Genomic DNA, 107,442 nt, shown 5'->3' on the forward strand with positions numbered 1-107,442 from the left:
CGCACTTGGCCGGTTTTTTTTAATAACTATGTTATTGGTAAACCTAAGCTTCCCATTAGAAAAGGGTCGCGACCTCAGGTGACCGAAATGATAAGATAAAGATAAAGGGGACTCTCTTGATCCTTAAAGACATTATCCTTGAATATTTCACGGGACCCTCTTAATTAGGGTTCCGTACCCAAAGGGTAAAAACGGGACCCTATTACTAAGAGTCCGTCAGTCCGTCTGTCTGTGACCAGGCTGTATCTCATTAACCGTTATAGCTAGACAGTTGAAATGTTCACAGATGATGTATTTCTGTTGCCGCTATATCAACAAATACTAAAAACAGTATAAAATAAATATTTAAGTGGGTCTCCCATACAACAAACGTGATTTTGTGCCGTTTTTTGCGTAATGGTACGGAACCCTTCGTACGCGAGTCCGACTCGCACTCGGCCGGTTTTTTCTAAACACATTTTGTTACACACTGAATAAGCTTAACCTCAAAAATGCCTCGAGTCAAAACACTAGGCGATGTAGGTTAGGCGATGATTAGTTGCTAAAGATTCTATTAAAATTAGTTTATTAGATTTTAGATTGTAATTATTGTTTGTAAGAAAACGTATTTTTACATGAATAAGTTATATTTATGGAATGCAATACCGGGATACCAGGATCCCGAAGTACCGGGATCCCGCATGCAATTTGCGGGATTAATCCCGCGCGTAAATTAAGCGGGATCCCGCGGGATTTGCGGGATTGAGGAGCGACGTGGTTCTTGCGTGTTACTAAGTACAAGTAACATGTCTCCTACTGGCGAAAGTTCTTCACGGAGCCTAGATACATCTGTGGAGGAAGGGGGAAGGGACACGGAAGAGAATTTCGCCCGAATTTGTCTATTTTTTGCTATCTTGTGAATTGAGTAATGTTTGTTTTGATTAAATATTCGAAAATATATAGACATTTATTTATATGTGGTATTTTCTATAAAAAGGGACCTTATTGTCGATGGCGCTTACGCCATTATAAACGATGCTCCGATATAAATACAATGCCGCGCGACGCTGTGCGGCGTAAGCGCCATCGACAATAAGGTCCCTTTTCATAGAAAATGCCCCATATGAACAAATTATTTTGCTTGTATGTACATACTGTTAAGTATGTTGGAGACGGTGTATAAAGAGTTTCCAAGTACTGGCAGTACAGCAACAGTACCTACTAGGAAATTTACGCTGCGTGTGAAAGTATTTTTTGAAGGCGGAAGATTCGCAGTGCTAAATGCAAGTTGTGTCAAATAATAATAAAACTGAGGGGCGTATTTTATACCAGTAATGTCTAAAAATTATTCTTTAAGAAGTTAAATAGATAATTTTTCATCTCACTTGCTCATAAAAGGTGTTACCTATACACGTAGGCGATGCGGTCCGTAAAATCGTAAATTTCAACCTGGGGTTTTAGTGTTTTTGTACGTCACACTTGCTAGGTGATGCCGTGATGCGGTCCGTAAATCCTAAATTTGGACCTAGGGCTGATGTAATGTACGTACCGAAATTAAGCAGAAGTTTTATTTTTCCCTCTTTTTTTCTCACAAGTGTGATGAGACTTGTGTTGTGAGGAATGTTTGGCGTGCCACAGTACAGGAATGACGAAATCGTGTTTTTAGTCTTCAGTTCACAGTCGTTCGTACATTTTTGTTTACCGCCCATAATACACAATGTACTATTTCTAAATATTGTTTACTTTTTGTATTAAACCTTCAAATTAAGTACCAATTCGTAAAATTGTATAGTAACTTGCGGGATCCCGCAAATACCAGGATCCCGCGGGACTGAGACTGACAATCCCGCTAAATACCGGGATTTAATTCGTGATGCGGGATTGCATTCCCTAGTTACATTGATAGATATGTACAATTTATATTAAAACATATTTATGTTGCGAATATAAAAAATAAGTGAATTAAACTAACTCGACCTTTGTTTTTATGCTTTTATACAGTTACATATAAAACTTTTAACTCCTTTATCTAACAAACATATTTATCTGGGTATCATATATTTATCAATTGCTCTTAAACTATTGCATATTTTGGTACATAGTGTAGAAATGAAATATAGAATATTTAATTGGCTTTTGTTTAATACCCCACACGTGTATGTGCAATGCATAGTTTGGGTGCAATATGCAATATTCGCAACGAGGCCGGAGTCATTTTGATGACGTCATTCCGCTGAAGTAGATGGCCGGCGTTGCTGTCTCCCGGCAGTTTTGGAGATCCAATTTTATTTTATTTTATTTGAAAATATGTTACATGACTTTACAGAAATCCAATGCGCCATGAAACTTAAAATTAACATTAAACAAACAGGTTATTAAAAATAGCAATCGGGTACAAACAAATATTTACAAATAACACAATTACAAATAACTATTACTAATTAAACTTTCACGGATGTAGGCCTCGCGTCCATCACCTCACAGAATCTCAGGCATTCATTTCTCACAGACGCCCATCGCCACGCAAACAGGTCGCACTCGGGTGCTGATGCCAAGAGAGCATTCAACTGTGTGAGGGCACGGAGCAGCGGAGAGTTCAGGCGCGACACGGTGCGCCAATACCATGCCCAACAACATACTAAAAGTTGGTGGCGGTTTCCGGATCTGAACTATCTCTTCGCCCGTTTCCCATAAGGCATAGTGCTAATCTTGGGTGACGAGTAGGTAACATTGTAAAAAAAAATTTTCTGTAACATGCCAACGGGAAAACCGTCAGTTTTTTTGTGATTAAGACATTTCTGAGCTTCTTTTAAATGTATATTCCGCCTTCATATTTTTTAGGGTTCCGTACCCAAAGGGTAAAAACGGGACCCTATTACAAAGACTCCGCTGTCCGTCCGTCTGTCTGTCCGACTGTCACCAGGCTGTAGCTCATGAACCGTGATAGCTAGACAGTTGAAATTTTCAAAGATGATGTATTTCTGTTGCCGCTATAACAACAAACGGAATAAAAATAATATTTAAGTGGGGCTCCCATACAACAAACGTGATTTTTTGCCGTTTTATGCGTAATGGTACGGAACCCTTCCTGCGCGAGTCCGACTCGCACTTCGCCGGTATTTATGATTTATTTAATTATCGTTTTTTTATCTAATATCGTTTACTTAAAAAGGAAGAGCCTTTTCCTTATTGAAATCTGTGTTATTAATTAAAGAGAAAGACCGTGGACTTCGAGATAATTTTATTTACGGAAATGGTGGAACAAGTACCGTAAATTGGGATGGATTTAAAATGCAGAAGCGAATTCAAAAACTCAGTTGTAACTCTTGTCATTATATTTTTTCATTTCATTTCTTTACTTTACCAGATCATCTCTTGATCTAGCAAGTATGCTAGCTCTTGCTTCTATGGCCCTTTTAACCAAATTAGTTCCTACTTTTTCTATTATATTGTTTTTCTTTTTTTTCATTTACGGCAAGTAGGGGAGACCTAGGTGACTTGTGACAGAGGAGAACTGTGACATCGTCAATTTTTGGAATCTATTAACTAATAACGAGCTAGCAATAGCGCCCTTTTGTTAGTTCAAGGTACTAGCTAACAAAAGCGCACTGATACCAGCTCGCTAACAGTTAAGAGGTTCCAAAAAATCGACAATGTCACAACTCACCTCGGTCTCCCCTATGTTTAACATTGAAACAGATTATATCGCGTATTATTAATTTAAAATACATCTTGTTGCCCTTAGTGTTAAGGGCTCTCCACACTCATGCGCGAATCACGGCGCGAAGCCGCGAACGTAAGTATGGCGTCGATTTCGCAGATCGTTAACGCCTTCGCGCCTAGTTCCCGTTTTTTGTCGGTTTATAGGCCCGCGGCGAAGCGCGAACTGGCAAGACTCCACACAACAGCCTATTTTGCTCATCTGTGGCAGGATAAATATAAATTATATTATATAAAGCGGCTATATTTTACGGTTTTACAACAAAACAGTCACAACAGTATACTCAAGGTCATAGCAGACAGGGTGGCTTGTATATGTACCTTCCTGATATTTTGGATTGAGCTAATTGTAAATAAATAAATAGTGTAGTAGTAGTTAGGTACCTAACGTAGTCATAATTAAGCCAAACTAACAATTCTATGGATAAAATATATCTGAAATAAAGAATTAACAATAATTACTTTTTCAAAAGTTTGATTATACTATACCTAGCTAACAAGTATAAATAATATAAATTGTATGGGAGTGGCTATTTGGCGGCGGGTTCGTAAGACTTAAGTAATCTAATACTGACGAGGGGTCGAATAAACCTACTCCTAAAAACCGAAAATCTAATCTTAAATCCAATAAGTGCCTACGACAACAAAGGATTCCGCACTAAAACTACAACTGAATTAGTATCTCGAGTACTATTCAGTATTTTCCTCAATTGGCAGGTCCAATGTACTGTCGGAGGTCCTCACTTAGTTATGTATGTGTCAGTGTTAAAAAGACGCACGAGGCAGTGGATTCGTAGAAAAATATTGCCTGGTAATTGTTATAGCTTCCTCCTAATTCTAATCGAATAGAACGCCTGTTCCCATTTCGGTAAGTTTCTTGCACTTGCTAATCAGTAGATAACCGCGACCGCGCTGCTGGTGAATAATAATAATAATTATTATTATTATCTTCTATTTAAAGTATTCATATTTTACCTTTAAAAATGTTAATCCATGCTATTTTGCTGCACTTACGTAAATGACTAGTAAGTCCGATGCGAGAGTGGCAGCCGCGACCGCATAGCGGGCAGGAGAATGTCATGCCCGGTGACGAAGGTGGGAAATCAGCGCGCTGGTGTCTCAGTTATCGCCTAGTGTAAAGGAGGTTAATCCATACTTCATCGTGTGCAACTACGTTTTACGCAGGTTTTGCTCGTAATTTAAGCTTCCGTCGGTATTCGGAAAGCCTGTCCTCATTGTACGAACATTCCATGTTCCCAGGCGCATGGATTGGCGAATTTGACATGGTTTGTTAGTTTTCTTGATAGCAGGTGAAGTTAATAACGGCACCGACTGTCTAGCACCTACCACCCATTAGAAGCAAGTCAGTACCGTGATGGACAAGTACTTAACTGGTCGGGGGCTGCCCGGCTTAAAGCGGGCGATAACTTTTCAATAGGCCTACGATGGACCCTCCCACTGTCGAGAGTGACCCTTGGCGTCCGCACTAACCTAACTCCTATCTATTTGAACTTAGAACGGTAACTGGTAACTGCCACTATCTATCTTGTTTTCCACACAACAGGCTGAAGTGGGCGAAGTGACCTCTCCACGGACGCTGCATCGCCTGGGACTCGAGTAAGTAATGCCCAAAACCCACATCACTCTCTCTACGTCTCGTCAATACGTGTGAAGCCGGTTCGGTTGCAGGTGCATAACAGCTGGCACCGAGCCGGGTTTGTTTCAAGTTTTCCTTCTTTATAGCTATCTCTTCCGTTAAACAGCAGGAGGATCACGAGCAGGCGAGATTAGCTGGGACAGTGAGATGTTGTGTGTCCCTCCTGCCAAAGTTATTCCAAAAGTTGCCTAAATAGTGCCAAAATCTAAATATTTACCTTTTGGCATGCATGTATTATGCCAGAATAGGTATTGTTAGGTGATATTAGTAGGTACTGAGGTAAAATAAATACTTTTATATCGATAGGTATAGGTGCGAAAATGATAATATTTAATATGAGCCAGAGCGTTATGGAGTGCGAGTACTACTAAATCGAGATGAGTTTTTAAAGTTCGAATGTGACTCCAAGTCCAGGGTATACACAGCTTTTATAACGTAAATGCTCCTTCTCTGTGATATATTACCTCATTAAGGAGAAAAGCCAACAAGGTCTGCATTTTGCTAGCAAGATAAGGTTACTCATAATGTATCAAGTGCCAAGTTGCATTTCATAGTATGTACTATAAGTGGAAAACGCAAATGTGCGTTGGCTGTCACCTGCCTTTTCCTATTTGGAATTACATGTCATCTGTCGTAATTTTCCCGCCAAATGGCCATAAGGCCATTCTAAATTTAAAGTGGCGCTGGCAATTTGATTTGAGGTTTGATATTGTTATGATACGACCTTAATACGACTCGCAGTACATTTCGCTCCCACCAGTCACGGTGTGCGATCTTCAAAATTGTATCGCAACAAGATCAATTTTAACCTCCATGTTGAAACGAAAGTGTTCTTCTAGCCTCTCTACGATTTAATATCTATATTTAAATATGAGAAAATCAGGTACCTACGGATGACAGTTTCTACTGACAGGTCTGACAGTTTCCACCCTTGTTAGATATAAAACTTTCCTGACTAAGACTTACAGACGCGGTCTACGTAATCCTGTAAATTCCGGAACAGGTTCGGAAACTATGTTCGTCAATGTCTGATTTAGGTAGGTTAGTTGCGCCTGACAGCTATTATCTAAGGAATATTAATAGTATTATTTATCGCGTGGTCTACGGCTTGGAGGACAACACTACAATCGTTAATATAAAACGCCAATTAAAACTTAAATAATGTATGGAAATAGTCACGAGACTTAAGGGAGCACCTGTCATCTTATATACATTTTTAGGGTTCCGTACCCAAAGGGTAAAAACGGGACCCTATTACTAAGACTCGGCTATCTGTCTGTCCGTCTGTCACCAGGCTGTATCTTGAATTGTGACAGCTAGACAGTTGAAATTTTTAACAGAAGATGTATTTCTGTTGCCGCTATACAACAAATACTAAAAACAGAATAAAATTAATATTAAGTAGGGCTCCCATACAACAAACGTGATTTTTTGCTGTGTTTTGCGTAATGGTACGGAACCCTTCGTGCGCGAGTCCGACTTGCACTTGGCCGGTTTTTTCTTTTCGTTCGGCGTTTGTTGATGTACTTTTGTCATCTAGGGGCAGGCCCCCTGATTAGAAATATTGGAATAGATGTGCTTAGTTGCTTTTTATTTGCGTTTATTTATTTTTAGTTTTATATGTAAATGCTAGGGCAGTTTTTATTGTGTAAATAAAACATCTTAAAAACTTATTTTTAAATTATCAAAAAACATTTGCTAATTTAATTTGCAATTTAAGCCCATTTACGAGTTTGTTATACTTGAAACACTTTTCATTTAATGTGGAGATTTGCTTCTTCAATAGACATCAAAGGTTTTAAGGAGAACTCAGAAGTCACGAGGCCTATCTTGTTTTATGCGAGGGAATTTATGTAAGCTCGGTTTGTGTCTGCAATACGTTTTACCTTGTTCATTCAACGGATTTTTGCAAATTTATTGTCACAACTTTTTTTTCACATTTTTTTTAAAGCCATCGGTTTGCCGCTATCACTGTCACATTTCGCAAGAAAGAAAGGGAAAGACTATGCGCGACAAGTGTCAATTTGGATAAAATTTGTCGATTTTATTTATTTAAAAAACGTTGCCTTACAATATCGAGATTCGAAAGCTGTCAAATTACTTTTTTAGTTAAGATTGTTTTTTATTCTTTTTTTTTGTTTATAGTGTCACATAATAAATAACCGAGTAAAGTTTGATTAAAAGTCCGTGTTACAGGTTACTTTGGGAATTAATTGTATCGAGCGAAGTATATGTGTAATTCGTGTATCGGAAGCTGCGTTATTAAAGATAATATAATCAACAACTACATATATTTTTTCCACGTCTACGAATATAACGTCTCTTAGGAAAATTTTATCATATAAGGCAAAGAGGATATAATATTATAGAGCGGTACTGTCATAGTAAATTTTGTAGCCACAGTAAATTCACTGCCATCTATCGACACACTTTAAAACTAAAAATGAAGATTTTTAAAAATACGATAAAATGTATTTAAATATGGATAAATGATTTTTTTTATTTGCATTAATTATTTTTATTATTTTGACCCATGTTCTTTCACTAATATGCGTTAAAATTTAAAATTGTTAAATAACAAACGAAACCGTCAACGCCCTCTATACGAGAGTAGGCCAAAGGTAGTAGCGACATCTGATCGAGAATCAAATTTTCGTGATTTTCGAGGCACGTTTTTTCCTTAGACTGTATCCATCTATTACGGAGTTATATCTATCTTTGATATAAGGAGATTTTTCGGCTTCTGGCCCAGGGAACGGCCTTAATTATAAACTTTAATTTACTTTGTTTAATCTTTTTAATAGGCATCTAATTGACATAATATTTATTAATTATACTTAATGATACTAATAATAATAGAAATCTATATTTTATATTTTGACATCTACAACTCTTATAAACTATGTACCTGATATACATTATTGAATTGTCAGAGCTGTAAGTTGGATAACATTATTACTCGTACTTGGTGAGCATGATAATTTTGTTTCTAGTATTAAGTTCAATGTTTTTGTACGCCGTTTGGTAAAATATAGTGACACTTTGATTCTACCTATATTTACAAATTAAACACTTACTTACTTTCAATTTTTTTACTATACATATTATTCGATAATATACGTAAATTACAATATGACTCTCAGGCTACAAGGTACATTTACCGACGTTGTAAAATATCGAGAGCCGAAGGCTACATCCAATTGACTTTTCCTGCTTTCGGAGAATTTGTAATTAGATTTATTTATTATAGGGAATTTTATTTTTTGCTGAATAAAATTCTGCTGAAATCCGCAATAGGAAGAACCATTCCACGAATTTGTCTACCGTTGTTCCGTTCACGTACCTACAGACACGAATTTTCTAAAGATTGGCAGCTTTAGGATTTCTGTTTTCCAAAACATCAAAAAATCGCCTTAAAACATTGAAAAATAAATTGTGATACACGAAAGAAAATGTGTTTGTCCCGTACAAACACATATGGAATACACACAGCTAGCCCATATGGAATCCTCCAATGTAGTTTTATGTTGTCAGTTATTTTAAATTAATAAATTTAATGTTAAAATTAATTAATTAATTTAATGTTAAAAAATAATATGGAAACAACGATCATGTTTTTAGAGAGACATGGGTGAATTGCAAAAAACAATGTACTCTATCGAATGCCACAAAGTTGTTCTAATTTGTCTTCCAACATTTTGACTCAAATTGACATAGTAACAGGGCAAGTTAAATAAAACCTTGTAAAAAGGCCAACAGACGGACAATCAACCCGTATTATGAAAGTTCCAGTTAAATAATCAAGAATTTTCTTTTCCATATATTTCGTGTCAGTCAGAAGATTCGCATAGAATTTTAACTGAAACTACACAAAATAGACTAAGATTTCTTTGTTTTTCAAAGATCCAATTAACCGCGGTGAAATGTTAAGAAGAAAAACGGCCAAGTGCAAGTCGGACTTGCGCACGAAGGGTTCCGTATCTATTGTTTTTAGTAGGTATTTGTTGTTATAGCGGCAACAGAAATACATAATCTGTAAAAATTTCAACTGTCTAGCTATCGCGGTTCATGAGATACAGCCTGGTGACAGACAGACGGAAAGTGAAGTCTAAGTAGTGGGTCCCGTTTTTACCCTTTGGGTACGGAACCCTAAAACCACTTGAACTTTTCAATGTCATTTTTGTAACGATCGCGTCTTAGAAATAAAATGAAGGAGAACGGTTACTTACCTACGGAAGAGATCAGGATGAATTTAATTAAAGGTAAATTGTTTTAAATCAATTTTTAGGACAACGGCCTCTCTGTCGGGTCATTTTCGCCGAACAGATTTAATTATAGGGATGTTTCATTTTTAAGACATTTACTGCCTGCGGACAATGCACTGACTTTGGCAACCAACGCCAAATCGCCAACAACAACATTGTTGGTGGAATTCACAGTTCTAACCTAACCTAACCCACTTTTCTGGAAATATAATGTTTATGTGGGGTCGCGGTTCTAACCTAACAAACCCCACTTTACTGGCAACAGTTCTTTTTGAGGGGGTCGCAGTTCTAACGTAACTTAACCCACTTTTCTGGAAATAATATGTTTTTGTGGTGTCGCAGTTCTAACATAATCTAACCCACTTTTCTTGAATTAATTTCTAGTTCGCGAAGGTACGGTTTTTTTGTTGAACTGTGTTGTACTGAAATAAATACTTTGTGAAAGCTAATTTAGTAAAATATAAATATTACAATTACTTATTCTGTAAACTGATAGTTCAGCTTAAAAACATCGAAATGCCGGGACGTATCGTTAGCCAGCCGTGTGTTCCAAGTTGAATATAAGAACTTCACTTCGCTTCGCTCGCTCGTTCGAATAGTAATTTGACAGCTTTCGAATCTCGATATTGTAAGGCAACGTTTTTAAAATAAATAAATATCGACATAATTCAATCAAAATGGACACTTGGCGCGCATTACCTTTCCCGTTCTTTCTTGCGAAATGTGACAGTGATAGCGGCAAACTGATGGAACGGCCTTAACCAAACTACGAGTATATACATATAGAAGAACAGGCTTTTGAAGGAATCTATAGTTTGTCAAAGGACTGTCTCATTTCAAACAAACTGAGAGGATCATACTATCTTTGTCTTACAGTAGTACTAGCACCCAAAAGAAAAGGATAAGTATAGTTTTATCTGTTCTTATTTACTGACAATTTGGTTTGACCAACTATATTAAATAAGCGATGCGTGGGTTTTTCTAAGTTGATAATATTGCTAGCCAGCTGGAAGTAGATATCTTGTCTAGATAGAACTTTTGGCAGTTTGATTGATCGCTAGCACTAATGGTGGGCTATTTTATTTACAAGAAAACGTAGACTTATATTGACCGGAATATAGACCTTGATTACCTTTTGTATTGTTTTCGAGCTCCCGATATTTTGACGCAGTTACATTACATGCATCTTGTTCACGGGTAACTGAAGATAGCTGGTGGATGTCAAAGTTGTGTATACCACTTACACTTACTTACTTGGGCGACTTAGATTTGAATATTACCCAATACACAATTTCCATCTATTAAAAAGAGTTGGACATAGGCAGCAGTGGACGTCTATCGGCTGACATGATGATGATGATGATGAAAAAGAGTTGTGATTTGTCACTAAAAGTTTTGATTGTCTAAAATATAATACTATATGTCAAACGTTTTGCGCGGCATTACAATATTTGTGGCTTTCCCTCAGAGAAAGGTCAATGCTTCATGTGCAATAAGGCATGCATGTGTATTTCTGTTGGAATTTCAGACAAAAAACTCTTTATTGCACTTGAAGCATAAGGACCCTTCTGTATGGAAATCCACATTTGATGTTGTCAAGCTGCGCACCGTACAATCGAGTACAGTCACCATCAGATATATCGGAGCGGCCAAGGTGCTCACAAACATCTGAACACGCCTCTATTGTCAGGGCGTTAGAGTGCGTGTTCAGATATTGTGAACACCTCGGTCGCTCCGATATATCTGATGGCGGCTGTACAATACACGTGGGGTTATTTTTTGAGCTCTATTCAAACTTTTAGGTATATGTACCTAGTTATTTATTTCGTTGTTGAATACATACAGACCTTCCACTCTACACAAAACGTTTCGTGAATTAGGTGGCAGAAACTTGAACCTATCGGAAAAAAATTACAATGATTTATATTAATTTTTAATTTGAAAAAGACACTTTCCCTTTGCTTATGCTTATTTTTGACTTTGATCTAAACCAAAACTCCAAAGGCATATTTTACTATAATAAATAAAATTTCACCATTAGCCCCAATGCTGGGATACCGCCGTTTAGCCAAAATATTTTTCGCCAAATTTCACTTCCCAACAAATTTATGGCATCAGTTTCATTTCCCAAATGAAATTTTAGCAAGTTTTTTACTTCGCAACCATTTCATTTCCCGACTCCATACTTGCGAAATGAAAATGACGTACTAGGTTGGGTTAGGTTAGGTTGGATTATGAAAATTTGCGAAATGAAATTTTCCCAAATGATAATTTGCGTAAAATAGTTTGGGAAGTAATACTTTGGGAAACGATTTTTGGCAATACATTAGTAAACCTCCAATGCCGGGCACAGGCCTCCATGGCCTCAGGCTATCATGCGCGAGAGGGCTTGGGCTATAGTCCTCACTCTGGCCCAATGGCGGTTGGGGACTTCACATACACCTTTGAATTTACGTGTCAGCCTTCATATAAAAATTAACCGTCAAAGGGACAATCATTCGACGCGAGATGTATAAATATCAAATGGTATTTAGTACATCAGTTCTAAGAAACTCATCAACTCGACGAACTAAAACATATATATTTATAATTACGAACAGCCCTCACTTTTATCCTAAAATACATTTGATCTTGTTACGTTACGTGTCACTGAGCTAAAATGTAATACAGAATATAACACTTCAAAGGCAAATTTAATCGCGTTAGACCCGTTAATGACATTAATTATGTAATAGACAAGTTGAGACCATTACCTACCATAACACCGTGTTGCGTATAATTTGCTAACCTAAAAATAATGATCATTACTTACTGCTATAGAGCATGCCTAACAATCAGGTCACAAAAGAAATTAAGAGGAAAGTGGACTATCACTTCCCCGTACAAACGTTGTCCCCAATTTGGGGTTAGGATATTGACGTTATGGGAAATTTTATACTAATTATAATTATATACCTAACTATAAACGAAGAGGTCGTATGTTTTTTTTTTAATTATATACCTATAATTATTAAGATTAAGAATAAACCATAAGAAAACGTAAAAACTATAAAGGTAAGATTTTTGAATAAACGTTTTTTTATTCTTATTATAAGAGTTACGAGCGAAACTAGATGCCACCGTGCATAAAAATAGAGAGGCCAATTCAAACTTAGTCAGCCGCTGTAAAATCTTCGCTGGTCTCAGATAGACTAGTGGAATAATAGTGGTTTGCTTTCCAAAAATTCAAGAAATACAAAAAGATGGCAAAGTGAATTGTCATTGGGGATCGAGATGACAATTCACTTGACCACCTTTTTGTATTTCTGGAAAGTAAACAGTTTAATTATACAGTTCACTATTATTTTTAACACCTGAACAACACCTGAGACCATCGAAGATTTTACAGCCGCACGTGTCCATCGGTCGTACTTGTAAATATGAGTCGCGCAAGCGAGACGCACGGCCGACTGACATCATTTTATTATTATTAAGTTAGAATTGGCCTTAGAGAGTGTCGTCATTACACGCTTCAAGATACGGAATCTAAAAGGAGATGATCCGTGTTGTAACCTAATAAATGTTTTTTGGAACGTTATTATATTTATTTCATATTGTATTGTCATGTACATAATAGGTGTTACATTATATGTATAAAGTCAGATCATAACATCCTGTATATAAGGGCACACAATAGTATTATTATTCTATTCTATTCTATTCTAGGCTAGTCTATAAATAAGTTAACATAATAACATTGACTTATTAGTAATCAATTAAAATTAAAATTAAATAAATGACGGCAAGACTTAAAACTTAATCCAAGAATATAACGTCAACAATATATTAGTAAATGGCTCATATAATAATAAAGCTTGAACACGCCAAAACGTGGACACACATTTATGCTTATAATTTTTGTCACGGGTGGTTTTTTTTTGTTTACTTAATTTAAAATCGCTATAGCATGAGGAACATACGATACCCCAATAGTTGTCAATTTTATAATTCGTTTTCATGATAACGAGCTTTAAACAATGACGGAGCAAAATCACTTTGCACCCTTTTAAAGTAGAAATCTTAAAATTCATCATTATCATCATATCAGCCCTTTATCGCCCACTGCTGAGCATAGGCCTCTCTTCCAGTAGCCTTGGAAAATTTGATTTAGGCTAAAGAAACTTGTAAAAATATTAATAAATGTTGCGGAGACGTTAATGAATGGAAAGACAACCAGAAAGCAGAAAAACACGAGATTAAAATGAGAAAAAAAAGAAACTAGGAACATACAGCGTTCCTATATAAATCCGAAACCTATCTTTTCTTATGTGGCAAAAAAGGTAGAAATATCTCAAATTTATGCACAACAACTGAAGTCAAGTTAGATTAAGAGCTAGCAAGAGCTTATCTGCCTCCAAAATAGTGGTGCTAATTGAAATTTGTACGCAAAATGTAGGGTATAAAAACGTTTGATAATTTTTAACGTATTTGAGCGTGTTAAGTGTTAGACGATGCATTCTATAGAAATACAAACTTCAAACAATAACACAAAATAAAACCATTGACTTGTATGAGTCGCTAATACATTTCAGAAGATTGCAAGATAAAAATAATGCTAAGTATCCCCATTATTTATTGGTTCAGCAAGCTATTTGTGATTATATCAAACGTCGCCGTTAATTAATTCGCATAAGGGATATTGACCATAGAAATGTATGCAAGTAACATTTGTGAAAATACCTATAAACCTATTTTAAAGAAGTCACAGCCCACAGTTACTATTTTGGTAGCATTCATCGTGTTGTCACTACACTCATCATCATCATCATCATCTAGCCGATTTCGGCCACAGCGACTGCGTTTTACCACTGAGAGCGTCGCTGGTGCGCTCTCAGGTGACTGACATAGGCAATTTTTGCAGCGAATGTGCGACCACACTCGCTGCAGGTCAGCTCCCCTCCGACATAATTGTAACGTATGGCCACAGGTGGTCTGGCCTTTAGCTCGTCGCGCTTAGCGTCGAGTTCTGTGCGCCGCCTAGCTTCAAACTGACACTACGCTACACTACGCTACACTATAACAGTGACGAAGGGGTATTATCACGTTAGACATGCTGACAATGCCAAAAGGGTACTTTTGGCGGATGGTTCTAAATTAAGGCGGATGGCAATGGACTGGGTCCATATCAAGGAATATATTATGATAAAGAGACCTGTTAAAGTTATATTATCAACTAATCCACAAATAACTCCGGTTTGGGCGACTCAAACATACGGTAATCATGTCTTACAAAGTGCCCGTGTCCTGGTCATCACAAAGTCTGTGACATGTCAAATCCTGAGCCTGAAATGAAAGTCTAGTATATAAGCATGATAAACTATAATATTTTCAACTATATTCAATATATTTGTAATTCTATATATTTGTAATTTTATGTGCCCACGTTTTGGCGTGTTCAAGCTTTATCACCCCTATTAGGGATAATGACACTTGTTGAATTATATAACAAAATCTAGTAAAATAGATAGCAAATGAGCAATTTATCACAATAATGTGGATATTAAAATAATATATGGAAATAATAAAAAAATACAGGACCTGAAACTTTCAAAATTTAAGTTTTTTTAAACTTCCAAAAAGTTAAAAAGTAAGGGTACCGTTCGATTTCTTACATTTTATCCAAAAAAGATTGTACAGCAACTAAACGCAATATTTCACCGACAAAAACGCAAATTTCTTCTTTTGTCCATACTACGTGACGTCACGTTCACATATCGTTTTGTTAGAAGCGTTTCGCGAGTGAAGTACGACTGTCAGACTTTGACTATCATTTCTGACTTTTGTATTGCTTTAATACAATGGGTTCCATATAGACATTTGATCCTAAAAGCACACCTGATCGATTAGTACCATTAATGAAAATTTGTCATCTAGCCTATTGCATTGATTTGTCAATTTAGCTAATGGTAAAAAGTTGTCAAATTGCAATTTAAAATCCTAATTTCATCAGTGTGTCTTAACATTACTAGCTACATAGCTAAAATAATATTTTTTCTCAAACATGCAAAGAAATATTGATATCATGTTCCTTAAAATAGGCTGCGAAGTGTTAGGTTTCAGGCGCGGCTAGACTAGAATAGTCTTTAATGAAATTTCATACAAAAATGCAGGCCTAGGGCGGCAAAATGCTCTTTTTGTTCCGTACCCAAAGGGTAAAAACGGGACCCTATTACTAAGACTTCGCTGTCCGTCTGTCCGTCTGTCACCAGGCTGTATCTCGTGATCTGTGATAGCTAGACAGCTGAAATTTTCACAGATGATGTATTTCGGTTGCCGCTATAACAACAAATACTAAAAACAGAATAAAATAAAGATTTAAGTGGGGCTCCCATACAACAAACGTGATTTTTGACCGAAGTTAAGCAACGTCGGGCGGGGTCAGTACTTGGATGGGTGACCGTTTTTATAGATAATGGTACGGAACCCTTCGTGTGCGAGTCCGACTCGCACTTGGCCGGTTTTTTAATTTCCATTTCACATATATTTGTGACACAGCATCATGGCATTCAGCTATAAAAAAAACTATAGGCATTATTTGCTTTATGGTTCGTAATGACATTCTGCCACTGTAGCCCTATAAAATAAAAAACAATGAACTATGTTTGCTATATTTTGCAGTTTTATTTATATAAAATCGACATAAACATAATATTTCAAATTTCAAATTTAGGTAACTACACAAATAAACATTTAAAATATTTCATCCAAATGCTAGCAGCAAAAATGTGTACTCAAACACGCGAAGGTATTTTTTTAAATTGTTATGGAGGCAAAGTTGAAAATGTTTCATTCTGTAATTCTATTTTACTGGATTTAGCTTGCGTATTTAATGTGAGTTTCGACGAAAATGCTGATGAAAAAAAAATTTATTGTAATCGTAGGAGATGGAATTGGCAGCGTAAGCAGAATTGACTTTAAATAAATTGATGCCGCCAAGTCAAAGGTGAAGTATATGCAATAGTATGGTTTATCGCAGTTATATTATTTGAAAAACTAAGAAAAATTCGTACAGTTTATCAGAAACAATTTTTATGGCATATTTTAAAGAACTGAAAGTAACTACATATAAAATCGTCAATACTGTGGGAATTATACTCCATGCTTAAAAGGCAACGATGTATGTGAAACATAATACATGAAAGACTGTAAACTTAGTTATGTGGCGAAAACGACAGTCAGACGGATACAAGGCGAAAAAATCAAAGATACATAAAAATATACGGGTAATAAAAATACACGACACGTCTATCTATATACGTGTGATAAAGATACATGTATTAGTGTGTTTTTGTGTGTAGTTTACTTTTAGTTTTTCTATAAACAACACTTTAATTTCGTGGCTTTTTTATTTATTTATTTCATTGCATGTTTGAGAAAAGCACTATACATACCTCGGCGTGAAAAGGGGTTTCCGGCCTCATAACGTCTATACTATTCGGTCTGAAACCCCCTTAGGTACATCACGGCTTCTCTAGTAATGTACTATTACAATCCTTGGTTAAGTAGCTCGTTTCCCGTGTATGTCCAGAAACATTATCAAATAAAAATAAACGAAAGACAAAAAATACGTGGTTGTATGAATCCAACAACTTCTTTTTGTAACTCGTTGACATGCTGAAATATTCTCAAACAAACAGCGACTAACTGCCCTAAGCAACGGGCCCACCAATTACCAGTCCGCCGGACGATATCGGCCTGTCAGTTAGAACAAAAATTTGACAGTTTCGAATAGATGACAGGCCGATATCGTCCGGCGGACTCAGTCAGGGATCAGTGGGCCCCTTATACACACATTGATGTACGGCCTCAGTAGCTTAGTTAGTCGGTTCAGTAGTGGCCTATGAAGCAGGAGTCCCGGGTTCGAATCCTGGAAAAGGCATTGATTTGTGTGTTTATCATTACATTTGTCCCTGAGTTATGGATGTTTTCTATGTAGGTATATAAGTGTATACAAGGTGTTTTTTGTCTGTTAATTTAAAAAAAATACTTAAAAAAATTACAATGCCATTCAGTTTCCTTAAATGTACTTACTTAGCCATACCCCGAAGTTAACGGAGTTTTAAAAAAACTACCTATATTATATGCATATATCGTCGCCGAGTAACCATAACACAAGCCTTAATGAGCTTGCTGTGGATAATGTCGATCTGTGTAAACTTGTCCTGTAATACCTATTTAGTTATTTATTATTTATTTTATTTTATTTAAAATAACGGTTTGAACTCAAAACGGTTGTTAATGTTAGTTGTTGATATTTTCTTGACGAATTTGGTTCTCCTTCTAGTCTTATTCATCTCTAATAAGAAAATAACAGGTCATAAAGAGTAAACTCTATAAAAGTAAACAACAATGTAATTACTAACAAAACCAAAAAAAAACTAATTAAGACATCAAGTGACATTGTTTTTTCGCCGTTCATTTGTTCGGGAAAATTGGTAATTAAGTTTTTGTTCCATTTTTATGGTTATTACTCGGGGCCTTTGTCATTAATAAACATGAATAATTCATTTTATAAGGCTTCTAAACACCAAAGTTTTGTTATGCAACCCTTATCTTGGCATTGTAACATCCGTGATACATAGAACATTGAAAAATCTAGCAGGTTCACTTTATTTACCTAACATAATAATTCTGCTATAAACTGCTATAAAGATGTCGAGTTACCCTCCTTTAATATAGTAAAGACTAATGCACGTAAGTTTCATTCAATTCAATCAACATGGCGCCGCAGAAACAACAGATGTCGTTTCGTACTGTAAGTTTTGCACTTATTTCTTGGATTAGTATATATTTTCGCATAATCCGCATTTTGATGCATTTACTATCTCTTAGTGCATAAAGATTGACATAGTGGTCGTATTTAAAAACATTTAATACACAGAATCATTACATGAGACTGTTGTGTATCATATTTGATACATTGCCAAGAACTTCAAAAAAGTACATGTCAAAGGGGTTGTATTACATTTAATATTTTGTCAAGTTGTCGTCAAAATAGGTTAACATGATATTTTTTTATTTTTTTATTTGTGGGGCGTAGGGTGGATTTTATGTTACAAATATGTCATATTAGTCATCGTATTATTTAGTAATTGTTTTTTTTTTAAGTAATAAATGATATTTAATTGCTACGCCGTAGACAGTAGCGCGAAAAATTATACTTATGGCAAAAAATGCCCCCTTAAGTAAAAAAAATAAAAAATATTGTTTTCTTTTCATATTTCACACAACTTTGTGTTGACGTGTTTTTTTTAATTCTCTTCGGATAAAAACATTTCTTCCATGTGATCAGGTATTCGTAAATATAATTAATTTTTACGGGTGTAATAGACACCTGATGCTTTAGATTGCATTTTATTACCAATAAATGATGATTTTTGTTGCATTTCATGTTTTATTTTTATTAAAATCCACATTTTTCTTCTAAAATTTCTCGAGGGATTGGCATTGTATCAAATATAATACATATGATTTTCCGAAACTAGAAAACCCTGGTTTTTTTCTTATTCTTAATAGTATGTCAATAGATGACGAAAAACTATTTTTTATATAAGGTATTTTCAGCCTTGCCAAGATAAGCGCTAAAGGTGTATTATTACGTACGCCGCGTGGGAATAGGTAGAAAAAAAGAAAAGTAGTTAATTTCATAAAGCAATACAGATTTATAGGATTAACAAAAGGAAAAATCTGTTTTTCTTGTACAAACCCGTTTTTAAGTTAGTAAGTGAAAACGCGGTTTCCTTAACTAGTTTTCCGAAATTTTTCTTGGTTTTTGTTTGGCAGGAAAATTTCAGTCAAAAAATACTTTTCACTAAGTGCAAAGTGAAACAACGCTGTTGTTTTTCCATGCCTATAAAACTTCGGGTTAAATGTATACTGAGCGAGCGACCTGATATCCGCGACATGGACACGATGCCGCATTGCTGGTCGTAACATACGGTTCTGGAACGCATCATAGAGAGCTCATAGTAATAATATGTGTGTAGATAAAGCAGTGTATGTAACTGTACATAATTAAGCATTAAAACACTCATGTGTTCCTATTATGAAACTCACTTCGTTCGTTTCATAAACCCACACTCGTATCTCGTGTTATGTAGCAGTCACATCATAAACTATTATTACGTCTATTAAAATGTTCTTGACAATGAACTGATGGGATGTAAATCTCTTTCTGTAGAATTTATTCTATCTACAATTCTACAGAAATAATTATTTTTAACTAGAAAATAAAAGAAATTATTCTGTTACTCTTTATATTACTTATCTGATCCCTCACTCTGTCAGTCTAATTATTTGAACAATAACTTATGTTTTGTTATTGTTCAAACAAGTCGACAATTTTGCCACTATCGTAATTGTAACGAGTTTTACTGACGCTTAATGTACCTATATAATTCAATTCAATCAATGTGTATATTACGCTCACCTCCAAGCGTGTCGATTTGTTTATTAAAAGCCTATATAGTGGCCTCCCCTCTCGATGGAACCACTAACAGTGCTATTTTTATACACGACATCGACATATTGACGAGACATTATTCGTACATTTAAAAAAAGTTTCTCAAGTTTACACGACAGCGCTCTATCAGAATGGAGTTGTTTGTATGAAGACCTGAAACCTGCAATCTCTTTCTAGTAACCAGATTTGCTAGAAAGATTTGGAAGAAATACATACAATTATATGTTACAGGCTTTTTACAAAACACAATTAATTCCTCTCCATTGCGTCATCGGTTTATGAAATAAAATAAAATAAGAAATGTGTTGAATTTTGAATATAAGATTCGATCAATTTATAAGTAGATCCTAGTCTGTAGTGTTCTTACCCGTCATTTGCGGAGACGCTTTTCTTTTTTTCACCTCACTTTGTATCAGATTCTATGTTATAGAATCTTTTACTTGCCCGGGACTCAAAATAAGCACTCGAAGAAATATCAAACTTTGCTCTCTTGTTGTACAAATATAATTATTTTCTTTAGTAAGGGTAAATTGGACAGATTTCATAATTATGTTTAAGGAGTATAAAGCCAGGAATTTAAAGGAATCAAAAGATATTGGTGCGCCGCGAGAAACTTGTGACGGAAGGTATAGCCGCCGCGCGGGTTTGTAACTTATCGCAATTATACTTAGGTACCTACTTTGAATATATACTTCTATTTTAAAATGTTGCTCGTCAGATCTCTCGGCTTTAGAACAAGTCGAATTAAGGAAATGAAATACCTAACTGCGGTAAAGCTTCGCACAAGCAATTTCAATATACCCCACACACATTGTAATCTATCAAACGGTACACGGTGTAGGTTGTGTAGGCCGTGTCATAGGGGAATCAACATTAAATGAAATAAACCGGCCAAGAATTAATAACCTCCTCCTTTTAGGTCGGTTTTTAGAGATCCTTTAAATGGCAACATTTACATTAACATAAATATTTCATTCAACTTGTTTTCCCATTGACCCCATTGTACCTCATTTAATATTGTTACATCCGCTTCCCACGAAAAGTTATCGTAACCTAAATTATTCCCCGTCTTGATAAGACGAGTTCCAAACGCTGTAGAAATTTCCAAGGAATTTGTTGACGTCCTCGTTAATGCGAATAAAATTCTCGTTTTGAATAATGTAACGTTTCAAATGTCTAATTTTCAGCGCGAAGTCTCTTGAGTACATTTTGAATTTCACGGGCCTATAAATTCCGGTCTTTTGATAGGCTTGCGTGGGGATATAGATCCAAAACAGAGAGCTTTAATGTCATGTAGAACGCCTGCTGGAACCCGTTCACAGGCGCAACAATAGACACCTAAGAACCGGTCGCAGCAGGCATTGGGACTATTGTAGAAAAAGTGAACAGTATACCGGTCTATGGATTTAAGTTTGGGTGGACAATGAGACTGGGTTATTGTAAAGAAGTTCGGACACCTGTCATAACAACGTTAACACAAGTTATCGAGGCAGGTGGTGACTTGTCGCTGACTGAACCCCTGACGGGCCCCTGAAACTGCCGTCGCGAAGACGGTCTCTTCTGGGTACATTATTATAATATTTATGACTTAAGTAAAAAGTTCAGTAAGTAAAAAGATTTAAAAACTATGACCGGACTAATATTCCCACACATTTTTTAAATTATTCAATTACAGACAAAATTGGTTTGCCAGACTGTATTTATTATAAAACTTATTAACCGTCCCGTTTTTAGGGTTGCGTAGTCAACTAGGAACCCTTGTAGTTTCGCCATAGCCGTCTGTCCGTCTGTCCGAGGCTTTGCTCCGTGACCGTTAGTGCTAGAAAGCTGCAATTTGTCATGTAAATCAACCAATCCGAAAAAATCGTTAAAAAAACCATACAAAATGGATTTATTTGAATTTTTTTTTTTCGCTTTAACTCAATGTCGTTGGATAGGTAGGTTGGTAGGTGGTTGGTGGTTGGTTGGTAGGTTGGTAGGTGGAAAATGAATAAGGGTCTCCAGCAACCATGTTTTGATAAAGTCATTATTTTCGGTCAAATATTATCGGATGGACGGACAGACATACAGACGGACGAACATAGCGAAACAATAAGGGTTCCTAGTTGAGTACGGAACCCTGAAAATCAATCAATTTCTATTTTTATTTGTGCTGTCAACGTTACGTATCACATTTTTTCTTCAACTTATAACTGCCTATAATATTGAAGAAATTCAATACCAAACATTTTCTTGGCGATGCGAAATAATTTGATTAAATTTGATAGGTATACGGTATCGCGACACTTATTAAGAAGCCTTATTGACTTTAAGGAAAGTTGGCAAAGAAAAATGTGTAGGTATCAGAGAAAACCCAATGGTGAAAATTATGAGTAAAAGACATTATTTCTTTGCTCATATATTTTTTTTTATTTTTTTATTCACTTTTAACACAAAATTTTACAAGCATGCCACATGTAGTTGACGAGATCGCGCGGTCCGATCCGCGTTTGCTACTATTACTATTTGCTTAGTTGTGTTTTCGTTAAACTTAAATTAATCTATAAACATCAAATCTCTGTACCTATTTTATACATTACCAGGGATGCGAAACTCCTCGCTTCGGGCTAACTCGGCTCCGTTCGGCTCAACATTGCCCCGAGCAATTATTAGGGTTGTCACAACTTGACGTCCCTTTGCGTGCACGACCACACGCTCTGTGTCTCTGTGTGTCTGTATTTGTGTGGTCTGTGACTTGAATTTTGACAACCCTAAATAGCCGGAAGGGATAGTGCCATATATTAGAAAGGGACAGCATGGTTCGACCCAGAACCGCTGCCAAACTTCGGTTTTATAGGAAGTTTCCTTTCTGTGCGGTAGTACCTAATATTTATTCTGTGACATAATGACATTACAGTATATTTATTATTGGTAGTATTTTTTTAGTATTGGCATACATTTGCCGTGGTTTTCAACAATGTTAATGAGATCATACAGTAAATTCTCAGGTAAGGTGTTTAATATATATTAGAGTAGAAACTCAGTTACTCTTTTACGGTATACGTTGTTACTTTTTGGTGTTGTGTATGAAGGTAAATAATCTAAGGTACCTACGTAAATTACTGGAGCGAGTTTTTAGGGTTCCCAAAGGGTGAAAACGGGACCCTATTACCAAAGAGGTTTGTAGCCACAGTGAATTCACAGCCATCTATCGACACACGATTTAAACTAAAAATGAAGATGTATAAAATTACCATAAAATGTATTTATGTATGGATAAATGATTTTTTTGCATTAATTATTTTTATATGATTTTTTTGATTGAATTTTCTTGATTTTCGTGGCACGTTTTTTCCTTAGACTGTATTCATCTATTACGGAGTTATATCTATCTTTAGGGTTCCGTACCCAAAGGGTAAAAACGGGACCCTATTACTAAGGCTCCGCTGTCCGTCTGTCCGTCTGTCTGGTCACCAGGCTGTATCTCATGAACCGTGATAGCTAGACAGTTGAAATTTTCACAGATGATGTATTTCTGTTGCCGCTATAACAACAAATACTAAAAAGTACGGAACCCTCGGTGCGCGAGTCCGACTGGCATGGGACCTCACGGCTTCACGGCTTCGGCGGCTTTGCCGTGAGGCCCATTTAAAAGGCCCTAATTCACTAGCTTTCCTGGGTGTCATGCTTCAAAACTTGTATCACCGAATTACGCGTGTCACGAAATAATACGAGTTTACCCTACTTAAAGTTTTTTTTTTCGCATTTCAAAGTTGGGATCTCCTATAAGTGGACGTAATCTGACACACCTACCCTGCCGTATTCATAAAAAGGATACATGTGTAACAAAGATTTTATACAAGTATATCTAAGTAGTTTTTTTTGGAGAGGAAAAAGTAACTTAGACTTATTTCTTCACGTGCACAACCTCTTGGGAAATTAAGCATTTGCCAAATAAATTAAGGTAATCGATGACAAATCCGTGCCTAAAGGTGACATTACGGCCTTGACGCGGGCGCTGTATCTGTCAATTTCCTTGATAAAATGAGTGAATGAATGAGCGTCATAATCGCGGCAGTAATGCGGCGGCTAACGTCACTCTTTATTAAGGAAATTGATAGATAAGTACATATTATAGTGCGACATAAATAGTAGAAATTAAATAAAATTGAACTAAAAAAAATCCATACTAAATTGTTGCCATTTTTAAGCATTTTACGTCAAAAATGTGACAGTTACGTAGGAAGTGGCGCCCTCAATAATTTTATACAATTTCTTGTCGGACTATATATAGCGGCTGCAACAACGATGCCACAACTTTTAGGGTAGAGAGAAATAGGGCCGTAGTAATTTCGTCCGGCCGACTCACAACAATGTTAAAAAAAAATGCCACAAACCCGAAGTTTGATAGCGATTCAGGGACGAATTATGCTGTCCCTTTCTAATGTATGGCACAATTCCTTTCGGCTATTTAGGGTTGTCAAAATTCAAGATAATTCTTATCTGTGGTCGTCTTGTGGTCGTGCACGCAAAGGGACGTCAAGTTGTGCCAACCCTAATAATTGCTCGGAGCAATGCTAAGCCGAAAGGAGCCGAATTTGCCCGAAAGTAGGAGTGCCTGCCTTTACACCGCCCAAATCAGGAGCATTCCGCGGGCTGTCCCATACAAACGCATTTCATTTCCTGTGTTGCGACTTTTTTTCGGCGTTTAACGCAGATGGTTATTTTTCTGCAGTGCATATTTTTGACCATTTGTCACAGAAAAGGAAACTCTTATACCTGCAAATACTGAGAAAATTCGCGTTCGTACGGGACAAAACGTAACGTGCAAAACTTGTACACTTACAACAATGCTGCTAAAGTCGCCATTTGATTCATATGCGAGTTTCGATACGTACATCTAGATATTGGATTGACTGGTCAAATTGGTTTTACCTCAGTAGTCAACAATGTAACGAAACTGGCTTATTTAGAACTGAATGTACCTGTTTTCTCATTTTTGAGAGTCACTCTCCGGATTCTGAGGAACGCGTCGATTTCTTTCAAAATAGTCGAGTCACGGACAATAATGGGGTTGAAAAATGAGGTTCCAACACAATGACGAAGTGCTGCCATTTTAAGATACTGTTACTATTGGAAATTGGAAAGAGGCAGAGTGCGGCGGAGTGGTTGATTGAGAGAAAGACAGATGAGACAGACATGGAGCACACATTTTTATTATATTATAATTAAGCTACATACACGTGTTAACCGGTGGGCGGCAAGAGACGGAGAGCGAGTCAAAAAAGAACGGTATAGTTTGACAGTGACAGATAATGTATCATAGAGTTCATAGATTAACAGACTAAACAATTGTATTTTTGAAAAAGGGTGTACATACATTCCAACACTTCCCCTCACACTTTACAAACAAATACAGGAGTAAATGTGATACAAGAATCTCAAATGCCTTGGTTACCTAATTACAGTGTGTAACAAACATGTTTATCATAAAAATTTCGCTAATGAAATTCAAGATAAAACAAGACTTGACAACATTCATAACCAAAAGCTATTGCTATCATTCGAATCATTGGCCAAGCACATACTTGCAATGACTGAATGTTAAAAATACATTTTTAACATTTAAAGACAATAATCAATTGTCGCAACCAGATAATGCAAACTTTTCAGTTGGCCAACGATACCTACATTAACACAAAACAAAAAGTTAAATGTAAATATAACTAAAGCAAAACAAAGAAAAAATATGTATATGTTTTAAAACCTGCTGGTGTAGGCCAAATTACATTAGCACATGCATGACAAGGAATGGTAGGTACACCAGACAGACATCCAAACAGTGAACATTAATTAGTACCTAAATAAAAATTGTAAGTAAATAAGTAATTTATAATGTTGTTCAATATTTAACAAACGACTGTTATACCACTAGGAACTATTGTTTATTATAGGGATAAACAGAAAATATCACTGACTACATAACTGAGTTGAGTGGTTAGAACAGTTAGAACCACATTAAAATTTTGAAAAAACAGATTCTACTTTGAAAATCAAGTTATTAGTCTCCGTCTCAAAATTTTTATAAACTACTTTAATACAATTATTAGGCATTCAAACACATTAAAAGAAAAAGTACATTAAAACTTGAATGCAATGTAAAAGCTAAAATATTTGAAACACATAAAGTATGTAAGTAGTAGCTTCCCCTTCAGATATAGGTACTAACATCAATAAGTATTAACTTCATAGAAAGTCAAAACATTAAAAGAAAACAAAAAATATGACATGATCTAAAAGACTTTTATCACTTAATTAGAAATGAGAAATTAAATAGATATTTTGCTTTCCCTCAAGATACCTATAAACATACATAAAAACCCTCATAAAATGTCATGAAAACATAAGATCTCCTTAAAAAGTAACAAAACTTTACACATCATAATGACTTTTACCATTTGTTAAAAATGAGGAATTAAATATTAAATTATTCAGGTACCTACTTTGTTATTATTTAAAATTCACACAAATATACATTAACTTTCAGAAAAGATCATGTACTTAACAAGTTAACATGTCTGATAGATTAATATCATAATACCTGATACTGTGGAATTTCATAATTTCCTTGAGCTCTGCTTACCTGTACCATGGTGCTGTACAGTGCGTGCTACGCATGTAACGTTCGCAACGCAAGCTGCCAGACACAAGCTTTGGGTCGAGCACTCCATCCTTCCCCTCGAACTTTACATGCTATCGAGTATGATGATGACGTCAAAGAGTCACAGCTAACACTGTTAGACTCATGCTCCGACTTACAGCATATAAATTTAATTAGGTAAGAACCAAATCACAGCATTTGCCGTTAGACTTAGGTTATTACTAGAGCATCGGTACCTTACCTTATGAGATGATGACAATTACTTGAGCAAAATAACAGTACCTACATAGTTTACTAATATTCAACAGTGGCACTGGCCTTAGAGTTATAGCAATCACTGTGCAACTCAGGCTTTAGCTCAAAAACAGCATCACATTTAATAATTTACTTTCATTAATTAAAATTATAATGGTTTATTAACATTGATAATGTATATTATTAATTCCTTAATTATTACAGACTCCTTTCAAGTCATAATAAATATAAAAAAAAATTTAAAATATTAATTTAATATATCAATGTCACAACTCATTAAAATTTAAAATAACCTTCTGACTGTTCAATAAAACAAGTCATCAGATGGACAACACAAGTATGGATAAGTAAGTATATCAGTTTGGTCAAATTATCATTGAATAAAAAACATATATCATTTTTGCAAGGGACTAGATTATTAAAACCGTGTAGAATGCCATAGATAGCCAACAAACTTAGAAATATAAATTTGACTTGGCGTTATTATTGTTTAGCTTACTGTCATCAAAAGGACAAAGCATAAAGCAACCAACATGAAAGTGACAGGCTCTATATTTTAGACAAAGCTTTCTCAATACTATGATGGGCCATATGTTCTTAGGCAGAAATACTTCCAAAAATAAATGCACGAAGTATCTTAAGCCTTAATATGTCATACTTACCCAAAAAAATATTAATTAGCAATCTAAAAAAAATTAAAGCAATAAAAAAAAACTCATGGTCGTCAACTTTTAGTCTAAATATCCAAAAGTACATTATAACTGATATAGGAACAATTTATTTTTCCAAACGGTAAAATAGTAATTTAGGTCCAATCTTTGTAAATAGTACATAGGAGCCAAGACAATCAAAAGTGACAAAGCCTAAAAGTTTATATTAAAAATCACATTATGTTTCAAGCTTTAAAATAAAAACAAGTTTAATATGGCATTTCTTTAACGATTAGCCGTCTCTTTTAGACATTAATATAAAAAAAAACAACCCTTAAATATATGAAATGACCAAAACAAAAACATCCATACATATATAAAAGCTCTCTAATCTCTTAAAAATAAACCGCCTATTTATTGTAAGTAGCTCAACAAAAAAAACTTTGACATACCTCAAAATGCTAGTAGCACTTCATGAGAGATCTTCGCCAACAAGTTATTTGGGTGGTAAAGTTCTTGTTCCATAAAATAACTTACAAATATTGGACTGCGCACATCCAATTGTACAAAACTCCAGGCAAATAGTCCAGCACCAGCGGCTTGCCCTTAGGGACACACCATCAGTGAGTATGCTTTCCCTCTTCCGAGAGTGAAACATAACACTGGACACCATACCTTATAGGGTGTACACATCTGTAGTTGTGAGGTGACAGACCTTTTGCACCACATCCTCATGGGCACAACCTGGTCATTCATCACCTGTGGAACATAAGAAACACCTAACCCTATCCAAAAATAAAATGCAAATTGCATAGAATTTATTGGCACAAGTACAAGTTTCTTAAGTAAAAGGCATTTAAAAGTACACAAGTAAAGTCTAATGCATTACACAGGTAGTCTTCTCACAAAATTTACGTTTAACAATGCAAACTAAATTTAAATTTGTCGAGAGACTAGGTAACTATGCCATACTCTAAACATAGTACTACCACATGAAATTTGGATAAACGAGCTATATTACTAAATTAGTTGTTATAAATAACTGTTAACACAAATGTAAAAAAAAACTAGCACCGCTAAAAAGAAAAAGATAGTCATATATGAGCGCACCACGACACTTCACTATCAGCCGCTATTGATGCATCCAACTATATACCTTAGTCATGTGGTCGCCCACTGCCACGTTGGCATCCTTCTTTTCATATGACCAAAAACAAATCAATTGTAAGCTATGCCCTCAATGCGAGGCAAACCAGGCAAGGCAATGGTCCATAGCGAGTGCAGTCTTCGTAGCTTTGCAACGTGACTCGTAATCGTAAGCGAGTAAAATGCACGTTGACGTTGAGAGAAATCGCCCCTTTGGTACAGTACAACCGAGACAATTTTTAGGTTAAGTACCTTCTAATATACCTAGTCGGCTCATAAGTTCTGTCACTGGCCTTTAAAATTTAAATTTGGAACTCCTAAAACAAAAACCGTTCTGCATTTGAATTTCGAATCTTTATTAAATATTTGAGTAGTATAATTTTGCAATTTTCTGTTTTCTTCAACATGGAGTGGACACTTAAAGATAGCCGTACCGCAATAATTGCACTATATCGTTGTGGTCACTCGCCGACTAAAATTTTTAAGCTACTTGAAAATTTAAAATTCTCTCTAAGATTTGTGTATCGTACCATAGAAAGATACAGTGAGGTCTCTAGTTTAAATGACAAGAAAAGAAGCGGTCGTCCGCGTACAGCTAGGACTCCAGCGGTTGTACAAGCAATTAGGGCACGCATTGCCAGAAATCCCGCTAGGAAACAAAAAGTTATGGCCCTCCAGATGGGTTTGAGCAAAAACACGGTGAAAAGAGTGCTTAATCAAGACCTGAGACTTCGTGCTTATAAACGAAAAACTGGCCATCTTCTCAATGGTCGGCTTAAAGCTTTAAGGCTTAAAAGATCTAAAGCTTTATTGAAGAAGTACGCTAAAAATAAGCACCGTTGTATACTGTTTTCGGACGAGAAAATTTTTGACATAGAAGAAAACTGTAATAAACAAAATGATAGAGTGTACGCTCGCAATAGTAAAGAAGCGTCTAATAGCATTCCCCGTATTCAAAGAGGTCATCACCCTTCATCTGTGATGGTTTGGCTGGGAGTTTCTTATGCGGGCGTCACTAGTATGCATTTTTGTGAGAAAGGAGTAAAAACTAGTGCCAAAGTGTACCAAGACACGGTGTTGACTAATATTGTGAAACCACTATCCCATACGATGTTTCTAAACCAGCATTGGGTTTTCCAGTAGGAATCTGCTCCAGCCCATAAGGCAAAGTCTACACAAGCCTGGCTCGCCTCCAATAAAATCGACTTTATACGGCATGAAGATTGGCCCTCCTCTAGCCCAGATCTTAATCCTTTAGACTATAAAATATGGCAGTATTTAGAGGAAAAGGTGTGCTCAAAACCTCATGCAAATCTAGACTCGCTGAAAAAATCTCTTGCTACGGCAGTGGCCAATATCGACATGAAAGTGGTGCGTGAATCCATTGACGACTGGCCACGAAGACTTCAAGCCTGTGTAGATAATTATGGCGGTCATTTTGAATAAATGTTATACATTTAGATTCTCTAGTTTATAAGCTTTCAAACGCTGTACAAATTATACGGAATAAACTTAAACTTTTGATTTTATTTGATACTATGTATATGACAGAACTTATGAGCCGACTAGGTAGCTGCTTCTCATATCACGAGTATCACGGCACGCGGCCGCCAGCCGAGTTCGAGCCGTCCGGAAAGGCGATCCGCCATGCTTCTCTTCACCAACTCAACCACTTTTCTTCACCGCTATTTTCTTACGCAGCGCGTACGCGACTCGGGGCCAATAACCTATTGGAAATTGGAAAGAGGCAGAGTGCGGCGGAGTGGTTGATTGAGAGAAAGACAGATGAGACAGACATGGAGCACACATTTTTATTATATTATAATTAAGCTACATACACGTGTTAACCGGTGGGCGGCAAGAGACGGAGAGCGAGTCAAAAAAGAACGGTATAGTTTGACAGTGACAGATAATGTATCATAGAGTTCATAGATTAACAGACTAAACAATTGTATTTTTGAAAAAGGGTGTACATACATTCCAACAGTTACTCAATTGTTTTTCACTAATGTTAGGGTATACCAAGGCGAATCGGATCACAGGGTGAATTGGATCAGACTGAAAATCTGTTGATATTTAAAATATTTCTTATGACAGGCATCGCAGGCTAAGGGGAGAGACGTATCACTTTAATGTGGTCATATCAATGCAATATGTATTTCGAATATCATCGGATTTATCCCTTGTTGATCCGATTCGCCCTGTGATCCGATTCGCCTCGGTCTACCCTATCTGAAAATAAAAATTGGCTAAGAGCATGTTCACAGGCCATGCTCAGTGTAGGGTTCCGTAGTTACCATTCTATCAGATTAGGCTAAACGGGGGCTATTAGTAAGTACATTACAAGCAAAAGGGAGTATACTTTCGCAGCGCTTTGTGCGTCTTTTTACTAAGAAGAAAATAACTCAAAAACGCAATTTGGCATAGACATATAAATCAATAAATCCAACAGTCGAACAATAAAATAAAATAAAAAATTTTTTGGGTACCTTCCCTACACGTGAAGTGGGGGTGGATTTTTTTTCGCTTTAACCCTATAGTGTGGGGTATCGTTGAATAGGTCTTTCAAAATGAATAGGGGTCTTTAACAAACATTTTTTTTAAATAAGTGAATATTTTAGTAAAAAATCGCTCCGAAATAAAAAAAATGTGTGCCTGTAAAAACAAAAGTATAATTGGCATCGAATTGCCAACGGTTGTGACGGGTGCAGACCCCGTAATACATACTATTAGCTACAGAACGCATTTTGACAAATTACAGAGCAAAACAAACTGGGTACAGTCAGCTAATTACAAACATAAGTGGCAAGCATCGAAACAATATTTTTATCAAGCAGATTTAGAGTTATTGTTTCGATATACAAATTTTTAAATTGAAGGAAAAATGAAAAAACTTACCGCTGCGAGCAAGACTAGAACTTGCGACCTGTTGGAACACCAGCCCAATCACTCTTAACCAGCTGAGCTACCAAAGCAAATTGGACAAGTGTCCCAAAATGTAGCAAGTTCGAGTCCTGTCCGAAGCGATAATTTTTTCCTTTAATTTAATAAATAAATAATAACTGTTGTACGGTCAACGAATGTAATTTATATGCCATAGCGTGCATTGTCACCGTGACGAGAATGAGATTTCATATTGATTTTCATATTGCTTGCCACTGTGACACAGAATAAATAATAGTACTAGGTACATAAGTTTCACTCTCTAATAAAACGCGTCTATTACGTCAGATATGACCGCAAGGTGGCGCCAGTACGAGCAGGCGTCCATCCGTTCCTTAGCGGTGCGCGGCAATTACTATGGCTAGACACCGAAATTGGTGTGGGCAGCGTGGGGCCGCATGTACTTGTAGCGACGCGACGAAATCGCGGAGTGAGCCAGGCCCGACTGTGACAAGGTACGAAGTGGCACAGATATCAAATTCCTTGGTTTACCGGTAGTAATATACAGAGTTAGAAGGAACAGATTGGCCCACTATGACGTTAACAGTTTTGAATGATTCACGGTTAGTTTCACGAGAAACTAACCGTGAATCACACTGAAACTGGTGTTGCTGCGTCGAAATATCAAGAGCTCGAAAACAATACAAAAGGTAATCACGGTCCATATCCCGGTCAATATAAGTCTAGTCACTATGACGTTGTTTGGATAAATACACACTATTGTATACTACGATAAGAGTTTCCTTCTCAACGGCCAGAATGGCGTTCTCGTGTTAAGATGAGTGTAAAGAGTTCGCTCGTCTCATTGACCTTGATGCGAAACGTCAGATACGTAAATCTTGGCCGAAACCTTCCTATAATTATACTTACAATAATTTGGGTCAACCTTACTGCCCCACCTGCGATAGTTTCTAAAACTCGCTGACCTCGAAACTCGCACCCGCATATCGAGTCGAAAGCACAGTTAGCAGCAAAAAAGCTAGGCATCCTCAACAAGGTGAGGCAGTATTTTACACCTAGGCAGCTGCTCGACCTTTACCAAGCACAAGTCCGATCGTGTGTAGAATACTGTTCTAATCTGTGGGATGGCTCTGCAAAGTACCAGCTTGAGGCGCTCGAGTCAGTTGAGAGGAGGGCCAAGATAATCATCAATGACAGCAATCTGACGAATGCTCGACTCCAAAGTCTGGAGCATCGTCGCAAGGTTGCCAGCCTGTCGATCTTTTATAGGATACATTTCGGGGAGTGTGCCGAGGAACTGCACAACCTTATTTCTCCGTCCCATTTTTACCATCGGACTACAAGACAAACGGCACTCCGGCATCGCTTCATGGTAGGAACTCCAAAAATACGCACGAAGCGTTTTGCTTCCACATTTCTTATGCGAACTGCCAAGGAGTGGAACGCCCTGCCCGAGTCTGTGTTTCTGCATGAGTACAATCTGGGGCTCTTCAAGGCAAGAGTTAATAGGTATCTCATAGATAAGCATGCTCCACCGTAGACCACATCATCACTTACCATCAGGTGGGATCGTGGTCAAACGCCTGCTATTCATCACAAAAAAAATCGCATACTTATAACAAAGCGAACGAGAAATACACAAATATCTACACAATAGTCTTGTCAAGGCGTTAGAGTAAGCATTCTCAGACTTTTTAAGTAGGTACCCACCGTAAAAATGTCTGTAGGTACAGTCAGCAACCTAGCACCTTTGCATATAAACTTATATACAGGGGGAGACCCTGTTTTCTGCACCTGACTGTACCTAAAGATACTCGTAAATTTGTTGTTCTAAAATTGCTTTTCTTTAGGTCTCGATAGAAATAGCATAAGATATATATATATAGGTACTTTAACCCTAAAACAGTTGTATGTTTGAACAGATGCAAGATGTTTATACATAGTTGATTATGTATATTGTATATTCTCGTGTATACGTGTCACACGAATATTATTATACCCAGCTCATCTTTTCTTTTCACACAAATCCATGGATTATATTTTCAAATGAAATTCGTTTTCAAAGGGATAAGGGAAGGGAAGGGAACGGGAGGGGAGGAAGGGAGTAAATGAAAACCAATTTCCACTTTGTGGATATAGGTTTTTTTTTGCTTTGTCCTATATTCTTAAATCATTTGCAGGCAATGGGATACTTTGTTTTTGTTGTGGGACACAGTGTTTTTGAAAATTGGACTGTGTGTTCGAATTCGAAATCGTGAACGATAAAAGGAAACCACATGTTAAAAATTTTAGCCTATTTTTTTTGCAGATTGACTCAAATTTGTTCATCGAAAGAAAAAATAGAAACCATCCAGTCTGGGGCCTTCCTATATTTGAAAGCATGATGCGTATCCCCTGGTCACGTGGTGGACTATTATATGCTTATTATTACATCGCAGTTTGTTCTTTGCTAATGCTACTTTGCCAGGCTCTCTAGATATCAACTGGATATCTACTAGATATGAAACGGAAACGATAACGAGATATTTAAGAAAGTATGTCAAATTTGACATTTCCGCGATTCCGAATGTCCTCTTGAACGATCTCTTTAAGATTTGCTTAAGATATTAGTGATATTAATTAGACATCCAATGGATATCTAATGGATATCCCAAATGTCACAATAATTGTAGCGTGAAATGACAATTGGTTTTTCGAATCGAACTACAAAAGGTAACTAGTTGAGAACTAAACTATATCGTATCTCTTAGATCTCGTATTGTTCTCGTATCTAGTAATTATCACGTTGTTCGAATTGACCGGTTTATCATTTACGACGCGTAGTTGTGCCACGAGTGCTACGCCGTAACTTGTTCCACTGTTCCTGCTGCGTAGATAACGAAAACTGAATTAATTTTTAACAAGCAGAAACGTCTGTTAACGATGTTATTAAGCTTAGAATAATAATAACATCGTTCGCAGATGTTTCTGCTTGTTAAAAATTAATTTAGAATGGGAAGCACATCGTAACTGGTGAATTTCCAATATGACTTGGAACTCCGGTGGCCGTTTAAGAAGTGTAACGCTCTAACGGTAGATGTCGCTAGGGTCCCCTAGACCCATATAGTGGGAAGATTTGCTGACTATGGATAAGGTCTCGGTGGCTCAGAGTTGGTAGAGCGCTGGAGTATCGATCCAGAGGCCGTGAGTTCAAGTCTTACCCAAGGCAGTAATTTTTCCACTTTTAAATTTATTCTAAGCTTAACGAAAACTGAAACTTAATTAAACTGAAATAGATGTCATACAATAAATATTATAGGGGAATTCTTACACAAATTGACTAAGTCCCACGGTAAGCTCAAGAAAAAGAAAAGAAGCCCTCCAGTGGTGAAGGCCGGATTCGAACCGGTGTCTTTAGCAATCCGGGCTAACGCCTTAAAAACCCCTAGGCCACCCCGCTACGGCGGAACCCGTCCTAATTTCTCGACTATATTACCTATGCCATCTTACTCTTACTAAGACTAAATCGAAAATATTTAATAAAATAATTTGATTTGTTCCCAAAGTCGTGTGTGGCTTAAATAGTTAGTATTGGTAAGGAAGGAAAGGTTTCAGGACCGTTTGGAACTTTGAATCCTCCCGATTCTGTTCTATTGAAGTATAGATTTTGAAAATTTAATAGTGCGGAATTAGTTTACATAGTAGAATACGTCTAATACGATTGCCCACATAATACGCCATTTTACGTAGCTTTCTGTAGCTTTCTCTGTAGCATACACTTTCAGGACTTTCAAGCGCGTTTTTGGTGGTCCCTTCAGAATCTTCTTCAGCTGGTTTCACTGTACTTGTACAGGATCGAACTGACCCAATGCCGCAATGACCGTGTTAAACTTACCCAGCATCCGGATGATGGCCTTCCGAGATTTGGCCTGCCGCGTCTCTCCGTGCACTTGTCCGTTCAGCAGGCCCATCTTTGTCTTCTCTGACACTTTTGTCGACCTGAAACAAACAATATTCTTTTTCATTTCTCATGCTCTGAAAGTTGGTCGTTGTTGTTCTAAGAAGCGCGCAGAAAATGATAGGTGCTTTACTTTCCAGCACACTAGAGCATTTTACTTTCCAAGTACGTTTTTTTCTTATTTTTTAAGATATTATAACCAATTAAAATTTGGTATTTAATGGATTTGTTGTACAATTTCATACTCATATCATAATTAACTCCCCATTTCATAAATAAAGATACTTTATTAATCCGTTTTCATAGTTTTATTTCATGAGTAACTATCGCGGTAAACGAAGACAATATTAAAGATACTTTATTTAAATTGTTAATTGAAAGTATCCTCAAGAAATACTATTGAACTACACACCTACTTAGTCATGTTTTTTTTAAATGCACAATGTATTTTACTTTCCTAAAAATGCACTCAAACCAAACTCAAACTTGTGACCTTTCGGAACCGAATGTAGAAACGAAAAACCGTAATGGCTCCATCATACTGGGCCACTAAGATGGGCCAGCGTGTAGAGGGTAGCGGTGTCGGATGGCTTATGGCGCTGCGGGATGGCGATGGGATGGCCTAGGTGTCAGTTTTTCATCCGCACATCAAAGGTAGTGGGCCAGCGATGGTGCGTACCGACGCATCTACGCGTAGCTCATTCCATAGTGCGTGCTTTCAACCATCGCATGGCCATCTCGCTGGTCCAGCTCTGGGCCATCGTGTAGAGGAGCCATAATGCAGCTGCAGCTGACACCCCAACATCAGCTTTATACAAATTATAGTTTGAGTGACGTAACAATTCGATAATCACATTTGAATTACCTATTCTCGATTCGACACCACTATTCTTTGTATGTCGAAATATCTCAGGGCACTATTGATATACACTTAACATCATATATAACTTAACTATTAAACTTAAAGCTTAAATCTAAAAATAAATAGTACCTTAGCAGAACCTTATACCTTAGCAAACCTTAGCAGATTTGCCGTGGAGATGAGATGGGGCTAGGGTGTCTACACAGGTGGCGTCCCACGCCAGCACCCGTCCCATCTTCCACGGAATTAGTGTCTCTACACTATTGGCGATGATCGTTGATAGTACCATCGTCTATCATCGGCAAGATCATCGTGCTAGCATCCACATGATCATTTGTACAACGCAACTACCCGGCGATTCCCTTTGATGCGTGCCCAAAAAACCGACAACTCACGGGTCGCAGGCGATGATAGACGATGACTGGCGGGGCCTGCCAAGTATGCTATCTACACTATCGTGCCCGCCAGTCATCGTCTATCATCGCCGATAGTGTAGAGGAGCCATATGTAATTCAAATTAAGCCCGCCGGCATTAGAATGAGGCAAACTGTAGTAATGTATGCTTGTAACAGAACGCAACTACAGACTGCTTATAATGACCCAATGCATACGGGAGTGGGGGGGACAACGAGCGTCGTTTCTTAGTACAGACGCTGTCAGATGATAATGAACTGTGTAACTATAGGATTAGCAATATCAGATCTCCCTCTCTTGCCTGGACGATCAATGGTGGTGCTTGTGTAAACGTAACATTAAAGGATTATTATAATAAACTCGGTGTTAACTGAAGAAACGTTTTATTACTAAACATTACATGGCGCAGTCGTCAATCGAACATATTAAGATTTATCGTGAATAATAAATTAATACAAAACGGAGAACAAGGAAGGCACAGAAGAAACAATGATGTCGGGTATAGAATTTAAAATGCCTGCACCGCTGCAATTGGATTCAGTTGGTGATATGTTGCTAAAGTGGACGAATTTCAAGCAACAGCTTAAGATTTTTATTACGGCCGCTGGATTAACAAACGTGAATGAAGCAAGAAAGTCGGCAATTTTGTTGAATTGTATCGGACAAGAAGGGCTGGAACTGTATTATAACTTAATAAAAGACTGAAGATACCCCAAAATTTGATGATCTGCTCAAATTGTTCGACCAATACTTTGAACCCAAGCAAAATGAACTCATTAACACATTTAAATTCAATAGCAGAAAACAAGAAGATGGCGAGACTTTTGACAACTTCTACATCGCTATCAGAAAATTAGTAAAAAATTGTAATTTCAAGGACCTGGAAGATAGAATGCTGAGGGACCGAATTGTCATGGGCATCAGGGACAGAAAGCTGCAACAGAAATTATTGGAAAAACAGGACCTTACTCGTACTTTAGAACAAGCGGTGGACAAGTGCAGGGTCGCTGAGCTGTCGAAGGAACATGCAGAGGTGATCCGGAAGCAAGAACCTGTGTCGGTTGATCTTGTGTCAAGTCAGCCAAAGCGTGAAGCTAAGTATTTTAATAATTCTAAGAAAAACATGAAGTATAGTAGTAAATTTTATAGGTGTCTGAAATGTAATCTAGAACATGGACCAGCTGAATGTGCAGCGTTTGGCCAAACATGTCATAAGTGTAAAAAATTAAATCACTTTGCTAAGGGTTGCAAAAATAAAAATGTAACTTCAATTGAAGTAGAGCATACTGAGGATAATAACCTAGTACATGATTTGTGACTAGTAAAGTTGGTTCACTCTATAGGAAATACTAGTAACATTAATAATAATGAATGGTTGTCAAATTTGTCCATTGAAAATAAACAATTGACTTTTAAATGTGACACAGGGGCTCAGGTAAATGTCATCTCATTAAAAGATTTAAAAAATATTGTCAATGATGAAAATCCTCAACACAAAGCAGCTTTTTAAATTGAAAGCAAAATGGAATAATTTCTTTCTTGAAGATTTACCTACTTATTTAGTATCTAACCGTTTGTGGCGAGTAAACATTGTTATCTCAAAGTCTAACATAATTTCACTGAAATATTAAAACAGTAGGATATTTAGGTCAAATTCGAAAGGTGAATAAGCAAAAGCTTTTATTATCTGAAGGTGGCCTAAAAGAGATTGCTGTTTTAGAATTATTTATGTTTAATTATTTTTAGGGTTCCGTACCTCAAAAGGAAAAAACGGAACCCTTATAGTATCACTCGTGCGTCTGTCTGTCTGTCCGTCTGTCACAGCCTATTTTCTCCGAAACTACTGGACCAATTAACTTGAAATTTGGTACACATATGTAAGTTTGTGACCCAAAGATGGATACGAAACGTAAACAAATTAATTTTGAACATGGGGACTACTTTTGGGGGGTAAATGAGAAAAATAAACAATAAAGTTTTTCAAACTATATCTTGTTACATATCAAATAAAAGGATCATTGTGAGAATCTCAAATATATATAATATATTTTTGTAATTTTAAAATAAATAGTTTAGTAGTTATTTAAGAAAATAGCCAAAAACTGACCATTCCCCCTCCCAGTTAATCTCCGAAACTACTGAGCCTAAAATTTTGAAAAAAATACACAAAATAGTTCTTTACTTATAGATGACAGGAAAACCTATTAGAAATGTGCAAACGTTAATCGGACTTAATTACTTAGTTTAGATCCGACCCCTACGGTTTTTTAAAGACATTTCACTCACGTTTCACATAAAAAAATATATTGTTAAAAATTGTGTAATGTACGGAACCCTTGGAACGCGAGTTCGATTCGCACTTGGCCGGTTTTTTTGCAATTAGTGAGTTTTGGTTGTCACCTGACGATACAACTTTACGTCTTGTTAGCTTTGCCCGACTTTTTTGGAACAAACTTATCTTAACTAAAAGTAATTGGATCGCAAGTTCTAAAGATCCTGAGCCGCGCTGAGTAAATCCTTACTTATTTAGAAACAAACACGCTATATAATTCATAACTATAGGTAAGTTGTCTAGTTAAAGAAATCAACGGTAAACAATTTAAATCAAAAGTCAAAACAGCATAAATAACAAAATTATGTTAAGCAAACTTGAACCTAAAGTAAAGTTGTATAATTATGGTTAGATTTACGCACAAAAAACCGCCTATAGAAAGCCTAATATTGGCCATTTTGTTCGCGACGGAAATCACCAACCTCTGAGGTAGGTGCGGGGCGGGTGCTCATGGCGTTGTGATTCTTTTCTTGATGGACTTGAGGGCGGTGTTGCCCGTAGCCAATGTCACGTAAAAGGGTAGGAACAAAGTAAATGCTCTTAGAGCACGACGCTGTTCGGTGGTTGTTGTAGTTGTCTCGTAAAACCGATAGCTGGATTTTACGAGAAGCACGTGGACTACCGGCCGTTGACTCCAAAATGGTGGTTAAACACGCTTTGAGTTTAATTCTCCATTCACTGCACACTACCACATTAGATTATTGTATAATAAAGCTATCGATATTACACTTAAAACAATATTAATGAGCAAAAAACAAAGGAATTAATCACGAGGCTACTATCAAGATGGCGTTCGAACCGGAAGTCCGGCGTTGTGATTGGTCGTTCCAAACGACACGTGACACGTGTAAGCGTAGGGATGGGACATGTTCATTACAGGCAGTGGTACGTACCAGTTGTACCATAATTGACTGTGGTAAAATTGTTATCAATAAAGTCTACAGAAACAATACTTAATAATATTAACACAATATAATATTTCATTAAGTAGGTAGTTTAAAAAATGTATCTAAAATAAATACTTAGCATAATTATGATATAAGATTCCAAACGTAAAGTACCTAATGAGGGTCCCAGAAAATATGTATGGAATTGAATACTCGGTGTTGCATACATTTTGTCGTAAATTTACATTCATGAGATTTACACAGTATGTAATTTGTAAAAGCGTTAAATAAATAAGGTGCATCTGAGTAACTCCAACTTCCGTACTTTTTAGTATTTGTTGTTATAGCGGCAACAGAAATACATCATCTGTGAAAACTTCAACTGTCTTACTATCACGGTTCATGACATACCTACCAGCCTGGTGACAGACGGACAGACAGTGGAGTCTTAGTAATAGGGTCCCGTTTTTACCCTTTGGGTACGGAACCCTAAAAACTAAACTACGTAGGTATCTAATCTACCTAACTAAGATAAACTACCAACTAAATAAAACTACAGATTCTACATATTAATTATTGTCAATAAAAAAGAATCCCAGTTTTCTTTTATATTTTTTAAAATGGTACAATACGGTACGGACGAAAGCACGAAGTTTCCGCAACTGACGAAACCATCACCGTCACATCACTAGTCGTTAACGTGAAAGGGATATCACATTGCATTTTCATGTTGACGAAAAGGGAAGAGCATACTTCGTTGCTGCTCAGTACAACCGTAATGACCAGTATAAAATGAACCGTGATGTTTTTTTATACCACGACGGTGGCAAACAATCATACGGCCCGCCTGATGGTAAGCAGTCACCGTAGCCTATGGACGCCTGCAACACCAGAGATATTACATGCGCGTTGCCGACCCTTTAAAAACCTGTACACTCCTTTACTTTGCAATATAAATTATTAGCGAACGAATTCAATTATTTACGATTTATTTTCGTACAGACGTGCACACTGCTAATAGGTTGGGCGCAACTGATCGGCGCGGCGCGCGAGCAATCTTATATAAGACCTATACACCATACGGGCGGTGACCGCGAGTCGTCCTATAAGCTCGGTCTATAGGGGGTGGTCTGTGGATTTACGAGAGACTGTAAGCGAAAGCGTGACCTTGAGTTCCATAATGACTTAGCCCTAATCTCTTTCACCCGACTGATAACTTATCTGTCTACTAGATAGATCAATACATATAGGAAGTTTTTTGACAAAATATCGAGGCTACGGTATCAAAACACTTCTCACATCGCTGCGTCTTACGTAAGCGAACAACTCGCGAACATGGAGCGAAACGGCGCGGCGCGGCGCGGCGCGACGGGCCCACGGCGTTCGCGTTCGCAAGGAGATCGCCCACGTAGGACACTTCTATAGGTATTAAAGGATTGATTCACCCCGCACCGCATGCATCGCATCGCGTGTTGTTCGCCTATGTACTATGCTGCGTTAGCAACATGGAAAAAGATACACTGAATATATTATGCTTAGAGGGGATTGTATGAAGGGTAATCGGCACTGTTAAATTCTTAAATTCGAAAAAAATGTTAATTAGCTATTTAATTCATATTTCTCACAACGCATGTTATATACGCATGCGATAGAAGCATTGCGATCCTTTAAAAATTTTTTTTTCTTTTTGGCACACTTAACGAAACCAAAAAGTGCCCTTATATCTGTGCCGGTCCGGTCAAGTAAAATGAGCTAACTTAAGGTTTTAAGGTACTTTCCCTCCAGGGTCCATATTTTTTTCCACAATGTATTAAATTTATTTTGTATTTTGTATTTATTTATTTGCATAATCATGTACATTACATTACATAGATGGTATTTGCAAAGTAAGAGGCACTGATACCCTGGTAGGGCATAGCAAAAAATATCTTATACACTAACATAAAAAAATTACATATTAAGATACAATAATAATTTATCAAAAACATTCATATAAAATTCAATTCAATTAAATTCAATTGGTATAGTATTTAAATAATGTCACATAAATTCCAAATACAAGTCATATACTTATACACCTTAGTCATATACTATGTTGACATGCACCTATGCATTCTTACATTAAAATACAAACATTACAAAACTATTAACAATTTTTAAATTATTCTCTTATTTATTAAAACATGTCAAAACGTATATCTAATCTAAATAACATATCTCAAGCAACATCATTCATCAATTCTTTTATTAATTATAACTATAATATGTACAATAGTTTAATATCATGCAGTGTCAGTCATATATTCTCCAATTGAGTAATAGGCTTTATGGAAAAGGAATGTCTTAAGCTTTTTACTAAATACACTTAGTGCGTTTTCCGCCTTGATGAATTCTGGTATTTTGTTGTAAATTGTTATTGATCGATAGTATGGCCCTTGCTTGTAGATGTTCAGTTTCGATTCTGGGGCAGCTAACTTATTCTGGCGTCGTGCGCTTTTTTGAAATTCGTACATATATATGTGCTTCCTTACAAACATACTAATTTCATATATGTATATGCATGGTAGGGTCAAGAAGTTCAATTTTATAAAATGGTCTCTACAACTTTCTGGCAGATGAACGTTCATAATAACACGCAGGCATTTTTTTTGTTCAACGAACATTTCTTGTGCGTTTACGCTATGTCCCCAAAGGATCACTCCATACCGAAGCCAGGCGTAGGCATAGGCGTAATATGCGGAGCGGGCGCATTCGATATTTGTGCTTCTTTTTGTTACGCTTAGTGCGTAGACGAAACGCGAAAATTATGTTTTTAGATTTTCAACGTGTCCTTTCCAATTTAAGCTTGTGTCAAGTTGTAGTCCTAAAAGGTTTACTTCGTTTACTTCTTCTATTCCGATTTCATTAGATAAATTTGTTAGGTCTAAAGATAACTTTTGATAAGGCTTGAATTGTATTAGTTTGCTCTTTTTAGGGTTTAGGTCTAGACAGTGGTCCTGCAACCATTGTTTAGCTTCTGTAAGCGTTGATTTAATCTCATAATCAATGTCATAGTTTTTGGGGCATTTGAAAAGTAGGGACACATCATCTGCAAAGAGTACGCTATGGTGTTTTAGGGCTTTGGGCAAATCATTTATGTAAATTATAAACAGAATGCAGCCTATAACGCTTCCCTGTGGTATGGATAAATTTATTGTTCGCGTTTCGGATCGAATATTTTTAAGTTCCCCTGTCTCTTCGTCATAGTATGGGATTTCTACTAGTTGAGATCTGTCGCTCAAGTAAGACCGTAGCAATTTGTGTGCATTTCCGCGAATGCCAACTCCATACAATTTTGCTAACAGGATTTTATGTGACACTCTATCATACGCTTTGGTCATATCGAGGAGCAAGCCTATCGCATAATGTTTCTCGTTAATATAGTTTAATATTTCACTCACATATTTATACACCGCGAGGGTAGTGCTGCGGGCTTTTCGAAAACCGTTTTGGTTTTCGTCTTTAATTTAAAGCACTTATTTTATCAATATTAATCATAAATTAAAACTTGTTCGGAATGGAGCGTAGTATGCTAAACATCAAGAAAATTCAAAAAATCAACCATACAAAAATAAGACAACACACAAAGAGCATAGATGCTCTCAGCTATGCCAAAAAACTTAAATGGAGGTGGGCGGGCCATGTAGCACGTACTCAAGACAGGCGCTGGACAGCAAGGGTGACGTCGTGGAAAGGACCTCTAGGAAAAAGAGGGATAGGAAGACCTACTATGAGATGGCAAGATGATATCACCAAAATTACTGGGCCAAATTGGATACAAGTGGCAAAGGACCGAGATACATGGAAGGCTTTGGAGGAGGCCTTCACCTGTGAAAACGGGGTTCTTGAATAATATTATATATATAGAACGCTTAAACAAATATGAAATAATGTAAAAAAAGTTCAAGAAATAAAAGGCTTTTTATTTTATTTTTATTTTATTTTTTATTTTTATTTATTAAACAGCAATAAAGTTAAACAAAACAATATTGTTTACATAGTTTATATTATGACTCAAGCAATTATTAAAAAGTTGATAAACTACTTCTATTTAATCTTAATAAATTAAAATCTAAATTTACCTTTAATAACGCTTCTAAGCCAGTTCTTCGTTAATTTAAGTAGATGAATGATTTACCTACATTCTCAATTAATCGAGTTCTTCGAAATTTAATTCAGGCACTCAGTTTAGGGGTATTAATTTCTATTGAAAACTAATTTGTTAGTAAATAAAAGAAAACAGTTTAAGTTTTTAGGTCCGTTGACCTAAAAAGGAACTTTGCAAAGCCTTGCTTCCTTTGTGTTTAATACCACAACCGTGTCCTGTTTATGTTCATCATCATCATTGATCTTTGACATCAATTATATGATGGATTAAGTAGATTCTATTATTTATTTATCGTATGGCATATGTACATGTCACTGGATTACAATTTAAAAAAACAAAAACATGGTTAGTTAGAATTTCGCCCTTCCCAGGTACGCGACTGCTTCATCTGACAGGATCTTAAAATCGTCTACATGGCCTGTGTATTTAGTAAGAGGGCATTCCAGAATGATGTGGTTGATGGTCTGATCCGGGTGCCCGCAGCTACAGGCAGAAGAGGAGCTCCAGCCCCATTTGTACCAGTGGTGGCCGCAGTTGCAAACTCCTGTTCTTAGGCGGTTAAGAGCGGACCACACCCGACGGGGTTCAGCGACGGGGGCGAGTAGATTCTATAAGAGTGCGGCACTTACGCAAATGACTAGTAAGGCTAATGCGAAAGCGGCAGCCGCGACCGGATAGCTGGCAGGAGAATATCATGCCCGGTGACGAAGGTAGTATGAATTCAGCGCGCCTCAATGAGTGTCACAATTCTCACATAGTTTGAAGAAGGTTAAACCATTCTACATTGTGTGCGAATACTCCCTCCCTCCTTTTGCCAGTCGGTAGAATCAAACAAATCAACAACATGTACCGTCACGCTTTACACTATCCTTAAAACGAAGCATTGGTCGCCCAACCGGTCAAAAAAGGTAAAATATCAAAAAATATTGGTAATATAAAATAAGTACGGCTAAGGGATAAGTGTAACTGGCCTACATACCAGGGCCTGTTTATGTTCACACATTGATTAGTGTTTAGTGCAAGTTCATACAAGTTAATTTCATACATCTGTTTACACATACAGCACGTATGTGTAAACAGGCCCAAATGTGAAAGTCAGTCACACTCATCCCGCAGACACAGTTACCTATATTGATCTTACGACATACCAGACAAAGTAAAAGTTTTTTATCAAAGCTAAAAACGGTTAATCAATCAACATCTATCACTCTCATGTGTCATATCGTAGCCATGTCATGTTTGTAACATGACATCGTCTTCTAGTTTTTTCCACCTGATACCTACTTAATACCAAGAGCGTGCGAAATACATCCTTGTCGAAAATGTAGGACAGGTATTTTCCAAGAGCTTGATTCAGATTTAACAACTTGATAAAGTACAAACAGCAACACTCTTAAGGCGGTTCCCTGAGCCAGAAGGTGAAAAATCCCCTTATATGATCATGTTTTTCTAAGAGGCGTTGGTGATCGTAGACGTGGAAAAAATGTATGTAGTTCTTGACTATATTATCTTTAATAACATAGCTTCCGATACACGAATTATGACACTTCGCTCGATACAATTAATTCCTATAGTAACCTCTAACTCGGACTTTTAATCAAACTTTACTCGGTTGTTTATTATGTGATACTATAAACAAAAAAAGAACAAAAAACAATCTTAACTTAAATAGTAATTTCATAGCTTTCGAATTTCGATATTGTAAGGTAACGTTTTTAAAATAAATAAAAATCGACAAAATTCGATCAAATTTGACACTTGGCACGCATAATCTTTCCCGTTCTTTCTTACCAAATGTGACAGTGACAGCGACAAACCGATGGAATGGCCTTAACTGTCCAAGGGGGGGCCTTATGCCTTTTGTAATAAGTTTTACGAACTGTCAGTTAACAGTGTGGGCGACGGTACAACTTTGGCAACAAATCACTATTTCTTTTATAAAATATTTTGATTTGTGTTTTTAAAGTACCTAGTTACACTACTATATATAAAATAAAATAAAATCGTTTATTGCAGACTTCATAATGGTCAGATTTCATATAAATTGTAAACTGAAATAGATGTCATATATTAAGTGGCGAGGTGGCCTAGAGGTTCAGGAGGTTAGCCGCGATAGCTAAAGACGCCAGTTCGAATCCGGCCTTCATCACTGAGGAGCTCGTCAGTTTTGAACTAGTCTTGATAGTAGATACCTTTGAAGATCGCTTACGACTGTTGCATGCGAAAAAAGTGTGTCGTGGGTGGGTTTCAGAAAAAATTGCACCATTTACTTTTTTTTCGAAAAACCATCAACTTTTGGGTTATTCAGACTCAGAATCACGAGTACTATTGAATGAGACAAAAAAAAAAGTGTCCCGAGTTTTTCATACAAATTTTTGGGTGTCAGTGTTGTAACATGTCCATACAACATGTATGTGAAAATGCGTTACAAAACTGATTTGTTTTGGGCACATTTTTTATCTTTTTAAATCGATAGTCCTCGTGATTCTGAGTAGGAATAACCCAAAAATTATTTGAATTTTCGAGAAAAGTAAATGGCACACTTTTAACTAAAAATGCCCTAATGACAAAGACGATCGTCAAGTTCGTTTCAAAACCAGTTCAAAACCGTAACAAGTTGTTGAACCCGAATCGGGCTCCTTGTCGAAAATGTAGGACAGGTATTTCCCAAGTTAGAAATATAATTTGCACCAGATACGCAACCCTCCCTTTAAGTTAAGTGTTTTCGTTTGTTATCGGTACTTTACCTACATATATCTTATACCTTTAAACGAGCAATTCAATTAAATATACATAATTCTTTAAATAAGAATTATGTATATATATTGGGGGGATCTCGGAAACGGCTCTAACGATTTTGTCGAAATTTGCTATATGGGAGTTTTCGGGGGCGAAAAATCTAGCTAGGTTTTATGTCTGGGAAAACGCGCATTTTTGAGTTTTTATATGTTTTCCGAGCAAAGCTCGGTCTCCCAGATGTTTTGTACCTAATAGGGGATATTACTGCAATGTTCTGCCACCAGAGTGCAGTACTAGCCTTTTTAGTAAACCATAGAGTAACTTATACATACTGTACCTTTAACAGGTTTTTGACAAGTTTTCAGAGATAGTAAAATATGACATTGATGCATCAAGGCGGTTTGTTTACAGAGGACCTACCGGGAAACGCGAATCCGAAATTTTGCTATCTGCCTCTTTATCGCTCGAATATCCAAGAGTGACAGAGATGTTAGATAACGAAATTTCGTTTTTCTTGTTTCGCGATAGACCCTCAGATTGTAGTAGTGGCGCCCCCTTCGCAGAGTTTCGCGTAATATTCCCTATTGTAATTTTAATGTATGGACTTTGTCTGAAATAAAAGAATTTTATTTTATTTATTTATTTATAGATATTTTTGTCACGTTTCACGCCAAGTTTATTATGGAGGTTATCACATTATATCAGTTTCATTGTATGGTGTAGGTATTTATAACCCGTTAGTGCACTTCTACGCTTCAGATTAAAATCGAACAATACCTGAGCTGCAGAAATAATGCATTGATTTCAATCCCACAGCCGTTCAAGCATGAAGCTTTATTTAAGCTTCACGAACCACGCCACATGCGAGCACGAATTGAATAGCGGCTTACCTAAAAACCTAACTTTATCTCCCTGTCTGTTAACTTTTCAAGGCTAATTTACTGTAGGCACAGGCCCCAATTTGTCTTTTCTGTACCTAAAAGTTACAAACATTGGTTCAACAAATGTCCATAATTCTGATAAAGCTAAATGGGAACTTGTTTTAGGAAGTAGGAAGTCACAACCAAAAATTAGGATCCATTATCTTTAATTTACGGCACAGGGCGGACACGCTATACATCAAAAATCACTCGCGTTTCTATGTGTGAACGGCACGTCCGTACACGCGTCATGCGTCATAGTGTGAGCAAGTTGCTTAAAAATAGTACTGAGAGCACGCCAGAAGTCCGCCAGATTTCTGTCGCGGGGCGAAGTAATTCGAGTCGGGGCGGGGCGGTGCGTGGCCGTTCTGTATGATAATACTATTACTTATTCTGTGCTTACGGAAAGTAACTTTTGTTTTACTGCGTATGTATGACCCAGCGGGCCTAAGATGGTCACGGTTTTATCGTCAGTCATTGTGACCGTCACTTATTCACAGTGATCGGAATAGGTAAAACAAGGTCATAAAGTGGAGACTGCCTTGCGATAACATTTTTTTTTTCGGGATTAAAACTAATTTATGTATGTATATTGTCAAAATTTTCTCTGCTACTTTTTTACTGAACCACTCCTTACATATACGAGTATTAACAAAGTTTAAGCTCATTAGCACCTCCAGTTAATGAATTATTTCGAAGTTCAAACAATGATAAAGTTGATGAACAATTTAACGTTGAGGTAAATAACCTTTTACTTCACAAAGAGGTGAATGACACCCTACAGACCGGTAACCGCAACCAAAGCCTTCAAAGAAAATGTTAATTAAAATTTATTAAAAAACTTCGTCATCCTATTTTTGTCCTCCGGGCAAGTAAGAATAAGAATAATTTCTTATGGCTAATATTACATAATGCGTGCACTTTTACATATTACGTGCTTTGTTGCGTGCGCCCAAAGATAGATATAACTCCGTAATAGATAGATACAGTCTAAGGAAAAAACGTGCCTCGAAAATCAAGAAAATTTGATTCTCGTTCAGAGGGCGCTACTAGTTTTGGCCTACAGTCGTATAGATGGCGTTGACGGTTTCGTTTGTTATTTAACAATTTTAACGCATATCAGTGAAAGAACATGGGTCAAAATCAAAAAAATAATTAATGCAAATAAAAAAAATCATTTATTTATTAGGGGCATTTCACGTCAAGCGGGCTGCAAAGAAATTTTTAGGTTCTGGATTTTGTTCATTGTTGGATTAATTTGACCTATATGTGAACTAAAAAATTTGGCATCATTACTTTTTTAATATATTGCTTCGTTAAAAATTTATACGCATTTGAAAAAACTACAAAATTTGAGGAACGGATTTTTTAAAAATTATTATTGCAATTCTTTCAATGGATTTAATTATAACTAAATAGTGATTATTTGAGAATAGACTGCTTTAAAAGTAGATTTAAGACGAAAGTGGAGTACCCGCGCAAACGCCTTTTCATACAAACGTAGTCCTAATTTTTCGTCATTTAGATTTAGATTCATTTATTTCATAATACAGATTACATTATAAATTACAGGCATGTCAATCTACAAGAATTCATATTATGTTAGTCAAAATAAGGATGTCATAAGAATGTAATCAATAAAATAATAATTTAAGAATTAAATAATCACATAATAATAAGATTTCAAAATAATGTCGATAGTATCTCCTAGTGGTGGATCGTCAAAATACATCATACAAATTGCAAATTCTGTGCAGACTACTTGATCCGACTCACCTGATATGCAAGCCCATCCTGACATAGAGGCAGAGGATGAGGACACCCGGCACGAAGAAGAAGAAGATGCTGCTCAGCTCGAGGAGTGGAGAAGGAGCCATTAGAGCGCAGAATGCGGACTCCGTCGAGATGATGCCAGAATCTGCGGGAGAATTGTTATGATAGTTAATAACCCATTCAGTGTCACTGATGTGCGGTCGGAATTTTTCCAAAATTGCAAAATCTACTGAAAATTTTCGGAATCATCTCATATTTTTGTATGGGGATCGAAATTATCCATTTCCAGAGAAACGCGCGAGTGACTAAACTCAACAAACCGTAAAATTAGTGTAAATTTACACACAGCTTAGTGAGCTACCGGCGCCCATTAATTACCTGACTAATAATAATAATAATAGTAACTATCAGGTTACATAACATTGTGGATATGTTTGCCTAGAACCCATACTAAAACCTGTAGTTTGGGAATAGGTGGATCTCTATAATAGAGTCCTCAAAATACAGATATTTAGACAGGCAAAAACAAATATTTGTCCTCAACTATATATAATCACTTGTTGCGAAAGAAAATCAAAGTAATCAAACCTTAGTACATCTATTACAGACTTGAACCTTTTCCCGTATAGGTACATAAGGTCGTAAATTCAGTGTTGACTTTTTTATAGATACCGAAAAGTTAAACTACTTATACTGTTTCTCTTAACAATAAAATGTTTGTCGGGTTAACATTTTTTGGAAGTTTAACACATAAACTTATTCAGAAATGTAACATTTAAGTAACTAGTGACTCTGAGAGCTGTAGACCTCGCGAAAATGTAAAAAAAATACTCACTTCGTTGAGCGATCAACGATTATCACAGCGAACATGGTCTAAAGGACCTTAAACCCTACTGGTGTACGGTTAAGTCCTCTAGCTATGCCAGTTTCCGCCATTTTGAAAATGTTCTAAAATACAAAACGACAAAAAAGTTTTATCTAACTACCAAACCAGCTTACAAAATTTCACGATAATCGGTTAAGAAATGTAAAAAACCGGCCAAGTGCGAGTCGGACTCGCCCACCGAGGGTTCTGTACTTTTTAGTATTTGTTGTTATAGCGGCAACAGAAATACATCATCTGTGAAAACTTTAACTGTCTTACTATCACGGTTCATGACATACCTACCAGCCTGGTGATAGACGGACAGACAGTGGAGTCTTAGTAATAGGGTCCCGTTTTTACCCTTTGGGTACGGAACCCTAAAAATCATCAGTTAGAAAGCGCAAGTTGCTCAACGCATGCTAGAGCTCGGGACTTACTTGGTGGATAATCCCTGTAGCTAATGTCCGTGTAAACCGCCAGGGGCGTAGCGCAGATCGCAGATATAATCCACAGAATCAGGATAATTCTCGAAGCTCGCGTTAGTCCCGCCATAGCATACAGGTGCAAAGGCTGACATATGGCTAGGTAGCGTTCCAGGGAGAAAGCGGAGATGGTCAGCACCGACACATAGGTGGCTCTGAAAGAGAAAAGAAATGAGAATAACGTGTAAAATTAAATACAGATGAAGTTGTAATTGTAATCATTTAAAAAAACCGGCCAAGTGCGAGTCGGACTCGCGCACCGAGGGTTCCGTACTTTTTTGTATTTGTTGTTATAGCGTCAACAGAAATACATCATCTGTGAAAATTTTAACTGTCTAGCTATCACGGTTCATGAGATACAGCCTGGTGACAGACAGACGAACAGACGGACAGCGGAGTCTTAGTAATAGGGTCCCGTTTTTACCCTTTGGGTACGGAACCCTAAAAATTGAGAAAGTTTTATGGTGGTTTATGGTATTAATAACTCGTGGCTCACGTCGATAGATTAGTAGTAACCTAGTGACATTTTCGAGCATCTCTAAAAACTAGGAATTTGAGATTACATTTTATTGTGTGTAACATGCGGTTTCTGAACACATCATAGAGAGCTTATAAATAATATTTGCGTAGATAAAGCAGTGTTTGTAACATATATAATTTGGCATTAAAACATTCGCATCCAGCTCGTTTCATAAACCCACACCCGTATTTTAATGCAGCAGTCGCATAAAGTCGCAATGGAAAAACAAGATTCGAGCCCTACACCCCAGCAGGGGGTAACAGGAAAAGAAGAAGAGAAGGGAGTCGCATCAAGTAGGTACCTACTAATTAAATTCGAATAGGTCATTCACTACATACGCTACGAGCTGGGACAGATCTGTAAACAAATCCCTCGTTTCTTCAGATTCCCAACAGACAAACTCACTCTCTCAAACAAACAAACCAACTCAACAAACAAACAAACAAACAAACTTACTCTGAAGCTCGGGTCTTTTCAGTTCGTCAGTTCTTTATTCATAAAATCAGCGTTACAGTGCATAAGTCTGCAATTGCTATGAAAAACTACGCCATCCTGGTTTCCAAACGAGTATTTAAATTGCCTGTACCTAGAGTAAACACCGACCGGTTTTGGTAGACGCTTCGGTGATGTATGTACACTCGGCGCTACTATCTACAACATTGTAACAAGGCGGCTTGCGGCACGATTCGGGAAATCAGTTAGAGATTCACTAGATATGAAATAGTAAAGATATGTGACGTCCCACGGGTAAAGGTACTTTATGGCGGTTGGCGCTTACGCTATTATTAACGCAGCTTCAATTAATATTGGATGGCGCTTACCACCAGCGCCAGCCACCATAAGCTACCTTTTGCCGTGGAATATCACATATCTTTACTACTTCATATCTAGTGAATCTTTCATTTCCCAAATCGCGCCGTTAGTTCAATAATTAACAGCTCTGTAATAAATGCAAAAAAACTTATATTTACCTGGCTATCTTCGCTAACATAATACAACGAAACGGAGGTTCTGCTTGTAAAATTAGTTTAGGAAAATTAGTTTAAGAAGTATTTTAGTTACTTTTCGAAGCTTGCACTAACAACTTAAACTGAAAAAGTCCACCGGTGGCCGAGGCGGGAATCGAACCCGCGTCTTCCGTGGTGGCCACTGGCCTAGGGGTTCATGGCGTTAGCCGCGATAGCTAAAGACGCGCCGGTTCGAATCCGGCCTTCGCCAGGGCTTCGTCACTTTTTCTTTAATATATGTTCAGTTTATAATATTCTCGTACTTGACAAGTAAAGCTCGTCGACATGAGAGGGAGTAAAAAAATCCCTTAAGACCCTTTAATAAAAGACTTGTAAAAAGCCGTCAGCTGCGTTAATATAAATCCTTTTTCATAATGTGACAGCTGAACATCGTATAAAAGCACAATTTATTGACTTAAACAAAAATTTAATAATGAAGATTCTTGGGCAATAAATTTCGCGAAATATGTGGATACAGCATGGATATGAACCAGCATTACCAGACAGATTATATTATATTATATTATGCGGAAATTGCATAATATAATATTTAAATTTCCTCCCGCGGACACTCCGGCTGTGGAATGTGCTCGCTGTCCAGGTTTTTGCGAGGGGCTACAGTATGGGGGTTCTTCAAAAAAGGAGTGTACAGGGTTTTAAAGGGTCGGCAACACGCATGTAACACCTCTGGAGTAGCAGGCGTCCATAGGCTACGGTGACTGCTTACCATCAGGCGGGCCGTATGCTTGTTGGCCACCGACGTGGTATTAAAAAAAAACAATAAGTGCTACTCGACTCAAAGGATTCGAGTTCAGATTCATGTCATTGAACGGAATAAGTTGACATTCAACTCGGAGGTCTGTCGATTCTAATTTAACAATTTCTTACGGTTTTGGTCTTGTTTTGATACGACCTTGAAGATCGTTCACGCTTATTGGTGCATGCGAAATAAAGAGAAAATTGTGCGTGAGACGCGCGCCCATCATCACCAAGATGATCGTCAAGTTCGTACCAAAACCAGTTTTAAACCATAACAAATTGTTATTTTTTATGGTTCCGTACCCAAATGGTAAAAACGGGACCCTATTCTAAGACTCCGCTGTCCGTCCGTCTGTCTGTCACCAGGCTGTATCTCATGAACTGTGATAGTTAGACAGTTGAAATTTTCACAGATGATGTAAGTCTGTTGCCGCTATTAAATTAAATAATTATTTATTTCTGGCATTTACAACCCATTTAATGTAATTTATGTTGCCGCTATAACATAATAAAATAAAAATTTAAGTGGGACTCCCATACAACAAACGCGAATTTTTTGCCGTTTTTTTCGTAATGGTACGGAACCCTTCGTGCGCGAGTCCGACTCGCACTTGGCCGGTTTTTTTTATATAATAAATAAATAAATAAATATTGTAGGACATTCTTACACAGATTGACTAAGTCCCACGGTAAGCCCAAGGAGGCTTGTGTTATAGGTACTCAGACAACGATATATATAATATATAAATACTTAAATACAAAACACCCATGACTCAGAAACAAAAATGTGTGCTCATCACACAAATAAATGCCCTTACCGGGATTCGAACCCAGGGCCATCGGCTTCACAGGCAGGGTCACTAGTAGTGACTCACTACCCACTAGGCCAGACCGGTCGTCAAAATATACTTCAAGATATAAAATAAAATTAATTGTCAAACTAGAATAGACCTCCAGATTTGCGAAAGACCCCTTTTATTAAATGAGACCCAAAAATGATTTAATGAAATAAGTTTAATCATACACGTGTCTATGAAGAATTTATTATTTCATTTGTTTTCTGATAACCTGGTATTGAAGGCTTTTTAGGTGTTTAACGCTGGACTATCAATTATCATAACATCGCATAATAATTTTGGCAAATCGTAATAAATCATTTCCATCTGAATATTAACCCCAGGTTTCACCGAATACATTAATCTCCTAACACCCAAAATAACAATATTTTCCTGAATGGTTACCAGACGTCAGGAATTTTTCTGACATGTCAGGAATTTTGGCCGTTTGTCAGGAATGCGGCCGTAATACGAAAATGTCAGGAATTTTAATAAATTAACAAATTTGAAATAACAAACTTTGATAATACGAGTACACCTAAAAATATACATTATAAAAAAAATACACATTAAGGGCCAGTTGCACCAACCACAATTAACAGACTGATCAACGTCACGCAGCAGAGAACTATGAAACTTCCCATACAATAAAATTTAGCGAACGCTAAAACGGTGACAGACGGTTTGGTGCAACCCCACCTAATTTAAAACAAATTTAAACAACGTAAAAGAATAACAGTGTCAACATAACTTGATCAATAACTTGGTTACTTAATATTAATTTACGTATTAAATAGATATCGCTTACGGCTAGACCCTCCCACCGATATGAGCGTCAGGAAAAATATAAATAAGGAATTTTGACAGGAAATTCAAAATGTTACAGATGGCAACCCTATGAATTATCGACTTGTACTTGGAGCGAACACTTACGTTTGTGTTGAGACTTGACATGATTAATTACACTTAATTAATGATAGACCTACCTCTTTAAGAGCAGTTGCTATTGTTTCAAAATCAAGACAAGGAGCGTCAGGATCCTTTCATCTGTCTAACAATAAGTATGACAAGCATTGTTTTAAAATCATTTTTAACCAACGAACAAGTAACCGTCAAAAATATTTTTGGTACACACTTTTATTTGCCGTATTTTGTCTCATTTGCATGTCCATCAAGTTCCTCTCGATATCTTTCTAATGAGCCTAAACTCAATGTGTATGTTTTAATAACAAAACTTTCGTGAGACACAGACATATTAAACATATTAATAACGGGTCACTCACGTGTTTTAAGCCGAAAACGATCGACATGTTTCACTCCGTACCGAGTAGCGTCATCAGGAGCTTGCGTCAGCGTTTTCGACTTAAAATACGTGAGTGACCCGTTATTAATATGTTTAATGTGTATGTTTTTCCATCGAATAGCTCCTTTGGCAACCTTTGGCTATCTTTCGACTGCATTATCAGATCAGCTCCATGTTATGTACACTGAAGTATACCGAATTTCAGCTCAATCAGACACCAGATAGTGGTTCAAATTTAAGTTATAAGATTTGAAGCACAAGTTATGGGTATTAGTTACTTACGCTTCAGATATGAATGCTCGCAGCTTGCAGAACACGATGCCCAGGCTGTAAGGGTACTGGTGCCAATAGACTGACAAGTCGTTTGGTAGACCTGAAACAAAATAGAAACATTTTAGGCGGAAGTTTACATGCATAAATGGGGCATTTTCTATGAAAAGGGACCTTATTGTCTATGGCGCTTACGCCGCACAGCGTCGCGGAGCATCGTTAATAATGGCGTAAGCGCCATCGACAATAAGGTCCCTTTTTATAGAAAATACCACAAATATCATTGAATTATTATTACTATAGAGACGACATACCAAACAATGAAATTGTCGCAATCACAACCTGTACCATTTGACCAAAACGTCGTAGGCGCCGTAAAATTCATGGCGCTTACGCGTTTAGATCGCGAGATTCACGCTCCGCTGCTATGGTTTGATGCCAAAACGGCGGTAACTCATGGCGCAAAATACTGGTTCTCTGTGCCGGTTCTATACGTTAGTAATAATGTACTTACTCCCTTTTATCAGGTTAAATATGTTGAATCAACTAATGTTTTGATTATATGGTGTTGAAAATTTGTTCATCTTTAACTGTACCTAAATGAAGCGTTTTCAAATGGTTTATTAGAATAATACAGTTGAAACGAATAATTCGGCCGAATATTAGGTTCGGTAAGATCTGAACCGAACATTCGGCCGAATATTCGTATTCGGAAAATTCCGTATTCGGCCCATCTCTAATACAGTTAAAACTATTCTTTACCTAGTCGCTTCTTAAGAACCACTTTTGACTAAGAAAAAGCAGTAAAACTAGTTATCGCCGAGGCACTTCACGAAAACTAGTTATGACTGTAAAACGCAGTAAAAACTAATTTTTACAAAGGCATAAAAATTTCGGTTTAACTTAAAATGTGCTTTTACGATAACAGAGTACAAATCGTAACCATAAAAAATATACATTGTTTTCCTTATTTAATAAAATAAATGTTTTTATTGTAGGTATATACTTAGTTGTTTTTATTATATCCGCGCATTGCGTCGTACAACAAATAATGTAGGTACAAAACGATTGAATATTGCTAGAAATTCCGTAATTCCGCGCCAGCTTGTAGAACGATTTTCTCTAAAATTCAGTCAGCATCGGAATTTACTGGATCAGAATCATTAAATTACAATACGTGCGAATTCTTTTCGCAAACCTGCATTTGTCTGGCATCTATAATGTTGGAATATTTTACGACAGTCCGTTAAACTCTGTTCGATCATCAGTTATTTTCTGTATCATCGATCAACTTCGCATCGTCGTCATAGCTATCACACCTAACTTCATAAAATTCAATTGGAATATTGTCGAAGTGTAAATGATGGCTTCCCGGCGCCTCAACTTTCCGGGGTTCAATAAAAAAACAAAAGAAAAAGACAGTCTCACAGTAATCAACTTTTCAGTGACTAAAAAGTTGCAAAGTTGCTGTTGTTCCTTTTCCTACACACACACACGCTTATGAAACTCACACGTTTATGAAAGTGGAGTTGATTAAATGCAGCACGTGTAAGCGTTCGCTGTACTGGGGACATTAAACTTTAAAAACACGCGGGTCAATACAGGGTGATTTGGTCACGTCTGACCATACTCTGAGGTCGGAGGGGTTAATACTGTGATGTATACATAAATAAAGGTGCACGGCATAGATATTTCTATGGTGCACGGCGATCCGCCCGCTTCCCGCATTCCGAGGTTAGACGGCACGGTAAACGGACGTATCGCTCGTAAACTTATATCAATCTTGTGCTTTTTTAAGTAATAAGCCCCCGCACAGAGACTGCGAACGTTACAAATACTTATATAAGTCATACTGAACCATTTTTACAACAGAGTTAATCCCAGAATCGCGAATCCCATATGTGATTCGCCTAAAATATATGAGAGAACAGAGTTTTTTTCCGTGTTCGGGGTTGGCCCCATAGTGAAAATTGTTGACAACCCTCAGACTCTCAGAGTATAGTCAGACATAACAAAATCACTCTGTATAAGTTGTGTCATTCATTTCACATTTCGCTTGCACTTATTGGAGCGTGCGGGTTGCACTGCGAGTTGTGTCAAAGTCGCATTATACTCGTAACAATATCACACAACAATTTTTTAACAAATTGTGAAATTACAAGTGGCTCCATTGATGTTGCTTATATCCATGGACGCTTAACGGGTCAGGCGGCACGTCTGCTTGTTTTTGTGTATTTTAAAGTCTGTTAAAAACAGGGTTGTATCAGTCCAGTATATTTTAATCCTGTAAAATGTGGCCAAAGATAGATATAACTCCGTAATAGATGGTTACAGTCTAAGGAAAAAACGTGCCTCGAAAATCACGAAAATTTGATTCTCGATCAGAGGGCGCCACTAGTTTTGGCCTAGTCTAGGGCGTTGACGGTTTTGTTTGTTATTAATAATTTTAACGCATATCAATGGAAGAACATGGGTCAAAATCATATAAAAATAATTAATGCAAATAAAAAAATCATTTATCCATATTTAAATACATTTTAACGTATTTTTATAAATCTTCATTTTTAGTTTTAAAGTATGTCGATAGATGGCGATGAATTTACAGCGTTTACAAAATTTATTATGACAGTACCGCTCTAGAATAAGTTACTCTGTGATGTGGCTAAGGGTTGGAAAAATATCTCGTATATAAAATTAACGATAGTCGCCTTGGTTACGTCTCCTGTGTGCTCTGTGCTTTAGTTTGACAAAGAATGCTCAAACGTATTTGATTAAAATATTACATTCTAGTAAAATGAAGTTTGGAACATTTATACCTACCCACTTTGCCTTAGCACGCTCACTCGACCCTCAAAGATATTCAGAGTATTTCAGTTCTTTTTTAAAAATGACAAATTCTTTACGTACTCTTACCTCTACTTGAGTTGCCGTATTCTTTGTATTGTAAGTGCAATAAAGAGTAGGTATATTTGTATTTATGAGCTGCATCTAATAACACAAATATTAAACACACATTATTGCATACTCTGCTAACTGCCTCTTGCAAAGATTGAGTTCTTTTTTCACTAAAGTTTACTTTTCGGTTTTGGATTAGTTTATGTAAAAGTTGCATTTGTGTTATTTTATTTTTATTCTAAAGTTTGTTGTTTAAAGTAATTCATAAATAAAGATATATTTTTTTCAAATACTTTTTTTTATTTTCTTCAAAAAGGCTTAGGTGTCCGCCACTCGGGGACTTCCCCCTACTTTACTAACAAATTTATGGACTATGCAGTAATAAATATATTTAAATAGAAATAGAAATTATAGTTTATTAAAATTAGAAAATATAGTTATTAAATTATAGTTGTATCTATTCATTAATTTATTAATATAAAACCCGACGTGCCCCCGATTTTTTACACAAACTTTTAAAAACTGTAGGAAGCATAACCTTTCGATATCAAATAATATTTACGCTATAATTCAATAAATTTCTTGCATACAAAGATGACAGTCTACATAAAATATAGTCTACAGTTTACGTATTTACTCCGATTTTATTATCACTGCAACTATAATACAGGTACAACAACTAATAAGCCAAAAATGCCTAAAACCCAATATAATTTTTTGATATGTATAGCGCTGTTGGTTTTCCATGTACCAAAATAAAATAAAATAAAATAATAGTCCAAGAGTCACCGTCAATAACGGACTAATTTGAGTCCCAATCGAGCCTGAACTAACACAGGTAAACTCGATATGACATAAACACGGACTGTCTATTCCATTACTGACTTCAATGTCCCGTCCCGACCTAAACAAATACTCGTGCTACAATTGTTTTAAGGTATCCAGCGGGATTTTGTAAGGTGATGGCACACCTGGCAGAAACAAAATTGAATCAGATTTTATTACTCTATCATAAAATAGGCTGCGTTTCCACCAAATCCGTGCGAGGATGCGTAGCGAGGGATGTGTTTGTCATGAACCAATAGAAACACTTCATTAACCGATCCTCGCTCAGCGCAGCTCTAGTGGAAACAGCTCAGCGGAGCAAGGTTTTTGTACATACAAAACAACTAAAGGATGTGAACCAGGAATATGTTGCAAGGTACGGAAGCGAGCGAATAAGATAAAAAACCGGCCAAGTGCGAGTCGGACTCCGTTCCGTACTTTTTAGTATTTGTTGTTATAGCGGCAACAGAAATACATCATCTGTGAAAATTTTAACTGTCTAACAACGTTAAGGCCCCGTGGGTTCAGGTTCTTCTCTCACCCACTGAGCGTAACAAGCGTGACTAGCGTGAGCGAGACGGCTGTGCGTGCCCGGGATAGCGGATATAATGTTTTTGAGGAGTGTCTTTTCAAAAGGGTTTGCAGAGAGAAATAAACCCTTTTGAAAAGACACTCCTCAATTGTAGTGAGTTTTAACTTTAAAAAAATTATCGATAAGTTCAAACGAAAATAAAATTGCACATTTCTAGAAACCTCTAGAAGTAGAAACCATTTTCATATTTTCAGTTTGTGCAAAACTTGTTACAAATATTTAGGGTGCGTTTTCAAGTTAAGAAATCAGGTTTCAAATCTATGAGGTTACTAGAGAAACGCCTCAAGATTGCTTATAAAATTTTTGGCAACCGGTTTATTTATTTATTTACGTATTAATCATCTAAAAAGGCGCTATGATTTTTCAAAAACTGTTGGCTGAACCTACTGCACCTTAAACTTATTATAGCAAAACACGGCCTGTCCATTACTAGAGATTGGTCTGACCCAGTCCTAAACAAATACTCACGCCACAATTATATTGATATCTCTAGCACTAGCATAATGTTTAACTAAATTAGACCATGAACGGTACTTAGATAATAATATTATAGGTAGGATGAAAAAGGCCAACGAAACGCAAAGAGGAAAGGTATATATTAATTTAACATAACATTGTAAACATAAGATTGTTTAGAATAAATTTAAAAGTGGAAAAATTACTGCCTTGGGTGAGATTTGAACTCACGGCCTCTGGATGAGTTCAAGTCTCACCCAAGGCAGTAATTTTTCCACTTTTAAATTTATTCTAAGCTTAATAGCATCGATCGCAGACGTTTCTGCTTGTTAAAAATTAATAAGATTGTTTATTTAAGACATTTTTAAAATTGTACCCTCTGTTTTCATTTATATATTAATAATGTAATGTAAATAAAATTGCGATCATAGTTAATATGAATTCATATGGATTAGTTTAGAATATTATCTCAATTCTCATAATATATGAGAATAAAAATCGAAATCGAAATGTAAAAAATCTTGATAACTGTAGTAAGCAGACATATAATACGTTTCAAGTGTATTGGCCACAAAGATTAAGCTCTAAAGTATAATCATTAGTTTTTAATTTCTCATAAGGACATAACCATCATATCCTCACCATGAAGTCGATCACGTCAATGCTTAAATAATCAACATAATATGAAAGTTTAAATTACCATATTAATTTTGTATTTAGCAGAAACGTTTGCAAACGATGGTGTTTAAGAAATGTAACACTCTTACGGTAGATGTCGCTAGGTGCCTCCCTAAGGCCCATGTGGTGGAAATATTTGCTGTCCTCGGGTGAAGTCTAAATAGCTTAGTTGGCAGGGCATGGGCTAGTGATCCAGTGTCGCGAGTTTGAATTATTTTATTTTTTATTTCTTTAAATTGCAATATTCCGCCATTCATTCTTTTCTTACGATATATACCTTTGGTAAGTCGAATCCATCTGTTAAATGTTAATCAAGTGTTAACTGAAATCACCGGATTTTGCGATTAAAATAAAGAGGCCGTCAAAAATATCCACATTAATTTCATGGTTTTTCGGTTGTTTCAGTTACACAACCCGCTTTTTCAAACTGCGACCTAAATGCAAATTTTACTTATTTTATGCCATTCTAGAATCTAGATCGTGTCATTTTTGAATATGTTAAAATGTATATCGGGGTTCGGGAACTGGGTAAATAAATTCAATTTAAAAAACTTTTTGCCGAAAAATTTATGCGGAGCATATCTTTAGGAGGGAAAAATAGCTACTGACGATACCAGTATTCTACTTGGGGTCCCTTTGTTTGACATAATTATTGAAAGTCATAATGTAATGGTTGTCATGTTATCATTAGTCATAATTCTGAAACCGTTAGCTTTTCAGGATTTTCCTCGGGTTATCTTATAGATAGGTTAGGTTAGGTTTGTTTTATGGCAATCGTGAAAAGTTACGCGTTTCTGAGAAAAACTAAATTATGACTAATGATAATATGACAATCATTACATTATGACTTTCAATAATTATGTCAAACAATAGAGACCCATTCTTCTTTTTTCAAACAATTTCCATTTCGGGAGAAAATGGGTTCCACTAACTTAATTTTAACAAGTCACTTTGATTTTGATGTCGATCGCTTCAGCATAATATATTCTAGGTTTCTAGGTTTCGCTTTTCTAAAAACGCAAATTTTGAAAAAAGGAAAACCTATAAACCTAGTTTTAATTGTGTCAATAACATACAAAAAAATCATTGAGAATGGAAAATAATTAGAAGTGGAAAAACATTTCAAACAATGCAATTTATCAAGGAGATTGACTACTACAAACGCAATTAGAATGTAGTTATCCTTAAGATTATGTATGCTATATGTATCGCCGTAGTCTAAAAGCTCCTACTAAGATAGAAAGTCTGTGTAAAATCACAGAATAAGTAATAGGTAAAGGTAGAAAGGAAGGAATAAATTAGTTTTAAATATCTTAGAATCACCGCTGCCACTACTAACATTATGGTACCGCCCAAAATAACACCGGAACCGCTATCCCAGCCACGTCGCAACTAGAATTAGTCTTTGCTATTTCTAGGGTAAGAGGATTAGGGCTGGGTTTTGTCCGGCCGACTAATAACCATGTTAAGAAAAAAAAAGGTATCCATTTAGGAACGGAAAAACAACCTTGTGTCATTTCACGACTACCATAACGAGTTGTACGTACGTCAGCGAAGAACACGCCACAATATTATAGGCGGTTGAAAGGTTTCTTTAATTAGCAGAAATTGATTAAGGAGAATAGAAAGTCGAGTAAAAGGTCGATAGAAAACCTTATATTCATCACATTGACGTCAAGTCAAACGCATTCTTTAGCATAATTATATTTAGAAACATATCAGTTTCTTGCATGCACTCACTGTCGAGGATTGAGAACAATTAATCAATTTTTTTTTATTTTTATGAATAGGCAGGCGTTTGACCACGATCCCACCTGATTTGGCGTAAATTAACATTATTTAGGTAAAGCAGATGTAGATACGTTTCTCTTAGACAATTTCCTATTTGTAGAATGAATACTATTCTTACACAAAGCAGTTAGGTGACACTTAAGGGGCCCACTGACTATCAGTCCACCGGACGATATCGGCCTGTCAGATGTTCGGAACTGTCAAATTTTTGGTTTATCTGACAGCCCGATATCGTCCGGCGGATTGATAGTCAGTGGGCCCCTTTAAGCACTATCGATAATGGGTGTAAAGTCAGTGGTAAAGACCGATATCGTCCGGCGGATTGATAGTCAGTGGGCCCCTTTAAGCACTATCGATAATGGGTGTAAAGTCAGTGGTAAAGACCGTCTATGAAGTAAGACTGTATACAAGCTCTTTCGTCGCTCTAACTCTTTCGTTTGTACACATACAGAAACTTTGAGCTTGAGAAAGTTTGAGCGAAGTACGTATTCAAACACGAGAGTTCTTGCCGTATGACGGTTTACAAACAAAAAATTTGTATGCCGGTCTTCTCCACATTATCCTTAGTTTTTTTTTTGTGCCTAATGTAACAACTTAATCGATAACGAGGGCGTTACCTCTAGTATCGAAATTGAATAAGAAACGCGAGGGTTATTTTTTACGCGTAAATATATAATCTTCATTTTCATTTGATTTATTGATATATATATAAAATTAATATCTACTGTAATTGTGTAAATAACTTGGTACAGTCAAATTTAATTTACTACCCATTTTGTACCTTGTCACAATGACAATATTATGAGGTCTCTAGCGAATTTTATATTGATTGTCACTGACACGGAATGAAATGGGTCGGAAATTAAATAGTTTGACTGTACTATTATACGTACAGATTTACACGGAATCACATCAGATAACACGTTTACGTAAACGTTGAATAGAAAAGGGCCCGCCGCATCCCCTTGAGGTACGCCTGACAAAATTTCCTTAAGTAATGATTACTAAAGTCCCGGTTTCGGGAAGACGAAGATTCCTGGATTTCAGATGGCTTTTATTATAGTTTTCCTTTGACAGCCGATGTTATAAATACGTTTACTAGTTTCGCAATTCAATTAGTTATTAAGACGCAAATTATTTTAGATTTGAAATGCGGAATCAAGAGCATCAGTACTGTATTTATAGGCCTATAATGACCGGTAATTCTCGGTTAGGGGACTGATTTTGTATAGTAAACCCGTACCGGGAGCACACATAAGGGATCGTGCGTAGAATGTAGGTATGCTTCTAGGTCTAGGCGCGAAGTTTCAATGTCAAGTTTAAGTTTCCGATATAGACCATAAGGTGGCAGGCCCTCCAACGCGCACGTTTCCTACTCCAGATGGTTCATTCTGTTTTAACAAGATTCACTAAAAATATAATTAGGCGACTCAATTAATTTAAAAAGTAACATAATATTGTCTTCGGTTACCGCGATAGTTACTCATGAAATAAAACTATGAAAACGGATTATATCGCGTATATTGAATTTATAATACATCCCGACGTTTCGAACTCTTTACAGCGTTCGTGGTCAACGGGTGACTGAGGAAAAATTACAAAATGCAAAAATACCCACATACTAAAATAATGAACAATCATAGACTACAAACTTTAAGGCTGGTTGTACATGCAAAATCGGTTCATAAGGCTAGTTATACACTATAATTATTTTTCAAGTAAAGATATATATATATACGCGATAAAAATAAACTATGCCGGCTCCAACCCTACACCACGGACCCGAGAAGATTTAATTCCCTCCTAAATTGTAGGAGGGTATCCCAATATGGGACCGGCAACAAACTCGGCGGGACACATCTTTTCAAAACATCAGAATGTCCAGCATCATCCAACACTACGGTCTCACAGTCTATGTCTCGCTTGCTCCTTTATCAGGTGGACTACAGGATCCCAAGCTGGTGGTAGAGAAAAGCCATCTTCCCTATTAAAGTTTGGATATTTCTTAATCTCAATGGCCTCGCGCAGCATTCTGGGTATGTAACGCTTCTCCTTGGCAAGAACCAGAGGCTTATCAAACTTGATTGAGTGATTGGCTTTATCCATGACATGCTCACAGACAGCAGACCTAGGTCGACGGTGCTTGACATCAGCTATGTGTTCCTTCACCCGAGTGGAAATGCTCCGTTTCGTCTGCCCGACATATGATAGGCCACACTCACAGTCCAGCCTGTACACTCCTGCAGTCTGTAGAGGGGTATTGCATTTTACAGGCCTCAGGAATTGTGACATCTTCTTCATTGGCTTGAAATATGTTTTTATAGAAGCACGCTTCAAGATGTGGCTGATCCTGTCCGTGACCCCCCTGACAAAAGGCAGAATGGCAGGCCTGCGCTCGACTGTGGGGATCTTAATGTGGGACCTCTGGTTGACCCGCGGTATCCTGAGCTCGTTTGCCTGGAGCGCGCGCCTGGCATGCTGGAGCTCCGCGGCCAGATGCTGGTCATCACATATCCTCTGGGCTCTCTGAAACAAAGATTTGCCTACTGTAACAAGTTGACTGGGATGGTGATGCGATTTGCCATTTAAGTACCTATCAGTATGAGTAGGTTTCCTATACACAGTGCGACCTAGGGTGTTATCAGGATTTCTTTTTACCAATACATCTAAGAAGGGGAGAGAACAGTCTTTTTCCAACTCCATAGTAAATTTTATTTTGCTATGGATGGAATTTAGGTGATCCAAGAAAGTTGAAACACTACTTTTTGGAAGTATAGTAAAAGTGTCATCTACGTATCTTTTAAATATCTTCGGTCGCACAGGAGCCAATGAGAGTGCCCTCTCCTCGAAGTCCTCCATAAAGATGTCAGCGACTACTGGAGACACCGGAGACCCCATGGCCACGCCGTCGACTTGAAGGTAGAATTCACCATTCCATAGCAAGTAGCCAGATGTAAGGCAATGTTCCAACAGCTTAGCATATTCCTCTGACATGTTCTGCTCACATAACCTCTTCTTGACAATTTCAATGCAGTCTTGTACCGGTAGGCTTGTAAATAGCGACTGGACGTCAAAACTGACCATGATCTCATCATCAGTCAATGTTAGGTCTTTAATCTCACCGATGAAATGGTAAGAATCCTTTGTATGCGTGCTAGTGTTACCACGTAATGCTGAGAGGGCTCCCGCGAGGTACTGAGCCAATTTATATGTGGGAGCATCTATCTGGCTCACTATGGGACGTAGTGGGGCACTAGGTTTGTGTATTTTTGGCAACCCATACAACTTTGGAGGCACGGGGCAGTCAGGAACTAAACTTGCAACATTCAGATCAAGGCTCTCCGAGTAATCACTAATTAGTTCTTTAGTGGTTTTCAATACTTTCATAGTCGGGTCCGTCTTTACATGTTTGTAGGTTGTAGTATCCGCTAATAATTCCCTAATTTTCTGGTTATAATCTGAAGTATTAAGTACAACCGTCGCATTTCCCTTATCCGCTCGAAGAATAGTAAGGTCTGGATCATCGCGTAACGTTTTCAACGCGGCCAATTCATCTCTAGGCAAATTCCTTTTCGGAGGCTTGGCTTTCCGTAATAATGACGAAACATCCTGCCGTATAGCCTCCAAATCTTCCTTCTTTACCTGATTTTTCACCAGACAGTCTTCTACACTAACAATAATGTCCTCAAAAGGGATCTTTCGCGGAGCCACAACATAATTAAGACCTTTTTCTAATACTGAAAACTCAGACGTCGACAATTGTTTACTGGATAGATTGACAACCGACCGATTTGACACTGACAGCGACGTTCCGTTAGCGCTATTATTCTGAAGCCCTCCGTTATCGCTGCGTCTCGTTTTCGATTTTAACTTGTCAAACTTGGCACTTTGTCGTTTCTTGCATTGTTCAAATGTAAATGCGTAACGTTTATTACCTTGTTCAACAACATCATTAAAATCGGTGCTTGTCAACACTTCCTGCAATTGACCGGTGCCTACCTTAATCTGTTGCTCAAGTCTATAAGCCGTGTAACGGTTGTTATGGATGGTTTTGCACAGTAATCTCTCACTCGCCCGGCGAAGTATGCGTTCACTGCCGATAATGTCCTTCTTCGGAGCTATCTTCACGCATGTAGGAATAAGATTTTCATCTCGACACCTCTTCAAGAAATGCAGAGCGCAACGAGCGCGCGCGAGCTTATTCCCAAGGTCTTCATGTCGCCGGATTTTGGTTGCAACTTCCAGTCCGTACTGGTGTACATAATATTGTCTTCGGTTACCGCGATAGTTACTCATGAAATAAAACTATGAAAACGGATTATATCGCGTATATTGAATTTATAATACATCCCGACGTTTCGAACTCTTTACAGCGTTCGTGGTCAACGGGTGACTGAGGAAAAATTACAAAATGCAAAAATACCCACATACTAAAATAATGAACAATCATAGACTACAAACTTTAAGGCTGGTTGTACATGCAAAATCGGTTCATAAGGCTAGTTATACACTATAATTATTTTTCAAGTAAAGATATATATATATACGCGATAAAAATAAACTATGCCGGCTCCAACCCTACACCACGGACCCGAGAAGATTTAATTCCCTCCTAAATTGTAGGAGGGTATCCCAATATGGGACCGGCAACAAACTCGGCGGGACACATCTTTTCAAAACATCAGAATGTCCAGCATCATCCAACACTACGGTCTCACAGTCTATGTCTCGCTTGCTCCTTTATCAGGTGGACTACAGGATCCCAAGCTGGTGGTAGAGAAAAGCCATCTTCCCTATTAAAGTTTGGATATTTCTTAATCTCAATGGCCTCGCGCAGCATTCTGGGTATGTAACGCTTCTCCTTGGCAAGAACCAGAGGCTTATCAAACTTGATTGAGTGATTGGCTTTATCCATGACATGCTCACAGACAGCAGACCTAGGTCGACGGTGCTTGACATCAGCTATGTGTTCCTTCACCCGAGTGGAAATGCTCCGTTTCGTCTGCCCGACATATGATAGGCCACACTCACAGTCCAGCCTGTACACTCCTGCAGTCTGTAGAGGGGTATTGCATTTTACAGGCCTCAGGAATTGTGACATCTTCTTCATTGGCTTGAAATATGTTTTTATAGAAGCACGCTTCAAGATGTGGCTGATCCTGTCCGTGACCCCCCTGACAAAAGGCAGAATGGCAGGCCTGCGCTCGACTGTGGGGATCTTAATGTGGGACCTCTGGTTGACCCGCGGTATCCTGAGCTCGTTTGCCTGGAGCGCGCGCCTGGCATGCTGGAGCTCCGCGGCCAGATGCTGGTCATCACATATCCTCTGGGCTCTCTGAAACAAAGATTTGCCTACTGTAACAAGTTGACTGGGATGGTGATGCGATTTGCCATTTAAGTACCTATCAGTATGAGTAGGTTTCCTATACACAGTGCGACCTAGGGTGTTATCAGGATTTCTTTTTACCAATACATCTAAGAAGGGGAGAGAACAGTCTTTTTCCAACTCCATAGTAAATTTTATTTTGCTATGGATGGAATTTAGGTGATCCAAGAAAGTTGAAACACTACTTTTTGGAAGTATAGTAAAAGTGTCATCTACGTATCTTTTAAATATCTTCGGTCGCACAGGAGCCAATGAGAGTGCCCTCTCCTCGAAGTCCTCCATAAAGATGTCAGCGACTACTGGAGACACCGGAGACCCCATGGCCACGCCGTCGACTTGAAGGTAGAATTCACCATTCCATAGCAAGTAGCCAGATGTAAGGCAATGTTCCAACAGCTTAGCATATTCCTCTGACATGTTCTGCTCACATAACCTCTTCTTGACAATTTCAATGCAGTCTTGTACCGGTAGGCTTGTAAATAGCGACTGGACGTCAAAACTGACCATGATCTCATCATCAGTCAATGTTAGGTCTTTAATCTCACCGATGAAATGGTAAGAATCCTTTGTATGCGTGCTAGTGTTACCACGTAATGCTGAGAGGGCTCCCGCGAGGTACTGAGCCAATTTATATGTGGGAGCATCTATCTGGCTCACTATGGGACGTAGTGGGGCACTAGGTTTGTGTATTTTTGGCAACCCATACAACTTTGGAGGCACGGGGCAGTCAGGAACTAAACTTGCAACATTCAGATCAAGGCTCTCCGAGTAATCACTAATTAGTTCTTTAGTGGTTTTCAATACTTTCATAGTCGGGTCCGTCTTTACATGTTTGTAGGTTGTAGTATCCGCTAATAATTCCCTAATTTTCTGGTTATAATCTGAAGTATTAAGTACAACCGTCGCATTTCCCTTATCCGCTCGAAGAATAGTAAGGTCTGGATCATCGCGTAACGTTTTCAACGCGGCCAATTCATCTCTAGGCAAATTCCTTTTCGGAGGCTTGGCTTTCCGTAATAATGACGAAACATCCTGCCGTATAGCCTCCAAATCTTCCTTCTTTACCTGATTTTTCACCAGACAGTCTTCTACACTAACAATAATGTCCTCAAAAGGGATCTTTCGCGGAGCCACAACATAATTAAGACCTTTTTTCTAATACTGAAAACTCAGACGTCGACAATTGTTTACTGGATAGATTGACAACCGACCGATTTGACACTGACAGCGACGTTCCGTTAGCGCTATTATTCTGAAGCCCTCCGTTATCGCTGCGTCTCGTTTTCGATTTTAACTTGTCAAACTTGGCACTTTGTCGTTTCTTGCATTGTTCAAATGTAAATGCGTAACGTTTATTACCTTGTTCAACAACATCATTAAAATCGGTGCTTGTCAACACTTCCTGCAATTGACCGGTGCCTACCTTAATCTGTTGCTCAAGTCTATAAGCCGTGTAACGGTTGTTATGGATGGTTTTGCACAGTAATCTCTCACTCGCCCGGCGAAGTATGCGTTCACTGCCGATAATGTCCTTCTTCGGAGCTATCTTCACGCATGTAGGAATAAGATTTTCATCTCGACACCTCTTCAAGAAATGCAGAGCGCAACGAGCGCGCGCGAGCTTATTCCCAAGGTCTTCATGTCGCCGGATTTTGGTTGCAACTTCCAGTCCGTACTGGTGTACATAATATTGTCTTCGGTTACCGCGATAGTTACTCATGAAATAAAACTATGAAAACGGATTATATCGCGTATATTGAATTTATAATACATCCCGACGTTTCGAACTCTTTACAGCGTTCGTGGTCAACGGGTGACTGAGGAAAAATTACAAAATGCAAAAATACCCACATACTAAAATAATGAACAATCATAGACTACAAACTTTAAGGCTGGTTGTACATGCAAAATCGGTTCATAAGGCTAGTTATACACTATAATTATTTTTCAAGTAAAGATATATATATATACGCGATAAAAATAAACTATGCCGGCTCCAACCCTACACCACGGACCCGAGAAGATTTAATTCCCTCCTAAATTGTAGGAGGGTATCCCAATATGGGACCGGCAACAAACTCGGCGGGACACATCTTTTCAAAACATCAGAATGTCCAGCATCATCCAACACTACGGTCTCACAGTCTATGTCTCGCTTGCTCCTTTATCAGGTGGACTACAGGATCCCAAGCTGGTGGTAGAGAAAAGCCATCTTCCCTATTAAAGTTTGGATATTTCTTAATCTCAATGGCCTCGCGCAGCATTCTGGGTATGTAACGCTTCTCCTTGGCAAGAACCAGAGGCTTATCAAACTTGATTGAGTGATTGGCTTTATCCATGACATGCTCACAGACAGCAGACCTAGGTCGACGGTGCTTGACATCAGCTATGTGTTCCTTCACCCGAGTGGAAATGCTCCGTTTCGTCTGCCCGACATATGATAGGCCACACTCACAGTCCAGCCTGTACACTCCTGCAGTCTGTAGAGGGGTATTGCATTTTACAGGCCTCAGGAATTGTGACATCTTCTTCATTGGCTTGAAATATGTTTTTATAGAAGCACGCTTCAAGATGTGGCTGATCCTGTCCGTGACCCCCCTGACAAAAGGCAGAATGGCAGGCCTGCGCTCGACTGTGGGGATCTTAATGTGGGACCTCTGGTTGACCCGCGGTATCCTGAGCTCGTTTGCCTGGAGCGCGCGCCTGGCATGCTGGAGCTCCGCGGCCAGATGCTGGTCATCACATATCCTCTGGGCTCTCTGAAACAAAGATTTGCCTACTGTAACAAGTTGACTGGGATGGTGATGCGATTTGCCATTTAAGTACCTATCAGTATGAGTAGGTTTCCTATACACAGTGCGACCTAGGGTGTTATCAGGATTTCTTTTTACCAATACATCTAAGAAGGGGAGAGAACAGTCTTTTTCCAACTCCATAGTAAATTTTATTTTGCTATGGATGGAATTTAGGTGATCCAAGAAAGTTGAAACACTACTTTTTGGAAGTATAGTAAAAGTGTCATCTACGTATCTTTTAAATATCTTCGGTCGCACAGGAGCCAATGAGAGTGCCCTCTCCTCGAAGTCCTCCATAAAGATGTCAGCGACTACTGGAGACACCGGAGACCCCATGGCCACGCCGTCGACTTGAAGGTAGAATTCACCATTCCATAGCAAGTAGCCAGATGTAAGGCAATGTTCCAACAGCTTAGCATATTCCTCTGACATGTTCTGCTCACATAACCTCTTCTTGACAATTTCAATGCAGTCTTGTACCGGTAGGCTTGTAAATAGCGACTGGACGTCAAAACTGACCATGATCTCATCATCAGTCAATGTTAGGTCTTTAATCTCACCGATGAAATGGTAAGAATCCTTTGTATGCGTGCTAGTGTTACCACGTAATGCTGAGAGGGCTCCCGCGAGGTACTGAGCCAATTTATATGTGGGAGCATCTATCTGGCTCACTATGGGACGTAGTGGGGCACTAGGTTTGTGTATTTTTGGCAACCCATACAACTTTGGAGGCACGGGGCAGTCAGGAACTACTTGGGGTCCCTTTGTTTGACATAATTATTGAAAGTCATAATGTAATGGTTGTCATATTATCATTAGTCATAATTCTGAAACCGTTAACTTTTCAGGATTTTCCTCGGGTTATCCTATAGATAGGTTAGGTTAGGTTTGTTTTATGGCAATCCTGAAAAGTTACGCGTTTCTGAGAAAAACCAAATTACTTCTAATGATAATATGACAATCATTACATTATGACTTTCAATAATTATGTCAAACAATAGAGACCCATTCTACTTTTTTCAAACAATTTTCATTTCGGGAGAAAACGGTTTCCACTAACTAAATCTTAACAATTCACTTTGATTTTGATGTCGATCGCTTAAGCATAATATATTCTAGGTTTCTAGGTTTCGCTTTTCTAAAAACGCAAATTTTGAAAAAAGGAAAACCTATAAACCTAGTTTTAATTGTGTCAATAACATACAAAAAAATCATGGAGAATGGAAAATAATTAGAAGTGGAAAAACATTTCAAACAATGCAATTTATCAAGGAGATTGACTACTACAAACGCAATTAGAATGTAGTTATCCTTAAGATTATGTATGCTATATGTATCGCCGTAGTCTAAAAGCTCCTACTAAGATAGAAAGTCTGTGTAAAATCACAGAATAAGTAATAGGTAAAGGTAGAAAGGAAGGAATAAATTAGTTTTAAATATATTAGAATCACCGCTGCCACTACTAACATTATGGTACCGCCCAAAATAACATCGGAACCGATATCCCAGCCATGTCGCAACTAGAATTAGTCTTTGCTATTTCTAGGGTAAGAGGATTAGGGCTGGGTTTTGTCCGGCCGACTAATAACCATGTTAAGAAAAAAAAGGTATCCATTTAGGAACGGAAAAACAACCTTGTGTCATTTCACGACTACCATAACGAGTTGTACGTACGTCAGCGAAGAACACGCCACAATATTATAGGCGGTTGAAAGGTTTCTTTAATTAGCAGAAATTGATTAAGGAGAATAGAAAGTCGAGTAAAAGGTCGATAGAAAACCTTATATTCATCACATTGACGTCAAGTCAAACGCATTCTTTAGCATAATTATATTTAGAAACATATCAGTTTCTTGCATGCACTCACTGTCGAGGATTGAGAACAATTAATCAATTTTTTTTTATTTTTATGAATAGGCAGGCGTTTGACCACGATCCCACCTGATTTGGCGTAAATTAACATTATTTAGGTAAAGCAGATGTAGATACGTTTCTCTTAGACAATTTCCTATTTGTAGAATAAATACTATTCTTACACAAAGCAGTTAGGTGACACTTAAGGGGCCCACTGACTATCAGTCCACCGGACGATATCGGCCTGTCAGATGTTCGGAACTGTCAAATTGTTGGTTTATCTGACAGCCCGATATCGTCCGGCGGATTGATAGTCAGTGGGCCCCTTTAAGCACTATCGATAATGGGTGTAAAGTCAGTGGTAAAGACCGATATCGTCCGGCGGATTGATAGTCAGTGGGCCCCTTTAAGCACTATCGATAATGGGTGTAAAGTCAGTGGTAAAGACCGTCTATGAGGTAAGACTGTATACAAGCTCTTTCGTCGCTCTAACTCTTTCGTTTGTACACATACAGAAACTTTGAGCTTGAGAAAGTTTGAGCGAAGTACGTATTCAAACACGAGAGTTCTTGCCGTATGACGGTTTACAAACAAAAAATTTGTATGCCGGTCTTCTCCACATTATCCTTAGTTTTTTTTTGTGCCTAATGTAACAACTTAATCGATAACGAGGGCGTTACCTCTAGTATCGAAATTGAATAAGAAACGCGAGGGTTATTTATTACGCGTAAATATATAATCTTCATTTTCATTTGATTTATTGATATATATATATAAAATTAATATCTACTGTAATTGTGTAAATAATTTGGTACAGTCAAATTTAATTTACTACCCATTTTGTACCTTGTCACAATGACAATATTATGAGGTCTCTAGCGAATTTTATATTGATTGTCACTGACACGGAATGAAATGGGTCGGAAATTAAATAGTTTGACTGTACTATTATACGTACAGATTTACACGGAATCACATCAGATAACACGTTTACGTAAACGTTGAATAGAAAAGGGCCCGCCGCATCCCCTTGAGGTACGCCTGAAAAAATTTCCTTAAGTAATGATTACTAAAGTCCCGGTTTCGGGAAGACGAAGATTCCTGGATTTCAGATGGCTTTTATTATAGTTTTCCTTTGAGAGCCGATGTTATAAATACGTTTACTAGTTTCGCAATTCAATTAGTTATTAAGACGAAAATTATTTTAGATTTGAAATGCGGAATCAAGAGCATCAGTACTGTATTTATAGGCCTATAATGACCGGTAATTCTCGGTTAGGGGACTGATTTTGTATAGTAAACCCGTACCGGGAGCACACATAAGGGATCGTGCGTAGAATGTAGGTATGCTTCTAGGTCTAGGCGCGAAGTTTCAATGTCAAGTTTAAGTTTCCGATATAGACCATAAGGTGGCAGGCCCTCCAACGCGCACGTTTCCTACTCCAGATGGTTCATTCTGTTTTAACAAGATTCACTAAAAATATAATTAGGCGACTCAATTAATTTAAAAAGTAACAACTTAAAATGAATCATCATCATCATCATCATGTCAGCCGATAGACGTCCACTGCTGGACATAGGCCTCCCCCAAGGCTCGCCACTCCGACCGATCCTGTGCCGCTCGGATCGGTATCGATCCTGTCTTAAAATGAATAGGTACTATTAAATATTTATCGTCCTAAATCATCACTTAAGTTATTTCACAAGCCAACATAAGCAAACAACTCAAAATTCACATCTACTTTGCCACTCTTGTGGATAAAATGCAACTTTCTTATCAGTTTTTGATGAATAAAGAGAGCTTTTACGCGGTTAAGACACTGGAGCGGCGTGCCGATCCGAACCCAATGTAAAGATCGCCTTACGGCCTGATTCTAATTTTAATATACGTCAAAAATAAGCTTTGGATACGATATGGATCGGATATAGATAAAATTTTTGACATATTTTAAAATTGTAATCAGGCCGTTACTCTTCGCTATTTATTTTGTGACTGATTTAGTTTCAATCGTAGCAGCGTAGCGGCCTCTACGACCGTAGCAGTCTACGCCGTAAACTGCTACGAACTATTGGTATGTTACACCGTCGTCAAATCACAAAATTACCTTTAAAAGGATATTTGTTTAAGTTCCGTTTATAATCCTGTCCTAAATTTACTGTCTGAACTCCTAGAGAGAATTGTGTTAGGATGTAGGCAAATCACCTAATCAGTAATCATTTTATAATATTATTTGTGTCTCCTTGGATATCACGGGCCTATAAATCCCGGTCTTTTGATAGGCTTGCTTGGGGATATAGATCCAACACGTAGAGGCCCCTTGGAGAGCTTTAATGTCATGTAGAATGCCTGCTGGAACCCATTCACAGGCGCAACAATAGACACCCATGAACCGGTCGCAGCAGGCATTGACACTATTGTAGAAAAAGTGAACAGTATACCGATCTATAGATTGAATTTTGGGTGGACAATGAGACTGGGCTATTCTAAAGAAGTCCGGACACCTGCCATAACACTGCTAACACACGTTATCGAGGCAGGCGGTGACTTGCCGCTGACTAGATGGGACCCTGAAACTGCCGTCGTGAAGACGACCAGGAGCAACACCGGTGTGAGCGGCTCTGGGGTGTCGAGAGGTGTGCGCCGCTTTCTATCCAGTGACTATTATTTACATATTATTTGTGTATTGTTACTGTATCTGTTTTTTCCCAATAAAGAAAATAAAATCTACAATGTCTTAAGTCACTACTAGTACTACTACTAGTAGTACTACTAGTAGTGACTTAACACATTGTAGATAGAGAGAAACGCAAACGCAAGAGTGATAGAGAGAGAAGACTACGATACGCTACGGAGCGTTAACGATTGGCACGTTGGCTACGCGCCCAGTAGTTTTCACGCTACTATGACACACGTATGTAAGTACAGTCACTATCACTAGTATGATGACATTGATGACAATATGGATAAGCGTATAGAACCGCGCATCAAAAGAATCTGCTCATCCCTAATACAGGCTGGCACAAAAATACGTAGTTTTTAGGGTTCCGTACCCAAAGGGTAAAAACGGGACCCTATTACTAAGACTCCGCTGTCCGTCTATCCGTCTGTCTGTCACCAGGCTGTATCACATGAACCGTGATAGCTAGACAATTGAAATGTACACAGATGATGTATTTCTGTTGCCGCTATAACAAAAAATACTAAGAAGTACGGAACCCTCGGTGGGCGAGTCCGACTCGCACATGGCCAGTTTTTTTTACGCAATGGCATTAAAATATTTAATTACAATCACTTGACTACAATAAAAACGAATCACATCAAATTAAGCTCCTTAACTTTAATACACAAATGCACACGTTTGTTAAAAAAAAAAAACAATATGCAGCAGGAAAAATGTTTGAACGTATTTTTAGGTCACCTGACACATTTAGAAAATTTCATCGAATTCTTCCTGTATTCTGGTAAAAAAGGCAGTTGGCATTTTAACGATAAAGGTAACTTTGAAAGCCCGAGGCAAAATTGTAAAACGCTGAATACAGCTTAAGCTTAGCGGCTAGTTATTCCGTGAATTTAAAATGTCGGTTGGAAGTTTCCAACAAGACTATGTAGATATAGACTACTCTGATGCCTTTACAAAGGGCACGAGTAGCCTTAAGGGGCCCACTGATTATCAGTCTGCCGGACGATATCAGCCTGTCAGTTAGAACAAAATTTGACAGTTCCGAACAACTGACAGGCCGATATCGTCCCGCGGACTGGTAATCAGTGGGCCCCTTTACCACGACTGCCTTAGCGATACATATCGATGTTACTGTCAACAACTTAACATCTAGATGTTATTCAACATCACATACTTTTATTACATCAAGTATACATCGGTATACTTTTATTATCTTAAGAGGCTCTATATCGGACATGATGTCGAACCTCTTTTTAGTAATCGAGGATTTTTAAATGTGCACATATCTATAAATTATACAGGGTGACCTAAGCCATTGGACAAACCCTGAAATCCCACGTAGGGTTACTTCTCAAGAATGCTCTAACGTTAATATTTTTTAATTAGAACAAAAGATAAAAAAAAAATTTCAAACAAAAATTAATTCCAATGATCGACAACAAAAAGAAACATACTGTTTAATCATTGGCAGTGTTTTTGACAACTTGTTCGAAAATGTGCGGCAATGATGACATTTGTCAAAAGTCAGAATCTTATTAATGTCATAAATAAATAAAAAACAAAAATGTCGAAGAAGGTTTCATACTATTTATTACCTCAGGAGCTATTAACACATACAGGTTGCTTCAAAGTAAAAAATCGTAATTTGCTAATTTCTTCGTAACCGCTACACCGGCTGTTATGATACTTGGTATACTGATTCTAAATACCCTAATGCATATGTACATTTCGGCTTTGTCCAATGGCTAAGGACACCCTGTATATCGACAATTTGACATCAAATCCCTAGAACGTGCCCCGAGTTAGCACAGGTATAAACATCACACACAGGTATGAATATCACATCTCAAAAAAAATCTCGAATGTGCGATATAATGTACATTTTTCACACAATTTCTACTGTGCACTGTGCAGCCGCGACAACTAGTAGCAACGTAGCACGGTACGCTTATCACCATGCCTGTCACGTTCTAACAAGTATGTGAGTGCGAAAGTGACGGCCTTAGTGATAGGGGAACCATGCTGCGCGGGGTCTATTGAATCACTATCTACTTATAACATTTAAAAACTTCGCGCTTTGAACACATTAAATCACATTTATAATCGGGTCTATCGCGAATTTATTTATTGTACTTAATTTCAAATTCCATAGACGAAACTTCGAACCGTGTTAAATACCTTAAGGGCCCACTGATTATCAGTCCGCTGGACGATATCGGCCTGTCAGTTGTTCGGATCTGTAAAATTTAAGTTCTGACTGACAGGCTGATATCGTCCGGCGGACTGATAATCAGGGACCCCTTTAGTTCCCGATTAGCATGGAGAAATCTTGGGGAGGCCTATGCTGCAAAGCAAGACAATCTGCAAAAACGACATAACCGGTGCCAAAAGAAAAAATAGAATAAAAAGAAGAAATATTTTAAAATAAATAAATAAATATGTAAGTAAACATAAGTTTAGGTACTAGAAATATGTATGTAAGTTAGATTGTTAATAAAGCCTTTTATTAAATAAATAAATATTTTAATTAAAAAAATTAAATTAAATAAATAAATAAATAAATTATTATTTGTATCTCCTCGGATTTCACGGGCCTATAAATCCCGGTCTTTTGATAGGCTTGCGTGGGGATATAGATCCAACACGTAGAGGCCCCTTGGAGAGCTTTAATGACATGTAGAACGCCTGCTGGAACCCGTTCACAAGTGTAACAATAGACACCCATGAACCGGTCGCAGCAGGCATTATTATTATTTGTATTAGTTCCCCAAAAGTGCTGGAGTCACCGAGAACGGATTAAGAAGAGATTACTTAGTGTTCGATCCCCGAGTTTCACACCTAATATGCTGCGCTCCATACCTCTCTGACAAACCCCGAGTTTGGACTTCTGAGCTTCCGTCAAAGACCAAGTCTGAGCACCGTAGGTGAGGACTGGAAGTATGCACATGTCCATGAGCCTACGTTTGAGTGATAGAGGTAGGTCTCCCTTCATGAGGTGTTTCATGGACCAATAGCTCTTCCAGGCGTTCTCGGTCCGTCTGTCGACCTCTTTTTCTTGTCGCGCCTGGAAAGAGACTATTTGGCCCAAGATATTAGAAGATATTAGAGTTAAATTTGGACCATAGTTGGGAGCTTTTGTACTATACTTGGGAGGTTTTACGGTACTTTTAGTCTTACCCCGACCAAAATAAACTATGTTAGTCTTACCCTACCTTACCTTATAGAGTTATACTAGCTTTCGCGCGCGACTTCGTCTGCGTGGAATAAGTAATTTGGGGAGCTCATTCTTCTCCAATCTGCTTTTTATCGATTTCCCATACAAACTTCCACCCCCCTAAAGGGCGATTTCTGGAATAGAAACTACCCCATGTCCTTCCCCGGGACTCAAACTATCTCTATGCCAAATTTCAACTAAATCGGTTCAGCGGTTTAAGTGTAAAGAGGTAACAGACAGACAGACACACACACTTTCGCATTTATAATATTATGCATGTAATATTTTCTTTTCTCAAGTAAGATTTTAATTTATTAAGTCCACAATACATGTCATACAAATAAAACATTACAAAAATCTTAACCTAAACTAGAACCTAATAAAAACAAAAACTATTCACGCATTTTGTGCGCGCCCCTCCAGATGCAAAGGAGCCCATCACGCTCGCCGCGTTGCCACGTTGAATAGCGATAGACAACCTTTGCAAAAGGAACGACCCGGAGCGAGGGTCATGACCACACTCAAGTAAGTGAATTATTGTTATTCTTTTGAGAAAATAAAGATCTTTAAACCGAATATTAGTATGGATAGTATGGAAGTATGGATGTATGCGTTTGCGCGGCCGTGTAACGATGGATAGATATATATATATATATATATATATATATATATATAGTGTGGTCATGACCCTCGCTCCGGGTCGTTCCTTTTGCAAAGGTTGTCTATCGCTATTCAACGTGGCAACGCGGCGAGCGTGATGGGCTCCTTTGCATCTGGAGGGGCGCGCACAAAATGCGTGAATAGTTTTTGTTTTTATTAGGTTCTAGTTTAGGTTTTAGTATATATATATATACGTTCATAGACTACTGTATGGAAGAATATTATTTTGTCTGCCACAGCACGTGTCTACCACGTTTCATGTCTGTAGATATTATAAATCGACCCTTTTTCGCGATTCTGCAAATATCGAATTATATATTAACTGTTTAGAAAATTCACTATTTGCTTTCTTTCAAAAATAATTTACAAAAGAACTTTGCTTTACCTCTTATATTTTATTTAAATAGTTAAATAGATTTATTGAGCTTCTCAACTTGGTCCTTAACTCCCCCGCTGTGGCAATTAGCTTAATCCGCAGTGAACTTGCTAATTAAGAAATTATCGTAGTTCTTGGAAAGCTACATATTAATAAAAAATATTTACAAATAAAAGAAAACCGACTTCAAAAAGGGTAAAATAAAATATTATCCTTTTTGAAGTATATGCGTTACCAACTGATATGTTTGAAGTCGGTGCCAAGCCAAATTTTAAAGCATTTCATGGTTTTGGTACGATTCGATAAGGATGGTACGTTGGATTGCCTTACACGACGGCAACCAACATATATTCTGCAGGTACGTATAAGAACACATGGTCGAACCCGAACCAGATTAATATGGGACCACATTGGAGGTAGTTCCTTTCGAACAAAAAAGAATTACTTAAATCGGACCCCGGGTCTCGGAGTACATACATTTAAAAAAAACATAGCCACAACCGAATACAGAACCACTTCCCTAGGACTTCCGGTTCGAACGCCATCTTGATAGTAGCCTCGTGATTAATTCCTTTGTTTTTTGCTCATTAATATTGTTTAAAGTGTAATATCGATAGCTTTATTATACAATAATCTAATGTGGTAGTGTGCAGTGAATGGAGAATTAATCTCAAAGAGTGTTTAACCACCATTTTTGAGTCAACGGCCGGTAGTCCACGTGCTTCTCGTAAAATCCAGCTATCGGTTTTACGAGACAACTACAACAACCACCGAACAGCGTCGTGCTCTAAGAGCATTTATTTTGTTCCTAGTACCCTTTTACGTGACATTGGCTACGGGCAACACCGCCCTCAAGTCCATCAAGTAAAAGAAAGAAAAGAAAGAACCACTTCCCTACATTGATCTGAATTAAATTACTTAACTAGGTAATTAGGGTTCCGTACCCAAAGGGTAAAAACGGGACCCTATTACTAAGACTCCGCTGTCCGTCTGTCCGTCTGTCTGTCACTAGGCTGTATCTCATGAACCGTGATAGCTAGACAGTTGAAATTTTCACAGATGATGTATTTCTGTTGCCGCTATAACAACAAATACTAAAAAGTACGGAACCCTCGGTGCGCGAGTCTGACTCTTGTTTTGATTTTTTTTGGAATTCAACCGATTGCGTTTCTATGGCGACATGGCCGTCCACTACTCTCTCAAGGTTTCAAAAGCTATTAAAAGTTATTGCAACTCACGAGTTGGTTCTAGATAGTTTTTTATAGATGCTTACGTTTTAAGTGGCAGCCTTTGTGTGCTAAGGCCCACTTTTTTTTTTTTTTTTTTTTTTTTCGTCAGAAAATGCTTTTACGCATACCCGGGCTTGTAGAGGGAGCCCGGGTTATGCAGGACTCGACGGGTGTATGTTGCCCGTAATACCTGCTAAAAACTGACGTTGGCCGCTTCGCTGGCTTTAGTGGAATGGTGCAAGTGGCCCTAAGTAGGTAAAAGATTACAAACAAAACTCTTAATCTATTATTTTAAGATTTTAATTGAGTTAAGCCTAAGTTGAGATTATGTAATACATTTTCATAAATGTATAGTTATAGGTTATAGGTTTTCGCGGGCTTGGTTTCAGCAACTCGACGTCATATTTTGCGCCTATTTTGCGTGATGGGTTGTCGGCACTACCCTTGCCAACCCAACTCTTCCAAGAAGCCTAGCAGACCGTTGATGTTGCCGAGAACTTTTGGGAGAGCCCCGGCGAACCGAGGTATTGTGCCCGGTACTCTGCCACCCCTGGACATTCGAGGATGACGTGGGCTGCTGTCTCTTGTGCCTCCATGCATGCCCTGCAGAGGGGGCTATCTGTAGCACGCATGGTTAGTAAGTATAGTTACTATTTAATTAATTATGTTCACTGGGAGACATAGATAAATGTTATTAGTTAAACCAGACCAAGCGCGGCGAGGTGGAAGCCGGAAAAATGAAGTGTGAGGCAATGAATGAATGAATGAAAACAAATGAAGTGATTCTATTGGTTCTAAGGGCCGATACAGACGGACTGCAACTCGACTGCAATTTGTATATGAATTGCAAGCAACGTCGCTCGGCGTGCAGTTCCCATACAAGTTGCAGTCGGGTTGCAGTCCATCTGTACCGGCCCTAACAAACACATCCCTCGCTACGCATCCTCGCTCATCTCTGGTGGTGCTGGAGGATAATGGGTCGAAGTATGTTAAAGATGGCGCCAGCATAGGTTTTATATACTATCAATACTTTTTTTTAGGAGGGAAAAATGCATTCCGCATACCACCCGGGTGCGGGGGGTGACCCGAGTGGTTATGTGGGACTCTCGTCTAGGCTAATGAGGCCCACGGTGTACCCACTAAAAAAAACCCCACCTGCCGCCTCGCCGCCCTATTGGTGGGGTTACAGGAACGCTTGCGTACTCATCCGCGACATATACTATCAATCCTACTAATAGTATTAATATTTTTTTTGTATTTTATGGCCTAGATGGGCAAGCCTTGCTTGCCTTAGCCTGCCAGGCTAGCCTTTAAAGCCAAATCGTATAGAACAAAACTGGAGACCTAGATGGGCTAGCCAAAACCTCTATGTATCTATAAATCCTTTGTTAGTTGCCAACCCCATTTGTTACTACGTAATAGGGACCCGTTGTGAAACGGGTCACAAAAGCTTGTAACTTTTCTCGCGAAAGTCTCTTTTTAATTATTTCCTTTTATTAGCAACGGATCATTAGTTTCACAAGTTACAAGGTCTCGCTACACCGACCCTCGTAATTAAAACTAATCAAATGCCTCGTAAACAAGCCAAATGCGAGACTGACTCGCGCCTTGAAGGTTCCGTCCATCAATTGTTTTTTCCTTTAAGTCTACTCACGCCTAACCAATTTTTAGGGTTCCGTACCCAAAGGGTAAAAACGGGACCCTATTACTAAGACTCCGCTGTCCGTCTGTCCGTCTGTCTGTCACCAGGCTGTTTTCATGAACCGTGATAGCTAGACAGTTGAAATTTTCACAGATGATGTTTTTCTGTTGCCGCTATAACAACAAATACTAAAAACAGAATAATATAAATATTTAAACGGGGCTCCCATACAACAAATGTGATTTTTTTGCTGTTTTTTTTCAGTAATGGTACGAAACCCTTCATGCGCGAGTCCGACTCGCACTTGGCCGGGTTTTTATTGTTTGTTGCATCGGTCGCATCGCACTTTCAAAACCAAATTTGGATTTGCAAGCCACGCTCGCGCCCATGCACGTAATAAGTAGTAAAGGCCATTTTTAATTTGTCAGGTCAGGATGTCGCCGTCGACGGAGGCGTCTGGGAGGACATTGTATTTTCCTTTTTTTTCGAATCGACTTTGTTTGTAAGTTTAATCTTTAAAGAGAATTAAAAAAACAATTAAAGTACGTTTCTTGTATACTCAAGACTTAAGTTTTCATTTGTTATTTTTTTATTTGTTTATTCTTATAATGTTTGCTGATAATATATATAGAATAGTTCTAGAGATGCAGCCCTGTAACAGATATACAGACAGACTGACAGCGAAGGCTTATGAATAGTAATAATTGGTTTTGTTTGTCACCCTTCGGACGGAATATATAAGTTATACAGGGTAGTTTAGGCTATTAACCACTATAAATTAAGTAAGGTTGTTACACTATACTTCAGAAGCAATACATTCTCAAGTACTGTTATAACTCAGCAAATAACAATTTGGGCTACCGTTATTTTGTGGTCCAGATAGAAAATCAATACACGGATGATGGATGTAACAATTACAATTTTGACAGTTACGAGTAAGATGATAAATATAACCATTAACTTATGGTAGCCGCAATACTGACAACAGCACGAAATAGATACGAGTAAAGGATGACTCACGTTAGACCGGGCCGTGTCCGGGCCGGAGCTTCCGGTGCTTACTTTTCTATGACATGACAGTTGATCACGTGATGCTTTCCATAGAAAACAAAGAGCCGGAAGCTCCGGCCCGGACATGGCCCGGTCTAACGTGAGTCATCCTTGAATATTACATTACGATACAAATGCGAAAAGTAGGAAATTCGCAACGAGTGGCGATAAATTAAAACACGACCGAAGAGAGTGCTTTAAATCGACACGAGTTTCGAATTACCTATTTGCCCTTGTATTGTCCGTTTTACAGACTTTACAGTAAATACGAGTATCGACTGCTAAGCCAATCGTGCCCTAATTATCGAGTGAAATACCACTATATTTCAAGTAAGAATTCGCGGCTTTTGGTGTCGGGACACTCGGTCCATGGGGCAGGGGTGCAGCGGGCTCCACAAGGAGCTCGGAAAGCGGTTGAGGGAGGCAACGGGGGACCCTAGCGCGGGCCGCTTTCTCGGCAAAGTTTGCTATCGCGATACAGCGCGCGAATGCTGCCTGCGTGATGGGCACCTTGCCAAGAGGCCAGGGTTTGTATAAGGATTTTTATTTTTTTAGGTAGGTTTAGTTTTAGTCGTTTTATTTTATAAGTAGTCATAATTTAGTTTTATACAATTAATGTAAGTCACATATGATATATCTATACCAACTGACTATTGTATGTTTTGTTTTAAAATAATTAATAAGACTTAAAACTAAGTATTTAGCATGTACCTGACTTGTAAAATTGTATTTTATGAATAAAGTATTGAATTGAATTGAATTGTTTATTTATTTTTACTTAAATTCATATAAAATACCAATGACTCAGGAACAAATATTAGTGCCCCTATCTGGATTCTAATCCAGGATCATCAACTTCACAGACAGAATATATACGCAACTTTAGCCGCAGAGCGTTTTAAAATTGAAAAACTTTACTGAATTTCTAAAACTACTAAAACTTACACAATCTAAGTAGTCACGGAGGACGAAACAGATTTTAATTTTATACCTTTAAACGAGCAATTCTTGTATATATGTATATATTCGGAGATCTCGGAAACGGCTCTAACGATTTCGATGAAACTTGCTATACGGGAGTTTTCGGAGGCGAAAAATCGATCTAGCTAGGTCTTATCTCTGGGAAAACGCGCATTTTTGAGTTTTTATATGTTTTCCGAGCAAAGCTCGGTCTCCCAGATATTTTATTGTTATGAGACTGCAATGTATATGACTGTAACAAGAAGTTAAAATGTGAATCAGGCTCAGGGACCCGTCAAATCAGTTTCTTTTTTCGAACTGTCAAAACGATTTTGCTACTATGGAATTTATATCATTTATCATTTATTTATTGTATTCTCATGTACATAATAGCTGTATATGCTGTGTATTTTGTAAGTGAAAATTAATTTCCATTAACAATGTTTGCCATATTTCTCGCCTGAAACACAGGGTACCCTAGTTCAGACACATGTGAAACATCACTATTTTGTAAGTCTTTGTTTTGTATGAATGTAAGCATGGCACGTGTTTTTTGAATAAATTATGTTTATGTTTATGTTTATATGAAACACATGTGACGTCACAATCAAATTACCTACTCTTTATAGTTTTATACGGGTTTTAAAATAGAAATTGTGTCTAAAAATAACTGCTGTCTACGTTTCTCTATTAATCTTCTGGTGCTTTATTTCATGCATGGTGTAAAATAGTTTATTTTAAATACAGTCAAACACCCTAAGGTATTAATCCTCGCATTATACAAGCGATGTAAACACGAAAGTAATTTAACTTATATTGCTGTAGAAAGTTAACTAATAACTTGCATTGCATGAAATGGAAATCTATTTATAGTTGGTCAAACCAAATTGGCAGTAATTAAGAACAGAAAAAAAAAACTATTTTCTTTTAAACCAAACGAAAAACAAGTCTCTTACGAAACATGTTGTCGGACACGATCTTATCAATATTATTAATCGCATATCAGGTTCCCCTGTCTATATTCATCATGGCGATATTTATGATTGAGGTAAACCAGACATCTTTGTATCCTGATACTGATTTGTTTGTACTCGTTGTGTCGTCGCAATAGCTATTGTCTGTGAGAAATGAGCCAAATTATGTACTAAACACCTGTCACAATTTCTACAAGACTGAGTTGAAAAGAATATGTTAAACCTAGGGCATATGGATGGTATAGAAAGGATGCCAATCTCTTATGGCAGAATTGTTGCAAAAGTGACCGCTTTCAGCTTTAAATAATAGTTCTTAATCTCTCCGGTGGCGCTAGTTAGGCTCTGGGACATAAGTATAACATGAACCATATAAGGCAACAAATAACCCGACCAAATTACGTAGGTCGTTTTTGGTAGTATTTCGGTGTATGGTGGCGCCGCCTAATTACTGTTTTTTGATGGACACTTTTCATACATAGAGATTTGGCTCCTTTATATAGTCTCCATGCTAGGGCAGTACAGTCAGTTTCAAATAGTTTTTGACAGTCAAAGTGGGCAAATATATCGGCAACACATCCGTTTCTTTGGTAGCAAGGGTGTGATGCTATTGGCCACTTTCGCTGTCACTATCTACATGATGCTGAGTACTGACTGTATACAAGATGAAAACAGTCATTAAAATAATGCCAATGGCTTTTCAACTATATTTAATACAAATACATTATGAAACGAAATACTTGTTCAGCACGAAATTATATTTTCCCCTCACTAGCTCGGAAAGCCGTCTTTTATCCTTTAAAACAAGCGGGGAAAAACGCATTTTATCCACTAGTGGGGAAAGTAATTTGACCTTGGATGGAGCGTGTTTAAGTAGCTTGACAGATAACAAAACGTAAAACGCAATGGTTCGTTCGATATTAATTATCATTAAATAAATGGTTTGAGAATCTAATAAAAAATACCAGATTTAGCTTTATTTAATGATTTTAAGTCATAAACCTTAAAATTCCATAATAAACGTTTGTTTTTGAATAATTATGTTAAATATAATTCTGAACGCACAAGTTAAGTCGATGCAATTTCAAAACGCATCATTGACATTTCATACGTCAGAAATGTCAACATTGTCAACAAAAATTTTACTTTAAAACTTCTCACGTAAAAGTACAGAATTTCCAGAGTTTTTTGTTATAATATCGTAAAAAAATGAGTGATTCCAGTTGATGAAGATGATCTAATGCCTGTGGATGTTGCACTTTCCTCGCTATAGAGAGGGGAAAAGTTTTGTGTTACACACGGGATCAAATGTATTTTACTTCTCGTGTGTTAAAACACTCGCTACGCTCAGGATTTTATTTTTCAACTATAGAATCCTTTCGCTTACTCGTGTTCCAATTCCACACTCGCGGGTAAAATACAACTTTGCACCCTTGTATAACAAAAAACTATTGTTTTCAATAATAAAAAGTTTATTAATTATTGGTTAAATGTTCTATAAATGATTATCAAACTTCTAAAATAATAATTATAAACAACAAACAATCGTTAATTCAAAACCTACATGATTTCTTCGGTAAACCGACATAAAGAATGTGCATAATAAAAAGGTACTTTTATTACCAAAGATTCTGTGTTTGTACGATAATTTATTTTATCTACACACATATTATATCATAAACCATAGACATAGTACATACAAGTAGTTATAGATGCATCACCGAGCGACCGGGGGTGAGAGAAAGAATATTCATATACAATTTGGGCAGCATAGGATTTTTTCTCTTTCACTCTTATAAATTTCGGTATTTCGCCATCGGTCGGTGATAAGGACAAAGCATGGCACTATATATTTTCTCTTTCCTCTTATAGGAATTGCAATAAGACTATCTTTCTCTATCAAAGTGTGTCAAACCCAAACTCGTATTTTAATGCCTTTCAGCTCTTTCATTATATAGCAGTCACATAATTAAACTACTATTAGCACAGTGGTTCTTAAACGATTGTCCCAGGAAGCACCCGTAGTATTATATCCATTGGCAAAATATATATTTTGTCAATCTCCAAAAGATGAAGACCCTGTTTGTGGGTCACTGACTGTTTCAGCCTCATTCCTAAGCTTCCTATTTTTTTAATTAGCATTTAACTCCGGAATAAAAGCAAACAGAATACATTTTGTAAATCTTAATTAACCTATGTCCAAGAAGCTTTATAGAATTTAAAAGACTTGAAAATTGGCCTAGAGGAAGTGATTAGTAGTCCAATTATCCAAAATGGAATACATTTTCCAAGATGGCGGCGGTTCCTCGAAATCCCCAAGCGTGAAATGTTCTGGACATTAAAACGAGACCTACAATTTGCATATAAATTATAAACCAAGCTTCAAAACTGCCCTCGACATTTCGCCCTATTTGGCTTTCCTCAGTTGTATTAGATACCCGATTCCAAGCGCTACATTATAAAGAACAACATAATATTATTGTTTTAAGCATGGCTTGAACTTTTAGTGCCGATAACGTTAAACCACACAAAGCATGATTTTAAATAAGATAATTTATTTTGGGCCTACAGTGGGCGTCATAAGAAGGCTCAAGGTCACTCAAAGAGCAATTTAATTTAATTTAATTTAATTTTTAATTTCATTTATTTACGACCAACTGAGATCATTGATTGATTTGAGATGAAGCGAGGAGCGAGCTATACTCGGAGTTTACCTGCCTGATCGAATCAGAAATGAGGAGATCCGCAGGAGTACCAAAGTTGTACGTAGCTTAGAGAATTGCCAGACTTAAGTGGCAGTGGGCGGGCCACATTGCTCGTAGAATCGATGACCGCGATGGGGCAGAAAGATTCTCGAGTGGCGACCACGCACCGGAAGACTCAGCGTGGGAAGGTCCCAGACTAGATGGACCGACGATCTGGTTAAAGTCACGGGAAACCGTTGGTTGAGGGCAGCGAATGACCGTTCGTTGTGGAGATCTTCGGGGGAGGCCTTTGTCCAGCAGTGGACGTCTTTCGTCTGAGATAATGATGATGATGGTGAATTTATTTTTGCCTTTAACGCGTCATCACATCAGCTACTAACGATTCTGACTGAAGCTTACTGATTTAAGAATATAGCTTAAGAAATAAACTTAAATTTAACTACATATTATGTAAGTACCCTCCCACAATTGTTAGAAAACGACCCTCAAAACCATACCAATTTATTCATTTAATGTTCGGACCTAATATAATTAAACAAGTATACTTAAACCTACATTATTAAAATTGTACTTTAGCTACCTATCAGAAATATAAATGGTACTCAGAACTAGACAGTTTTGTATGTAAAATTATAAAATGAGGCGCAATTTATGCCCACATTTTCTAGACAAGACATGTGCTTCGTAACAAAGGCAAATAAAAGCTTATTAAAGTTATGAAACAGACTAATTATTATTTACATAATATTATGCACGTATCTGTGATCTTATTTAGTATATGTTGACCTTTTTTTTCTCGGTGTGGGAATGCTGTCACGCATCGTCCCCCTGACCTGAGGTGGGCCTATTATGGGGGGGTATGTGGGACTCTCACCTCCCGGCTCTTTCCATTGAGAAGAGGGGGAGGAGCCTACCCACTAAACCCACACCGGCGTTTCCTACAATATGCCGTTTGGGGGGGGGCGTCCTGGGATCGCAATTATTTTACCACGACAGTATAAGTTGACCTCAACATTCGTACCACTTACGTATAATTAAAGATCAAACTTATAATAGTTTTGACCAGTGTATTGGTGGTAACTTTATGAATAAGATTAGGTTTTAAGCTGGCTGTGTCTCCTTAGGCGGATATTTAATTAAAGATAAGCCTAGCGGCTGTTTGTGAAATTAACATTACTTTGTTGCCATGTCTGTCCAACTGTTTAGGGATTAGACAGTTAGAGTTAGAGGTACAGTCTGGCAAAAAAGAGTAGAAATTAAAAAGTGGCAACACTGTAGTGTCGTCCCGTTTTTCTTAGATTGATTTGAAAGGGATGACACTACAGTGTTGCCACTTTTTAATTTCTACTCTTTTTTGCCAGACTGTATATAAAATACTTATCGCAACATTTAAATGTGTATAATAAATAAGCTCCCTGCGGGCCTAGCCAAAATGACAATCGTACTTCGACAAACGCCAAACGAATTGGATCGGTTATGAGGGGTGGGGGGAAATGACCGAACGGGATAGTCTTATGTATCTTTCAGTATAAGTAGCAGAGAAAGCGCTGTTATTGTTTATCCTTGTCACAGTCTCACTTTTTTTTTCCCACCGTAAATTTGGTATGGTTTATGGTGGGCTACAAATCTACTCGACCAATCATACTGTCGCACTGCGTATGTTTTGTCCCTCACGGGCGCACGCGTATAGCTGATCTATGTAATGCTAGGTCTATGGGATGTCAGATGCTACGAAAAGTCACGTGACTATTTCCATACATTATTTAAGTTTGATTATCATCTTGGCTAGACTCCCTGAGCAGTTTTCACTGACCTTACGAACACCGACCTTAATACCGTAATACGTCATGCGGTATGCGGTTAAATGAAACACACGCCTCACAAAATAACTGCCCAAGAACTAATACACTATAGTTGGTCAAACCAAATTGTCAATAAATAAGAACAAAAAAAACTATACTCATCCTTTTCTTTTGGGTGCTAGTACTACTGTAAGACAAAGATTGAGACAGTCCTTTGACAAACTATATATATTATGAATTAACCGCATATGGTCAATATTAACCTCGTGAGTCTAAATGTACATTAAAATGTACATATTCATTGCAATCTAATTTGAACCTTTTGATGAATCAAATAGTAGTCATACTTGTTATGAACAAAATGCTGCACTTCATGATAAAAGCAAGCCGCTCAGCACAGTGATAGTAGGGACCAAACTGAGCGATTTGACCTGCAGCAGCGGCAGTTTCACCCCTTAGGAACAGAGATGGCGCCACTTCTTTAAAAAATATTTCAAATAATTCTACAAGCTAAACCAATGAACCGATTTAAATGTTTAATATCTCAAATGAAAGCGCATTATATACATTACTTTAAAAAAAATACTCAGAAAATATATACTCAATACTTTTGATAAAAACGGGAATTTTAAGTTTGTTTTTTTACTCAAGTGATAGTTTTTACTTGATTTCTCAAAAAAATTGTATGGAATATGAATAGTTTAATGCATGTATATATAACTGAATAAATAACAAGTATTATAAAAAAACCCGACACCGATATCTCTCATACTTCTCGAAATATGAAAGTTTGAATGTGAGTGTAAATTTCTTCAAGATATATTCCAAATAATTCTACAAGCTAAACTATTCGACCGATTTTAATGTTTAATATCTCAAATAAAAGCTCATTATATATACAACTTATAAAAAAATATTTAAAAAACATATACTGAATAGTTTTGGCAAAAAACGGCATCTTAAGTTTTTTTTCTTACTCGATTGATAGTTTTTACTTGATTTCATAAAAAAAATATGGAACATGAATAGTTTAATAAATATATATATATAGTACTGAGTATATAAAAGTATTACAAAAAAACCCGACACCGATACCTTTCATTCTTCGCGAAATATTTAAGTTCAATTATGCACGTTCTTACAAATAAATTCTTTAAAAGAAATCTTCAACCGCAGTAAGTGCACTGATTTTAATATGAAATGTGTCATATGAAAAGAAATCACCCAATTTAATATTGTCTTCGGTTACCGCGATAGTTACTCATGAAATAAAACTATGAAAATGGATTATATCGCGTATATTGAATTTATAATACATCCCGACGTTTCGAACTCTTTACAGCGTTCGTGGTCAACGGCGCGCGCTCCAGGCAAACGAGCTCAGGATACCGCGGGTCAACCAGAGGTCCCACATTAAGATCCCCACAGTCGAGCGCAGGCCTGCCATTCTGCCTTTTGTCAGGGGGGTCACGGACAGGATCAGCCACATCTTGAAGCGTGCTTCTATAAAAACATATTTCAAGCCAATGAAGAAGATGTCACAATTCCTGAGGCCTGTAAAATGCAATACCCCTCTACAGACTGCAGGAGTGTACAGGCTGGACTGTGAGTGTGGCCTATCATATGTCGGGCAGACGAAACGGAGCATTTCCACTCGGGTGAAGGAACACATAGCTGATGTCAAGCACCGTCGACCTAGGTCTGCTGTCTGTGAGCATGTCATGGATAAAGCCAATCACTCAATCAAGTTTGATAAGCCTCTGGTTCTTGCCAAGGAGAAGCGTTACATACCCAGAATGCTGCGCGAGGCCATTGAGATTAAGAAATATCCAAACTTTAATAGGGAAGATGGCTTTTCTCTACCACCAGCTTGGGATCCTGTAGTCCACCTGATAAAGGAGCAAGCGAGACATAGACTGTGAGACCGTAGTGTTGGATGATGCTGGACATTCTGATGTTTTGAAAAGATGTGTCCCGCCGAGTTTGTTGCCGGTCCCATATTGGGATACCCTTCTTACAATTTAGGAGGGAATTAAATCTTCTCGGGTCCGTGGTGTAGGGTTGGAGCCGGCATAGTTTATTTTTATCGCGTATATATATATATCTTTACTTGAAAAATAATTATAGTGTATAACTAGCCTTATGAACCGATTTTGCATGTACAACCAGCCTTAAAGTTTGTAGTCTATGATTGTTCATTATTTTAGTATGTGGGTATTTTTGCATTTTGTAATTTTTCCTCAGTCACCCGTTGACCACGAACGCTGTAAAGAGTTCGAAACGTCGGGATGTATTATAAATTCAATATACGCGATATAATCCGTTTTCATAGTTTTATTTCACCCAATTTATTTTAATAAATAAAAAAAATAATAAATAAAAACTGAATAAAGTTTTTTCCTGGTGCTGAATTACAAAAAAATATAACAAATCTAAAATTAGGAATTATTTTTATTTAAAGTGACTACATTTGTAAACAAAAAACTTAAATGTCCTCTTCGGGTTCACCGGTAGATGTAGAACTGAAAAAAAAGTCGTTTTGAGAAGTACTCGTACCATTTCAATACTACAAAATCACCGATCATACATGAACTGGTTGCTGTAGATTACTGTTGGATAATTTTTGTGCCTGTAGATTTACTGTTGAATTATTTTTGTGCCTAGTTGATTACCATTAAACCTATAATTTTGTGCCAGACCTATAATCAGTGGTCAACATGCAAAATAACTCTGGATTGCAAATTACATTAACTTACTTTTGATTTGTACAGCCACCTTTGCATGATTTACACTGGGCTGTGCATGGTAAGCTGACGCGACGACACTCACAACGCATAGTTTCGCAGCCAGATTTGCAGCCACAATGGTCCAAAAGGCTTAATTGCGACCAAATCGCTGTAACTGCCGACCATTCCGGAGTCCTACATGGTATGGAAACGTCTGGTTTCATAGCGTTTCCCCATATATGGCCCGCTTGGTAAGCCGCTCGAAGTGCATGTTTATAGAGAGCAGCTGATGTAGGTGGCAGGCTTGTCACAAGCTTGTTTTTTGAAGCAAACAAATATTTGTGAACTTCATTTACGTTTATGTGTTCCGTTTGGCCAAACAATAACACAAATCTAGGGTAACTTTATACTAAAATTAAAATATGTAGTTACACACCTGACAACTGACAAAATCAAAAACTTAAAAGTTGACATACTCCTATTTTCCCGTCTTTTTATAGTGGCCAGAGAAAGGCAGCTTGATCTGAACGAATTCTTCCAGTACGAAAACCAAATTTGTCCACCTTCGTTGTCAGTCAATGGAGGGCGTCGTTCAGGGAACAAATCTGATTTGGCCGAGAAATTAGAACCTGCCAACCCTGCCACCTACATCAGCATGCACTTCGAGCAGCTTACCAAGAGGGCCATATATGGGGAAACGCTCTGAAACCAGAAGTTTCCATACCATGTACATCTTTTCGGGGATGGACTGAGGAAAAAGAGAGTTGGACTCCGGAATGGTCGGCAGTTACAGCGATTTGGTCTCAATTAAGCCTCTTGGACCATTGTGGCTGCAAATCTGGCTGCGAAACTATGCATTGTGGGTGTCGTCGCGTCAGCTGGCCATGCACAGCCCAGTGTAAATCATGCAAATGTGGCTGTACAAATCAAAAGTAAGTTAATGTAATTTTCAATCCAGGGTTATTTTGCATGCTGACCACTAATTATAGGTCTGGCACAAAATTATAGATTTAATGGTTATCAACTAGGCACAAAAATAATTCAACAGTAATCTACAGCAACCAGTTCATGTATGATCAGTGATTTTGTAGTATTGGAATGGTACGAGTACTTCAAAACGACTTTTCTTTTTCAGTTTTACATCTACCGGTGAACCATATAATTTGACATCACCTAATAATAATTAGTTGCCCGTTTATTTTTGTATTTAATACACTGACAATTATCTGACAATTATCTGATTCAATTCGGCTTATATGTATAAAAACTACTAAATTGACCTACTTTTATATTATACACATAGATTTAAGATTAGATCCTAAGTATGCATGTAATATTGCTATGCCCCCACGGGGTCCATGTGGAACTACCAAGAATTTGTAATACCTATAAAACCATGGTTGCAATAAATAAATATGAAATATGAACCCGAAGAGGACATTTAAGTTTTTTGTTTACAAATGTAGTCACTTTAAATAAAAATAATTCCTAATTTTAGATTTGTTATATATTTTTTGTAATTCAGCACCCGGAAAAAACTTTATTCAGTTTTTATTTATAATTTTTTTATTTATTAAAATAAATTGGGTGATTTCTTTTCATATGACACATTTCATATTAAAATCAGTGCACTTACTGCGGTTGAAGATTTCTTTTAAAGGATTTATTTGTAAGAACGTGCATAATTGAACAAATATTTCGTGAAGAATGAAATGTATCGGTGTCGGGTTTTTTTGTAATACTTTTATATACTCAGTACTATATATATATTTATTAAACTATTCATGTACCATAATATTTTTTTTTAAGAAATCAAGTAAAAACTATCAATCGAGTAAGAAAAAAAACTTAAGATGCCGTTTTTTGCCAAAAGGGTTCAGTATATGTTTTATAAGTATTTTTTTATAAGTAATGTATATAATGAGCTTTTATTTGAGATATTAAACATTGAAATCGGTCAAATAGTCAAGCTTGTAAAATTTTTTGAAATATATTTTGAAGAAATTTACACTCACATTCAAACTTTTATATTTCTTGAAGTATGAGAGGTATCGGTGTCGGGTTTTTTTTATAATACTTGTTATTTATTCAGTAATATGTACATGCATTAATCTATTCATGTTTCATACATTTTTTTTGAGAAACCAAGTAAAAACTATCAATCGAGTAAAAAAAAAACTTAAGATGCCGTTTATTGTCGAAAGTAATCAGTATATTTTTTTTGAGTATTTTTTTGAAAGTAATGTATATAATGAGCTTTCATTTGAGATATTAAACATTTAAATCGGTTCATTAGTTTAGCTTGTAGAATTTTTTGAAATATTTTATAAAGAAGTGGCGCCATCTCTGTTCCTAAGGGGTGAAACTTGCGCTGCTGCGGGTCAAATCACTCAGTTTGGTCCCTACTAGCACTGTGCAAAGCGGCTTGCTTTTATCATGAAGTGCAGCATCCGGGCAAAAAATGGCCATAACAAGTATGACTATAGAGTAGCATTTCTTTTGTTTCACTGCGTTGTAAAACAAACGAAATTCGTTCCAATTTACTTATAGAATAAGGTTCAAATTAAAAGTTGAAAAGCTTTATATGGTGGGTCTTACGAGGTTAATCGATCATCGTATTTGGTCACGTATAAAATAGATAATTAGTGCTTATGGGATTCTTGATTTGTGCGAAAACGTCTAAAACTAATTTTCTCGGTAATAAAGGTTACTCGTAGTTTAATCTGTCAAGAAAAACAAATGACAAATATACCCAATATATCCATACCTAATTAATGCTATAATATAAAATTCGTTAGATAAATAATTATAAGAACATCTATTCCTAGATAATGAGTAGGTAGTAGTAAGACCTTTAAATGTATTGCTTGTTTATTTAGAATATATATCTTGACGCAGTTAAGTTCACATTAGGGAAGAGTCGGTTATATCGTACCGATATATGGCAGTGCTTCCAAAGCATTTTGGACCTCAAAAAAATATATCCACGTTTAAGTAAAAACTGGTTTGATATAAAAAACTTAATCAATCACTACAATTTTAATATATAATTCATAAATCACTATACACCTTAAGGTGGGATCAAATGGTTCACTCGAATGTATGTTCACTTGAGCGAATGTTTAATTTTTTAGGGTTCCGTACCCAAAGGGTAAAAACGGGATTTTACTGCGATACCTTGCTACTGGCTATTGTTATGGAACTGGAATATTTTTACGGAGTACCTAGAAATACCATAATATATCCTACTTTTTCCAACAAGTCTAGGTACTACAGAGAATTCGAGAAAAATAGCTATGCAAAATCGGAAAGGAACATTCACTCTGTGTTCACACTGTTCATTTTTTGTTCATTCGGAGTGCGAGTGAAAGATGCCGAATGAAAATATCCAACACTGTTGGATTATTTCACTAAGGGCCACTTGCACCATTCACTAACCCGGGGTTAACCTGTTAAACCTGGAGTTATCATAATTACCAGTACAATTTGACACTGAGTTAACGGTTTAACCGGTTAACCCCGGGTTAGTGAGACGGTGCAAGTGGCGCTTATGTGGGCGCTTATGAATTCATTTTTCACTTTTGGTTCATTTTGTGTTCAGACGTGTCACTGGGTGAAAGATGAATAATGAAACACGAAAATGAACCGTCTGATTTCACGTTATATAAAACAAAGTCCCCAACGGCGTCTGTCTGTGTTTGTGTGTTTGTATGTTCGCGATAAACTCAAAAACTGCTGAACAGATTTTCATGCGGTTTTCACCTATCGATAGAGTGATTCTTGAGGAAGGTTTAGGTGTATAATTTGTTGAGGCTTTGTGTAAATTTGTTGAAATATGACTATGTTTGCTAATGATGTCGGGTAAAATCACGTTGTCTAGGAGCTTTAAACGAAAACGCTGCCTAATACGCTTGAGATACATATAACAACACAATTAACAATTTCCTTTATCACGGCACGTAACTCAGTTTTTCCATAATTTAAGAGAGCGGTACTGTTATAGTAAATTTTGTAACCATAGTAAATTCACTGCCATCTATCGACACACTTTATAACTAAAATGAAGATTTATAAAAATACGATAATATGTATTTAAATATGGATAAATGATTTTTTTTATTTGCTATTTTATTTTTGATAAAACAAACGTCTCAAGTGTTGTACTTTTAAATCTAGAGCTTCAATACAAAAGGAGCGCGGAAAGTGCAATTTATTTTATGAGATGGCACTTGGGAGTCGGACTTCATATTTTGTGGAATATGTGCGTATTTGTCTTGCGTGCGTATTTGTCTTGTTTTGCATATATATAAAGCCGACAGAGGAATGCAAAAGACGTAATAAAATCGTTTGGCAAAAAAAAGAAAATCGACTTCAGAAAGGATTAAATAAAATATTATCCTTTTTTAAGTATATGCGTTACCTACTGATGTGTTTGAAGTCGGTGCCAAGTCAAATTTTGAAGCATACCATGATTATGTTGCGATTCGATAAGGATGCGGCTATACATCGTTGCATTGCCTTACACGGCGGCAATGAACATACTTACTCGTAGGTAATACCTAAGAACACACGGTCTAACCTATTTGGTGCAATTTGTAACCATGTTTGTCGGTTCATTACTATAAATCCAATGCGTTTATTTTCCGACATATTTTTTTAAGAGCAATATTTACTAATTTTAGAACTGTTCATATCATGCAAGTGTAGGATTGGGACTGGATTATTTCCCGTTACTTATCCAGAGGACTTAATTTTTAAATATAACAATTCAAGGACCATCTACAGGGCTTAAACTTTTTACCTTTATCAGTTGTTTACCCGTGAAAAGTTGACAAAGAGGCAAACAGAATTACTTTCGCATTCATAATATTAGTACCGTGGTCATGTGATTTATAGATATCTAAAGCTGATTATTTTTGACCGGTATTGGTACTATTTGGCTTGGCACCGACTTTAAACATATCAGTTGGAAACACATAGCAAAGATAGATATAACTCCGTAATAGATGGATACAGTCTAAGGAAAAAACGTGCCTCGAAAATCAAGAAAATTTGATTCTCGTTCAGAGGGCGCTACTAGTTTTGGCCTACCGTCGTATAGATGGCGTTGACGGTTTCGTTTGTTATTTAACAATTTTAACGCATATCAGTGAAAGAACATGGGTCAAAATCATAAAAATAATTAATGCAAATAAAAAAAATCACTTATCTATATTTAAATACATTCTATCGTATTTTTATAAATCTTCATTTTTAGTTTTAAAATTTACTATGACCATAGAGTAACTTATACTAGAGCGGTACTGTCATAGTAAATTTTGTAACCCCAGTAAATTCACTGCCATCTGTCGACACACTTTAAAACTAAAAATGAAGATTTATAAAAATACGATAGAATGTATTTAAATATAGATAAATGATTTTTTTTTATTTGCATTAATTATTTTCATGATTTTGACCCATGTTCTTTCACTGATATGCGTTAAAATTGTTAAATAACAAACGAAACCGTCAACGCCATCTATACGACTGTAGGCCAAAACTAGTAGCGCCCTCTGAACGAGAATCAAATTTTCTTGATTTTCGAGGCACGTTTTTTCCTTAGACTGTATCCATCTATTACGGAGTTATATCTATCTTTGCTATGACAGTACCGCTCTAGTATAAGTTACTCTATGCGCATAGGTATACTTAAAAAAGGATAATATTTTATTTAATCTTTCTATACATCCAATCCGTTCATTTGCCGTCATATTTTATAAAGAGCAATATTTACTAATTTTAGAACTGTCCATAGAACGCAAGTGTGGGATCGGGACTGGGTCCGGGCCGAGGCTTCCGACTTTTCGTTTTGTATGATGGCTGATCGATCATCACGTGATGCTTTCTATAAGAATACTTAAATGTCGGAAGCCTCTGCCTGAACCCGGACCGTTCGATCGTGAGTCACCCATACCTTTACCGACAACATGTTCCTATTTCTTATATCTGTAGAGTTTTATATTTGTTATTGACCTCAGCTTTGTTCATTAATACCTACCTTTATATATGCAGAATGATTCACACGAACTGGTGTCGATATATTTATTAGCCTCTAGCCGAAACCCGATTTTTTGCTGAAACTTAAACCAATACCTAAGGTTAGGTTTTGCTCTAGTTTCGGCCGAAACATGATTTTTATGTCGATACCTGCCGAAACAGAGACTTCGGTCAGACACTAATATTTATGTTAGGTGGAGTATAAGTACATATATTTGGTTTAATCTTAAAGCAATCTGTACTTTCGTTCATTAACTCGACTCATTCATACAGATTTTCTTAAACTCTATTTTATTGTAGGTAAAGGTCCTTGACCGCGCCCACTCTTTTTTGAAAAGGACAGGAATATTCAGGACATTCACCCGAGCGACTTATTTCAGTTCCTGGGTTTCGCCCGTGCGTAAAGACGTCAGATGGTACCGTAATTATCTGTTAACAGCCCTACAAGTGCAAACAACCAATTGTTTCTGGCACAGAATTCACTGATGCCGCCACACCTGTACAATAACGCTTACCTACGCTTAAAGATACCCAATTAAAGTGTTGAAAAGGGAAGCCATCACGTGTATGAACATTTCTTGAGTGTAAAAGAGGCAACAAATGAAAAAACTATTGAGCCTTGGCGGCCGCTATAAGGCTTCTGTGATTAGACTTGGATTAGACAGCAAAACATCTGCACGAAAATTGTTATTTGTTTTTTTATCGCCTAAGCATATATCTGCACTAAAGCGAGAAATATGATAATTGACAAGCGATGGGAATTTAAACCCGAATTAAATTGCTATCAAAGTTAAAACCACAGCTGTGCGGCTAAGTACTAAAGTTAGGTTTTATCGCAGCATTTGGAATGTCTATTTGCAAAATCCTGCTTTAACCACTTCGCTTGACTAGCCATTATAAGCCCAGAACTCTGGTTGCGTAGATATAGTTGTTACTTTCTAAAGGTTGGAACACACCGGCTGCTTGTGCATAGGCATGCACGTGCGTGTGTGCATAAGGCTAAGCGTATGCTGAGACGCATCAGGCGACGCAGTTCGACGCAGCGCAGGGCAGAGCAGATTTTGTAATAATTATATTTCAATATATTAAATATGGTTCAAAATTATCAAACTTGTTTCAATTTCTTACATGAATTGTATAAATTACTAATAATACTGCCTAAGCATCGAAATTAAGTGGTCCAATGATAGTAACCTTACCCTACCTACCTATAATACGAACGGTTTGTCCATGACTCAAAGTTAACTCTGGTAGCATGATATTGTGTTCATTTGATTAAATAAACATTACGAGTACCTACAAATATCCTTTGAATTTATTCCTTTGAGGATCTGAGAAATTATCTGAATGTGAACATAAACATGAATATACAATTTAAAAAAACTTCTTTGGGGACGTTTATTAGTTATATATTTTTATTACACACTATTATTTAGCTTCACTGGGTATATATATATATATATACCTTTGTATATATATATTAGTACCTCAAATCTTGTAACTAACATTTGAACCACTTTCCGGTATCTGATTCAGTTGAAATTTGGAGTAGGTACTATCGTAATTCCGGTGACAATACAATAGTATGCTAACATGAACGTGTTCTGATGATGCAGCCGGTAGGTAGCCAAAGGAACTCCTCGATGGAAAAACACAAACACATCAAGTTTAGGCTCTTCTAAAAGGTCTCAAGAAGTACTCGTATACCAGCCTGGTAGTATAAAAACCATTGAGAAAGTCCCGGGAAAGGACATAGGATAGTTTATATTGGATTTTTATCTCGTAAATCCTCCCTTAATGAGATGTCACTCTGAAGTGTCACTTATGATTGATAGGTAAGCGCGAAGTTTATTGCGGGGGGTCCAAAAGCGATAATTCCGCTCAAGAGGCCGTTATCGACATTTTTAGAATTTGTTCAAACTATTGATGCTATTTTACAAAAACTGACGATGGGTTTTACGCATTTTATGGAAGGTCAGTTCAGACCTTACTGCATAAAAGAATAACTTTTCTATTAATTAACTAGCTGTTGCCCACGACTTCGTTTGCGTGAATTTATTTCCCGATAAACCCCCTTTCATCCCCCTTTTTAACCCTATTAGGGGATGAATATTCAAAAGCACAAATAACTTTTCGTACTTTCACTACTGTGTCTTCCTGCAAAGTTTAAAGTCCCTCGTTCACAAATTTATTACCGGTACAAACTTTAAACCCCTTTTTCACCACTTTAGGGGTTGAGTTTTCAAAAATGCTGAAATAGCTTTTCTTGTATTCTATGAGTGTCTTTTTACGAAGTTTCAAATTCCTAGCTTAAAGTAAAACTTGATCGCCATACAAACTTTAAACTAGGCTAACAAGTTTTGACAATTTCATCTTTGGTACAGCTTTTATCGCTGACTTTACTTTTCTCTCCACAGTCAACTAATACTCATCGAGACAATTCTAACGACCCCAAACACAATTATTTTTCCCCTCACTAGCTCAGAAAGCCGTCTTTTATCCTTTAAAACAAGCGGGGAAAAATGCATTTTATCCACTAGTGGGGAAAGTAATTTGACCTTGGATGGCGCGTGTTTAAGTAGCTTTTGACAGATAACAAAACGTAAAACGCTCATAATAATGGTTCGTTCGATATTAATTATTATTATGATTTTGAGTCATAAACCTTAAATTCCATAAGAAACATTTGTTTTTATAAATGATGTTAAATGTAATTCTGAACGCACAAGTTGAGTCGATGCAATTTCAAAACGTATTGTTAGAAATGTCAACATTGCCAACAAAAAAATTCTCGCCGACTCCGACACGTAAAAATACACAACTTCCAGAGTTTTCTGTTATAATATCGTATTATCGTAAAAAAAATAGTGATTCCAGTGATGAAGATGATCTAACGCCTGTGGATGTTGCACTTTCCTCGCTATAGTGAGGGGAAAAGTTTTGTGTTACTCACGGGTGCAAATGTATTTTACTTCTCGTGTGTTGAAACCGTTCGCTACGCTCAGGATTCTTTTTTAGAACCACTCGCTTCGCTCGTGGTTCAACTATAGAATCCTTTCGCTTGCTCGTGTTTCAATTCCACACTCGCGGGTAAAATACAACTTTGCACCCTTGTATAACAAATAACTATTGCGTTGTTTTATCACAGAGTTCCCATGGCCACCTCATGTCTCCATCATCAGATCAGCTCCATGTTATCATAATATTGCATTGTCATCCGATTTCAGCTCAATCGGAAATCGGGAAGTGGGTCAAGTTTAGCTACCAAGATTTGTCCCACACTAACATACCTACTAGAGCAAGTTAAATTGTAAAAAGTAAGTACCTATCTGTAAAACGTCGTGACTCGTGGCACGTTTAAAAATATTATTAACCAAGTACACTCATTCAATCGAACATCTTTACAGTTGGATTCACCTTAAGAGCACTCCTTCTTTGAAACTATTTTCCTCTCAGATTCCTCGCGTAGGAACTCGATTTATTCGAAGCATTTGAGACTAGTAAATACGAATGTATTTAGTATGTACAGTCAGTCAGTCACTTGGAATAATATCTTACACAATGAAACGTGCAATAGTCACCTATTTATTTAAAAGCGAGCAAAGTTGCTGTGCTCGCGTGCAGATTAATATATACCATAGAGTAACTTATACTAGAGCGGTACTGTCATAGTAAATTTTGTAACCCCAGTAAATTCACTGCCATCTATCGACACACTTTAAAACTAAAAATGAAGATTTATACAAATACGATAAAATGTATTTAAGTATGGATAAATGATTTTTTTTATTTGCATTAATAATTTTTATGATTTACACCCATGTTCTTTCACTGATATGCGTTAAAATTGTTAAATAACAAACGAAACCGTCAACGCCATCTATACGACAGCAGGCCAAAGCTAGTAGCGCCCTCTGAACGAGAATCAAATTTTCTTGATTTTCGAGGCACGTTTTTTCCTTAGACTGTATCCATCTATTACGGAGTTATATCTATCTTTGCCTACGCTAGATGACGCAAATACCACGATTTGTATTGAAACAAAATTTACGCATAATATAATTTTAAAATTACTTATCTGTGATAGGAAATATGTTCTTGCCTTTGGGTGATCGCAATTATTGGGCTGTTGCAGTTAATTATCATGCAACGAAACATTTTTTAAGTTTTCACGGAGGTGCGGCTGCACCAACCGGCGGCGTGGACTGTAAAGAGCGACGGTCAACCTCGACGCTTGGTCGGGGTTCGGACACGCGAAGTAGATGCATTTGCGTCGTCTATGGTATATATATTTATTTCTGCTATTTAAGGCATAAGGGTTAAACAAACTTTGCTACCTACCGAGTGAAGCACAAAATTTTTCATCACAATAATATGGTATACATATATAAATATTTACCACTCAAAATCATCATTTAAGAGTCAATTCTACTAGCCAACATACAAAACAACTGTCGCGAATATCGCGAATCGGCTAATAGTTGCCAACGTCATGGAGTAGATGGCGCTCGTAGTCACGTTTAAGTTAAATGGGCATTTTTTTTAAAGAGATACACACGACTTTTTTTCTAAGGTAGGTAAATTGAATGTTTTTCCTACTGAGAATCACGAGCTCTTTCGATCCTACTAGGAGAAAAAAAGCTAAGTTTGTATGGAGAACCGAGCTTGCCGGGGACCCTTAAGACCCCAAGTAAACCAACAACTTGCCTCAAGATCGTGCAATTCATTGGTTCTCTTAATTTACCCAGGAAGATCGACATGCACCAACTTCGTCTTATTTACTTATATTGATCCTGGGGTATGTATCTAGTGCTGGATCCTGAGGATGGACTCATTACTGACATGCTCAATTTTTGAAGCAGAACCGCAAGTTTTAATAACAAAACATCCGTGACTTCCGTTCCGTGGTCACTCACGTATTTTAAGTCGAAAACCACCCCTGCCGCCACCGGCGCCCGCGTCGAGTCATCGGGCGCGGAGGGCTGCGGCCCGCAGTCTGCGCCGGTCCGTCACCGTCGACGCAAGCTCCTGATGATGCCCCTCGGTACGGAGTGAAACATGTCGAGCGTTTTCGACTTAAAATACGTGAGTGACTCTTTTTTAATATGTTTAATAGAACCGCAAGTTGTTTTCCACAGGCACTTAACCTAAGATAATGGTAAAAATTAGGAGCGAAAAAGAAATTTCATAAAAAACTCTTATAATAATAAAAAAATCAAACGTAGGGGCATAGCTGTGGTAGATATACAACAAATTGCGTCAAAACATTTTCAATAATGTTAATTACCAGAGAGGAAAATGAGGACTACGTTTGTATGAAAAGGCGCGCGGGTCCTTCACTTTCGTCTTAATTAATTAATTTATTTATTTATTATTTATTTATTTAAAAAGGCACACTAAACAGACAACATGATGATGATGATTTTTAATGATGATTTCGAATGATAAATATTTAATAATAGCTTTAATTTGGATTTGATTTGAAATGTTTTATACTTAAGAGAGGTATGGGCACTGCGAATGACATCTCGCTTTGTGTGGTTACAGAAAACCGCAGCCAAATAACACTAGACCCTACTCATAGTGTTGTGTTTCTGCCGGTGAGTAAGGTTGCCAGAGCTCAACGAGGGAGAGGAGTGTTATAGGGTCGGCAACGCGCATGTAACTAACTCCTCTGGAGTTGCAGGCGTACATAGGCTACGGAGACTGCTTAACATCAGGCGGGCCGTATGCTTGTTTGCCACCGACGTAGTATAAAATAAAAATAAAACAGTATTTTCCTCATATTGGTGTAATAAAAAAAATGTACCTATATTTCACTCGGTGGCAAATTTTGTTTTACGTTCGTCGATAATCGATAGGTAACCTCGCAACGCTCAAGATTCCACTTTTCAAACCACTCGTTACGCAGGTTACGCTCGTCGTCCAATCTTGAAATGTTTCGCTTTCCTTATTTTTGGTGAACACAAGGTTTAACACAAGTTTTCAGTTTTTTTGTGTACAGTCGCCATCAGATATATCGGAGCGGCCGAGGCTCTCACAAATATCTGAACACGCACTCTATTGTCAAGGTATTAGAGTGCGTGTTCAGATATTTTTGAGCACCTTGGCCGCTCCGATATATCTGATGGCAACTGTACTTACTATAGATATTTTTGTTTTGACTGCTTATTAATATTATAGGCAAAATTCTTAATCTGAATCCCTTCTCTCTCTGGCTCTAAACAGACGAATAGACGTAAGGGTTTACATATATTCATGCCCTTTTTCCTACGGAACCCTAAACAGAGGTGTAATATTTGGAATGTCATTAAGCCGTCACCAAATATGTGGAATCACTCAATTACGTCGTTTGAAATGCCATTCATATTTGCCAGGAAATTACGAGTAATACCGACACACGTTTGATCGTTTTAGGGTTCTGTAGGAGTCACACATATTTTAGAAAAAGGTTACTTGTGTGGACAATAAAAGTTAACCAAAACAAAAGTTATTTTTAAAAGTCGCTAAACAAATGTTGGTCAGTTTGAGGAGTACCTACTGCCTACATACAATAATATGCTAACATGGAGCTGATCTGATGATGCAGTCGGAAGATAGCCAAAGCAACTCTTCATTGGAAAGGACAACAATAAACACATCGAGCTTAGGCTCATTAGAAAGATCTCGAGAAGTAGGTACTTGTTAGACATGCTAAGGAGAGAAAGTACAGTTGGCAGTAAAACGTTTTTGACGGTAACTTGTTTAATATTTGGAAATAAAATGGTATGATTTGAGAATGATGGTCAATATAGTCAAAACCCTCGGGTCGGGACTAAAACTCCACTGTCCGTCTGTCCGTTTGTCCGTCTGTCTGTCTGTCTGTCCGTCTGTCTGTCACCAGGCTGTATCTCATGAACCGTTATAGCTAGACAGTTGAAATTTTCACAGATGATGTATTTCAGTTGCCGCTATAACAACAAATACTAAAAACAGAATAAAATAAATATTTAAGTGGCTCTCCCATATAACAAACCTGACTTTTTGCAGTTTTTCGCGTAATGATACGGAACCCATTTTGCGCGAGTCCGACTCGCACTTGGCCGATTTTTTATGCCCTTACCTATTTACTGTATTTTTGCTTGCGAAGGAGAAAGTAATAAGGATATTTGCTCACATTTTGATATGTGCTAAAAATGTTTTTCGACCTACGTAAACATTAGGTAATACCGCTCGTTCTTAAAGCGAGCTACAAATATGTATTAGTCATTTACTATTTCGGGGGCTCACAAGAGATACTTAAGCCCTAAGATACACTTGTAAGTTTTACTTATGTACCTACTTCGATTTTAAAGCCCTACCAGGAGGGGTTTACAACGTCACTGGTCCCTGCAACTCTTTGTTACCTTTGGTACCTACATTTTCTCACGGTTAATACGCTTATCCGCCTAAGATGCGGTTTTGACGTGGTCCATTCAGATTATTCTAAAGCGGGTGCTAAGCTAAGGCTAACTGGAAGAGATCCCTCAAAGGGATAAATTCGCCTTTGTACATCTTATTATATTCTAAAGCGGGTACTAAGCTAAGGTTAACTGGAAGAGATCCCTCAAAGGGATAAGTTAGCCTTTGTACATCTTATTATTTGTACCATGTAATTTTTAATATGTATTTTTGTACAATAAAGAGTTTACTACTACTACTAAGCTTACTGTAAAAAAAAATAACTTACCAAACATCAGCAAAAGCAGATCGCTGACCGCCAAACTAAACAGATAATAGTTAGTGGCCGTATGCAGCCCTGGATGCTTCACAATTACCACACAGACGCATATATTCCCCACCACACCAGTCAAAAATATCACCACAAGCACTATACTTATGGGTATTATTTCGTTCAGAGGCAAACGCCGAGAACCCATCATCCACCATAACATTTCTTCTTCACTGCAGTCGAAATAAGTCAAATTGTTGCAACGATTGTAAAAATCGTCAATAGTTTCGTTTTCACGCAACTGGAATTCCATTTCCATTTTCTTTTGGAAACTTTTAAATATTTTCAACTCGCATCCACACTATTTAGGTACACTAAAATTCCAGTAATCATCTATACAAAAGTAACACAAAAGTCAATCTAAAACAGAAGTTGTAAATTATTTCACATTTATCAACACAAAAGTTTTCCCATTTAAACTTTCCAAAGTTTCAGACGACAATAGCTTAAAGCAATTTTCACTTTAAAATCGCGCTTAAATTGACGGCTAGGTATTATTTAAAATATTTATAGACTCGGTTCGTTCAACAAAACTACAGAATTCAAGATATTTCGCGATAGAAAACTTCGTTTTCGCGGGAGAAGCGGCGCGTGT

The 107,442-nt window shown here is 37.3% G+C and overlaps 1 protein-coding gene across 1 annotated transcript; it reads right to left on the reverse strand.

Annotated features, from left to right (window-relative positions):
• Positions 1 to 30,989: 30,989 nt before the first annotated feature.
• On the reverse strand, positions 30,990 to 107,155 carry LOC134747162 (neuropeptides capa receptor-like). The gene is made up of 6 exons (XM_063681742.1): positions 106,806 to 107,155; positions 55,783 to 55,873; positions 51,031 to 51,230; positions 49,732 to 49,873; positions 35,592 to 35,695; positions 30,990 to 31,045 (listed from the first exon to the last, which is right to left on the reverse strand). The coding sequence occupies exons 1-6, from the start codon at positions 107,104 to 107,106 to the stop codon at positions 30,990 to 30,992; spliced, it is 894 nt and encodes a 297-aa protein (XP_063537812.1). The 5' UTR covers positions 107,107 to 107,155.
• Between the last annotated feature and the right edge of the window lie 287 nt (positions 107,156 to 107,442).

Source organism: Cydia strobilella, chromosome 14 (genome assembly GCF_947568885.1).
Source record: "Cydia strobilella chromosome 14, ilCydStro3.1, whole genome shotgun sequence".
NCBI lineage: Eukaryota > Metazoa > Arthropoda > Insecta > Lepidoptera > Tortricidae > Cydia > Cydia strobilella.

What these genes read in the sequence shown, in the direction of transcription:
- LOC134747162 (XM_063681742.1), bottom strand. Translation starts at nt 107,106, where the DNA reads ATGGAAATGGAATTCCAGTTGCGTGAAAACGAAACTATTGACGATTTT. An exon ending in AGGATGGGCTTGCATATCAG is followed by an intron (nt 35,696 to 49,731) that starts GTGAGTCGGATC and finishes TGTTTGTTTCAG; the next exon opens with GTCGACAAAAGTGTCAGAGA. An exon ending in GGCCATCATCCGGATGCTGG is followed by an intron (nt 31,046 to 35,591) that starts GTAAGTTTAACA and finishes TTTTATTTTCAG; the next exon opens with ATAGGGTAGACCGAGGCGAA.